Source organism: Oryzias latipes, chromosome 18, assembly GCF_053564925.1.
Source record: "Oryzias latipes strain Hd-rR chromosome 18, Olatipes_Hd-rR_3.1".
In the NCBI taxonomy this organism is placed as follows: domain Eukaryota; kingdom Metazoa; phylum Chordata; class Actinopteri; order Beloniformes; family Adrianichthyidae; genus Oryzias; species Oryzias latipes.
The window spans coordinates 4,926,078-5,057,498 of NC_136254.1; the positions used below are offsets into that span (position 1 = coordinate 4,926,078).

The following is a 131,421-nucleotide window of genomic DNA, read 5'->3' on the forward strand; positions in this document are numbered from 1 at the left end:
TTTGTTTGTGTAGACCGGCACCTTCCTGTTATTCCTTCATGTCGTTTATAGAGCCAGACCCGTTATTCTTGGTAACTATCTCTTCAGGAATCTCTCCAGGATTAGCAAACATGATTTGGCTTCAGTGTTACGGCAAACCTCCTGACCCTCTGCGTTCAGACAGTCTAAACAGAGATGCCCAGACTTCCCTCTCCCTGGTCACTTCCTCCAGCTCCTCTGGGGGGACCCCGAGGTGGGACATGCCTGGTACACCTTCCCAGTCCAGAATGGATCCGGATCAGATGCACGAGCCACCTCAACTGGATATTCTGGATGTGGAAGCTCATTTCAGCCGCTTATATTGTTGTTTCAGTCAGTTTTACACATTTAAAATGTTGGTTAAAGTTCAAGTCTGAGCTCACAGATATGCCTGAACTCCAAATTTGACTTGTGGGTTTTAGAGAAAGAGGATGAGGGAGACTGTTCTCTGTTTCTCAGGTGATCATCTCTTTGATTGCATCCTTGCATGTGAAGGATGCAGCGACAAAGCGAGTTAATAGGCCAGAAGAGGGCGCCATAGAGCTGGAAAAACTCACCACTTTGAAGGTTTTTGTAAAACAAAACGGAAATTTTCTGCTTTTTATCTTTTTCTGGTTAGCAGTCTATATTCAATTTACAGTGAGGCATTTTTAATTTGTTTTGTTACATGTATTACAAACTAAAGAGTTACTTTAATTTAATTCCTTTTGTCAGTAATGGGGAGCATGAGGAATTATTGTTCAAACGGATGCAGAGCTGGAGATCAGTCGAAGTACAGACATACCCCCAATGCTGCGGTCACATGACTTAAATTCAAGGTCTGTTGAAACAAAGACAGATGCTCCATGGTTTTAATTGATGGATTTCATTTTAAGGCATTTCATAGTCCATTGTTTTTCAAAAGGTTGGTTTTGTTTCAGACTTGATAGAGGCGTGATGTGTTTTTTCTAGGGGTGTAGAGTTTCATTTTGAACAACGATTTGATTTGATATTTGTGGTTTCCAGTTCACTTTCGATGTTTGGTTTGTTTTAAACGATTCGATTCACTGAACTATTATGGATTCAGGACATTTTCAGCCCAAAGTTCAACATTTAGTTGTTAAATACAACAAAAACTGTTTGTATGATGTTCACTAAGCAACCATTGGACATCAAGCATTCAGGTATATTTTTGGAAGGACAGGAACTAGAAATTGTATCTAAATTTAAGTATCTTGGTGTGACACTTGATTCAACTGTGAGCTTCAAGAGCCATAATAAAAAAATATCGAACACAGTACAATTCAGTATGAATAATTTTAAACAAATACGACCATTCATAACACTTGGAGCTGCTAGAATGTTTTTGCATTCAATTTTTATTTTATTTTATTTAACCTTTATTTAACCAGGAAAGTCCCGTTGAGATTAAAAACCTCTTTTTCAAGGGAGTCCTGGCCAAGCGGCAGCAGCGACTAAAATACAGTTACATAATTACAAAGAGAAAAATAACAGGAAGTAACAAACCGATTATAAAAAACAAGTGCATGTTAAGGAGTCAGCCTCAAGACCTCTCAGTTTAACTTTAAAACATTCAAGGAAATCAACTGTCAACTTCCAGTCCTTCTGCAACATGTTCCATGCATAAGGTGCAGAGTGAAAAAAAGCCTTTTTGCCCAGTTCGGTGCGAGCAAATGGAACAGAGAGCAACACATGATCACGTGAACGAAGAGAATAAGAATCAGCGCTCCTCTGTGACAGTAAGGAACAGATGTAGGTCAGCAATAGTCCAAGCAGTGCCTTATAAATGAAAGTGTACCAATGAATCGTTCTCCGTATGGCCTGGGCAGGCCAACCCACTCGAGAATACAACTCACAGTGATGTGTCATTGTTTTACAGTTAGTAATGAACCTCAGAGAAGAATGATAAACCGTGTCAATCACTCAAAGACATTGAGCTGAAGCATTCATGTCAAACAGGTCTCCATAATCCAACACAGAGAGGAAAGTCGCAGCTACAAGTCGCTTCTTTACTTCAAACGAAAAACACAGCTTATTTCGAAAATAAAAACCCAATTTTAGTCTCAGATTCTTGACAAGATTCTCCACATGAGGTTTGAAAGTGAGGGAGTCATCAATCAATACGCTGAGGTATTTATACTCATGAACTACCTCTATGTTGTTTCCTTCAAGAGTGGACACTGTGGGAATTGTTTGAGGCATCTTCTTACAAATAGAAAACAACATAAGCTTGGTTTTATCAGAATTGAGAACTAATTTGAGTTTAAGTAAGGATTTCTGGACAGCACCAAAGGCTTTCTGCAGGGATTCAATGGTCTGATCAAGAGTTGATTCACAGCAATAAATAACTGTATCATCAGCATAAAAATGCATATTAGCATCAGATACATTTAGTCCCAAATTATTGATATAAATAATGAATAGGAGGGGGCCTAATATAGAACCCTGTGGAACCCCCCTGTGGACAGCAACACATTCAGAACATAGACCTTCATATTTAATGCACTGGGTTTTATTACTTAGATAATTAGAGAACCAATCAACTGCTTGCTCTGACAATCCTGACCGAAGAAGTCTTATCTTTAAAACACCATGATCGACAGTATCAAATTCTTTTGACAGATCAATAAAAAGTTTCTTTAATTGCTGGTATCATATAAAAACATGGATTGTGGTGCTTTGTAGGGGGCTCCAGATGTAAACGAGTTTATGCCTTAAAGTACAGAACCTTTCAAAATTAGAAAGAAAAAATCAAACTTTAAACGGACAAAATAAGAGCTTGGTGTGTGTTTAGAAATGGCAGAACAGTAAATGCTGATAAAAATAAGGTCTCACTAAGTAACATCCTGTTTTAAGCATGAGTAGACTGCACGTTAGCTCTTTCTGTGACGGAGTAAACGTCCGTTCATTGGTTCAGTGCTGCTTAAGTCAAAGTCGGGGGCATTCACAAGCAAACATCAGAGATGAGCTGACAGGTTTGTGGTCGAGGGTCTTCCTGTTTGTCTCAGAACAAACTGACAGGCCAGAAGAAGTAGGACATCAGGCGTTTTCCGCTCATCAGGCCTTACAGGACATGCTGAGGTGGTCTGTTGTGTTCATGTCGGAAAACGGAGCATCTCACTTCAAATAAAACGTTTCCTTTAAAGACCCACTTCAATGAAAAAGGTGTTTTTAACCTGTTCTTGTGGCATTGTTCTCATGGAGGACAAATATGAAAATACTTAAGTACAAAATTGCATTTCTGAGTATCTTTTTATTCAAATTGATGAATATCGGAAGTAGATGAAAAAATACAGTTTGAAAAAGCTTGTAATTGTAACGTATAAACGAACACTGTCAGGCCACAAGCTCCCTGCTCCACCACATCCCGATGCATCTGCCTGCAGACAAATAAATCCATGAACGTCTGTGTTTTCCTCGTCTGAGCTGGAATCTGGATCTAAACTGTATGACTCGATAGCTCCGATATGACCACTGAGTTGGTAAAATCAAACTTTATAGATGTCATGATCGACTGTGACAAGAACAGACCCAATCACTGGAACTCAGAAAGAAGACACACAGAGGATGACGAGTAAGGATTTATTAAAGTTTGGAGGTTGACGAGAGGTCCGTGGAATCATCACCATCATCTTCTACCTCTTTGACGAGGCAGATGATGATGGTACTTGGAGCTGGGAGTAACATGGCTTGACAAAGAGCATGGTCATGGCGTGGCTTGGTGTCGTGACGAGGCTAAAGGCTTTGGCAGGCGAGGTTGACTTGAAGGTGAGGAGCTTGAGACTGAACCTAGGTCGGCACTTGAGATTTTGGCAGAGCGAAAATTTGAATGAGAACTTTTCAAGACAAAAGTTGGGCTTGGTAAATGAGGTTAAATTTTTGACCCAGTACTGCACCATAGAGGGCAACGAACTGGCGATGAATACTGGAACAAGGCCACTATAAATACTGGACTGGAGATGAGGTAAGTGCTAACAGCTGGGTTCAATCTGTGAAATGGAGCAGAGAGGGACCATGACAATAGATCCATAATTGATCCATAAAAGTAAAGATCTACATATTATGCCTTTCCTTTTCCGGTGACTGAACGCTACTCTCATGGGACTATGAGATCTGGCGAGATCAAGCTTTAAAATAATCATTGTGTAAAACTGCTAGACAAAATACAATCGGGTGCTTCATGGAACATTACTAATAGACTAAAGCTAGTGTGCTAATGGATATGAGGGTAAAAGTTTTGTTTTTCATACGTCGACATATTTCCCAAATCTTCCCGTCTTTCGTGTCATTTAACAAGCGCTGTCGTAGAAACTGTTTTAAAGAGCCGGTTGAAGAGCATGACCGGCCTCCATCCTCTTTTCTGCAGGTTATTTCTTTTCATCCAGTTTTAAGTATTTGTCCAAGATGTTGTAGACATCAACATGTGAGATGTTCACTGCAGATCCCGACACTCACTAAAGAAACACTATTATAGGATTTCAATCAACCAACACTTTAAAGCACTTCAAAATGAGTCTAGTATTAGAGTTCCTTTTATCAGACACAAGTCATAAATCGAACTGGTTGAAGTAGGAAGAATCTGTAAAAGAAAAAAGAACGCTGAAGTTGTGAGACAAAACCACCAGTTCAAGAAGCTCATGTAGTTTCCTCTAAAACTGATAGTCTACTTCTTCAGATAATACCAAAGAAGTGGACAAACATTCGGGTATCACAGAAAGTTGATAAAAGAATATCTTTCAGCTAGATTTTCCATGTCTTCTGAATGTCAGGACAGGCTTTCCTGCCAGGAGCCGGTAGGAAGGAGTTTTTCTTGAGCAGGTATGGACGAAAACTGTCTTTACAGGATAAGGATAAAATAGATATAAACAAACAGAAGATATGATACCATCGACAGGACTCAAACCAAAAAGTCCAAAAACTGTATCAATACTGACAAAGATTCACATCGTTTATGTCCAAATAACCCATAAAAGTATGGTTTGTTGTAAAAGTATGGTTTGTTGTTGCGTTTGCTTGGATTTATAGGACATTCTATGTTTATTTCCAGCACTTGTCTCAAATATCCATTAACACCCATCTTCAGTACCTGCTGTATCCCTTACTGAGTCACAGGGTTGCTGGAGCCTATCCCAGCTACTGTTGGGTGAAGGTGTGGTACAGCCTGGATAGTTCACCAGTCTGCTGCAGGGCCACACTCACATGTGTGACAATTTAGAGACACCCATAAACCTATGAAGCATGTTTTTTGGACAGTGGGAGGAAACTGGAGTTCCTATAAAAAACCCACAGGTACATGAGGAGAACATGCAAACTCCACACAGGACAAACCCAGCTGGGTTCGAACCAGTGCCTTCTCATTGTGAGGAAAGAGTGCTAGCCACTGTGCATCCCCAAATCTTCAAATGACCTCCAAAAATAATCTGACATTCAAACATTTGACAGCACATCAATGTCAAAGGAGGCCATAGTTCTACAGAAGTGGTTGGAATAGACTCCAGTTCCCCTATACCTTCAATGTTTAGTAGGTAGGCCTTTCCTTCAGCTGAAGTTAAAAACCCCAAAGGGTCCTGAGAACTGTATGTGATAAATGCATAGTCATGATACAACCATCCCTGCAATTCTTAGTAAATGTCAAACTTTACTCAAAAAGGTTTTTCAAAATTGTTGGCACTTTAATTTGCCAGTTATTTGTTGAAAGTCATCGGCTTCCTGGAATCACGAACGAGTTTCTACTTCTCTTCTGGAAGTGTGGGCCGCTCTTCTTTTGCAAACTTCTCCCGATTCTTCAGATGTGATGGATTTCTTCTCCGAGATGCTGTTTTTGAGACCTCAGGTGTTCCATGGGATTTAAATCTGGATTTCTTAAAGAACTCTTCAGCTCTTTTTGACTGTTTCTGAAAGCGTTTTGAAGTGTTTCAGGCGATTGTCCTGCTAGAAGACCTATGACCATGCAGCTGTCTGTCACTGGCCTCCACTTTGGGTCCCAAATTCTTTGGTCAGACTTCATGATCCCTTTCACACGGTCAAGATATCCAGAATGAGAAGCAGCAGATCCATTTTTGAACCTCCACCATGTTCGACTGCTGATAGGAGAAGGTGTTGGATGAATCCAAGTGCGGACACAAACTGGTGGAAGTGAATTGTTATGTTATGTCTTCGCTGGAGATAGAATGAGACACAGCGGGCAGAGAGACTTACAGGTGGTCAAACGGGCTGACAGGATGGGATTTCTGGAAGGGATCATGCAAAAGTTAGATTTGAGTAGTTCTTAGGTGCAGATAAATGTCAGAGGCCGTAAACTGTTACCACAAGATGAGCAACAATCTGGCTCTGGCTGGACGTCCTCCTCAGGAATAGTGTCCTCCATGGCTGGCAGGTGTGGAGGAGCTGATTGTGGGAATGAGCAGCAGGTGTAATGACCTTGGAAAAGGCACAACCAACAGAACCACAACAACTCTAGGGACTGTGTTTTGTTTCCTTTGAAGAATATATTATTATGAAGACTTTCATTCATCCAGCTCATGGGGGAGGAGTCAGACCTGAAAAATACCGTCCATACTAACCAGTTTCAGGTCTGACTCCTCCCCCATGAGCACATATAAACCAGCTCTTTTACCAGCTACTTCACAACAGACGAAGGCGTTTTGGATAAGAGGTGAAACGTCTTCAACTTAAAAACCAAGTCCAGATGACAACCTTTAAACCTACTTCTATGATTTCCTTTGAAGACATCTGCAAACAGTACCACGGTGTTCTTCACTATAACATTCTCCATTTGTCAATGTGATCACAGCAGGTTCTTCAGAAAGTGTCAAACCTCTTTTTTATGCCTTTTTGTCCTCCTGGATGTGGTCCGTTTTCATCTGGATGGTGATGAACGATGATCTGTTGAAGTCCATTTCTTCATTTCCATTTTGACTGTTTGAAATTCGTCCACACCTGCTATTTTCCACGGGTGTGTCTAAATAATCAAATGTGAGGAAAATAAAGCACAGATAAAAATATCATTGACTTCACTGGTCTCTGTTTCTTTCTTGATATGTTTCTTTGCTTGCACAGAAGCTGAAGTTTCTTATGAAATTTTTAAACTCTGTTTCTCTTCAGGTGTTTCTGCTTCCTCCTTCTGTTGTTTCACTTCCGTGATTGTCGTTTGCTGCAGGTTTCAGTCAGTTCAGCCAGGTCCAGGCTTCAGTCAGGTCCTCTTCGTGCTTTTAGTCAGTTTTTTTGATTTTTTTTTGTATTTTGGGTTCAGTTCCTTGTTTTTTTATGTCAAAAAAAAGTACGTCAAACACGTTGAAACGTTTGCCACCCTGTCACCAAAAGAAATTCCAGAGCAGGTGAGAAGCATGAACATGAAAGGGTCACATTTTAAATGTCAGTGTAACGTAGAGAGAACCAGGTGGGTCTTGAGCCTCTTTTTAAAAACCTCTACAGTCTCTGCAGCCCTGAGGTTCTCCTGCAGGCTGTTCCACAGGCGAGGACCGTAATGGCAGAACGAAGCCTCACCATAAGTTTTGGTCCTTTCCTTAGGAACAAGTAAAAGTCCAGCCCCGGACATCCTCATCATACTTTAAAAGTAGATCACTTAAATAAGGCTAGAGAGAGTAACGGGTGGACTCTGGCAATGTTAAGTAGATTAAGTCATTCATTTATTCATCCATTCATTAAACAAAAAAGATTAAAAACGATCTGGCCTGACTCCACTTAAAAACTGGTTTTACTGTTCTGCAGAACAAGTAACTGAAGACATCCAACCAAGAAAAAACAAAACAACCATTCAACAGGAGACAGCATGAGGGGCAGTTGGAAGCAACGTCAATGGTTGCAGCTGTATCTGTCTTTTAAATAAAGTTTACATGCTCTCTTTAACAGTCTTAGAGATGTTAGAGTCCTGATGGATTGTGGGAGTTCATGGTGGACACTAAAAAAGTAGTATTTCTGTTGGTAGGAGTTCCTGAATGCTGGTAGAGGTCAGAGTCCATCATCCATAGAGAGACAGAAATGGTGGAGATGCTTTCTAGAAACAATCCAAACCCAAAATGACTCCAAGCATCCAATGAGGACTCGTCCAGAAAGTCATCAAAGAAGCAGAACAGCACTGAAGGACTTGGAGTTTGTCGAGATTCGACAGTCGGAGAGACTTTTGGACAAAAACCAGATCCGTTAAAGAGGTCACGCAGAACACCCTGGTGAGCAAAATGATCACATACTCACATCTGACCAAAACATCTGGATTGTTCCATCAAATACTGGACAAATACTTTGTGGACTGATAAAGTGTGACGCTGTGTGACGTTATGGAACACCTGTGCGACTTAAGGAGCTTGATGACCTGAAATACTTGATGTAACCTTAAAAACTGAAAATGATCTCAGGATCAGGAGAATTCTGGGATCTGCAGCAAAACCCTGATCCAGTGAAGGATTCAGAACGCTTTCTTTAAAGTCCAGTTTCAACCTGGCCAACACAACATTCATGCACACTCTTACACACACAGAGACATAAACACACTTGCCAGATCAAATGTGCACACAAACACCCGCACAAACAGCTGCACAAACAGCCGCACACACACAAGTCTACCCTGACATGTCAGCTGTGACTTCTGCTGTTGTGCCTCCTCTTCACGTTCATGAGAAAAGTCTGTGAAAGCGTCACACCGATGGTGCTGGAGTCTGCACAAAGGTCAGTCCCCGGTTCATCTGAGCTAAAGCCCTTCAAAGCCGAGAAGAGGCATCTGATTCTAGAAATGCCGCCTGCATGAAGACGGAAGGAAAGAGGCTGTGGTTTTTGCAGACTTCGTCGAAAAGCACACCTCCTGTTGCGTTTGATGGGCGGGGCCCCAGAGACGTGAGATGAGAAGAGTCTCAGTCTTCACAGATGAATCAGCCTGGAAGGATGAAGCTGCTGCTGATCAGCCTGCATTTCTCTTCTCTCTGCACGCTCTCTTCTTGGAGTAAGTAGAAAACAAACACAGCAGCTTTCCTCAAGTCAAGTTATACCCTGTTTATCACTAGACAACATTTCTGTTGTTGATAAAGCACAACGCTGCAGAAATCTTCTTTTGGGAGCACTTTTTAAAACAAATTCCATTTTTCTTTTGTTCATCATTTTGTCTCTGACTATAACTGATCTTTTTCACCTCCTCTATGTCTCCTTACAGGTGTATCATTGAACACAGTGAATGTCAGGCAAACTACAGACTTTGATGCCTTTGAAGGAGAAGCTGTGACCATCAGCTGCTGCTGGACAGGGTGGACCAGAGTGAGAGTGACCTGGTTCAAAAATCAAGCAACAATCAAAAATGATTCCTTTTTGACAAATCCGCTTCAAGAAACTCAAAAAGATGAGATGGAAAAATGTTCATTCTGGAACTTTGACAGCATCAAAAAACAGGATTCAGGCAGATACGACTGTGAAATTATCATTGAGATCCCTGAATTAATTAAAGTCAGGGGAAACGGTACAATCATCACCGTGGCAACCAGAGAGAACCAAACTAACACAAGTATGAGAAAAACTGCCTTCCTCCATAAAGTTATAATCAATTTTCTTTTTATTGAAAAGTAATTGAGTTTGAATGTAATCCTTTTAAGTACCAAACTTTTTAAATCAGAAACAAACTTGATTCTTATTTTCCCAAATCCATCAGACGTTCCTGAACAACCCACGGGTCTTCCAGTTTCCATCGTGGCGTCTGTGGCGGTGGCGTCGCTGCTGCTCCTGATCACCTTAGCCTGCTTCTGCTGTCTGCGAAAGAACAAAGGTAGAAACAAAACCTCCTGACAAACGTTCTGGCTCCTGTTCTGAGGCCGATCGCTGTTGTCTGAGTTACATCCAAACTGTTTAAAGTCACACAGAACCTGTTGCAGCCTAAAAACAATCCCTTACTTATAATATTAATGTCTCTGGTTTATGCATTTTTTTATTTACAGTGTTTCTCTGCAGTTACTTTTTTTAATGCCTACAGAACCAAACATCATCAGTGAAGCCCCCACCATGTCGCTTCTTTCAACCATTACGACTAATCTGTTTTAACCCACAAGCCACTGAATGCATCACCAGAAAAAATATACTTAGATGTCGTGTATGGTGTTCTACCGTAACGCTTTACTACCTTCCTCGTAGGCCCAGAGCGCTTCAAAGTCCCATTCACACGTCCACGCACACACATTCACACACTGATGGCGGCCGCGCTTGGTTGCCGCCAACCTGTACCATCAGATCATATAAGTAGTGGCTCAAACTTACATTACAACAAAAACTAACACAATACATTGCTACCAACACTTGAAAAATAAAATTGTTAGTTTTTTAAAAATGATTAGTGGGACTAAGTCAAGGGGGGGACAAACTACGCCCATAAAGTATTGAATCTGGAAAACTGGAATAAAGTGTATTGATTATTGTTCTATTTTCCCAGTAATTCTGGTGTCTGTGCATGAATGGTGCACTACAAAGAAGTGTACCTTTGTCTCGGTGCAGAAAGTTATTCTGCATTTATATGGAAGACTTTTTCTGACATGTTTTTTTAGTCTTTTTTTCCAATTATTCATATAACAGCACACGAACGCAGCATTTCCTCTTAGTTTGCTTTTTTCTCTGATGTACGTCAACTCATCTGTGCGATTGGCCCTAAAATGAGAACAAAATAAATGCTCAGTTTTAAAATGAATGTTAGTTTAAAAAAGAACCGATAGGAACCCATAGGGACATCAGCGTAACAGAAAAATATCTCAAAAAGGACTATGTGGTCCACTTGGTTTGTGGTAAAATACACATCAATTTGTTTAAACAACAAATGAGGCTGGGTTTTTATGGGCGTGTTTTCATCCCGATTCCATGTTAATTTTTTTTAATCAAAACACCCAAATGATCTGCTCCTGGTCCGGTCCCTCTGTCAAATTTTCTGAACCTTTTGTGGCCCACCATTCTAAAGGTTTGCACACCCCTGGTCTAAGTGCAGTTAATATATTTAGATGACAGATAATGTCATAAAATGTTCAAAGCCGACACATAAATCAAAGGGTGCACCATTTTACAAGCATAAAAACAAAAATATTCATACAGCAAATATTAAAACCGTTTTAAGTGCTGATCTTATAAATGAACCTTAAAGGAGAAATAATTTAAAGAAAAGCAACAGAAGTCTAGAAAAGTAGTTGTTTTCACAAAACGTGACAATAACCAAGGAAAAAAAGCTGAAAATGTTCTGAAACAGCAGAAACTGTTCGGATGGGTTTGAAGAAAGATGCACACAAGCAAAGAAATGAGATTAAGGTCCATGAAAACTAAAGAAACGATGGGAAAAGGTGAAAAGGTTATAGCGAAAGGTTTAGAGAAGAAAATAACTAGATCATTGCTGGAAGCAATTGTAATAAAATCACACAAACATGCGTATTATGTGTTTAAAAAGTGTCTGATTCTCTCAAACTGATAGAAACACATTGATTTAACAGGTAGTGTTTTCCTAAAATACGACTTTTATTTAACCACATATTTTTTAAAGTCAACCAGAAATATTCTGTATAGATGTATTTCTTTAAACAGGTGACTCTACCACCACAGACACCTGCTCTATGTAGTGATGCACGATAATGACTTTTTACAACCTGATACCGATATTTTCCTGCCTCTTGTAGTCGATACCGATACTCCACTGATATATTTTTTTAAATACTTAAGAAAAAAATATTAGTGAGTACAAAGTAACAGCAAACAGCTCTAATGTATTCAACAAATTTGCAGAACTAGTTCTACCTGCAAATGAATTAAACAGATTGTATAAAAACACTTTATTAGCCTTTTCAGTCTATCATACATCTGTGAACAGAGGAAGTGCATTTCAAAGGTCAGAACAAATACTAAGACTTTAACTTAAATACTATTTTAACAAGTACATTTTTCAATACAAATACTAATGCCCGATATAATAACGTACAAAAGAAATAGTTTTATCTTAAAGTGCAAAAATGATTGCTTTGTTTGAAACTGAAGTGCAAAATATAACCATAAAATTGTTGATGTTCAAAATAAATGGTTGCTGATAGAAATAAACTTTTCAAAAACATAGACATTCAAGTATCTTTCAAAAAGAAAACAAGCACCACTATAACATTTTGTTTTTAACTGTGGTTGGAATGGGAGATTTTTCCTGACGATAAGTAGCATCTCTGCTTTCTGACAGGTTAGCTGTTGATTTTATCATACAGAACATTTGCAGCAGAGTAAAAAACGCTCACTATCGATGCTAATGCAGCCCTGACAGTTATTTACATGCAAGCCCCGCAGTTTTTTTAGAATGAGCGCTAGCAATGACGGCAGCTACATGTTCACACGTCGCGGTGGTGAATTTTTAAATAGCTTGTGAGATTTGTGGTGTTCAATAACAACGATTGTGTTTTCAGTAGATTTAATTTCCGTGTTTGAGTGATTATGTTTATTCAGACTGACAGGCTGTTTGTCTATCTTTTTGTGTTTGATTTTGTTTCTTGAATGACTGCACAGGTCTCTTGTAACACACTTTGTGCTGCCTCTAAACGTTGAAGGTTTCTTTGACGTGACTGATTCTGATGAGCGGCATGCAGTCTGCTAGTGTGAGGTCCAGGATGTTTGTGGTTTCCTCTCTCATGCTGACCCTCCAAACAAAAGCCGGGGCTGCAGACGGGCGGAGATGAAGTCAAACGACACATGTGGGAGGTTTCGGTTTCAATTGCCTTAACCCTCCGTGTTGTTTTTTTAAGGCTCGGGAGGCGCGGCGCGGGTCATACACCAGAGTCCCTACACCAACTCAGACATCAGTGACATGGACAATCACAGCACCAGCTCCTCCAGAGGCTCCTCTCAGTGGGTGAGCATCAGCTGCCATCTGTGCTGTCAGACCCCTATAAAGGTTCTAGTGGTGTAGTGGTTAACAGTTACCCCACACCCAGAGGTTAAAATGCTGACTGGGTATTTTCTGTGTGGAGGTTGCATGTTCTCCTCGCGCATGTGTGGATTTTCTCTGGGAACTCCGGTTCCCTCCCACAGTCCAAAAACATGCTGCATGGGTTCAGAAGATGGATGGATGAATGGATGGATGGATGGATGGATGGATGGATGGATGGATGGATGGATGGATGGATGGATGGATGGATGGATGGATGGATGGATGGACGGACGGATGGATGGATGGACGGATGGATGGATGGATGGATGGATGGATGGATGGATGGATGGATGGATGGAGATTTCCTGTGTGATGCTTTACTTAGAGTGGCTAACTTCCTGCTTCTCTCTACTTGTCACACTCATTTAGTCTGGTGTGGGTTAAAATAAAAAATACAACATGTTAAATCATGAAATAAACAGCTCCTCCTTCTTTTCCCTCCAGTGCCAGGTTCCTGTGTACGACTCCCTGGACTACTTTGAGCACGTGGAAAACAAAGAACGTGAATGAGGATGTGCGGTTCTCCTGCTTCTCAGCTTGTTTATATGTACATTCCTTTTCTGTAAATATCAAGTTTACGTTGTGAGTAAATAATTTATGTACCTGTTTTTGTCTGTTCATTTACTGAGATCCAAAAATGTGGCGTCCGTTGTTTCGTCAGTTAACCCTCACCCACTGATTCTGCATGGAAGCTTCACCAGAGACGAGGCTGAGTGGGACGATGGAGAACTGCTGCTTCAGGAAGTGGAAAGAATGCCTGTGAACGCTTTTCTGTGGGCCTGCAGGCCGAATGAGGAGTTCTCAGTCTTTATTTTCCACAGAGCTCTATGATAAAACCCATCAATGCTTAGATGCCAGAAGACAGAAATCACTGCAAACTCCCACCGCAAATGTCTGCAGCTCCTTCAATTTTCTTTGTCTTTGAGGCAGTGGAGGGTCTTAATCCCCTTTTCTCTGTGTAAACTCTTTACATTTGTACAACCCAGGGTGAGTTTAAGGAGTTTACAAACTGAGCAGTGAGCTGCTTTTTCTGGGGTCGCTCCATTGACTTTATACGCAAACTGGACTGATTGACCCCTCCCACCTGGTGTGCCAAACAGGAAGTACCCGCTGGTTCCAAAAGTCCCATAGACTTCTATAGAGAAATAAACAGCTAGAATAGAACAGTCAGTAGAACAGTATTAATCGGAATAACCATTCTTGATCTGATACCTTTTGTTTTTTTACAACATCTTGATAATCCTCTTTAAATATTTTTCTGTAGTGCAAATTATTTAAGTCATAAACCGACCAATGAGATGTCTCAGTAAAAGCTCTGCTAAATTAAATGAAAAGATATGAGCAGCAATGTTCTGCCGCTTTTTCTTTCTGTAAAAAGGTCAATGTTCAGCGAAAAAAAAGAGAGGATAATAAGAGAATCATGAAAAAAATGTAAAATCTTGCAGCAGGCAGCAGAGGGATTCCCGTCTTCGCCATCTGCGGCACGAAGCAGGTGGGAAACCCCGCTCCGTTGGCCAGTTTTTAACCCCGGGACAGGCGGGGCGGGCGCCCTCGCTCCGGCCACTGGAGCTGATCAGGGGTAGCTCGCCTTAGCCCAACATTAGGCAGGACAGGCTCCAGCAGCACCGTGACACAGACAGGGATACAGTGGCTTAAGAAAATGGATGAAAAATAAGAAAATCTGAAAGCTAAAGTATTTAACTGGCAGCTGACCGTAGCGATAGTTGAAAAAGGAGAATCAGAAAAAGAAAGAAAGTTGGGTATTCTGATCCTACAGCTGTTTTCGTATTTTTACTGCCGCATCAGTCAACTGCCGTTCGCCTACTTTAGCTCAGAGTTTTTCCTCCCAATGTTAACCAATTTTGACAAACATACACCTTTTTTTTAATGTCATCTAATGAGTAGAGGGGCGTGTCTGCCGCCGCTTTCTGGGATGTTTTCCCACCACTTCTGAAACGATCCGCTGGTGGTGTTTCCACCAGGGATGCCCACTCTGTTTTGGCCGGCAAGCGATACCTATAAATATATATATAGGTGCACCAAGGTCACTGTAAATTTGACTTCAAATTTGAGATCTTCATCTTCAGAAGTTAAAAGTGCTATGTTTATGTACTAATAATTCAAAAACTACACAGTAAGAGGACACAAATCTTTGTGAAAGATAACTATGTTGCGTGTCTTAATATTATTGTTCTAGTAACACATAATTACAACAGATGAGGCGTTTTATTACGGAAATAGAAAGCAGTGATGATCACCTTTCATGCTCTGCTCTAAACCCTGTAATGGGGAAGCATGACATTGGACATGACATCAAAAGAATTATTATAAATCATTACAATGCATTGAATATGTTCAAAGACAGACAATTTTGATATGTAGGTATGGCTGTTTATTGTTCATACTATTAGAAATGATACCTACATTAGGTTATAATTTTTGAATTATTACAGGGGAAAAAGTTGTGATGAAAAAAATGTTTTATTTGTGAATATGAAACTTAGCAAACATTATAATTAGATTAGTTGCCAATTTTGTGTTTCTTGTAGGCCAAATATTATAAATTCAAATTGCATCTGAAATTATGAGTCAAAGGAAAAAAGAAAGTGCGCTGAGTTTAGTTAAACGCAGTTGGGCCCCGGTAACCACAAGAGTAGAGTTCAGCGCCACTCAATCAGTCATATTGATGACTAATTGATAAGGTGATGGTTGGAACCGGACTTTCCCTTCTCTCTGCAGGGGAGGAGGAAACAACCACGTCCCGAACAGACATCTCTATTTGTTGATCTACCATGCATGGAAAACAAAAGGCAGGCCATGTTCCTTTTTAAAAAAGCTGCAAAGATCTGCATCCTGCAGTGCGCCTGGATTAAGTAGAACAACGATGGTGGCGAGCATGTGCGGTTGCTGCGGCTCAGAGCTTTAGTGGACCACACGTGTGCACGTCCCACTTTATCTTGTTGAGCTGTAAATACAATTTTAATGAAGAAAAAGTATGAACATTTTACAGAGACTATTTATAAACCCAGTGTGTTCTGATGTTGAAAACTTATAAACCATTTTTTATGTGAAAAAATTGGTTTTAAAAGCAGGTCAAAGAGTTTCTGAGCATATGAAATAGTAAACAGTGTCAGTGTTTTGGCTCAAGAATTAAAAACAGAATATCTGGAACCTTCATGGTATGAACTCCGATAGGTCAAAGATTCCTAGCAATAAACTTTAAAATACAAATATAAACCATCTGTTATACATACTAAAATAAGAAGAGTTCTCATGTAATCTGTGTTCTAAGGAAGCTGACTGAATGAATGTGAGGATAGAAATGTAAACTCACCCGCCACTTTCTTAGAAACACCTTGTTAGTACTGCGTCGGATCTCATTTAACCTTCAGAACCGCTTTAATCCTTGGTTGCATCGATTCATCAAGGTTCTGGAAACATTTCTCAGAGACTTTGGTCCATGTTGACATGACAGCATCACACAGTTGCTGCAGATTTGTCGACTGTACATCCATGATGCCGATCTCAGTCTGAGATGATTCCAGCTTTATGATGTGGCGCCTTATCCTGCTGGCACTAGCCTTCAGAAGATGGTTCACTGTAGTCAGAAAGGCATGGACACGGTCAGCAACAATACTCAGGTAGGCTGTGGCGTTGGAACCATGCTCTACTGGTACTAAGGGGTCTAAAGTATGCCTAGAAAATATCCCCCACACCATGACACCACCACCACCAGCCTGAACCGTTGATATAAGGCAGGATTGATCCATGTTTTCATGATGTTGACGCCAAATGCCGAATGTGGCAGCAGAAATGGAGACTCATCAGACCAGACAACGTTTTTCCATCTTCTGTGGTCCAGTTTTGGTGAGTCTGTGTGAATTGTAGCCTCAGTTTCCTGTTCTTAGCTGACAGGTCTGGTCTTCTGCTGCTGTAGCCCATCTGCCAGGAAGTACATCCTCTGCCGAAATGTAATTTAACCTTAAAGCATTTTCATTGACTGAATCATCAGAGTGATGTGTTACCTTTAAATTGTTGAACAGTGTATTTTACTGGAACTAAGCTGTGCTGTTTTATCAGCAGTGCATGCTGGTCATTTCACACAGACTAATGACGTATTTTTGCCTGAAAAATCTTCAGTTTCTTTTTTTAAAATTTCCCTTCCCAAGTTCTTTGCTCTTTTCTCGGTTTCGATTTTCAGAGTGCTAGAAAACTCCACACACTGTACTTTCAGTGGTTTGACAGTGCTGCCATCCTGTGAGTGGATGGTCGTAAACTTTTCCGCACAGAGCGTTGGATGGCGGCAACCCTTAAAGTGAGCGATCGATAGACGGAAGAGAAGAATGTTCAGTGGTCACAAGCAGCAAGGATCATCTGCTCAAAGCCAGTGTTGGTTTAAATCAACATTAGTATGTTTGAGTGGGAAAATCCCATCATTTTAGCTGCTGAGCTGCTGCATATGAACACCTACACATTTAACCACCTGACATTTCAAAGAAATGCAAAACCGAAGACATTTTTACCACCATGATCGTTAGGTCAAAACTCACTTAATGCTCGAAAAAAAAAATCGTGTGTATATGTAAATTAAAGTGGTGGAAAAAAAGATAAATCAGGATGGAAATGGAATATTTGGAAAGTGACTTATAAAATTTAAGAATAATATCTGAAAAGAAAAATAAGATTCCAAAAATAGGCCAACCGCAACAGGTGGGATTAATTAAACCCCAGTCAGCTTGCCTGTGTGCGCATGGTGATTTACGTGTCGCGCAAAAGCGGTGATCACTGATTTGACAGGCGAGCTGAAGGAATCAGTCGTTCGGGCAAACCGTCAGATGAAAGAAAAATCCACCCCAAGGCATCTAAAAAAGTGGAGAGGCGGCCGGTAAGATGCGGAAATGATCGGGGGTTGATCAGCTGTTTCAGGGGCACTTTTAGAGATAAGCTGTCTATCGCGTTATCGGTGCGCTTTAAGGCCTGTATAATAATAATAATAATAATAAACTTTATTTATATAGCACTTTTCGAAATCCAGATTACAAAGTGCTGTACAGTTAATATGAGACAAAATCAGTGTTAAAAACAGTTTCCAGTATGGAGAAATAAAACCAGCACACATATGAGATGGTGATAGTGGTTAGAATCAATAAAATAGATAAATCAGTAAAATCAATAAAATCAAGAAAACAATGAAATCGATAAAATCAATAAAATCAATAAAATACAATGTTTAGATTTAAGAACCAATAAAATCATTAAAAGCACACCTGAAGAGGTAAGTTTTTAAAAGAGATTTAAATACTGGTAGGGACCCAGCGAGCCTGATCTCTTCAGGGAGACTGTTCCAGAGTGTTGGGGCTCTTACAGCAAAGGCCCTATCTCCCCTGGTCTTCAATCTAGATTGTGGGATTGTTAAAAGGCCTTTTGCCAAAGATCTAAGATTGCGACCAGGTACATAAGGAGTGAGGAGATCGGCTATATATTTAGGGGCCAGACCACAGAGTGCTTTAAAAGCAATCAATAAAATCTTAAAATCTATTCTAAAACGGACTGGGAGCCAGTGCAAAGACGCTAAAACTGGAGTGATGTGGTCTCTCATTCTGGTTCAGGTTATGAGTCTGGCGGCAGCATTTTGGACTAACTGGAGTTGATACACACTCTGCTGTGAAAGGCATGTGTAGAGTGCGTTACAATAGTCCAAACGGGAAAAAATGAAAGCATGAATCACCATCTCAAGACATTTTTTTGATAGGAGGGGGGTTATCCTGTATAACCTATGTAGTTGCCAGAAACAAGATTTGACCACTGATTTAACATGTGTCTCCAGATTAAGATCAGTATCAAAAATCACCCCCAGATTTCTGCAGCTTGAAGAAACATTGTTCGATAGAGACTCCAATTTCGAAGCCACACCATGTCGGGCCTTAACTGAACCAAAAATAATCACATCAGTTTTGTCCATGTTCAACTGCAGAAAATTTTGGGCCATCCAGGTTTTAATATCAGCAATGCAGCTATTGAGATTATTTAAAAGACCAAGGTCACCAGGTTTAAAAGATAAGTACAGTTGCGTATCATCGGCATAAAAATGAAAATTAAGGTTATGTTGGCGTATTATCTCCCCCAGTGGTAACATGTAAATTGAAAATAGCAGAGGTCCCAGTACCGAACCCTGGGGAACGCCACATGTCATTTTCACCTTGGATGAGCAAGAATTGCCGATGAAAACATTAAAAAACCTGTCCGATAAATAAGAATAAAACCAGTTAAAAACTGTGCCAGAAAACCCAACCCAAGATTTTAAACGTTGTAATAAAATGGAGTGGTCCACTGTATCGAATGCTGCACTGAGATCTAAAAGAACTAAAATCGATATTTTTCCTGAGTCTGCAGCCATTAAAAGGTCATTCATTACTCTCAGCAAGGCAGTCTCTGTGCTGTGGTTGGCCTTAAACCCAGATTGAAGGGTCTCAAATAATTTATTTTTATTTAAAAAGGAAATTACCTGCTCAGCTACTAGCTTTTCCAGGATCTTAGCCAAAAAAGGTAGTTTTGAAATTGGTTTGTAATGCTCAAAGCAACTTGGGTCCAGGGAGGGTTTTTTCAATAGTGGCTAAATCATAGCAGCCTTAAAATCATCTGGGACTGTGCCAGTTGAAAGAGATGTGTTCATTAAGAACAGTATGTGGGAGCTAACAGATCCATATATTTCTTTAAAAAATCTAACTGGCATAATGTCCAGAGAGCAATGGCATGGTTTCATTTTATAAACAATCTCAGAAAGAGTGTTGGGGGAGATTGCCTGAAAGTCTTCAAAGATCACTGTGGGTCTTGCAGGTGGAGTTGGCAGAAAAGGAGGTGACAGAGATTTGGTAATGGATATCTGAGACCTAATGTTAGAAATTTTGTTAATAAAATGATTTGCAAATTGCTCACAGATTACTGGGGAAGTCGGTAAATTGCTAGTATGTGGGGCTTCACTTAGCTGATTAATGACCTTAAAAAGTACCCTGGGATTATTTCTATTGGTATTAATTAATTGTGAGAAGTAGTCTGATCTTGCCTTTTTCATTTGACGGTTAAAATTATTCATGTGGTTTTTCAGGGTTTCTAAGTCCACAGATGATTTAGAAGCTTTCCACTTGCGCTCAGCTCTGCGACAAATTCTTTTCGAGTTGCGAATACTGTCAGTCATCCAAGGCATATTTTTATTTTGGACTTTTCTCAACCTGAAAGGGGCAATTTGGTCCAGGATGCGTGCAGTTGCTGAGTTAAAATTTGATAAAATACTGTTTGCATCAGAATTTAAAACCAAAGGGACCGAGAAAATATTTCCAAAATTTGCTGCAGTAGATGATTGAAGACACGTGAGTACATGAAATTAGCCTTAGACTCAGGAGGATTACCATTTAGTTCTGGAGAAAATAAAATGCACTTATGGTCAGACATGATAAAATCCATACATGACACATTGGGGACTGAGATCCCACATGTTAAAATAATGTCTAGTGTATGACCTTTGATATGGGTTGATCCAGTGATAGCTCGATCCAGGTTAAAAGAATCAATTATGTTTAAAAATTCCCTTGCTAGTAGATTATCTGGGCAGCACACATGGATGTTAAAATCTCCAGCAATAATAACTTTATCATGTGTTGGCATAACCAGGGAGAGAAGTTCAGCAAACTCCTCAATAAAACCAGAGGTTGATTTGGGGGGCCTATAAATAAGAATATATAAAACTTTACTCAAACCAGTTATATAAAAATATAAAGACTCAAAAGATTTAAAATCACCAAAAGTGGCTGAAGTGCAGTTAAAATTATTGTTGTATAGAATGGCAAGTCCCCCACCCCTCCCTGAGGGTCTGGGTTTGGTAAAGAAGGAGAAATTGGGCGGGGAGGATTCTATTAGGGGAACACAGTCTCCATCCCTAAGCCAGGATTCTGTTAGCATTAGAAAATCTAATTTATTGCTAGTAATGAAGTCCTGGCAAGTAAACGATTTGTTAGCCAGGGATCTAATGTTCAGAAGTCCAAAGTTTGTCAGATATGACGCAGGGTTTGACGAAGGATTAATAGTGATCATGTTATGAGGATTTCTAGACCTCCTATATTTAAGAGGATAATGGTTCTTTAGCTGGTTGTAAGATGAATTGAGTGGATGAATCCTCTTATTATATAAGACAGTTATACTACAAATGGGTTTAGATTGTGCTGAACAATTGTATACTAACAAAGGGGATTTTCTTTGGGAAATAAATGCGCAACAGTTGGGATTCTGTGAGGTAATTGGGCAACAGGGGGAGCTGGTGAGACAGCCGTGCGGCTCCTTAGTAGCAGAAGAAGAAGCTGGGGGAGCGCTTTGTTGTGAGAACAGTCAGTCACGTGGTATTGTCTGAACGGCATATCTGATATTTGCTGATAAAATCGAACTACCCATCCTGTTTGGGTGAGTTCCATCTAGACAATAAAAAGAAGTGCGGTTCCAGAAAAGATTAAAATTGTCAATAAAACAGCACTTTTGTGTCAGGCAAGCAGCTTGTAGCCAGGTGTTCATACCTAGTAGACGGCTGAAGCGTTCCGTGCTCCGGGATAATCCTGGCAGAGGACCGCTGATGAGAACTGTCTTTCCACAGATTTTCAAAAAATTAATCAGGTCCATGAAATCCGCTTTGGTTTTTTCAGATTCCCGGCGGGAGGTGTCATTACAGCCCACATGCACTATCAAACGAAAAACAGTTGTTGGAAGTGATTTTAGTATCCCCGATAGTCTTTCCAAAATGTCCCGAACTGTAGATCCAGGAAAACAGCGAGTGACAGCGTTGAAAAATCGGACATGTCTTATGATGCTGTCACCCACTATCAGGGTAGTGGGAGCAAATAGGGGGCGAGGTGGAGGCATGTGGGGCTCAGAGTTTGCGGATTCCACACCACCTGGCTGGACAGGAGATGCTTCCTTCTTGTGTTTCTGCTCCGTCGGGGAGATGCTCCTCTGTGAATCCAGGGATGGAAGCCCCCCGGGGCGACGGCGTAGTACGGCGTTTTTCAGGAGGATCCTCCGCCGTGAAGAAGAGGTGGAGCTGCGATGGGAAATTACGGGAGACTTTCTGGAGATGTTGATTTCCGTATCCATCTTGATTTGCCTCTCCACTCCTGGCCGACGGGGGATCACAGACGCCGAGGAATTCGGATCCATGTTTTGTGGGGTTGCCGAGGGCTCGGCCTCATGCGTCACAGCTGACAACTTCGGATTCAGGGGAGGACGCTGTGGGGATTCCCCAGCCTGGTTGTCATCCGCCAGCGCAGCAAAACGATTGACAAGGTTTAATCCAGGAGCTTGAGTCGAGAGGGAACGGCTTGGACCTTTTTGATAGCCACGTACGACCACCTCCGACCATGTTGACCCCGCATTTGGTGTTGAGCAGGACGCCGGTTTCTCGGGACGAATATTCGCCAGGCATTATTCTCCAGCGTTTTTTGCCACGTTTTTTGTTTACACCCAGGCGATTTTCGCTGACGATGAGCCGAGCGAACATGCAATTTCATTCCCTGACATTAGATGGCGCTTAATATAAACAGAAATACTCCTGTACACAAGGTGGCGCTGCGCAACTTTACGCTTCTTAAAGTCGCTTTTCACTCAGAAGAAGAGAGCAATTATTTACGCGCTTGTCAGAATCAAACAAAGAAAACATGAATATTTCAAGCACCAGTAGCTCCAACTGGTGCTTGGTTCGGAGATATTTTAGAATGTCCGTCAATTTTTCTTCGCGGCTGTGTAGACGCAACTCGGCGTCTATCTTCTTCGCTGGTATGTGTGCTCAGAAAGGCAGTTTTGTGTTTGAGCGCCCCCAAGTTGTGTTTTACTGTAACTTCAGAAGCTCCAGACACGTGTGCAAAAGCGCCATTCTCATTGGTCGAATAGATTTCGACGCGAGGCGTCAAAAAAAAAAAAAAACGAACCCGTTTTTTTTTTTTACGCTTTGACGCGTGGTGTTTTTTCGCGTCGGTGTGCACACTCTCATTGGTGCCCTTTGTTTAGTCACGAGGCGTTAAACGTCGGCGAAAATCGCCGGCGAAATTCGTCCCGGTGTGAACGGGCCTTAGACGTGAATTGTTTGAAATGTATTTTCTATGTCTGTTTGATTCATTGATCACGGTTCATTGTTGTGTGAAATTTGATCATTTGAAATATGATATTTTGTTATTTGAAATTAAAGTATAGTTATTTGTAATTTAATTGTAAAACAGAATATATTTTCATAAGTATTATTTCTGTACAGGTTTTTCACCTTGCTTGGTTTCTTCAACTACTCATTGACACTGGAAAAGGTCTCTGTCTAAAATCAAATACAAATAAAGAGAAGAGGAGTTCATGGAGTTCTTGAGTCATGAGTGGAGTCCTGCTGGCATTTCCTCCATTTGATGCTTTCCCCTTCAAGTGGGGCAAAAATAACTTGACAATGATTGTTATCAATACCCAATAATCTATAACAGAGAGAAATTATCTATCAGGCCACCAGAATTTCTTGAAAAGTTTGATGTTCCTGAAGTGTCACACAAGAAGTCTTTAAAAAGAGTTCACTCAAATTTCACTAATGTGTCAAACCAAAATCAAGAAATCTTATGAAGTGATGATTATGATGTCCTATAACTGCTTGTATCACTCACTTCCTGCCAAATATCTGGCTCAGACTCTCTCAGAATGATGCAAAGAAACAGATTTATACTTTTTTGCTTTAGGACCAGCCACCAATGTCAAATGGGCCACAGTGAGTTCCGCTGCTCAGGGGCCGGCAGAGCTGGCTACGCTGTGCACGGGGTGGCAGGCTAGCCAATGTGGGCAAACACAGGGGGGTCACCGCAGAAACTGCGGACAAACCCATTGGGGGCCCACATTTTCTGCCCAATTTTAAGCCATTTGTGAGCCACTTGGTCTTGTTGGCAGGGGGATTTACTGATTTGAAATGGTAAATAGTAAAAGGTGTGTACTTGTATAGCGATTTTCTACCTTCCTACCCATCTACACACTGATGGAGGCTCCGCTGACGACAACGTATAACCACTAGGAGCAATGTGGGGTTCAGTGTCTTACCCAAGGACACTTCAAAACATGGGGGGGGGGGCAAAGTGGGAATTAAACCTGCGATATTCCAGTCAGAGGTCAAACACTTTATCTCTGCCCCTTTACTTTGACTTTTCACTTTGCCTCATTCACTGGTGGCCTGTGGAAACCCCAAAAGAAAAAACAGATTTTGTATTTTAACTGAGCTCCTTGCTTTGTGCTTAAATTAATCCAAATCCAAAGATCCACTTTCTAAATGGAAAAACTCTTGTGGTCCTGGTAGCCAAAGAGATTATTTGTTTCATGGATCAGTGCACTCACCATCTAACTTAAACAAACAAAAAACTGCATTTTATAGATCCGTTTTTTACCCTCATGGTGTAGAGGAGACCGTTGGATGGCAGCAACCCTTAAAGTGAGCAATTGATAGACAGAAGAGAACTATGTTCAGTGGAAACACCAGCGCAGCGTGAAGGACCCTGTGGAACACCACTTCCTTTTATCGTAAAGAAAATGCTGCACTTAAAGGTCAGAGCGCCTCTGTGCTGCCTGGCTTCATGCTGTGAAGAAAGAACGTAAACACAGTTTGTGACTGAGTGAAGGAGAGGAAAGTCACTCTGGTTGTAAGGGGGCGGGACTAAAACTAAGAAGATGAGTGTCAGTCTTGCCTGATGAATCAAAGAGGAAAGATGAAGTGGATACTGATGAGCCTCCATTTTGTTGTTTGTTTCTCCATGAGTAAGTATAATTTAAACTAAATAGTTTTTGGTTTTAACTTGTTTCTTCTTAGTGTCACTAAAAGTCTGTTTTTGCTTGAGTTTTGACTGCTGGTGTTTCTGACATCACATGTGTTTGTGTTCAAACCTCATGAGTATCCATTGTGTCTGTTTGCAGGTTTTTCATCAAATTCACACAAAGTCACACAAACTGCAGACACTGAAGTGATTAAGGGAGAGACGGTGAACATCAGCTGCTGCTTTGCAGAGACGTTTCAAAGAGGAAGAGTGTTTTGGCTCAAAAATGGAATAAAAATGGATCAACGTGTGATTACTGCTAAAGAAAACCAAACATGTTTTATTTTTACCTTTTCGAACTTCACAAGTCAGAGTTCTGACAATTACACCTGTAACATTTCTGTGGAGATACCAAAATTGATTAAACTCGATGGAAACGTAACGATCATCAGACAAAAAACCACAGAGGAGCAGAGAGAGAATTCAACAGAAGGTCAGTGACATCCATCTCTAAGGTTTGACATCTGAAAAAACACATTTACAGCTGGAAGTTAGAGGTTTGTTGACCATCGCTAGCAGGATTTACAGATCGAAGTTCATTTTTATTTGTATTTTTAAAATGTTTTTGTGCTTTTTTGGGATCTAGATGATGTAGAATCTCCAGAAAGAAATCTTACAATCCCCGTCACAGCTGCTCTGGCCGTGGCGTCGCCTTTGATTCTGATCACCACCGTCTGTTTTTGCTGGCTGCAAAAGAGCAAAGGTACTAAAAAAATAAATAAATTGCTCATGTTTGCAATAAATTATTTTAAATTGACAAATGTAAGGCTTGAAATGATGATTCTTGAAATGTTATCCATCAATCACAAAGAAGGCACTACTTGATATTAGAGAATGAAACACTCAGAAGCCTAAAGATTAATCTACTTAATCAAAGAAATGAATTACTAATCCTAAAATCCAACCATATTGATCTTTCTGAGGCAATTTGTCTTCAAATCGACCTATACCATAATAAACTGATTTGAAAATTAAATATATCTATATCTATAATCAATCCTGGATGATACTGTTTGAGGTACATAGGTTTGTTTCACTATATCGTTAAAAACGAAAACTGACCAACCATCAATCCAGACCCTTTGAATTCAAAGTCATGTGATCATCCAGTGTCTAGAATGTTCTGAGAATGTTCCCTTTGGATTCTTTGGATGTAGAAAAACAACAGTGGGCTGAACTTTAGGAAACTAACATGTGAATGGATTTGACATTCAATCTTGTTTACTTGTTTGATTGGACACACATTTCATTTACACTTCATGATCTTGAATAAATCCAAGGAATCTGGAAGACCTCACTGTTCAGTACCAGGTACTTCTCTCTGAGTCACACTGGTGGAAGTTTTGGCTAAAGATGTTCAGGATCCATTTTAGTGAATCGGATCGTTCAAAATGACCCAATACTGACTCTAAATCGTATCATCAACCACAAATATAAAATCGTATTGTTGTTAAAATGAATCATTCCACCCGTACTCTGTAATAACACACTGATATTTTTTAAATATAGCATCAAACATGTTGTTTAAAATACATAAATACATCAAGGTTGTAAACATGGCCCGACATGGGACATAAACAGACTGCAGCGTATTGTGCGCTCAGCTGAGAATGTGATTGGCTGCAGCCTTCCATCTGTCCAGGACCTATACGTCTCCAGAACCCGGAGACGTGCATGTCGGATAGCAGCCGACCCTTCTCACTCTGGACATGGTCTACTTGAACTACTCCCTTCAGGCGGGAGGCTAAGGTCCATCAGGACCAGAACGTCACGACACAAGAACAGTTTCTTTCCCTCTGCAGTCCGACTCATGAACACTTTTTAACTCCTCCCCCCTTAAACTTTTTCACCTATATGACCAGTTACCAGTCCACTACCTGCACCTTGATCATCCTCAGTTTGCTCAATTCATTTCTATTTATTGTTCTGACCATTTTGATTTTATTTTATTTTGCTTACTGTAGTTCATTTTTTCTCTCTTGAGTGTTTTATGTCGCACATTAGCACTGCAGCAAATTCCTATTCTGTGAAACTGCTCTGTTCACTGGAAATGGCAATAAATACTCCTTGAATCTTTGAATCCTTGACCAGGCTAACCCAAATTGGGAATTTTGAAGAGGCCCAGTGTTCAAGGGCAAGGAACAGAACCCACAGACACCCCGAGGCTCAAATGTGATGTGACCTCTGGCTAATATTGTTTCCAGTTCAAAGCTTTGCAACAGAGTTTTGGACAAATTGGAGACGTTTAATAGACTTTTGGTAAAAACAAGTAAAAAAAGAATAACAGTCATCTAAACAAGAAGAGATTAAAGTGTGGATGATCAGCTCAAGATCAGACTGGGAAAATATTGTATTCAGTTTATCCATGTTTTTCAGGTGATTAAAAACAGTTTTTAACTAGGAGCTACGAAAAAGAGTCTAGATACACAGATTTGTCAGACCAGACATCACGATTCCTGAGTCTGAACTGGACGGAGGAGCTCAGTGAACCGAGGTGTCTTTTGATGCTGGGTATTTTATCATCAGGGGCAGAAATGTATGTCTCAGTCTTATTAGGGTAAAGTCTTCCGTCACTCCCACTAGACATCTATGGCCTTCAGATTGACTGAAGAACAGAGTAGAATATTCCAGGGGTGTAATATAGTGCGATGAAGATGACCCCTCTAGAGTGACAAATCCCGTCTCTTCATCTGACGACATGATGGACGAGTTTGGGTTTGGAGGTTACCTGGTGTGAAGTTTGGTGAGGGGAGTCCACCAAGACCAGGATCCTGGCCTCCTAATTTTAGTGTAGCTTGTAGTCCTGCATGTTCTACTAACTAACCTGCCACTAACCTCAGCAGCAGGTAGGACTGGGTTCTTAAAAAACAGCAGCACGTTGGTCCTTGAGGTCTGGAGTTTGAGACCCCAGCATGAAGAGCTTCAGCATTGAATCCAGAAAATTCCATGTTCTTTGTGTTCTGAAAATAATACTGGATGTTCATTTCTTCTGCAAAGAAAACTGAACACCAGAGCAGGTGCATAAAGACATGGATGGGAATGTGACTGGCCTATAGGAAGTGCATATCTAAACATCTATACGTCCCAAAATCTCTATAATAGAAACCTGATTTAAAGGGGTTTGCAAGTGGATGCATCAGAATTAGGGATGGGCGATTTCTCAGTGCCAGTTTCTGTATCGGTCCGATAATAAAAATCCTTCACAAACACTTTATTTTGAATTTTTTGAAATCCTAACAGATTCTGAAGCTTACGTTTACAGTAATAGTCGGTGATTGACTGTTTTTAGGTAAAAAAAAAATGTTTTTGGCATATCGGTGTTGGTATCTCTAATTGGAACGGAATGGAGCGGGGAGCTTGTGGCCCTCCTAAAGTATTTTTTACCTCACAAATGGGATCTTTTTCCAACAGCATTTGTTCTGATTCAGAACAATTTAAACAAAGAAATACTCAGAAATGAAATTCTCAGAGCAATTTTCTTTGTCCTCCATTATCCGGAAAATGCCTCGAGAAAACAGGTTAAAAACGGCAAAAACAGTTTTCACGGGAGTGGGTCTTTACATTTTAAGAACTTTGAACTAAAAGTCTTAAGTAACCATTTGAACTCAAGTCCTGTGAAACGTAAGATGTGAAAATCTGAAAGAAACCTAAAAGAGCCAAACTAAAGGCTTGATGTGTGGAGTTTTTCTTCCTCAAGCAAACACCATAAGCTGCTCTGTTTGTGTCTGCCTCAGGGAAAACAGCCGAGCCGATCTATGAGGTTCCCCACGGTGACTCTGAAGGGACAGAGATGGACAAGCACAGCACCAGCTCCTCCAGAGGCTCTTCTCAATGGGTGAGGGCTTCAGTAAAAAAGAAATATGATGCCTCTGAGGTTGCATTTGTGTTAATGCCACTAACTCCTTTTAATGCCTTTCTTTCAGTGCCAGGTTCCTCTGTATGAATCTCTAGCCTACTTTGAGCAAGGGGAGAACAAATAGAGGGAATGAGGATCATCACCAGCTACATCTCATCATGTTAATAGCACCAGTCTTCTAAAGTTCTGTAAATAAATCTATTCCTGTCTAAGGCAAACCTTTGTTGATGCTTGTGGTAAAATTTGTTGACATCCAAATGAGTGTGACACATGCTTTTTTGACCTCTAAAGACTAAATGTTGTTGTTTTTTGTGCGGTTTTCTCGTCCGTTCTCGTCAGTGTCTCTTGAACTGAGGGAGCAGCTCGTTCAGTTACAGTTACAAAGCCTTACCTGAGTGGAAAGTGTGGTCTCAACGCTCTGCTGCAGAGAACGTCAAAGGCAGGAAGGGGAAAAAGTGTTTGTTGTGGTCAAAGGTTTGCTGCAAGACCAGCGAACGTCATGCAACTAATTCACTGGTCTCCGTAAACAAATGTGTTGTGTTCTGTTGAATTCAGACAGTCTCCAGGTAAAACTGCTGAAAGGTTTTACCAACATGAACCCTGTCAATACTTCACTGCTGCTGCTCCTGTTAGAGGGGGTTGTTACAAACCAAAACTACAGATGGGACTGTTAAAGGCATAAAAAGACACTATAAACTCTAAAGAATGTGTTCTACTTAGTTGTGTTGCCTCTCTGGGGAGTTCTTGTCAAACTTGACAAACAGTTTATATAAATAAATGTTTGTTTAATTTTAAAAACTCTGATTTGAGAGCTAAATGGAATCATCTTTAAGTCACAAAACTGGACAAAGAATCACCAGTTAATTCCTGTTGATCTGCAGGATGAGAGGAGCCTCCATGGTCCAGGCATCTGCACAACTGTGTGTTTGAGGTGGTAGTCTGCAGTACTGGAGCCCCCCCAGGGAACCGTCCTCTCACTTCTTCACCCTCTACACTTTGGACTTCACAAATAACACCACCAGCTGTCATCTCAAGAAGTACTCAGATGACTCAGCCACCGTGGGCTGTGTGTCTGAAGGAGACGATGTGGAGTACCGGTCAACCATCAAGAACTGTGTGAGCTGGTGTGGCTGCTGTCCTTAAACACCAGCGAGACCCAGGAGATGGTGATCGACCCCCGAAGACAAAGAGCTGTGGCCCACGTACCGCTGAACTTCCAAGGAACTGACACAAACACAGTCGACAGTTTCAAGTACTAGTTTGACTGCCTCAACTACAAACTGGACTGGTCCCACAACCGGAACAGGAAGGGCCAAAGTTGCCTACTTCTCCTAAGGAGACTGAAGTGGTTTGGAGTGTGCAGACTTTTGCTTAGAACGTTTTCTGACTCTGTGCTGAACTCTGCCTTTCTTTACCCTGTTGTCTGCTGTGGAGAGAGCAGCACCAACCGGGGCGAGGAAAAACAGAACAAGCTGTTCGGGAGCATTCTGTCCTGGACGAGGATGTTGACCAAAAGCTTTCACGCACGTCAAATTCGCATCAGACGCCTTTCTTTCAACGCGTGTTCAACTTCCTGATTTGTTGCTTGTCCAAAAATGTGTTTACAAACTGGACACCAGGGAGAAGATACTGTTGAAAGCTTTTAGCCTCATGAGGAGAACATGTTGAATCCCTGATTGGTTGACAGCCGACGCTGAAATCATACCGCAAGACGTCTGATCGCATCTGGGGGTTGACTTAAAATTGAAACTGGACGCCCCTGACGCAAATCTTGTTCAGTGTGAACACAACTTTTTGTCTTTGCTTTGTTGTCTCAGTGAATTTTTTGCAGGTGAGCTAAAATTTCCAAACGGAATTAAGTCAGCATTATGAGAGAGCTGTCTGTTTTAACATGTTCTTGGTGTTTTGGGACGTCATGGCGCGATATGATGAGGCCTCATTTGTCTGTACTGTGTCTCCGGGACTCACAGCTGGCCTTGATCAGAGTATTTAATCAGATTTGTCAAACCACTGGCAGTGGTCTTGTTCTGTTTAACAGCATTTTTCCACTCAATGCAGCCCTGTGTGCACCTATGTGTGTCATTTTTCTGCAAAACAAAATGACACAAACCGCAGTAAGTCGGCCTGACCCTCACAACAAACACAACTCAGCACCAATAGCAGAGTCTGGATCGGAGACTGTTGGTGTGAAAACCTGAGCGACCAAACGAGCACAGCAGAAACTTATCCAAAGAAGAGAATTTAGGGGCAAAAAAAAATCACAAAACTGGGCCTTTAAAAAATGTCAACAAGATAAAATGTACTTAAAGTAAAAGATACAAGTTTGACTTACTTCACTGACAAAACAACAAGTGGGAGAAACATATGTAGTGTCTACATATGTCTTTCTCTACAAGGTCTGTCTGCAGAGAAAGAAAGAATTACACGAAATGTAATTAATATGATGTGACACTGAAGACGTCAACTTCTGACCAATCAGAAGTGGTTAAAGTCTTCACTTCCTTGTTCTGATTCTCCTCATAAAGTCTCTCAGTTCTAACAAAAATACCAGCTAAAGCTCGTCTTTAGCGGTGTAGCTTTCCACAGAATCCGGTATCAGACCGTGTAACAAGTGAACAAAACAATGAAGCTCAGAGACGCTAGTCTGTCTGGCGTTTGGCAGCTGTTTGCACTACATCTCCTATGATGCATTGGGTTAAAGTGACAGCATCTCAGCGTACGATAAGTCGTCCTTGTTAAAAGTCTTGAAACAACAACGAACACATCAAACAGTTTTTGAATCTTCTAACTTAACTTTTATTAGATCTTTTAGAAAAAAAACTGCAGCTTTCAGCTTTTTCTGCCACAATTATTACAAAAATGCATGTGAGATTGCGGAGGGACTGTAGATCAATACAGACTATGAGTTTCTCCTTTTTTTTTTTTTTGGATGCTGGTGTGCCCCGTGACTTTTGTCAAGGTTAAAGTGTGCCGTGGCTCAAAAAAGGTTGAAAAACACGGATCTAATCAATCTCCTCCTGAACTTTTCTTATTTGAATTGGGACACTAGAAAAAGGTCCCTTTATTTTTGTCTATAATTTTATTTTTTGAACTAACGCGAACATCAAACTGGGTCACAGAGAGGCAGAAGTGCCGCTGAAAGTGCCGTCATTCTGCCGCAGCTCCTGCAGTAGACGGTTAAGCTCATCGTACCGGGAGAGTCTCAGGATGATGTCATGAACCCAGACATGGAGACGTGATTACTTATGTTTTTGTAGAGCTCTTCAAAATAAATCAACCTGATCTGTCACCATCATCCATGTCTTCCATGATGTAGAGAGTGGGACGCAGTGTGAATTTGTGAATGCAGTTTTGGACCAGCGAGTTTGCCTCACGTCCGAGCAGAGGAGGCGGATCCAAACTGGCTGTGCGATTGGCGTTAAGTGTGAACGTAGCATAAGAGGGCCTCACCATGTGGCTTCAGGCCCAGCCAAACCTGCAGATCCCAGCTGCTTGTCTGGCCTGGGTAACTCCTAAGAAAATGTCTAAACCAAAGAGATAATAACAAAAATATAAATAAAAGAAACATTCAGGAACCATGACTCTACTTCACCACCTTGATTCTCTCCTGGAAGTGTTTTGTTCTGTTTTGTTGTGTTAAGATTTGAGTTGATCACAGAAGAGGGGGTCGGTGAGCAAAGCCAAGCGTCTCAGGTTCACCTTAAAGAGGACAGGAAGTTAGTCTACTACCAACAGAGGCGAACAGATCAACCACGATAAGGTCACTGACGTTTTCCAAAATACAACCCCCAGAAAGAGTCTCACACTGTCAGTACATCGCCTCACCAACACTGATGAAACCTGGTCATTTTGCTTTTCCAGACTCTTCTCTGCTTGTCTTAAATGAACCGCCTGGAGCACAAACCACAAACATGCACTCTCATTTTTAGTTCACTGTTTACTTTTTCTGATCATTTTATTCTGAAAAGGCGTACAGAATAAAAGCAGTCATTTAGAGTTAAATGTTTTTGTGTTGTTGCTCATGTCTATCGTTTTAATGAATCTAACATCCAGCATGAGCTGCCACGAAGGTTCTGTCCACTGGAGTCAGTACAATATGCAAATAAACATTTGGAAAACCATGGACATGAACGGTATTATGGATCAGATCTGACTCACAGCATCCCTCACCTTCTGCATCAGAAGCTGCTCATCCACTGAGAGCTTCCGGGTACAATACAGTAAATTAAAGAAAATATTTTGGGTGAATATCTCTTTTTCTTTGGGTTCTAGACTACATGTTAGGCCCTCTTTCCTACCATGACAAAGGTGGATAAAGGTGGAAAGATTTCATGTAATCCATGGACACCAGTATAGATCACAAATTATTGAAGAAAAAAGGTTCAGCGCACTGTCTAGTGGGTCTAGATGACCCAACTCCCAACGTTAAAGTGCCTAGGACAGCACTAGGGTTACATCTGATTTTTAAATTTGTTTAAATTTCAGCTAAAAACCAGATTAAAAAGGAAGGTTTTGAGTCTTCCTTTAAAAACATGAACAGTCTCTCTGGGAGGCTGTTCCACAGGCGAGGTCTGTATCATCACAGAGGGTTAAAATACAGGTGTTGGGAGGGCTACAAATACTTAGTGTGACATGAAATAAGCTATTAGACAGCTGCGGTAGATAAGTACAGACATTAATAAGCTCAGGTGTGTCAGCTGCTTTGGGGGGGAGTGGCCTCACCCACAGACTCACCATCACAAGAGCAAATAAGAGCAGAGACGGGCGAGTGGAAAACCACAGGCGTGGAAACCCGGGGGTGGGTCCTATCTAGATCGCTGAGCTAACATATACCAACTGTCATTTAGATAAAACCTGAAGGATCAGATTACATTCAGCTCCAAATGATTAATGGTTTTCTCTTTTGTTTCTTCTGCCATTTTTTATTTTTTTTTTTAACTTGTCCTGTCCAACGGCTAGGCAGGCAGATGAGAGCTGAGGGCCTCTTGTGTTGGACATATTTTACTTTAACAAGAGGGGTTATTAATCTTCAGACAAACCAAAGGTATGACTGAATAAACCCCTTTTGGAATTGAGGCCAAACTTTATTAATTTCAACCATGTTTGAAAATCTTTGGTGTTGGACCGGACGGAAAAGGAAAGAAGGGAAGAAGAGAGAGGGATGTTAGAGAGGGGGGGGGGGTGATAGTGAGAGGGGGGGTAAGACCATGAAGCAGCATAGAGCAGACAGGTTTACTGGTTGTTTATCATTACGGTACAGTTCAAATGTAGTACAAAAAGGGCGGGGCCTGTTCGCACACACTCAAATGTTATCAACACACCTGCTAGCTGCAAAAAATGTTCACATGTCAACATGTACAGAAAACAGATAGTGTTCACGAACGCATACCTATGCCTTTAAACCAACTAGTGTGAAATCTTTCATTCATTCAATCATGCAAACTATAAGTGCAAAGGTGAGCTAACACCTGTGCTCAGGTGAGTGTTTATGTTCTTCTAAAATGGATGGTGGAATGTGCCCAGCCACCCCCACACCCAGACCCCCGCCGCAGCAGCAGCGGCAGCCGGAATTCCCCCAACGCCACACGGGAACAGGCAGGGAACAACCGCCCCCCGGGCGACCAAGACCGCCACCCAGGCCAGGGCCAGCAGGACCGCCACGAGGCCCACAGAGCCAGAGAGCAGGGAGGCGCGGAGGGAAAGAGAGCGCCGCCCCAGCCCAGCCAGGAAAGCAGCCCCCCCGCCGCGCCGGAAGAGCCCAACGCAGGGCCCCACCGGAGAAGGACGCCCACAGCCCCAGACGAGCACCCCACCACCACCCAGGAGTTACGGGCATCCCCCCGCCCCAACCCCAGGTACGACCCAGGACCCCCCAAGGGAGACCCGCTCCGCACTCCAGGCAGCCACCCACCCGGCCCACGTTTGGTCCAGGGAGGAGCAAGGCAGGGGGAGGAGCCAGTAGGGGGGAACCCCGGGGAAAAAAGGGTGGCCCACAAGGGGTGTTATAAATATGGCCCGTACAGGCTCGGCCACTATTGGAAGTTTGGCGGGGCCCAGCGCTCAGGGGCAAGGACCAGGACCCACCCCCCAGGGACACGAACACCCCCGGCTCAATATGGTGTAATACCCCCACCGTGCGGAGAGAGCACCGCCGGGCCCAGGGAGCCGGCACCCAGGGGACACGGCCGCCGTCGCCAAGGGGCCCGCACCCCCCACCAGGGAAGGGGTAGGGGACAGATGGACCCAGGTCCCTTCTTCTGTCATTTTTGAATAAATCCCTCTTTGGTGTTTAAAAACAGCTCAAGTCCAGTGGACTTCCTGACTTTTTTAATCATGTTTATAATGTTTTAATGAAAACCCTGCAATAAATATTTCAATTTCACTCAGTAAAACAGAATCATTCATAGGTGATCAGAAGACAAAATAGAAATTTCCTCCTTATATATCAGGTCCCCTTTTGTGTAACAAAAATAGAATTGCTGTTCTTTATTTTCAGTCCAACCCTGTAACCCACATGTCATATTTTATTTGTATATTGCACGTTCTGGAACGCGCTTTTAGCATTCTGTGTTCACACTGGACTGTCGCTACACAATACTACACACAACACACAACAATACATGTTCTCGTAAATACTGCTGCATGGAGACTTTTTTTCACAGCTCTTTTCTAACATATGAAAGACTTGGTGTTTTTTCAAACCGCATTTATCGATTCCTCCTTCATAATCGATGTTCAAACGGTTGTTACTTCCGTGGATTGAAAAAGACGCTACCCGTACGTCCAAACCAAATCCGAGTCCCTTATTGGTCAAAGTTCGACGGTTTTAACTTTTAACTAACCATTCAATGGTTCATTCATTCATTTTGGATTCAGTATATTACTACAATATAAATTACAACAATGTTTAGCAAGGTAAATTTTTTGCGTCACGTCCGGTATGAAGGGTGTTCCCTTTCGGTTAGCAGCTCCTCGCTTTCGTTAATTTTTTCTCTATCTTCTGCCATCGTGTTTGCCGGCCAGCTTAATGAAAAGGGAATCCCCTTAATACCAGAATACAATTCCGGAATACAATTTAAAAAATACTTTTGGACTGTTTCATGTATTTATAACGTATTTATAATGTCCACATGATGAACACAGTAATAAATAACTTTTAAAAGAAGCCATGTCTCCGCTTTCGTCGTTGTCTTTCTGGATTTGGTCATTTGCACCTGGATTTGCTGTGGTGCAGGACTCTGTAATTGGTTCTGTAATTTGCTGTTGTATTTCAGAATTTGTTCATTTGTGCTGCGATTTGTTGTTGCATCTTAAATGTAAACGTGTAAACATTGGACTACTCGGCCACCGTACTTGCAGGATCTCTGCAGCCGTTGATGAAGACATCGGTGTCCCTGCTGCTGTCCACTTCAATCCTTTTTTCCTCCACCAAAGACAAGATCTCTACGTCTGTGTGACGCGTCCATCTGAGGAGGAGGAGCACTTTTTTGGCATTTTTTACGTCCTCATGCTAATGCAACAGACTTTTTTTCATATGTCTTTGTCGTTCTGTGTTAAAACGAGACGTTTCATGTGGAGGAAGGGATGTGTGTAACACTGTTGTCCTTCTGCTTTGGTGTTTCTTCTGCGTGACAGTGGCCTTCCTGTTTTTACCCCCAAGTTGTGAAACTCTCCAGATAAGTCAGTCAGAGTCATTTCAACTTCCAAATGCTGGGTTTTGAGATGCTAACTCTGTCTTTGTTTCAGCATTTATGGAGACCATAATCTAAGAGTTCTCATTTTATGGGTCTGTGCACTTTTGGGGTAGTTATAAGTAAACTATTTGTGTCCTAAAGTTACATTTTATTCAATTTGATGATTTATTGCTTTATTATTGTCAAATGAGTCATTGAAATGCCGTCCCAGAAGACACATGAATCAGGGCCTGGCATCGGTAGCATGGGAAGGGCTCAAGGCGTCAAGAGGACTGTAAAGAAAGCCTGAACAGTTTAGCTGCTATATGCTGCACTGTCCTGCAGAAGGTGTTGACCACCAGCTGCTGCTTCTGTAGCATTCATTCTATTCTATTCTATTTCATTCTATAGGAAGGTGCTGGTCCCTACAAAAAAATGACTCAGTCGGCCCACAAACTTCTAGATCAGGGGTACTCGACCAGTCGATCTTCAAGGACATGAGGGTGGATCCCAGGCCAACAAAGTTAGATAACCAAAGAAATATTATAAAAATATATTTCTAAAATATCTGTCAGCGAATCAAAATCCTCATCGAGAAGATCGTGACTTGATTGACATGCAGAACGGTCAATAGAACATCCTTCTGATACATACGTCACTGCACATGTGTGTTTAAATACACTGAGCGCAAACTCTTTCTGTCATCAGAAAGTCGCTACTTGCTACTTGCCCAGCGGCACGTCAAGTCCCCGGCATAAGACCACCCCCACTGGAGTGTTTATTGAGGCCTGGATCGCCCCGCATGCCTCTGGAGTACCCGTGGATCCGAGCTCAATGATGAAGCAGTGTTTTCCTGTGGCACGCGCTTCCCACTGAGCCAACAGGCTTTAGAAATGCTGTGCTCCCCATTGCACGGTTTACAGCAGAGCATGACATACGATAGTCACTGCTTTCTGATTTAGTAATAAAACGCCTCATCTGTTAATACTAAAGTATTTCCTCACAGAGATTTGTGTACTCTTACTGTGTAGTTTGTGTATTATCAGTGCATAAACAATGTTATGTTTACTAAACTTTAGGAAGATCTTTTGGACATTGTTGTCTCAAAGTAGCTCACATGCCAAAAAAAGTGTGGCTGGCCTTTTTCTAGAATCTAGATGCCATGTTAAAACGCTCAAAACTTCTACGAGGCTCCAGTTTCTGAAGGGTTCGTTATGACACTGCTTCCTGGAAAGGAGATGCAGGAAATGAGAGCAGAGACACACTCTCGTGCGCATCACAGTGGTTGATGTCCACCTAGTGCAGGCGTACAGACAACCACTGACCTAAATAAATGTGGCGGTTTGAGCCGCTGTCACACACTGATTATAACAACATTTATGCTCCCACCAGAAGTAACATTATGATACTTTATCGTAATCCTGTCTTCAATTTAACAAATCTGAGTCAATCCTCCCCGTGTTTTTGCCTCCCCTTGAACCAACAATTCAATGACTGAGCCTGCCTTTCTCTGATTGTGTGCATTGGGCGTAGAAGGCTTTGTCGGCACAGATGGAGCCACCACCTAGTGTAAACACAGGGCAAGCCCAGCCTTTGCAATCCTTTCTTATCGCAGCTCCTCGTCCCATATAAAAGCATCCTCCTCTCCTCTGTTGCAGCTCCACACACCTTCTGCTGCTCTCAGATTTTTCTCTGCACACCTCCGGGCCAAAAAACTAATCGAAAACCATGAGTCAGCTAGAGACAGCCATGGCCATGCTGATCAAGACCTTCGACACGTATGCCGGCAAAGATGGGAAGAAGGAATCACTGAGCAAGTCCGAAGTGAAGACCATGTTGGAGAAAGAGCTTCCCGGGCTCCTGAAGGTACGGTGCATCCCAGAGGGAGACCTCTATGCTCATCCTGACACGGATGTTCCTCTGCATCTGTGGGTTTATAAAATGATCTGTGCCGGTGGATAAAGTGGGATTTCAAAAGATGATTTATGAAAAAACTAAAAGAAATTCAAAAATGCATTAATGCTTTTTCTACAGGCTGCAAAGAACCAAGACGAGGTGGACAAGCTGCTGAAGGGGCTGGACTTTAATGGAGACTCTGAGGTCGACTTCAGCGAGTTCGTGGTGCTGGTTGCTGCTCTGACCTGTGCTGCACACGGTCGCTGCTCCAGGAAGAACTAAGCTGCACCCTTGGGTGGGGGACAGACATGTGAACAACCGCATGAAATCTTCACAGTTGCTGTTATTTTGCAATGACCTAATAAAGTGATTTACCTCACCGCTGTTTTCCAGTTTTGATGATACAACTGTTTCAGAGAAACAACTGCTCCAGCTGAGCAGGAAGCTGCCTACAGAAGAAGTTTATTGTTGGACAGAAAGAGGAATCCAGAGGTGTGAATGGTAGTAGTGTTGTCCAGATGATGAAGGTCATCACCAAGAGTCAACTTTATACCAGTTAAGGCCATAGAAAGTCTTGTAACTTCTTTGGGCTCACTACTTACTAAGGTGAGCTAAAGGAATGGCAGCTAAGGACCAGAAACCAGTGTTATATGCAGTTAGGGTGAGTATAGATGTAATCAGGGACACCGTCCAATCAAACCATGACAAAGGTCTGCGTTGTGTGGTATCTTACACCGTTTTTTGATTATAAAATGTTCCTTAATGTGCCTTAATAAAAATGTTAAAGGTTATAGTTATAGTGTATAATATTTACTTGTGTAGGCTCCTAACATATTTTGATGCAAATAATTAGCAAACCTCTTTTGCTTCAAAATTACCTTCATTTGGCCTCTACCTAAAACCAAGAAACTTAGAATTTAATTCAGGCATTATACATTTTTTGAGGAAGAGCAGCTGGATGGCTCAGTTGGCTACTTGGATGACTGGCACGCAGGAAACCATTTTCTAAAGACCCACTCTCATGAAAATCCTGTTTTTTTGTGTTTTTAGCATGTTCTTGTATTTCATCATGGGGGACATGCATAGAAAATATTCTCAGTATTTCTTTATTTAAATAGTGTTGGATCAGGAGCAGATGAAAACTGGATGTTTGAAAAAGCTAAAGACTAATGACGCAGCTACTGCCATTGGCGGGCCGATGTCTCGCTTTCTCCGCTCCAATTCTAAATCCTCCACTTGTAGACAAATAGAATTAGTAACGTTTTAATTTTTCTCGTCTCACCTTTCATCTGACTCTAAGCTGTGTGGCAGGATGGCTCAGATATTGCTCGCCAATTTATTGCTTTGCTAATATAAGCTTGGGGTGGTGAGGCACTTGTCACTAACGAGAGCGAGTGCAAACAAAGGAATGCTGGGAAATTAGCTAGGCTAACGTTCACGCCAACAGTCCTGCCCACAACTAAAAAGGAAATTCCTAATAAGCTACTGCCAATGTGCAGAAAATATGTCTTAAAAAACAACTCAATTTTTTTTATTTTAGCTAAAACCGGCATAAACATAATAAAAAAGACCACCAGGAATGATTGTACAATATAAAAAAAATAGTTGGAGTGCGACAGACTGGTGACCTGTCCAGGGCATCCCCTGCCTTCGCCCACAAGTGGCTGGGATAGGCTCCAGCAGCCCCGTGACCACGAAAGGGAAAAACGGTATCGAAAATGAATGAATGAATAGTTGGAGTGGGAATTTAAAGTCCCACTATGACAACAAAAAAAAAAAAAACCTTCCCAGTGGTGTTTTGATTATAATTATAAAGTTTCTAAACTTTCTAAACACACACACACACACCTTCTGATGATGATAGCTGTGGCTTGACACAAGGGGGGATTGCGTGGCAGAGACTGCCAGTTTCAGTGTTAAGTAAAAGGTACAGACGCAATCTGTGGTCCTGCGGCGTGATTTGAGCAACGGGCGCAGCACAAAGTTCTGGCAGCAGCGTGATTTGACCAGCATGACACAATGTCAGCAGCGTGCTGCGGCGGGCCAGAGTTAAAAAATAAGAACCCTGGCGAGGTCGTTGCATCAACCAATCTAGGACTCAACTTTGGACATGTGACATTTTCAGTGGCAGTGAGTAGAAAACAGATCCAACATGGAGCTACAGGATCTTGAGCCTGCCTGCTGAGACCTCCTGAACTTTATGATATTTTTCTGATTTTCATCGAGGCAATAATTAAAAAAAGGACCCCTGATTTTATTTTTGTTTTTACTTTTTCCTTCTCTGGTTAATGCAGGACAGCAAGACTTCAAACGAACACATGTGCTTGACCGCAAATGGGAGTTTAACTTTAAATTGGCAGCGATTTAAAAGGAGAAATACTCAGAAATACCAAAATGAAATGATTATTTATTACATTTGTTCTCTTTCATACGAAAAATGTCACAAGTACATGTCAAAAACTCAAATAACACGATTTTCATTGAAGGGGACTTTAAGGAAATGTTCTATTAAATCAGTGCCAACCCAAAAGGTATAGAACTTTAGCCACAATGTATGAGATACATTTGGTTTTCAAAGTCAATTTGATTTGGTTTAGCTTTGGAACTGTTCAGCAGAAGGAAAGTACACTCATCTTTTCCAGGCAGGATCTGACGGTTAAAACTGTAGTTCTTAAGGACTAAAGGATGACACCCTCAAAAGCACCAAAGGCACCAAAATGCATTTTCTGAGGAAGTGCAGGTTTAGGAAGAAGACTGCAGCTTGAAGAACAACACAATATTATTTTGAAAATCAAAGAAAATGTAGCTGGATTTGTGTTCCCATTGAGCAAAAGGAAAATGGACCTGGAACATTCGGAAATACCGGAAACATTTCATCTATCTATATACCCAGGCTATGTCCCACCAACGTTGGGTAGCCTAGACAGGGCACACATTCTTAACTCCCTTCTTCTCTTCCCCAAACCCTCCTCCGCTTTTCTCATACTTGACAAGTGTGAACCACAGTTAAATGAGCCCATTGAGCTGAAAAACCACGTAATGCAATGAATAACCACACCTTCAACTGTACATAACAAGGCTGACGGCACAGGGGTGTCTTCAAACCAGACGGACCCACAGACGTAGTCAAAATGTTCCGCGGTGGCAAGGCTGTGGGTGTGGGTGAGGTCTGGACGTGGATGTTGTGAGTCTGTCTTGGGTGACACACCTTTGTGGATTGTGTGGTGGTTGTGGACAATACCTCTGGATTGGCATACTGGGGTGTTGGTCCATATTTACATGAAGCAGGAATCAGAAGGTGTGCTCCAACTACAGGGGGATCTCACTACTCCACCTCTCAGGGACAGTCTACTCCACGATTGTGGAGAAAAGATGCAGCTAATGCTTGAACTTCTGGTTCTGTTTGGTTTTGTCCTGAACTTGGAACAGTAGATCAGCTCTATGCTTTACACATACTCAAAGGTTCATGTGAGTTTGCCTATCAATCCACATGTGCTTTGAAGATTTGGAGGAATTTTGTGGGAAAGCATTCTCTCTTGTTCTGTGGGAGGACCTCATGACTCAGAAACTTCTTATGAAGGCCCATCTACAGGCGGAGTTACGGTTGTTAGCAGTAAGTTGAACTCACTTTCAGTGAAAGTTGGACTCCAGCAAGGATGCCATTCCTAAGCTGTTCTATTCATAGCTTTTATGGACAGAATTTCCCAGGATTTCATCTCTGCTTTTTGCAGATCAGAATCAGAATTACTTTATTGATCCCACACATGGGAAATGTATTTGTTACCGTTACCGTTACGCTGCAGCGTATTGTGCGCTCAGCTGAGAATGTGATTGGCTGCAGCCTTCCATCTGTCCAGGACCTAAACGCCTCCAGAACCCGGAGACGTGCATGTCGGATAGCAGTCGACCCTTCTCACCCTGGACATGGTCTACTTGAACTACTCCCTTCAGGCAGGTGGCTAAGGTCCATCAGGACCAGAACCTCACGACACAAGAACAGTTTCTTTCCCTCTGCAGTCAGACTCATGAACACTTTTTAACTCCTCCACCCTCAAACCTTTTCACCTATATGACCAGTTACCAGTCCACTACCTGTACCTTGATCATCCTCAGTTTGCATTGTTTGCACAATTCATTTCTATTAATTGTTCTGACCATTGTCCTTTTTTTTATCTTGCTTACTGTAGTTCATTTTTTCAATTTTTAAGTGTTTCATGTCGCACATTAGCACCGCAGAAAATTCCTATTCTGTGAAACTGCTCTGTTCACTGATAATGGCAATAAATACTCATTGAATCCTTGATATTCGTGTCATGCAATGTCTACCAATTCCGTTCCTGAAGGGGATTGCCGGGGCCATCCTTGAAGTCTACTGTTCCCGAGGAGGGTCACCGGGACCCTCCTCCATGGTTGCCGGGCCCTCTCCTCAGCATGTCTGTTCCTGAGGGTCACTGGGGCCACACTTTTTCTTTCAACCCTGAGGATGGTTGAAGTTCATCCCCCTTGACCATGTTTCCTGACATGAAGGAGGGTCACCGGGACTGTTCCCCCTCATGTCTGTTCCTGAGGAGGGGTTCTCCGATGCCCCTCACATCTGTTTGACTGCAGGAAAGAACTCTCACTGTTTTCTGGACTTGTTTTTGTTTTTCCTCCAGGTCCCCTCCTCTCAGGTGTTGGGGGCATCTGGGATCTGTTTTTCAGGGGAGGGGCGCTGTAAGGGTTCTGTGGTTTAATTTGGTTATGCTTTGGTCATGTTCTTGCCCTTTGTCAGTCACACCAGATTAAGGTTAATCATGATCCACAGCTGTCTTCATTTCTGTTCATTGGTCTCAGCCTATAAAAGGGTCTGGTGTTCAGGTCTTCTATATTGTTTTGTCTCTCTTTGTGTTTCACCGTGGTTTTTGTGATCTTTGGGTTAATTAAGTAAATGTTTTAAGTTTCTGTCAAGAAGCCTGCTCTCCTGCATGGTCGTCCCCTTCCAGCTCCTTCTAGAGGCAGAGAGATGGGAGCGGGGGGCTTCAGCTTAACTTCATTTCCTAAATGAAAGTCTGTCAGACAAACACAGAAACTATTCACAGTTTTTAGAGAATTGCACAATCTGAATTAATGTCCTCTGATTGGACACTTCAAACAGTTTATGTCCTTAATAAGGCAGGTGGACTTTTTACTTCAGTGAATTCTTTTAAATGATACATTTTTTTTGTAAATACCAACAATGAAAATGAAAATAAAAGGCAACGTTTGAACAGGGTTGCCCATTTTGTCCACAACACAGAAGTTAATAGAATCAGTTTTGATAAAAACCAATAATATCTGGTTCCTCTAGAGACAAAAAAAAAACCCAACAAAGATGATTATGGAGTAAAGATGTCTAACTGGGTATTGCTCATACTTCTTTTCTGTGGGCGGCCTCTCTGTGAGATTTGATCAGTGATTAAACAGTTTCAGTTTCCAGAAACGTCTTGAAAAAACCAGACCAACTGTGGAACAGCCCACTTGCAAAATCTCTTGTTGGTGGTCAGGCAGGTGGCTTTGTCTCTGATGCAACAATATCAGCCTTGAAGAACTCATGCTCGGTTGCACTTCCTAATGCCATGTTTCACAGCAGACGCAGAGAATTTCTCTTAATTTAAGTGGAAGTTGAAAGTCACACTCAATATTTAATGACTGGCACAACCATGATGTTCTCTGCCACTGAGACTTACCATAATGATCCTGACTGTTTCATCAACCTGATTATTGTGAGGTGTACAGGAGTCATTAGCTGATTTTCCATTGACTGTGAAATTGCGCAAATTTGAGTTGCGATAGTAAATTTGCCGAATGAAAACACAACATGTAAAAACAAAAAGTATTTCTGGAGGAAAAGTTATTAGAGGAGGTGGTTTTGAGGCGTATTGAAATTGACATATTTCCGAAACTGCAATGGAAACACTTTTCTTAAATTAAATGAGTCATATGACTGTGCTTCTTGGTAGGAAGTGGCGGTCTTGGGCACTGCACAGTGGGCGCCACCAGAGGTCCCACAGCGTCACACAGCTCATTAAAGGTTGAGCGTGTCATGTGGAATTGTTGGATCCACAGTTCCTTTGTAAAATCACTAACCACCATTTACCAAAATGGCTTCATCCGTAGCCCCTCCCACGTTTAAGGAGCTCGCCGCTCCACGGCCTGCATTAGATGCTGACGTCTCCTTTGATAGATGATGATGAGCGCTAGTGCCGTGGCAGAAATGTGAATGTATCTGATGTCAAAGTATTGTTCACATCTGTCTCCATGTTTCTGAATAACTTATGGGGTGAGTTGGTTTGTGTTTGTGTATTCGCATAATTTTAGAAAACAAAACACAATAAAAAAATGAAGCAAAAATAAAAATTAAATGTTTCAGCAAACAAAAGTAATTTACAGAAACCTAAACAAAATGTTAAAAATAAAGAAAACAGTAGGAACTTGGAAAAGGTGGGCACTAAGGGACATCACTGATTTTTTTTACATGAGTTTCCACTGTCCGCATTCTGATAAAAATTTCCTGTTTGGAAATGGAGCACATCCAGAATCGCTTCATGCCAAATCATTTTTGTCATCATCCAATCAGCGATGTTTCCTACCTTTTCCTTTTTCCTTAAAAAGACAAAAAACACGTTGGAAGACAAAAGTAATTTCCAGAAATCGTAAAAGGAAAAAAAAAGTAAACAATGAAATGAAAAACATTTTTTTAAAAAGACAAAATGACCAGAAAATGTAGGTACTGTGGGACATTTCTGATTGGATGATAACATTTGTCCATAATTTCACCAGAAACTTTTTTAGTGGGAAGTGATAGTGGACATGCTCCTACTAACCACAAAACTTTCATCTACTTAACTACCAATTAATTTTATTGAAAAGCACCTTTCATGTAAAAGAAAACAGCTCAAGGTGCTAAACATGGCATGAAAAACAAACAAAAACACAGAACCACCCCCCCCCCCCCACACACACACACACAATAAAATTAGGTAAACCCCTTTTGCACAAACACACAAAAAAAGGAGAAATGATTATAACACACTAAAAGCTAAATAAAAGTGCACCCTGAAGGTTCTGTCCACTCTGTCCTCCTGTTGGCTGGGATGTCAGCATCTAGTCAACTTGAGGCCCCCCCGCGCATCCCCTGCCCTCCCTGACCCACAGTCCCCCAATCACCCGGCCCTGTTGGCCTGGCCCAGACAGCTAAAAGACCCAGGGCAAAGGAGGCCAGAGGACAAGCAGGTCCACCACTCCCTCTGCAGCTCCTGGCGGGGACCGGCCTCGCCACTAAGCTGTGGTGGGGCCGGTCCCCACCTGGGATGCTGCATTTGGCTGGCTATACAGCTGTTCTCAGAGAAGGAGGTTCAAATTACTATTAGCGTTTCTAATAACGTGTAGGTATAGGGAAAGGGGGGGCTCTATTTTAATTTTCGTGCTTATTTTTATATTGTTTATTTTGTTTTGTTTTAATGTAAAGCACTGTGTTATGCCTTTTAAGGAAAAGTGCTGTGTAAATAAAATTTGATTTGAAGAGCCAAAACACAAACACCCACGCCAAGGCGGAGAAGACACGCATAACAGCTAAAATGTAGAATTCCTGGCTCGGAAAGTTAAAATATGAAAACTTAAGTATAAAAGTGTAAGCTAAAAATAAGCTAATGCATAAATATTACAACTTTAATAGCAAGCATTAAACAGATACATTCATGATTAGATCTACTTAAAAGCTGAATTGAATTGAATTTAATCCACTGGAAAAAGTGAGTGGTGTCGTTACCTCATCAGGTCACCAGGGGTCATCATCACTGTCTGCATTCAGGGCTGTTGTGTAATTACCAAGTGCTTGTGCTGCCCTCTAGTGGCAAACGAGTTCTTTTTCTCTGTCATCTGCAAAACGTTGAGAGAAGAAGCTCATGTTCCTGGTGTCCTGGTTCCCCTGCTGCAGGTCTCAGCTTCATGTTCACCGGCTGATGTTCTCCACAGGTAGAGCGTGTTGTTCTGAAACACAGCCGGCCTCTAAGCGGCTTTCAAGGTCATTAAACTCCAGCTCTCCCCTCTCCACTTCCTTTCTCTGTCCAAGAGCATTATGGAGGCTTATGGGGATTAGATGTTCAGAAGACGGGATGTGACCCTGGAGTCAGGATATGCAGGTGGGGTGACAACGTTTAGTATCAGATAAAGTGTCTTATACTCTGGGCTCTTAACCTGCTGTAGAAAAGCACAAACATATCATGATCCAGCAGAGATGAAGTGAAATCAGCTAAAAATGCCCACAGTTACATCAAAAACTACATCATTTTTTAAGAAAACTTAATTGTTTTGATAAAAGTAAGTCAATTATATATTTTTTCTAACTCTGAACTTTGATGATTACTTTAAATCTTAGCTTACTTTTGTTTAAAAACCTAAACCTGTGATTTATTCTTTAGTTTTGTTCAACATAAAGCACTGGTACATTGATTAGCGGATGAAAATAGGGCGGTAACTAACCAACATTAAAATTCTTGTGAATCATTGTTGTCTTCTATTTGGGAATAAAGCATGTGTGCATTAGGTTGAGCCTTTGGTGGAAGATTTGGGCCTTTTAAGAAGGCATAAGTACATTTACCACTTTAACCGGTTTTAAAAGTCTGATGCTTTTATTTTGAAAAGCCGTGCTGTCTTGCTGACTCATTTGGAGAAAAGGTCCTCCTTTTTCAGCATCGACATTGACTTTCCACAAAAACCTTAGGTAACATGAAGATTTGATGTTGACACAGAACTCTGAGAACATAAGAAAAGAAAATTCCACAAAGATAAGATCCTAAATCATGCGACTGACGTGGCTAACATTCGTGTACAGAATTCTTAGAAAGGTAATTTCACTCTGATTGACGAGCTCAGGTTAGTGCAGCTGTAAAAAAGCGTGAAGGAGCTCCTCACTGAACTGTCATCGTCAAATCCAAATGTTGCTGTCCTCGTTTTGCATAGCTAAACAGGAGTCGGTGACGGGACGGAGTTTAAACAAAGGCTGCATGCATTAAGTGGTGCGTCAGTAAGCTTTGCTCAAAAACCCGTCCTCCGGGACGGACCTGTTGCCCGTCTCCAACAGTTGCCCGGGCTCAAACAGAGAACTGCTGAGTTCCTCCCATTCCACACATTCCTTTCTACTTACTGTCACAAAGGACATTTCGCTCAGACTGCTCCTATCTGCACGCTTTGGAGGCCAAAGGTCAAGCTGGATTCATGACATAAGATCTCTGTCTCTGCCACATTGATCTGGATCAACTGAACTTTAAGTGGGAAAAGGAACGAAGAGGCCTCTTTCAGTCAATGCTCTCACAAGAGACACCGGGAACATTAGCTGGTTCTGGGGTAGTGAGTGATTTTGTCTGTGACTCAGCTTGAAAATTCAGCGTGTGATTGTATGTTGTATTGTGTCTTAATGTAAGTGTATTTGATGGAATAGAGGAAAGCCAACAGAACGAATTTCAGTTTTCTCTTTTGTATTAAACTGATGGAGTTGGGTTCACTGTCAGGCTGAAGTCACAGTCGGATGCGTCTTAGTGTCCCTTCCTGCTGTACGCCGAACTCATTTCATCACAGAGAAGCCGCTCTAAAGGACTTGTCACACTACTGCCACGTACATTTTGCCCATTTTCCACGTAGGAAAAGTTGGTCTTTTGTGATTCACCCGTGATATACGTCAATCATAAGTGTTTCTTGTGTTTGTCATTCGTAGATGTGCGCGCTGTTCGTTGAAGGCTTCGGCAGACGGGTCTTTACGGGAATTTGGTTTTAAACCGTTCTAAATTTTGGATCGGATACACCGTATTTTATGCAGTTTATATGTAAATGAATCTGTTAGTTCAAAAGTGGCCCAAGTCCAAGAGGTTTGTTTTTCCAGGATATGATTTCAATTGCATAGCTTAAAGGGAGGCTACACCTAATGATTAATTCTTTACCCAGATTTAGCACCAGTTCATAGCTTACAAATGCTGTTATATGAAGCACCTCACTTTTAGAATTTCAGAGGACTGGCAAACTAAAGTCTCTGGACTTGGGCCCTTCTTGAATTAAAAAGGGGTGCTGCCATCTATGGGATAAAGCAAAACCCATGCAAGAGAGGCCCAAGTCCAGGAATTTTGTACTTAATGCATTTTAAATGTCAAGCATAGTCAATACATTACAATGGACTTGTGACTTTTTTGCACATAATCAGATAGCTTTTCCCTTGTAGACCACAGAACATATAATATCTCTATTTTGAAAAAATTGTGGACTTGGGCCCCTTTTGAACTAACCGATTCAAATATTACATACATACAAATTTGTGGCTTTTCACGACTGTTTCATCTATGTCTAACCCTTTTCGGGTATACAGCGCACAGATCACATTAAAAGTAACTGACGCACAAATCACTAATGAATTGAATAAATAACACAATTATCACCTACGCTTCATGTTATACGTTGGTTTACGTGTATTATTCCTACTTCTTTCATGGTTTATCACATGGTTCAGTCGTGATACATCTGTGAAAGTTTCACGTAAAGAACCACAACTTTTCTTCCTTTTTCCATGAATATTCACGTATGACCAATTTTCACCCGTACATTATGCGAAAAACGTATGTAGCAGCAGGGTATCTGAAGTTATTTTGCAAAGGGTGAAAACAGCAGCATTAACCCCACAAACCCACTCAGAATGTTCTTGAAAGCTGAAAACAGATCCTGTACCATTTTTGGTTTAACGGTTGGTCTCAATCGTTAAACAACAGAGAAAGCCACTGAGCAGGCATTGAAAGTTAAACCCGGTTGAACCTCGACCACTTAGGGACTCCGATTTGGTAGTAGACATATGCGTCCTCTTTAATTCACAGAAGTCCCATTGGTTTGAAAATTGATCATGAAGAAAATTTTAATAATTGTGTTTTGTGCCTGGCTGGAATTCTATGACACCAGTTCTTTCATATATCGGATAAAAGCTGTGAAAGAAAAAGCCTTGAGCAATATCCGTGAGATTTACACCACTTTGACATTTCACACGAAGCCTCCAACTGTTGGTGGCAGACATGAGCTAGTAAACAGTAAAAAAGAAAAAGAAAAAGAAGCCTATTCTTTCTGGTCCAGTGTGAACATTGTAGGCTGCCCTCAGTTTGGGGATGTTGGTGGAACTTCCTGGACACACAGCAGCCACCTGAGTTTGTGGGACCGTATCCTCAAGTTGCCCTGTTGCTCCATGGCAAGGGTCTCAAACTCCTGGCCTTGAGAATGCATTTTTAGCATATTCTCACTTTTGAGATGGTACAGGAGAATTGGTTGCGTTAGGTTTTGATCAGTGTTGTTGAAATTATTACCAAGCTATAAGACACAACAGATGACTTGTCTTTCAAATAATGCCTTACCCTACAACATTAGTTTAGGTGTTAAAGCATTAAACACTGAAAGAACAATCGGAGAAGCATCCCTCAGCCTTAGTCTGCTTAGTCTACAAAAATAAAAATATAGGCTTTCTGCTTGGAAAAAATAAAAGGACAACGGAGACCAAACAGAGAACTGGAGGTCAAACAAAAAAGGGCTTTCAGGTTAAAACAGCACAACTGTCAGTCCTGGGAAAAATCAAGAAAACAGATACTTAAAAGAAACAGAGAAATTTTTATTGTTCTTACCTATGAGGCCTAACAGCCAATTTAGTTTTGGTAAAACTAAAAAAAGCAGAAAAATGGTTTTGGCTTTGTCTTTTTTTCTGCTTTGAGCAACAGCAATAAATCTGTTGCAACACAAGAGCTACAAAAGTGGTCACGAGAAAACTGAGGATTCATTGGTAATGCCTCATACAGAAAAACTGTGACAGAAACACATTACTTTGGTAAAGATGACAGAAAATGACACATCTCAGGGTTTGGTCTGCACATCGCTGCAATGTTGATGTTAAGCTATCAGGAGTCACAACAGCAGCGTCATTCCCCTACACACAGTTACTCAGAGATGACGCTGACATTGATGATCAACATCGATGCACCACAACTTTATTCAAAGCTATATTCCTCTTTGATGTGGTCTCTGTTTTTTTTTTTTTTTTTTTCGGTTCAAATGCTTCTGTCACTTCCACTCTTTGGTTCACTGGTTCTCCATCTGCATTCGTACTGTAGTAAACCCTACCAGAGTTCACCTGAACTTCCTGTTCAGGAGCATCAGAGTTTGCACCAAAGTTCACATAAGATTTTAAAGAAAGAGTGGACTATCTGAAGGAAGGAACTCCTGTTTATTTCACTCCTGTCTGAAAAGGCTGCCCTCAGTTTGGGGATGTTGGTAGAACTTCCTGGACACACAGCAGCCACCTGAGTTTGTGGGACCGTATCCTCAAGTTGCCCTGTTGCTCCATGGCAGGGGTGTCAAACTCCTGGCCTTGAGGCCCGGCCTCCTGCTGGTTTTCCAGAAATCCTGCCTTATCTGCTCCTGACTACCTGCATCAGTGTGTTTAGCCAATAGGGAGCTTCAATAGCAGGTTGGTTGGAAAACATGTTGGACACCAGCCTTCAAGGCCTGGATTCTGACACCCCTGCTCTATGGTGTACAGGTCCTGAAGTAGACTCCGGCCGATCCGGACTCACATCAGGGGCCAGAGAAGTAAACATGGACTTGAGCTGCACTGGGGGTGGTACAGTAAGCTGGAGAAAAGCAGAGGACCGGATGCAGGCAGCTGAATTCTGGACTGGTTATAGTTTGTTGGGGGTTTTGTTTGGGAGACTGGAAAGGAGGTAATTAGAATAGTTGAGGCGAGAAGTGACCAAACTTTGAACCAAGATACAAGCAGAGTGGACAAAAAGGACAAATGGTGTATTCCTACAGTTTATAGCAAATTACTACCTTCCCTGAAAGCCCAAAATGTTTTACAGTCACAGTGCCATGCACCCATTCATAAAAACCTTATTGAAACTCTAAACAAGACAAAGCGACGAACAAAAGCGAAACAAAAAGCAGATGGCCAGACAAGATTGAACCAACAACCAGACCCTGACGATGAGTGAACTGCAAACAGCTGTGCAGGATTAGCAAGTAAAACCAGCTGTGACAGCCGGAAAACACAAACCTGACACCAGAAAACACAACAAATCAAACAAAATCAAAGTCCCTGGGAGCATTTCAGGCAGGCAGCTCGAGCAGTGCGTTTACCTGGTTACTCCTCCCCGCGGGCGGTTCAGTCTAATCAACGCACCTGTTTAGCGTCCTACCTAGGTTCCAGGTGTGCGGTCCAAACCCTCTTCTTCCATTTCCGCGAGCTCTGCGTTCATCACCCCACCCTCCGCCCCGGCTTCTACCTGTGAGCTCCGTTAGGGGTAGTTTATTACCCAAAGTTTCCTTTGGAGATCTTTGTTTTATGTATCTGAACTGAACCTTATGCCAAACTAAAAGAAATATGGAAATACATCTTCTTTACTGCATGATCTGTCTGACTGAAAGGGAACCATCCTCACAACCTTGTAACAATAGAAAGCCCATTTTAACAATGACTTGATTGGAAATAGCAAAAAGCGACTTGTTGGCATTTCTTTGGTTGCTCCACTGTCAGCTAATGAAGGGCAAAGAGGCAAAAGATACCCCCTCATTCAGTTCCACTGCTGTTTTTTTAAAGGGCATCATCATTGAAAGAGAAATAAACAGGATCTTAAAATGTTGCCATTGAGAACATTTACACAAATCCTTTTTGTTGACCCAAAACTGAGGGAAGACGAGAACAGACTTCATCAAAGACAATCTTCTACCTTCCATCGATGGTGGAAGTTAAAGTTCACAACAGTAAGGGCTTTTTGAGCACACATTATTACACACAAACAACTATGTTCGGAGTGTATTACACTCTGCATACACAAACTGACGTGTATGCCAACACATGCCAGATATTTGGGTTGTGTCCGAATTCCTTCCCTACTCCCTACATAGTGCACTATACTGTGCACTCACCATTTTGTAGTGCTACAAATCTACAATTTCAAAATCGAGTGCCCCAGAAATTTCCCAGTAGTCTCTGTGAAAAACCAGTGCCCATCGCTGCTCACGAGATTGGCAAATGTAGACCACAATGCATTGCGTCTGAACAATTTTTGCCTTAAAAATGTATTTAAATGTTTTTTTTAATAAACCATTTCATCTTCGGAAGACAGACTCATAAATTGTCGTCGTAAAACACTCATATGGATTAGATTTTAACTTCATGAAATCGATCACCTCATATTTTGCTGCTTAAAAAATAAAAAGAGGTGAGTGGTGTCGGAATTGCAAAATATAGTTTTTTAGTAGTTAGGGGTTAGGGTGGGATTTCGGACACAGTTTTAGTATTTTTTCCTGAAACAGTGAGCTGTGCATGTGTGTCTCAGATGATCCTGTGAAACCTTGAACCCGCATTGCTCACAGGGACGTCTGTCAAACGAGACTGGATCAAACAGAAAACCAAAACTATTCAAGCTACGCGTGGCAGGCTGAAAACCAGTTTGACCGGCTTGCCGGAATCGCTCGTCCTCTTTCGGGAGGCTGACGGAAGGTCGAGAGGATTTCCACCGAAACACATCCGTGCTGACAGACAACAGACTTCAGCAGACAAACCCGGGGATAGACCCACATTTACACGCAGGTACAGCCAGAGGCCTGTGTCACAGCGGTAATTAGGAGGAGCGGGGTTGTGCTCCTTCCTGATGCAAGGAGGCACGCTGTTTGTCTTACTTAAAAGCACACACACTTGCAGACGCAAGACAAGGTCACTTTGTTCTTCTTTCTCATCTGCGACCTCAGAGACGTCTGTCTAAGCGGAAACATTCGCACGCAGAGGTCGGACTTCCTCCTGAACACAGAGTTCCTCTCTTGCTGTCCTTCCAGCTGCTCTCACGTTAAACTTTATGTAAAGCTTTGGTTTAAACTCCACTCCTATTGCAGGATGACACATTGAAGCAGTTTTTCTTCCTCTTATTCATATCTCAATGTTAAGAAATTATAAAAAAGGAAAGATAAAATTGAACCCAAATTTTATGCATTTTATGTTATTGGTTGTTCTTATTTTATTTTCCAAAATGAAGTCAAACCCAAGATTGAAGCAACTGTAAACTCTTGCTGTTATGTGTGGGTTTTTTTTTATGTTCCTCCTTTCTTGATTTGGTAACAAATACACTGGGTGGACCAGCTTCACGAGGAGATTGAATGAACGAGCCTGATTGAATGAAACTTTATTTATACTTTGCAACTCCTTTATGGGATCAGAGTGCTTTATAGTAAAAAAAAAAAAGATGCAAGAAAGTTTAAAATAAGACAAAATAAGAGCTAAAAAAAAAACAGCATAAATCTTCAGAAAGCAATCAGCAACAAAAGATCAATAAGAATTCAACAGAAGAAATAAAAGAAAAATGCGTAATTCTGCAGGAACGGTATTCCATATTTGAGGGCCGGCAATTGGAAAGAGCGCGCTCACCCCAGTGTTTCTGTAGTGACCTGGACACATGAAGCAGATATTGATTGGCAGAACGTAAAACTCTAGAATGGCTGCAGGCAGTTAAAAGCTCAGCTAAGCAAACTGGGTCAAGGCCACGAAGAGCTTTAAAAACAAACAATCAAAGTTTGAACCAAATTCTAAAATGAAGTACTGGAGTCTGCCCGTCTGGTTGTTCCAGTCACCAGTCGTGCTGCTGCATTCTGAACTGACTGGACTACAGAGAGTTGCAATAATCTATGCGAGCGCTAATCATGGCGTGGGCGGCTGTTTTCAAGATCACTGCGCCTTAAGGAGGGTTTAAGTGATCGTGCATCACTTTTCTTTATTTGGGAAAAGTTAAGCTGTGACTCATCCTGATCCCCTGGAATTCATGAAAGGAAGAATCAAATCAAATCCTTCATCCACAAAAGCATTCTTTACGTGCGTCTGAAATATAACAGCTGTGTGACAATAATGCTTAAGACAAGGTATTTAGGAAGGTTTTCAGCTTTTAATGTCAAAAATAATCAAAAAACCTTTTTAATGTGTTCTTTTCACTGTTACGCGTAAGCTTCTTGTGAAATTGTCTTCTCATTAATTGTGTAAAGGAAACATTGTGGATATTTTACCTCCACACAGTTTCATTCTTTCAGTTTCCAAACCAAACTTTAAATCCAGCAGTAAAAAGCGGATCTCATCCGATCAGAGAATCCTCCCATCAGGCTACAGAGCCTGAACTCCCTTCTGATGTCTGTTTAGAAAAACTCTTCAGCCTCTCAAAAGTCCTGCTTCTCTCCATGTTTTCACAGTTTTAGGTTCTGTCCTACTTTTTCTTTCTTTCTTTTCCTCTTACATGTATTTTTTGAATGTTAAAGGGCTAAAAGATGGACTATTTCCAGGTTGCTTGATGACTATCATTCCTCCACCACCGTGCTTCACAGCTGGAATAAGAACTTTGCATTTAATTTGTTTTTCATGTGACATTGTTGTGCTAATGACAAACACATTTACTTATTTCCTATGAATCCAGTAGTCTGTTGAGTCATGTGGGAGCAGATGCCGCACTGCTGCGTTCATACGAGTGAAGCACTGCCCCGGTTGACCTTTACACGGCTGCAGCTAGGAGAAAATACTCGACAGGCTCCAAATAGACTTACTATAGAATGAACCTCGTGACTCTAAGTATTTGCAGCTTGTTGCTGAAAATGCTTTACTGTGTGCTGAGAGCATGACCAAAGCATGAGCACTGGTTTAAATAATGAAAACACAAAAAGGCTTTTGAAATGTCTCACTTTATTTAGCAAACACAGCTCCACTTAATCCAATGTTATTTAACTGACATGCACACAAAGAATGGTCCCTTCCATCAGTCCACCCTTCAAAACATTCAGTCTCAACTGTCACCTGAATTTGGATACTTGCTTCTATAGATTGATAGGAGGAAAAGTAAGTGCCTTTTAGGAATTTCATTTTTCAGGTTCAAATCCAGATTTTTACGGGAAAGTGTACATGCTGTGCTCCCACCCTGGTTCAAATCCCGGCTGGGATTGTACCGTGTGTTGTTTGCGTGTTCTCCCTGAGCATGCATGGGTTTTCTCCGTTTCCTCCCATAGTCCTAAAACGTTCGTCCTATAGGTTAATTGACTATTCTAAATTGTCCCACGGTGTGCATTTGTTTGTTTGGTCCTGCAATGGACTTGCGACCAGTTCTGGGTGTGGCTCGCCTTTGGCTCCAGGAACCCTGTGAGCCTGAAACCGATTCAGCTGGTTCTGAATGGATGAAAGTGTGCATGTTCTTTGTGTACATGGGGCTCCTGAGCCCACAGTGTAAAATAGTTGCTGTAGATTTTAAAATAACTTACTGGCAGCTGGATGCCAGTAAGTTATTGTAAAGCATTTTACAACTTTGTTACTGTAAAATGAAATACGGTACAATTTCTTGCTGTGTTTAATTTTAAAGTATAAAGCTATAAAATGAAATACAGTACATGGATATTTTACTGTAATTCATTTTAAGGTTGTACTACCCTAAAATGAAAAACAGTAGTAGTAGTTCCAGTAATTGTACTGTGCTTCCTTTTACGATAATATTAACGTATATCATTTCCAGTATATTTACTTTAAAATAAATATGGTAAAAAAAGAGTTACTCTGGTTCTCTTATGACGTCTGTAGCTGTTTTTAGGCCATATTCCCTATTTCACTTAAAAAAAAACAGTCATTCCTGCAATTGTTTAAGGTTATATTAACATGGAATGAGTTCGTAGATCTTTGCAACACCAGACAGAGACGTACGATCCTTTATTTTACACCTCAGAACAATTTCAATTCCCCTTGAACAAAACTAACGGATGCACAGAGAGAACATTCAAACTCAACACACAAAGGTTCCCACAGGGGTTTGAACTGCAGACCTCTTTCTGTGAGAGGATGGTGCCAACCACTGCACCACCATGTCAACAGTTTCTTTATAACTATAGTAAAATGGTTGATAAACAATTAATAATGACATTTTAACAGTTAGTGTTTAGTTCTGTTTTAAACTAGCCTAATTGCTAAAAATAAAAGCCTAACAATAACTGTTTAAAGTATTCAACCAGCTCTTTCTTTTTTCTTGGTTTGCATTAAATCCATACATATTTATATATAAGTAAACTGTCTCTTTTACTACAATCATCCCATGTTTGTTATAAAATGTAAAAATCTTGTGGATCCAGTTTCTAGACCGGGTAAGACACAGTGACACATGCAGTCCAGTTACAGAAGTAAGTGAGTTTGTGATCTTCTTATTTTGTAGCCAAAGTACTAACCACTGCACCACCATGCCATCTCTGAGGAAGTATTAACTGAATTCTCTTCCAAAATTGCAAACCCTCCTGGGTAACTTCACCTTCAAGGGTGTATTTCTAAAAGCCCATCATGTCACAAATGTTTTACAGGAAACGTTTGGATTCCAAAACATGTAACCTAAAAAATTCCAATGTTTTTGTCACCTCTTCACATTGAAAACTTCACAGAGGAAAAAGAAAACCGGCTGACCTCCACTGCGTATAATGCTGGACTGGTTTCCTCTAACAAAACACCAACAGGAAGCTGTTTTAATAACAAAATAAAAGCATCATGACTCTCCATTTGCAGGAAGCTTTATTGTATTCCCCACTCACACACAGTTGAAACTCAAACATTTACGAAAAGCCAAATCCATGTTGGGAAAGCACATAGAATCACATTTTTTCTGTCCATTTCTACCAGTAAATATTACATTGAAACTTACAGCAGTGACCATGAGCTTTTTCTAATTCATTGATGTTTACAGACATTACAGTAAAATACTGCCCAGTTACAGTATAGTAACCGTAAAAAGGCAGTGGCGGTTCTACATGAACTTTCTCCCCGGGTGAGTGAAAAGGAGCTTCTGGATGACCGCCATTGTTGTTGTCGTTACCTTCACCTCGCATGCGCCAGGACGGGTCAAGGTAGAGTGGAAACGCTTGCCGGAATTGCTTGGACCATTCTAAACCGGACCAGACAGTAAGCGGTCAGTGAAAAACAAGGCTAAACTAATCTTTGTGAACCAGTAATACTCATAATGGTTACCAGCGGCTCAAATACTTCCCTCAATGAAGTGCAAAGAAATGGATTCAAATGCTTGAAAGTTGATTTCTTGATTCTCTTTGAAATTTTCTAGATGTTACAGTTTGTTTGTATATATATTCTTTGGAAAATATACATCTAAATTTAAATGTGTTTGTGTGTATGTGGCAACAGATTAGAAGGAAACATGAGTCACAGAAGGAACGGCTGACTAAATCTGCATTTCATGTCATGACTCACCACAAAAGCATACATATTAAATATCTCTACAAGTTGTGGCAAGCCTGCAGCAACCAGTGATAATGATAAGGCGAGCCCTCAGAACTCAAAGTCAAGTCCCGGTAATCAGATATGCAAAGATGGTTTAAAGTGTGTTTTTAGTCTTCACATTTGCCCGTAGAGTCTAGTTTTCTGTGCTGGTGGAGTGTTTAAAGATTTGGACAGCTGCCATGGTGAAAATGAAAGCATGCAGGGTCCAGCAGACAGATCAGCAAAGGAAAAACCAGTCCTGCTGCTGTCATAAAGGCTGGGGGACCTTTGATGCAGACTGGTCTCCTTGATTAACGTGCAGCGCTGTCATCGGCCCTTTTCCAGAGATAACCTCTAAAAGGATTGTTGCTGCGAGAAGTGTGTCAGGTGAGCAGGAGGTGACGACCGCTGCTGTTTGCTGCTCGCGTGGCACCACTCCCACTCAGCGCGGGGGCCTCTGTGATTGCATCGTCATGAGAATCAAAGTTTGTCACATGATCACTCACATTAACATCAGTTTCTCTTAGGCTGCCCACAATGCAGTATAGAAAGACATGCGGGTGTGATCCAGTCATGTCTGTGAGGTCACATGACCTGTCCTCCGTGCTGCTTGTCTCTATGACTTCAATCAATATGACAACCATGAAAACTTTCTTTTTCCCCAAACAACAGACGGAGCATCCCATCGTTTTTAAGCTCTTCCTGGCTGCTAGAGTTGTGTCAAGGGGGAGGCTGGCTGCACTCTTATTGACTAAGTTAATACTGACTTGACCTATTTAATCCAACAAGTGTGTTACACAAGTGTGTATTAAGAGCAATCTCTGAGCAAAGTAACCACACAGTTAGCTGTGGTTTGTATGGGGTGCAAAATGTGTAAAGCTACACAGTCAAATGTCAACGGCAATATTTTTGGTTATTTAGCCGGTTTTAGGAGGAAAAACAACAGGTTTCATTTTTCAAATGCATAGTTTCACCTTTTAATTCGTGTATTTATAAATGTTACATTTACAAACTAAATATTTAGTTAGCAAGCTAAATATTTAATTTAAAATTGAATATTTTTTATATGTTCAGTTTACTTAATAAATGCTTCGGTTGTTAACTAACCCTTGTGCTATCTTAGATGACCCCACCCTCATATTGACGTGTTCTACCTACCATGACAAAGGTGGATAAAGGTGGAAAGATTTCATGTAATCCATGGACACCAGTGAAGATCACAAATCATTGAAGAAAAAAGGTTCAGAGCACTGTCTAGTGGGTCTAGATGACCCAACTCCCAATGTTAAAGTGCCTAGGATAGCACAAGGGTTACAGTGACAATTACAGTTGCATAAAAAACATATGTTTGCTTGTTAATCTATTATGAATCATTTTAAATTTGATTCTGTCATGTTAAGTTACGTTGACAGTGTTTAAGTCCTAATGTATAGTTGCCAAGTCTGATTCCCCCTAGATATGAATAAATACACACCAATTTTTATTTTTTATTCTAAGAAATCAAAAACTTTTATGCACTTACAGGCCACATAAAATGAAGTGGTGGGCCACATTTGGCCCGCGGGCCTTGAGTTTGACACGTGGTCTAAGGGCAGAGATGCCCAGTTTAGTTTAGTCTGTGTAGTTAGATCAGTTTAGGATTCTCCTATTGAATATATGTATTCATGATCCATGATTTGATGTTTACTTTACAATTACCGTTATTGAAGCCCATTGAGACGACTGTTGTTGGGATTTTGGGCTCTAAAAATACAATTTAATTGAATTCTAATTCATCCAGGTAGATTCCATAAAAATAAGTCAACTGGACTTGGTTTAATCTTTGAAGATGTTCCTCCTCTTCTTCTTAGCCGAAGAGTGGAACATCTCCTAAAATTGTACGTGCCATGATTGTGTGTACAGGAAGCAGATATAAACACAAAAAAATTTAAATGTATATCATAAAACAGATGGCTCGTGCTCTGGTATGGACCTGTTAAAGCTGTTAGTATCACATGATGACCCGCTAACTAACACCGACAAGTCACAGTGACTCTGCACTGCATGTGATTTACTTGCAAGCGTCACCGACGTCTGCCTCCATCCTCCTGGTGCAGGGCAGCAGCCGACAAGCCCCTCAGCCAGCACTGGGATTTCCCAATGATGTGAAATAAACTGAATCTTTGTAGGAAACATCTGCCTCGCACCCAAAGCCACTTCCTGGGAGAAGATTAACGGGCCTCGTTTAATTGTTCTGTACCATCTGCCGCACGATGACTTCTGGTTAATGAGAACCCTGCCGATAGCAAAGCGCCGAGCAAACTGAGGTGCAGTCTCGTAAAGGTCACTTTTTGGGGCACGTTGCGGCGGTCAAACTCTGGTCAGACTCTGGTCAGACCTTACCAGGACAACAATCTGTGAGGCAGAACCAAATTATGTATTTCAGGGGTCATTTTGTGGATGGGTCTGAGGAGCTAGCTTCAGTTGGGAATCATGAGTGGCTCAGTATTTGTGTTCAGTGGTCCTAAGAATTCTTGAACGACTGTTGTTGTATGAAATGCATTTCAGTAAGCCACCTGAGTCTCACCTCAAGTTCACAAGCTCTGCCAACACAGTTGCCATGTGGAGAATGTGGAGTAGTGCAAACAGCTGGTCTGTAGGCTTGGACTTACCCTAGTCCCCAGATCATGACCCCCAAGGATGAGAAGGCAGATGAAACGTGCATGTGCACACAGCTTTGAGGGAGGGGGTGAAGGTTGCTGGGTTCATTTACAAGACCGAAACTTCTGCTCTTGACTTTTGGAAGCTCATTAAATACAACATTTCTATTAGCAGCATCAAAAACTACAACGTTAAAGTCTGAACAGGAACACGAGAGGCTGGGGCTGTTAGATTGGAGTCAAAAAGGCAAGATGTGCGAATGCTTAAAAAAATGCATGAAGGTGCTCTGTCTGAGCTCACGGACAAATAAGATGCAAGGAAAAAAATGAGGCCATTAACTGGATTAAGTGTAGGTCCCAGAAAGGAACGCGAGACATGGTGCAGATCTCTGTACATGAAGATAAATCTGCTGAGGAGGGTCCAATTTGACAGAAAACACTTATTTCGCTCCAAGAAATACATACACACACACACAGAAACATATACATATAAACAAGTGTTTGTCCATCCATCCATTTTCTTAACACACATATCCCTTTTGGGGTCACAGGGTTAATGGAGCCTGTTGGGTGAAGGCGGAGTACACCCAGGACAGGTCACTAGTTTGTCTCAGGGCCACAAGCATTTATATAGTGTTTATTTATCATTGCAGGAATGTAGCTGTATGGGACACTAAAAAACGGCGCATTAGTGTGCTTATGTGTTTGGCGCATCCTCACCAGATAGAATCAGTTACAGCCTATTTACTACAATAAAACCAAAATGATGCTGTTGACTGTTATAAATTAGCAAGGCAAAACCACCCAACAGTTTCATTTATCATTACAATGACAGTACAGGTTTATTCACAAACTTAAAGTTTGACTTTCAAAGTAAAATGTAGTTTTTATGTTGATGATTTATTGTTTAAATTAAACGAAAGTAAGGGAAAAATTACATAGATTTACTTTATTTACTTTGATATGTGGACAAATGTTGTACAAGTAAGGGTACAGACATTTTGTGCTAATTAATATTACATCTAAAATTAAGAACTTATATTTGGGCTGGATGGATTAATTCTATAGTTTTATAAAGCCTACCTTTTCTTTTGTGATTATTTTCTTATTAATCAAGCTGAATTATTAATTTATTTTTATTTACTTTAATTTTTGTAGTTGCCCTGTATTGGTTTCATTTCAGCGTGGGTGTGAATTTTAAAAGGACTACTTATTTGGACTTGTGATGTAATACTCCAGCGGAAGAAACTAACCAGCCCTCCCAGGACGGCGGAGCTTCGCCCCGTTGCCTTGGATACAAACGCGAAAGGTGTCGCATTCAGAGGAATGTTTCTTAAGGAAACTGGGTTTTCTCGGCGGACAGAGTGGCTTTCGCTAGTCCACACCGCCCGTCGGTGACTTCTCGTCGGCTGGAGCCCGAATGCGGCTGGTTTTCCTGCTGCTGTCGGAGACACGGTGGATGTGAAAACAGCGCCATTTCTGTCGGCGTCCTCCATGATACGCGATGCTACCGCAGCGGATTCCAGAGCTCGAGCTCGGAACTGCAGCGGGAGAGAGATAGCCGCTCCTCTTTCGCTGTTTCGCTCGACTTCAGCCCACGGCATGTAAGTAAACCGGCGAACAGGCTTTCTTCCCGTCTCCGCGCACACTTGGCCATTTTGGTGTTTAATTTTTAGTAGTCTTAGTGTTTTTAGTTATGACGAAACGGCGCAGGGAAAAACGTCTGACAGTCCTCTGGTACCGGGAAGCCGTTCCTCCCCCTTGATCACAACAAGCGTAGCTACGTGACGGCTAGCGTTAGCTAGCTATAGCTGGTTGGAATTTGTTTTAAAAGAGTTCTTGGATTTTGGCATTGCCATATTTATCTCCCGCGTTTCCATTTGTGTCTACAAACTTAAGCGAATTATATGTTCTCTTGACTTGTTTATTCCGAATTATTTTATGGAGAACCGTCATAGCGTTTATGTATGTCGCCGTTATAAAACCCGTGATAAATTTATCTTACTAAACAACCGGATTAAATGGGGTTATTATGACGCGATAGCTGAGACCAATGCCTAAAATTATCGTCATGCTAATTAAAATGATTAAAATAAAGAGGACAGTGACAGAAAAGGAATAGCGCTAGGAAGCTAATGTAGCTAGCATAGCTCATCTGCTAAAGGTCGGTGGTCAAGCTAACCTTGTCGTTTGACTGCCAGTGACGCAAATCCTTTTAGTTTGTCGGACGCTGAACTACGTTTGACGTTTACGAAATTCGGCATTATAATTGCACACCAAAGTTAAGGTTGTATTATTAGCGGCTTTTCCCTCAAACTCGGAGCAGTTTTATTTATTGCCGTAAACTGTCCGTTTTTTGCGCAAAACTTCAATGCGCAGCAAAAAATACTCGCACATTCCCGCCACAGCACTCCAGTCTCATGTGTTCCCATCTAACGGCAAAAAGACCGCTTCTGTTGGAAGGATTCTTGGGTCATTTAGGGGTTGTGTGGAAACCTTCAGGCAGAAATTAGCTACCAGAGCTAATGCGCACGCGAACAGCTGGCTTGGAGACACTGGTCAGCCATATTTAGCCACTATTCTATCAAGATTGCAGACCTATAAACTCCTGACCGTCTGCGTTTAACGCACTCGCTGCTGTCCCACAGAACCGTGTGGATTGCTGACACGTCATGATGGCACACTGGAGCTCCTTATCTCGCCCTTTGACGTCCTCACCGGGTGACGGCGGTGAAGTTATGTTGGATTTTCGACAAACATTCAGCGCGGAACCAGAGCGGTGTCTCTTAGGGACCGTCAATAAATTAACAAATGCCTGATATGGGGTGATGTTAGATCATAACTTAGACTCACTGTTTTGCTTAAAGAAATGGATTACAATGAAACAGGTTCATCAAGTTGTGTTCATAGGATCCTATTTATTTTGCTATGACTACAGAATAAAAGTTTGAAGTTAATATTCTGGTATTTTGTTCAGTAGCTCCCAATCAATGTGACCTTAGGATTCCAAATGTATGCCGAATTGTACCAACACCAGACACACCCATTTATTTTTGCAATTTTAGATGGTGAATAAGCCTGCACAATAAATGGCAAATTTATTGTTATCGCAATATCAAGCTGTGCAATATGCTAATCACAAACGAAGGTGAAAATTGCAATAAATGGTAAACTTAAATGTGCATCAACAATTTTATGGCAGCTTGAAGTATTTAATAAATCAAATAAATCCCTTTATGCATTTGACCAATCAGACGGAGCCCTTTTATGTTAGATGGTCGTCTCCTATGTAGACGAGGGTCATTTGGAGTGTAATTTAGGTTACGTGGCCTCTAATTTAAATGAAACGGTAGCAGTGAAATGCAAATGATGTTTTTGGTTGTTTTGCTATTTGTTCATGAATCACAAGTTATATCGTCGTCGCAATATTGATCACTAATATCGCAGATCGGTAGTTTTCCCCATATCGTGCAACCCTAATGCTGAAAATTTTTTAATATCAAAATTTCAGAGGTTTGCATATTAATTCTGGCATTTTTTCAATAGCTTCCAAACCATGTGACCCTAAAAAATGAAACTTATGCTGAATTGTGGCACTGACATCCCAACATAATGCCCACCACTTTTTCTTTGCAGCTTTAGATGAAGAATATTTTATGAGTTTTTATATTCAATTATCAGAGGTTCCCATATGAATTCTGGCCATTTTTTCAATTTACTCTAACTGTGTGACCCCACGAGTCCAAATGCATCCCATTAGTCCATTGGACGAGAGTGCAGTGCATTGGTCAAGAGTGATATTTGAGACAAGAAAACAAAACTATTTTGTGCTTCCTTTCTCCTGCTATTTGCCAGAGATTGCTGCTCTTATGTTTTTTTTTTGTTTCAAGTGTCTGTTGGGATGCCAGTGCCACAATTCGGCATACATTTCATCTTTTTGGGTCACATGGTTTTGGAGCTATTAACACAATGGCCAAAATTCATTTTAAAACTGCTAGAATTTTAATACAAAAATTTATATAAAATATTTATCATCAACAATTTCAAAACAGTGGTGTGTCTGATGTTGGGGGTGTCAGGGCCACAATTCGGGACACAGTTGGGTCACATATTTTGGGAGCTATTGAAAAAAAAAAGCCAGAATTCATACGTGAACCTCTGAAATTTTAATTAAAAAATGCATATAAAATATTCAGCATCTGTGATTGCAAAATAAATTTGTGTATGGTGTTGGTATGGTCACACAGCTATTGAAAAATTAGAATAAATACAACATGAGGAAATGCTTTATTGTAATTTAGTATTAGGTTTGATGTAAAATCTTCGCCATATCATGCACACGTCCATCGAATATCCAACCTAAAACTAACTTCACCGTGGTTTCAGCGGGTAGTTATCAAAATGCTGCTGCTGAGTGACGACAGGGCCAGCCAATCAAAAGGGTGCAGCCTCCATTCGTAATTTACGAATGTACTGCTGCCGCTCTGCAGAAACTATGTTCTCGAAAATGACAGTTTTTTTTTAATTTTAGCTAAAAGCAGCATAGTCATAATCTAAAGACCAATGGGAACACTTTGAAAATAGTTTAAAAGATGATTAAAGTGGGACTTTATCTCAACTTTGACAAAGTCTTTAAAAACTCCTTGTTTCTTCTGTTTCAGCTGATGCCGGTGAAGTAAGGCCGAGTCCCAACATGGACCACTCCGACTGAGACTTAAACACGTCTTGTGTTTTCCTCTGCAGCTGGAATCTGTCAGCAGCATAAGCCATGCCTCACGAGTGAAATTTCTTTCCTTTTTTTCTTTTTGCTAAAAGCAATAAAAACAAAAGATCCTACATGCCTCCCCATGTAGAGCCCCTTCAGTGCATCCTGCTGAAGTGAGCCCCCTCCCCGCTTCCAGGAAAGTTCTACCTTCTCCTTCCTCCTTCACCTGCCACCCTACCGTCGCTCTCCGTCACAATGCTGCTCTGCCTGACAATGGCCAAAACCTGAGGTCCCATGCGTCCAGTGAGCACCGATTCAGACGGTCCTGCTCCTCCTGAGAACTTCTCTTGCCCCTATCCTCTTGTGGGCCCCCTGCCTCCTTCAGAGATGTCCCTGCTCCAGTCGCTGGGTCCAGTGCAGAGCTGGCTCGGCCAGGAGCTTGAGAAGTGTGGGATTGATGCTATGATTTACACCCGCTACGTTCTCAGCCTCCTCCTGCATGACAGCTATGATTATGACCTGCAGGACCAGGTGAGCGTCAAAGTCTTTAAAAATATGTCACAATGCAAAAACAGAGTTTTGTTTTTTCCACTGCTGGGTTAATGTATATTTACTGAAACAGCTGGATCAGAGCTAAGGTGTGTGGGACACTGATAATGTGACGCGTGGTTGCACAAAGGCTTTTGAAATCAGGGTTGCAGAAGCCGTCGCTCTTGTGAAATTTTTTTTATTGCTGAAGTTTTCCTGTGTAAACAAAGGTTTCAGTTTCAATAGAAGTTATCACAAGTCTTCGCTTACACTGCACTCTCGATTCAGATGAGAACATTGTGTTCAAAGGCTGAAGTGCAACTCTTCCAAAGACCCAGTGCAATTTCTTAGAGCTTTCTGAAGGACCCAAACATTTTCAAGTGTTGAACCGGTTTGCTGACTTCAAGCTTCAAACCTGCCACACTTTAGGTCTCAACAAATACTGACAGTATGAGGAACAAACTGCACAGAACTGCAGCAGGTTAGTCTGCAGTTTTTATAAAGATCACTGTAAACAGCTCTGAACTGACTAACTGCAGATTTCACACTCAAAAACGGGGCCCTTAGAAATAAGTCAAAAGCATTTACTCCATTGGCAAATTTACCTCAAATAAGCACAAAAAAAAAAATTCTGCCAATGGGATATGACAAATGGTCTTAACAAGAAATCTTAAATTATGGTAAAAGAAATCTAGTCACCATGGGTGTATTCAGACTGGACACATTTAGAGTTAGATTCCCCCGATAATCCAGAACAAATTTTCAGTCTGAATACGCCCAAGTGGGCCCTGGTCCGGGACCAGGAACCGCTCTCTGACCCATCTTTGGAGGTGGTCTCGGTTCGTTTCCAATTGGACTGTGCTTTGGTTCGCTCTGTGATTCCTCAGTCTGAATAGAATCCGTCATCGGAGCAGAACAACTGAACCCAAACGTGATTGGAGTAGGAATGAAGCAACGGACAAGTCGCTGAGAAATGTAAAGCAACCATTGTTTTATCAAGCAGGAAAAAGGTCCAACTGTTTATTTGTTAGAACTTTTATTTGAACAGCTGAAAACACTTCTCACATGCTTTGATGTCACCCTAAAGGCTACCTTGTAGTTTCCTCAACAATTCTTTTAAAAACATAACACCACAACATTGACACACATCAACTCATTGACATGAGATTATATGTATTCAGGCTCGTTACAAACACTTGAACTCGACACACATAGCTTCTCACTGTTTTCTGCACAATCTATTCAACATTAACAGTTATCATCCATACCCGACATTTGCTCATTACTTAAGTTGCTAGCATCCTCTGAGTTTAAGTACACACGGCACGTCTCCTTGCAAGTAACCAACTTGCAGCACGCCTCAGCCGTACCGAAGTAACAAGTAAAAAGTGTTGTACCTGACGTTCCAAATCTAAATTTAAAGTTCTAAGAGATCTTTAGTGTGGGATCTTTAAAGAGATCTTTAGTCACATGGTTTTGTTTGCAAGCTCTGGTCTGAATGAGCCGCTTGATGCCAGTCTGAATACAGACAAAACGCAAAATTCGGGACTTGATCCGGACGAAATTAAACAGAATCAATCTGGACAAAAATGACTTTTCCTGTCTGAACAAACCCTAAGAAGTGTTTTTTCAAGTTTAGATTATTTTGCTTTTGAAAAACTTTCTTTGTGTGATTTATTCTTCTTGCAAGAAAGAAAGTGATTTTTTTCTGGTGCCCTGAAAATGTTCAGTTTTGCACAGGGATGCTTCCTGCAGAATAACCTGAGTCTGGACCCTGCAAAGAGACATAAGATCTTTCTCAATCACCAAGGAAATTGCACCACCAACCACTTTCTTTTTGTTTTGTGCAGTTACAATTTTGAAATGCAGTCCTCAACTTGAATTTTGTTGCAAACCAGTTCTGATCTGTAAAATAGTTTTTACATTCATTTATATTTGACTTTGCCTTTTCTTTGAAAGGAAAACGACATCTTCCTGGGATGGGAGAAGGGAGCTGGGAAAAAATGGGGCAGGAGCAAGAAAAAAGGAGGAACCGACCTGAGTCTGGAAGAAATGAAGAAGCAAGCTGCTGTGCAATGCCTTCGCTCTGCATCTGATGAAGTGAGATTTGTTGGTTTGGTAAACTTGGCACCTCTTAACATAATGCTCTTGCGTAGTGTTCGGCTTCTTTAGAATTTTTTCTCTCAGTTTTACTGTTTTTTCATAATATTTTGGCTTTGACTCGTTTCTTTTCTTCTGGTTTTTAAAAGCTTTTTTTTATTAAGTCAGGAATTTGAGGGAATGACTTGTTAATGTAATCAGATCCTAATTGCCTCAATCAGAGCAAATAGACCATTAAGTCAAAGCATTGTAAAAGGGAAGAACACAAAACAAAGTATATCGGTAAAAGCCTGGATTACTCTACCTTTTGTCTTTTTCTGGGGTCAACATTCGGTTTGATCCCAACATTTTATGGTTAAACCCCAAGGGGTTTAAAACAACATCAAACTGTCTTAAAAGCAGCTGCTGTTTTTTCATACTTCATATTTGAAGAATGACACGCATGTCACACCAGATAATGCTCAAATCTTCTGAAGTGGTGTTCCACGCTCTCAACAATTAACCCTTAAAGGAACGTGACTACTCCAGATCATTCATAGTCCTGATAACTGTGCTCTGGCAGGACTGGACCTACAGGTTTTGAGTTGAGGGAGGAGGAAGGATCTGCTGGAGTGCTATGCAGTGCTGCTGCTCTTTAGTTTTCAATCAGCACACAGCAGCCTGTAGGCTGTCAGCTGATCAGCATTAGCACCATTATAAAAAAGGAAAAGCTGTTTAGAGGAAACACTCATTTACTTTGACATTTCGCGGTTTTGTCAATTAAAGATTGCTGGATTATATTAGTCACTCACACGTGCTCTTAAATTCACCGCCTGCTGCTCCAGTTTCGGAACGGGACGATCTTGGGTTACGGCCGCAATCTGGTTAAGTCAGAAAGGGCTTCCAGCAGAAAAAACCTAAAGGCCAAATCCAAATATTAACTGTAGAGATCTGCTAATGCTCTGTTCAGATTAGTTCCTTCTCAGTGTAGGGAGCTAACAGAATGTGTTGTAGTGACTAGAGTAAGGAAGTGATTATTCTGCTTTTGTGTGCTTTGTATATGTATATGTGTATCAGTACTACATGTAACGCAGCCGTTACTGAGCATTCTTAAACGGACCTATGTGCGGCTGCTTACTTTGCCAGTTTTTTTATCACCTTTAACTGCTATATGTGTCTAGGCCAAAAACGTGCAGACTGCTTTCATACAGATTATTTTGTTTAAATATAGATCAGCCCTTTCAAAGGCCTAAACTCATCTAAAGATATTTTCTCTATTAGGAATTATTTGTTTTTGTTTTTTTGTTTAAATCTAATGTCGTTTTGTCTTTGCAGAATTCTGGAATTGAGAGTCTGGTTGAAGAGCTCTGTACTAAACTTAAGGACATCCAGAACAAGCAAAAAGGTTTGAGAACTGTGGCGCTCTGACAAAAATGCTGAAAGAACCTCTCCAATTTTGCATGTTCTTGTGGGATTTTTATGGAGGACAAATATTAGGAAAATTAAGCTTAAAATGTTTTTTCTGAGTATTTATTTACTCAAATCGCTGTGAATCAGGCAAAAGCTTGTAGCTGTGACGTAGATGTAATAATCGGTTGTCACAACCTCCCTGCTCCAACTCAGACTAAATCCATCTACGTCTTCCTTTTCCTCGTCTGAGCTGGTATTTGTCTTAAAACTGTACGGTTGGATAGCTTCAATATTGCTCGCCATTTTTGATGCAATGTTATTGTTCAATTGGGGGTGTGAGGGGCTGTAAGATAGCTGGAGAGTGTAAACAAAGGGACGATGGGAAGTAAGGGCAGGCTTACTCCATGACAACAGTCCCGCCCACAACTCAGAGGTGAATTTATAATGAACTACTGTCACTCTGCAGAAACTGTCCTAGAAAACAACACAGTTTTTTTTTTTATTTAAAAAACAGCCTAATCTTAATTAAAAGACCACCAGGAATGCTTTTAAAATAGATCAAATGATTATTGGAGTTGAACTTTAAAAAGGTCAAAGCAAGTTAAGTGGTGTGTGTTCTAACTGGATGCTTTGTTGTTTAATTGCATCACAGAAGAAAAGCGTATTCAGAAGAAATCTGATGGCTCCCAGTCTCCAGAGCGAGTTGAATCTCCATCTTCAAAGGACCAGGTGGAAATGTAAGCAATGCATTTAATGTCAAATGTATCATCAAAACATGCGCTGAGAGTGTGTATTTGAGACTTTCTTTTCTGTTTGGATTCAATTTTTGTATTTTCTTTGCAGGTACTATGAAGCCTTTCCTCCGTTGTCAGAGAAACCGGTTTGTCTCCAAGAAATTATGACCGTGTGGAACAAGGCGAAGGCCAGCTCATACTCAAGTTCATCCTCTGCAGCCCCACAAACCAGCACAGATACTTCCTCCCCCAAAGACAACAGTGAAGGTGAAACCACAAAGGAGCGAAACTCTGAAGCTTGTGGCATCATCACTACTGTGACCAATGAGAGAGGCCAGCAACGACGAAGCAAAAAGGAGAAAGAAAACAGATACCAAGGGGGTGCATCCGCAGAGGACAAATCTACTGTTCACTTAAAGAGACAGAATAGACACAGATCTGAGGGTAAATACCGACCCAGATCCTGGTCGTCTGGCTCCAGTGAGGCAGGCTCAAGCTCAAGTGGGAATCAGGGTGACTCAAGGTCGTCCAAAAACAAGAACGTAAGAATGCGGCACAAGTCGAGGGAGGCTGGAAAGAATAAGAGGACACGCAACAGTGGGCAGGTGAAGCTGCAGGCGAAGGTTATTGACAAAGAGGAGCGAAGAAACCCAGGAGGAAGCAGTACTGCCGCCATCGGTGGTGCTGCTAGCAAACAGTCCCAGCTTTACAAAAAGGGGAAGAGACCGCTAAAGGAGATTCGTAAAGATCCAGGCTGTTTGGAACCAAAAGAGTCCGGAGTTGAGGCCAGAAACAAGAAGGAATACATGGAGGAGCCACTTTGGTACACTGAGCCCATTACAGAGTATCTCATACCTTTCAGCAGCCATCAAAGCAAGCTGGAAACGAAATATCGAAGCAAGGAAGACTTTGCAGATGGCTATGACTTGACATCTGAAATGGATAGGTTCCCAGATAATATCCAAGGTGTCTGTATTGCCAGTGAGAGTTACCAGAGAGCGTACATAGCTGCAGGCTCATTTGTAGATGGGCACTTCGTGGAAGGTCTTGTTGAAGCTGAAGATGAAAGTGCTGGCCTCATTGGGACTTTAAGCTGCCCTCAGCCAGAGGAAAGAAAAGATTTAGATGACAAGCATCTGTCTGAATTCACCGACTTCTATGAAGTTGATATTTATCAATCCATGTTGGATACTAGTGCCTCAGACTCAATACAAGAGAGTAGGATCTTAAGCATGATTCGACAAAAGAGCAGGGAGCAAGGAGAGGTCGAGGCAGGATGTTGTTTAGTGTTAGATGGACTTGAGCAGCAAGGGAAAAGTGCAATACGGGCAGACTCACAGGAAGCTTCAGGATCTGTTGGCTTTTTAATGGAGGATCTGGAAAACATGGTTCAAGTTTGGGGATGTTATTCACCATCCACTTCCGAAGACGTAGATGGAGAAAGCTTTATTGGAGACTCTCCTGTTCGACTCTCCCCTCTTCTCGATAGTGTGTCCTTCACTTTGAGCAAATTGTCTGGAAATGTTGAGGAGCCCCCTGCTCCTGAAGCTACCAGTGAACCATCAGGCCTGAACTCATCCTGCTTCAATCTGTTCGAGCTGCAGTATGACAGCCCCACTTTTCCTCTTCCCCACGAGTCACTGTCTGTCGGTCACGAAAACAACACGGATTCTAGCAGCTGTCTCGAGCCACACTCTAATAAACAGTCTCGCTTGTTAATATGGACCAAAAATAGTGCCTTTGATGAAACTGAACACTGTTCTAACTTATCAACAAGAACTTGCAGTCCGTGGTCACATTCAGAGGAAACTCGGTCAGACAATGAGCAAGGAAACGCTACAGCAGAAGATGCTGCCCAGATTGGCAATGACGAGAATGATTGTGCTATCCCTCCTCTTCCTGCTACATATCGAGATGACCAAATCTTGGATTTTCTGCAGGAGGACTCTGTTAAAAAATGTGAAGAGGTCAGTGTTAGCACAGCGTCCAATCAGACCTTCACCAAAATATCTAAATTGGAGTCTGTTTGTGGCATAGCATTGGAAAGCAACGACAGCAAACAGTACAGCACTGGGGGGTTCCTGGACAACAGAAACCAACAGAGTGAAGATTACAGCTCAGGGATAATAAAAGACATTTGGACTGCTATTGGAAATGAAAAAGCTGCAATTTCAGGGCCTGGAGCAGAAAAATCAACCAAGGGTCTCTTCTCACAAGAGCCAAGCCCTTACTGTTGCAGCTGTCTAGAAGATCAGACTAAAGGACTTCCAGTGCAGAGGCCTCAGAAAAAAGCAGTACAGCGGTCAGAATATCACCTATGGGAAGGCAAGAAGCAAGAGCAAGACTTGGCCAAAAACAACCTCTCCAAGGTGGGTGGTGCCGGGGATTACATGACTCCGTCCAAGCCCTGGGCCTTAAACTCTGACAAGGAGACCACATCATTCATTCTCGGAGGGGTGTACGGAGAGTTGAAAACACTAAGCAGTGATAAGAATTGGGCTGTTGTGCCACCAAGTGGCTCTCATGGTAGCTTGCTACAATGTGCGGCTGCAACTGCTTCAAGCTCAGACCTGCTCACTATCACTGGCAAAGATGTGTTTATGAACAAGAGCAGCTGCTTTGCCCCAGGGCACAGGCCCCTATGGAGGCCTCTTGTGTCATTTGGACAAAGTGACCAAGCCATCAGAGGAAGTGGGGATGGAATGAATAAGGGATTTTCATTGATCTTCCATGAAGATTTGCTAGGATCTTACAGAGGCTTGCATAGTGAGGATCAAGGTTTAGAGTACCCTTTTGCATCCTTTAACCTGAACAATCCCTTCTCTCAAGTCCTCCATGTTGAGTGTTCCTTTGAGCCTGAGGACATGGCTTCGTTCAGTCCAGGATTCAAGCCAAAGTCTATTCTTTGCTCGGACTCTGAGAGTGAACCCTTCCATTCTCAAATGTATGGTATCAACCGGACGCAGTACAGGGCCATTCGCATTTCTCCCAGGACCCATTTCCGACCAATATCAGCTTCAGAGTTATCTCCTGTTGGAGTAAGTGATTCAGAGGCTGAAACTGACAAAGAGGAAGCGGGTTTTCCTGCCCTGGCACCGGTGGATGTCTTTGATGATCCTCAGGCAGACCTCAAACCTCTGGAGGAGGATGCAGAATGTGAGGGCCCTTACTACGGGAAGTCTGAACTGGAATCTGGTAAATTCCTACCCAGGTTAAAGAAGTCTGGCATGGAGAAAAGTGCCCAGACTTCTCTGGATTCACAGGAGGGTTCGAGTTCCCTCCTGCCGATTGCTGAGCAAGAGACTTGCTTAGACTGCAAAACGGCAGCAGCCGCATCGAGTGCTGGAGGACAGACGGACGTTTCTGTTGGAAAGGTTCAAAGAGAAGAATCTGCAGCGGAAAAGCAGTCCTGTTTGAGTTCACCAAAAGGTCCCATCCCCAAATACGGGATGGCTTATGACTTTGTTGGTGATGTACCAGAGGTAAGGGTTGCACACACTATTCATGATTACTGTCAGTGTGGAACAAAATCAGAGATAAAAAAAAAAGAAGTGTTTTATTTGGATAGAGGTTGTTTACATTGTTTCACAGCTGTCTGCTTTACTAAACTGGCTAACCAAATCCTGCTCTTCTTTTCCAGTTTTCCCTGTTAAATATTCGTGGACAGGGAGGAACAGAAAGCCAACAAAACGACTGTTGGTGGCAGAACACAATCTGCCCTCCCCCTTTTCCCTGGATCCCAGTGTACAGGTAGAAGGGGTTTTATTTTTTAAATCTGCAGGGACTAGAATCACATAGAATTCATAGAACAGTGTGTGGCAGAACTGGACTTGAACCTTTCTTTCTGTCAGATCTACTCTGGACAGTGCGGCCCCCTGAAGACTTGGACTGTTGCATTGTTTTTAAACAAAGAAGCACAATCTCTAGAAACGATTCTGACTCAAACAAGGCTTTTCAGGGGGCAGGTACATGTGGACTAGCTTGCACGGTTCAGGTGACCTGCTGGGGGAATACCGTCTCAGTGGGCGTCACAGTGAAAATGAAAGGAGATTCTGTTGGTTGCAAGGCAGTGAGATCCAAGTTTTCACATCACGTGATCAAAAGTTGGCTGTAGGGTTTGAGTGTTGGAGCTGATCTAAAGATTGGATTATTTTTTAAATTTTGAGTCTGGGAAATGTTTGTATTGTGAGCTGACAGGAATCTAGCCTTGGTTTCTGCCTTGTTTTGATGATTGAAGCATTCGGACATTAAAGCCAATAGGTCTTGTTAGTATTTTTGATCAGACTCAAAGTTTGAGGTTTTTGAAATGTCTTAGCAACAGTATGGACACCAACACATCTAGATGTTAGCCCTGTGGCCTGCCTGTTTGTCTGTTGTGTGTGCACGCTACCCCGTATCTCATGCTTATAAGTAGTACACCTTGCTGTTTTAGACCATAGTATTTATGTGCAAGGGGAATACAATATTTTGTAGGGCAGGCAGTATTTGAAAGCATCAACATGATGATATACAAATATTTTAAAGATCACAGGAGACCTGAGGCTCAAATCCATTTGCTCTTCCGCTAGCCTTTTTCTGACTTGAATGTATAGTGTTTGTTTGTTTTTGTGGTGTAGTAACCTGACATTGTCTTTCTCTAGGGAGCAGCAACATTTGAATACTCCAGTTCTGCAGAGGACGCCTGTCTCTGAGAGCAACTCCTCCACTCTTGTGACTGGACATCTTCCAGGAAAGATTTAGGATCATCTGAGAGCTGGGAAAATCTGATGTAGGCTAATTTTCTGAGACATGTCTTCAAACCCAAACAATAACCCTGTTGGTTTTCTTTTACTAACTTAAGAAACCTTGTGTAATCAACAATCAGATCAACATTAAGAGTGGAAATAGGAAAATTCCCCTTAAAAAAGGAAAAAAAAAAAGGTTCTGTCTTTGAGTGATGCCATAAGAAGATGTGTATTTTATCATTTTTTTTCTGTGCACTTGTTTTCAAGTCTCACAGCTAAATAGTTTGGACAATTGTTTTTTGTTCTATTCATGTCTGCCTTTGTTCCCATGTTTTTGAGTTTGAGCTAAGATTCTGATGGCTGATGGTGTTTGAATGGTTGTGCAAGTGTTTGTCCAGCCGGTCCCACTCCGCTTTTTCTAGTTGAACCTAATGTTGTGTGGAACGCCTGCCAATGCATCCTCTACTTTCCATCGACCGTTTAGAAAGAGACATTTGAATTTATGCAAGGACCTGAGAGTTTAATTTATAGTTTGTTTGGATGACTTTCTGAATGTGAAGTAGAGAATGTGTGCAGCTTTTCTTGAATATCTGTAAATTCCTCATGTGTGAAAAGTTACAAGTCGCATTGTTGAATGGTGATAGTCTTTCAAAGCTAGTAGTAGACAGTGTGGTTTATGAGACTGAAATAATATTAATAATAAAAAAATAAAATAACCGGAAAACAAAAGGAGTTTGCTGGCGAAAAGATACTAAACTTGAATTTGCTTTGCTTCATAAGAAATTGGGAAAATCCATCGGGGGGAAAAAAAAAAATCAGGACTACAGCCATTTTGGCCAAAGCCTGTCACAACCGAAACTTTGGTTTCTTTTCTGTCAATTCTGTGGTACAGACAGTGGTGCTACAAACACGCTCAAGGTGTTTTGAAGTTGCAGTTCCATGATTGTGGCTTTTCTTAGTTGATGGAAACATTTTGTTGTTTCAAGTTCAGGCGGTCAGATTGTTTTGTTTTTTTCTCTTTGAAAGGCTTTGTGTGACCACAGCTTCTCGCTGTGTGCCGCGACCGCTGATTTACCGGGCTGGAACAGCTCAGGCAGAAATACTGCCTGCTAATAAACCCCGGCATTTCAGTGCATCTTTTTGAGTAGGTGCCCCCCCCTTCCAACCTCATCAGTGATTTTTTTTTTTATTTTCTTTTTACAACCAAACCAGCATAAAGTAAAGACAATGGAGCAAATGTAAAACCAAAAAAGATGCTGTAAATGCACCAAGAATTTCTTTCTTTTTTTTTATCTGACCATCTGAGGTGTTTATAATTCTTGGTTTTTATGATATATCTTGTTGAAAAATAGATCAGAGACTCTGTTTTCAGGGTGCAGAGTCCGCAGAGCTTCAACTGGAAAGCATCAGAGATAGAAACCAAACCACCCTTGTGTAGAATTGGCAATAAAATCCTTGAGGTGAGGCGCAATAGCCCTCCATAACCTTAGGGTTTAAATGACAACATTAAACTTGTGGTTTATTTTTTTAATATATATTTTCAGAATGCTTGTGAGGATCGTGACTTCAGTGACGTTCCCTACCAGGAACACGAAGTACAGATGAGCGTAAAGTTAAAAATGTGTGCGCTTGGTAAAGCACGGCCGCAGGTGAAGGTGTTTTACCGTAGGCATGGCTTCTGCTTACGTAAATGCAAAGATTGTGAAGGCTCGCGTTTGTTGCCACTTTAAGTTTGAAGGTAGTGGAAAAAAAGAAGAAAAAAAAAAGCTCAGCGCCATGTCTTCTTTCTTTGACAGTCACTCAGGAACTTTTTATCGTAACATAACCACATCCAGACCTGTGACAGAGCATCGATGCATTCATCCAAAAGCATTTTGTTGATTGTAAAACATTGACCGTTCTTTTTGTCGGCCATCCGGCGAGGTAGCTGCCCTTAGTTCTAGAGCGATAGTCATAGAAGAGAAAAACTGAACCAATGCGGAATGCAATTGTGGAGCCCAGAGTTCTATGCAATACCTTGGTGCATGCAAACACGCGAGAGAACAAAGTCATGCTTCATGTTTGCATGTGGATTTATATTTTTTGGAATGATGGACACCTGAGGAAAACAAACAGCAGAATGTCACTGAGAATCAGAGCATGCAACGTCACACTCCACCTTTCATCAGTTGGATTAAATACATTTTTTTTTTTTAATGACAAAAGCGCAGAGTTAGCGAAAACGCCACAACTGTGTGTTTTAGTCTGAACGTGTGCAGGAAACTAAAGCACTTGGATGGAATGGGTTTCATCTCATCTGTTTCTTCTTCCATTTTCTATGGGTTGTGTTTCAATGCAAAAACATGGCTGATGGGAAAACTCATTCAGCGAGGGTTCAGAAATATGTCAACGGGTGTGCTGAGTGTCAAATGCTTTGTGGTCTAAAGAACATGTCCAACAGCGAAAAGGCAGTTGTCCTTGTCTTTTCATCTCCACCCCCATGATGCTCCTCCTCCGCCCTTCCCTCTGTCTTCCTGAATATCATCTGTTCCCAGTAGCAGTGTTCTGATTTAACATGCACCCAGACTTAAATTATTTTGGTTCATTGTGGGTTTTCTTAACATCTAATAAAGGAATAAACCAAACCTCAACACGAGTCGATGTCTCATTGGAGGATGGATGAGTGTGCAGCTTTGCAGCTTCACCTCTTGGTGGTGCTAGAGTGCAAGCTAAAACAATTCCAGTCATACATTCTAGAAGTTGTTCCACCTAAACTGCTGTAAGAGGTCTGTAATGTTCATCATAGAAATACTTCAACTGAGAGACACAATGTAAAAAAATAGAATCCAACAATTTGATTTTGGAGCAGAAAACAAGTTATTTCCTAGAAACAAAGAATCACGTCCCTAACTAATTCTTTAAGAAGCTCCGCTCATTACTTGTATTAATGTCACCTGTTTAAAGTGGATATCTGTATAAAGAGACGCCTGTCCACCTTAAAAAGATTGCAACCTCAGCTCCAAAATCAAAGAGCTGTCAAAGGATACCAAGTACAAGATTGTAAACCTGAACAAGACTGGAGTGAACCAAACTACAATAAGCAGGTAGCTTGGAGTGAAGAGATCAGCTGTTGGCACAATTGTTAGAAAATGGAAGAAGTAAAAGAATCTCACCTGGTGGGGTACAAAAAGATCTTGAGAACAGTGAGGAAACAGGCCAGAAGTATTCAAGGGATTGGCCAATAACTTGAGAGCTGGGGCCACAGTAACAGAGGTTGCTATGGTAACAGAATGCCATCATGGATTCTGATCCTGCAGAGCTCCAAAGGTCCTCCTGCTTAAACCAGCACAAGTTCTAAAGTTCTCCTGAGACCATCTGGATGATCCAAGAGAGGATTGGGTGAAGGTCAGGTGGACGATAAAACCAAAATGCAACTCTTTGGTATAAACGTCATTCGCCATGTTTGGAGAGGGAAGAATTGCCTGGTTGCGCATAAGAATAATAATAAGATGTTTTCCTTAGTGGAGGTGGAAAATATGCTTTGGAGCTGCTTATGCGAAAGCAAAACCTGTGAATTTGTGTGAAGAAAATGATTAAAGGAGCCATGTAGTGTGAGAATTTGGTCAAAAATCTTCTTCCATCAGTGACAGCATTGAGGATGTAGCTGGATCTAATAGCATGATGATGATTCCAAACTCAAAGGAGTAAAAAAAAAGCACTTCATGGTGTTGGAGTGTTCTAACCACCTCCTGGACCTCAATCTAATTAACAAATTAATGCAAAGTCTGTTGTCCAGCAACAGCCCCAAAACATCACAGCTCTTGAGAAGATCTGCATGGAAGAATGGACCAAAATAGCAGCTATTGTGTGCAAATCTGGTCAAGACCTACAAGAAACTGTTGACCTCTGTCATTGAAAGCAGAGTTCCATTACAAAATACGGAGGTGAACTTTTTTTTAACCCTTTTTTTCTGCATCAGTATACAAATCAGGTATGTAAAACCAACAGATCTAATTTCCCTAGATTTTTGTTTTAGATGTCTTTTCTTTCACAGTTGAAGTTTTTCTATGATTACCATGACAGACCCCATTCATCTTTATAAGTTGGACTACTTGCAGAATTAGTGATGGACTGTTTTCTCCCCTTTCTTTTGAACCCTCGTCCGCTATCTCCAGCATCCTACTCTCTCCTTTTCTTTTCTGTTTTTCGTCCAGTCTAACAAGAAATGTATACAAACATAATTAATATAAATAAAGTTTGGCCTAAAATGCAAATAGACACCTCGTGTCAGAAGATTCTGCTGGATGGGACAAGTAAAAAAACAAAGATTAGTGACTGACAAATACTTTTTTTCCCATACTGTAATTTGAGGATGCAAAATATATTCTTAATAAAAAAAATACGCATGAAGGTCCCAATTCATTTTTTTTAATTAATTGTATTTTTTTCATTAAAAATTTCAATAAAAAATCAAAAAGATGGCTCAGAATTAAAAAAAATACTTTAAAAAAAAAAACTTAAAAAATAATAAAAAAATTAACTTAGATGCTGTCACATATTTTTGTAGATTTTTTCCCGCTCTTTGAATGATTATTTGTACTTTCCTGGAGTAAAAAAGTAAACTTTGGACATTTATTTGCGGTTAGCAAACATCTTTGTGTTGCAGTAGCGCCATCGGGGAGCGTTTATCCAGGTTGATTAGTGATGTCTGCAGGTCTGAACAGGTGAATTGATCGACAGACTGCGTTCTTGGCTCGATTATCGCCTCACTCGGCATAAGTTTGGTTTAAGATGGCGGCGGAACGACAGAAACAGGTATGAAATGCTCACTATTTTTGTGAAGCGTGTCAAATGTGGTCGTTGACGCCCCTGTTCAGACTCGGAACTGTGTTTATTTCTCGGTTTTTTACGTCACGAGGGTGTTTAGAAGGCCTTTGATGGGGGAAAGTTGATGTGTTCGTACTTGAGGAAGCGCCGGTAATGAGTGAGCTGGCGCCCGAGCATCAGCGCGGAGCGGACGCTCAAGGCGGGATATGTGATGCGGTCCCCCCCTCACCCTGCTGCTGTCTGTATGTCTGTTTACCTGAAGAGCCGAGGAGCCCAGCGGCGGTGATGCTGTTGCCGCACTAGCCCCACCAGCACTATGTACAGCTGTGAGCGGCGGCCACCTGCCACCGGACACCTGTAGCGTCCAGCGGCGGCATGGCGAACACGATCCGGGAGCAGAGCAGCGAGCACCGCGGCGGTAGGTGTGCGCGCTGTTTGCGGTTCCTCCACGCTCTTCTGGTTGAAATGCTGGTGTTATAATGTGAGCGCGCTCCTTCCTGCTCCCACCAAACCCGTTCAAAATGTCAAGAGTTTAAACAAAGCAGGTGTTTTTAAGAGATCCGTCACTATCTGGATTAAAAAAAATGATATAATAATGAGATATTGAACATTGTTTTTGATTCGGTGCAGTTTAAAGTGCATTTTTGCAATAATATACCACTAGCAGCGGCGGAAATGAGACGTCCGCGCTGACGCGTCAGCTGTATTTAAATCATCCAGTTGGAATGTGCGGTTTGACTTGAGGTTTTGGGCTAAAACAGGAACTTGTCTTTATCTTCACTATTTACGTTTTTTAATCACTTGTAATTGCGAACATTTCCGCTGTAATGACTTATACCATGCAGTGTTTAACGTCACTGAACTGTCATGAAGTGCATTTTTTCTTCTTAGTCTCTTCTGAAAGGCAAATAAAGAGGAATTACTACTTTAACTATTACATTATTAGCATATAATAATGTCAACTGTTTTACTTTTCCTGTTTGTGTAGAAAAAAATCGGAATACTGCACTCTATGCGTGTTGCTGATTGATTTTCAGGACTTCTCCGTCTGGTTTGTGCATATGAACTGAAACCGGCGGTTCAGGCTGCTGTTGTTACAGTATTCTACTGGAGGAAACACTCCTGTTCTCCTTTTGAGAGGCCTGCAGTCTTCAAAGACTATTGTGAAAGCAAATCAGGCCTTTTTCAATGACAAATGCATTGTGCTAATAATAACAAATTGATTTGAGGTCATTAATGCTGTGGCTCAAGAACAACCCGTTTCTTTTGGAAGACAGTCTGCTGGGCTCACATGACGACCTGTAGGTCAGGGTTTGGAGCCTGCCGTGGCTTTGGCTTATTGTCTCGGTGACGTATGCAAACCGCGGGCCTCATGCTGAGAGAAAACAGTCTTTTCTCCTTTTTGCCCTCCTAATGTTGTGGGTTTCAGCCTTGAATGATGCCTTGCCCCAATGCGAGGCTGAGCTCATTCATGCACAGCAGCTGGTGCTGAGAGGAGGATGCTGGGGCCCTGTTCACATTACATTCCACACTCCAGTTACTGCTGTGAGATTAAATTCCACCCATCAAAGCCACATGGATCCAATGTCCTGACAGGTGGAGAAAATCAGGAGTCCAATAAGGTGAGCTGATGGATGCGGAGATCACTCCAAAAGACTTTTTTGGATTATGACATTTATTCTGGGGGGAAATTTATCAGCAAAAATCCACAATGTCCCTCTAACTCTGTTGATTTGGTCATGAAAGACACTTGCAAGATAGTGGGGCATCATTGTTAAAGACACACTCTGATGAATATAGTGTTTTTAGTATGTTCTGGTGTCATTTATCTGATGACGAAAGACATATGTAAAGAAAATTAAGCTCAAAATTGTATTTCTGTGGATTTATTTATTCCAGTCATTGTGAATGAACAAGACATGCCATTAGAAAAAGATCATATTTGTTATGTAGAAAATAGGCTGAGCAGACCATGAGCTCCCCGCTCCGCTCCATTCTGATGCATCAAATTACAGACGCATAGATCCATGATCGTCTTTGTTTTCCTCGTCTGAGCTGGAATCTGGATCTAAACTGTACGGCTGGATAGCTCCAATGTTTCGCGCTCTTTTTTTTGGACCGGCAATGTTATGCTGGGATGTGAGGGGCTGTGAAAGCGTGTAAACAGATGGATGATAGTAAGGAGGTGTTGGGCTTGCTCTGTGCCAACGGTACCGCCCACAACCCGGAGGCATCTTTTTAATTAACTCCTGTCGCTCTGCTGAAACTATGTCCTAGAAACCAACGCGGCACAGGTTTTAGAGATTTTTTTTTGCTAAAAATCATAACTAAAAGACAGCTGGGAACACTTTGAAAAAAATTTGAGTGCGACTTTAAACTCTCTTCCTTCCACTGACATTCAGACGTGGACTCCAGTTTGCTTCTATCAAACGGGCAGATCCCCACAATAGGAAATGAAATCATAAACATGTTCATCAGCACCAGACAAGGTGGGAAGATGGTAGTTCTTTCAGAACTTTGACCTTCATGAAGCTGCTCTTTCAGCAGAAATGTGCCGTCACGGGGGGGAAAGAAAGGTTAGCTCCCACAGCGCTGCCAACATTTCTCCTGCAGGATTGCCTTGAAACCTGTGATAGTCTCAGTTAAGTCCACAGAAATGAACTACTAACACAAAGAAAGCTAAACCGAGGGGGTTAGTGTCGCACATGTACTTTGTACGGAGTTAGTGACAAATTTGCAGACCCTTCATCCATTCAGCGCTCCTGCAGGCACAAAGGTCCATCATCTGTCACGAGTCATCGCTTCACATCCCTTTCCTTTAGCAACTATTATAGCTTTATTTCTTTATTTGATACTTTTTTCTTTTTTACTGACCTGCTCTGGCCCACATTTTCATCATTGAGTCTGTGTTTAAAACAGTTTTTGAGTTTAAGTAAACTCTGTAAAACTTCAAAACAGTCCTGTGTTGAGGCCAGGTGACGGTGCAGAATGTACTGCCCACAAAGCTGCGCACCTGTCCTGCTGCACACCTGTCCTGCTGCACACCTGTCCTGCTGCACACCTGTCCTGCTGCTGAGGAAACGGAGAGCATGCGACACTCAGATCAAGAAACAGACCTGCTTTCGTTTAGGATTTTAAAACAAGTCAGGGCTTTTCAATGGCAAAAGTTAACTTTAAAATTTAAGTGTTCAAACAAACCATAAAAACTTTTGTTTCGTGAAATGAAACTGTATGTAGCCGAAGGGAGGGGTTTAAAATCTGCATATGCACATCTTTAAAAAAAACTTAAGAGTCAAATGATTAGTTCTTAAGGAGGACTGGATAAGAAAGAAGTCAATAAATATTTATAGGAGCTTTAAAAAAAATCTACTACTTTACTATGCACTTGTGAATATTCAGTTGGGTGTTAATATACACACACACACACATTGTTTTCAGCTCGTGCCATTGACTGTATATGAGAACTGGAGTGAGTGACTCCTCCATCCCTCGCTTTACAAACAGGAAGTACCTGCTGGCCCCAGGAAACCAAAACCCCATAGACTTCTATAGAGACAAACAGCTGTTACTCAGTCATTCTATTTGTCAGAATCACCATTCTTGTTCTGTTACCTTTTCAACATGTTCTTGATAATCCTCTTTTTTCATATTTTTCTTTATTGCAAGTTATTCAAGATATAAATTGATCAATCAGAGGCCTCAATAAAAGTACGTGGTCTCACTTAAAACGTTCAAAATGTTTGCCAGATTCTCCCGAGCCTGCGTTCAAGTGGTCTTCCTGCAAGCTCACTCCTGATTTGCTGCCATGGAAATGACTCAGATGGACCAATCGCTGCTCATTGATCTCTGGTTTCAACATGGTGGCGTCCATATTGCGAAAAATGGCCACTCATTTGAAGCCATTTGGTAGGAGCTGGAAGTAAAGCGTTTCCCGTGGGTGACGTCACACTCGCTCGCTCCAGATCTCAGGTACAGTCGATGGTTCATGCACTCTGTGTGCATCTGAAGTGTTGCAAACATAGGAGCAGAAGTGGAAAAGGTTATTTTCTTCTCTACTTCTCTGGTGTTTAGAAATAAATATTCATTTGCTACAGTTTTTCAGCTGAAAAACAGGACAAGTTCATATTTAGAAATTCACTGGACTAGAAGGACTTGGAGACCCCCTTTACCCTGAGCTTCATGACTGTAGCGTGGGTTCATCAGGGGTTAACTCCCCACGGCTTTTCTTCATATTTGTGGTGACGATGTCTCTACTTTAGTCTCCATTGAAATGTTTTATCAATCTTTTAAAATGTGACCTTCTCTTTTAAAGGTATGCCTGTAGGAGCCATAGTGGAGAATGGCTCAGCGGGCCAAAGACCAAGTGCCACTGACCTCCCCGCCGACCACCAGCCCAGCTTCACCTCACATGTCCCGCCCACCTACAGGCCCCCCTACTCCAGCACCCCCGTCTACTTCAGCAGTCCCCACAAAAGCCCCTCAGACTTGGATCCAGACAGCCACAGTTTGACTTCTCAGGACTCAGGAATCCCAACACTGGAGATCCACCCCCCTGGTTGCAGCGCCCTGCAGCCCCACAATGGAAACCTCATCATGGACTCCGCTGAAGACTCGCCTGCCACTCTACCGCTGGACGACGACCCATCCAACAGCACCGCACGCAAGTCTTCCACCTTCCCTCGCAGTAGCTACGACACCATTCGCCTCTTTAGCCCCACCCTTCGCTTAGCCACGCCGGGCTTAAGCGTTGGGGGCGGAGCCCTGAATCGCAGCGATGACATCTCTATGTGCAGCGTGTCGAGCATGAGCACAGAGCTGTCGGTCTCCAATGAAGACATCTTGGATTTCACCGTCACGTCAGACTCCAGCGCCATCGTCACCTTGGAGACGGATGAAAGCGGGACAGCTGACTTCTCAGACGTGACGTTGTCCTCCTCACCTGGAGGTCCAGCAGACCTTTGGAGTCCTTCACAACTGTACCCAGGGTCAGGGGTCAAGCCACAGCAGCACAAGAAACTGGGACCACTCATCAGCTTATTCAACAGGCAAGTTTGCGATCGCTCGGGTCTGTTCTGAGGAACATTCCTGTAACCTGGTGCTGGACCTGGAATGTGGGCAAAGTAATCCTGCAGACTGTTGCTGCGCGCAAAGATTGTGTGATGTTGATTTTTATCTTGGATTTATAGATCACAATTAAAGACTAAACTAAAAACCACTTCTTATGACAAGAAGACATGAAAACGGAGCAAAAACCTCACATAAAAGGGCTGCTGACCAGATCCACTGAATTTAATAAAAAAAGAAGACAAACCAAAGTAAAATGATTTAAAACTACACCTTACACATCCTCCTGACCTGAAATGATCACAAATTTCCTAGTAAAACAATTGATGTGCTTTCTTAACAGTGCAGTTTGACAGGAATGAACCCCAGGCCTCTTTGTTTTGTCAGAACAGCTATTTAAATTCATACAAATTTAGAGAGGAGAATAATGTCTGCAGAACATAAGCAGGACCAGATTCTTTCCACCATAGACGCTTTTACTGTTTGAACTCGTGTTGTGTCCCGTGACTAATCAGATGTGCTCTGGTTGGAATGTTCTGCAAAGGAGTAGAAAAGCCCACACATCTACTTATACATCGCTGTCGCTCAAAAACATAAAATAGTTGATGGCGAAAACGGAGTTCCCTCGTTTATCGCGGGAGACACGTTCCACAAATAACCCACGATCGGTGAAAAAAAAAAGATTATAGATGTTTTACGGCAGTAAAACCCCTCACTACACACTTTATACACTTTGCTAACCTACATAGAAAAATAAGTCCAGTATTATCGAATGAAAATAAAACTGTGCTCTTGATCAAAAATTCCCTAACTCTAGCAAGCTGCATGCGCCACGTCTCTGTGCAGAAGACAACACAGCACAATCAAAATTGATTGACAAGATCAGCAGTCAATCAGGGTGCAGAACACTGCATGATTCAAAGAAAAGACATTCAAAGTTGTGTTGAAACAACAAATGAGTGAAACAGCGAGGCTGTGAACTGAGATAAATGGGGGGAGCATGCTGCTTGAATAGTGTGTCACTACCTTCTATAGCTACGTTCACCCCAGCAATATGATGCACGCTCCAGAATCTGTTAAACGTGTGTTCTTGAATGAGAGTATAGGCCATGGTGTTCACACTAGACAAGCAGGGAGGGGCTGCTTTCATTTCTACAGTTTACTAGTGTATGTCCACCACCTATGCTTGGAGGAGACTTGGGGTGAAATGTCCATGCGGTGCAAATCTGGTGAGTCTTGTTCCAGACTTTTTTCTTTCTTTCACAGCTCTCTTCAGATATACGAAAGACTTAGTGTCATAGAATTCCGGCCAGGCATAAACTGCAATTATTAATTTTTCCTCCTTAAACAATCTTCAATTTGAAAAAGACGCCATCCATACATCTAACAGAGCTGAAGCTGCGGCTAAATCGTGTTACCGTCATTTTTATCAAAATGTCTTTAATAGAATCAAATGAACACAAAGAAAAAAGTATTTTATGATCTTTTATATTCCTAACTACTCAGTGTTTTATCAGGGCCTGTTTGAATGGACAAAGAGCTGATTTCCTGGAGATGGAAAATGTTTTTAGATCAGTGAAAATGTGTAATTTCCCACGGTACACCTGACCATCTCCCACGGCACACTGGTTGAAAAACACTGGTTTAGTGTATTTGCAAAATTACGCATATGTTTAGCAGAAACGCCGCTGATGACACTCGTGCTCCTTACAAGCAACCATACGATGTGAACTGTGGTTAGGGTGACTTACTGGTTCATCAATCGCTGTGTTTAAAGTAACTAAACTTTTACTGAATTTTGTGTAAATGTATACATACCAACTGTTTTTCATTTTTTCTGTCCGTCAGAAAAAGTTGAACTTTTTCCAAAATGTTTTCTGTTCTGTGAGTTGTATTCTGTTCTCCTCCTTCTTTCTGAGAGGACACAGTTCTGTTCTGCTTCTAAGGAAGGCCGTGTTGCTCAAGGCCTCTTTACAAATCTTGATTAGTTGAGACATGCTCGTGACCCTCCCAACACGCCTGCATTTCACACCCTGACCTCAAGAAGAGGTAATTGTGCCAAACACTGCCTTAATACCCAGAATGCTGGATTCTAAACCGCTTTAAAATGATAAATAACAACCCTGAAACCCCACTTCTGTCACCCTTTTTAAAATGGGACTTTATAATTAGTTTAGGTTTTTAGTGCCTGCTTCTTTTACTGATTCATTAGGCAAAGTGGGAATGGCCAAATGCACGCTCCTCGCCACATGTGTCAAACTCAAGGCCCGGGGGCCAAATGTGCCGGCCATGTCATTTTATGTGGCCCGCGAGAGCATAAAAGTTTGTAACTTCTTAGAATAAAAAAAAAATGAGTGTGTATTTATTCATATCTTGGAGGAATCAGACTTAAAATATCTGATTGGGTAACTATACATTAGGACTTAAATAGTGTCCACATCACCTAACCAGTCAGAATCAAATTTAACAGAATTTATGCTAGAGTAACAAGCAAACATATGTTTTCTTTGCAACTGTAATTGTCACTTTAAAAAGTCATAGTAAATATAATGAGATATTTTAGTAGTTACATTTATTTTACATTACATTTAGTTACTTGTATATGTTATATCTGGCCCTTTGAGGACAACCAAATGCTGATGTGGCCCTCAGTGAAATGAGTTTGACACCCCTGCTCTACGCTGATCATTTCAACCAGTACAAAGTAAGAAACTGCCAAAAAAAGTACTTACGGACCATTTCCCATCATCTTTTGATCTATTTTCGAAGCGTTCCCGGTGGTCTTTTAATAACGATTATGTCTTTTTAGCTAAAAAACAAACAAACTGTGTTTTCTAGGACATAGTTCCTGCAGAGCGGCAGGAGTTCATATGAAATTTGCCTCTAAATTGAGGGTGGGACTGTTTACACGCAGCAACCCCGCCTCCCCTTCCCCTCCACTTCACTTTGCTAAGAGCTCAAAGCAGGGAGTTTGGGGCCCACCCGGCATATTTTCTACGTAACAAACACGCTCTTTTTGAAACTGCATTTTTTTCTGTTTGTCCCTGATTCACAATTTGAAGAACATAAAGACTCGAAAATGCAGTTCTATTGTTCATTTTCTTATTGTATCTACTCCATCGTCAGAAAAACACCACAAGAACATGGAAAAAACACCACTTTGCTGGAGTGGGTCTTTAAAAAGAGAACAAGTCTGTAAAACTAGCAAAAAGCTAATGTTGTGGAGTGTTAAGGTTTGATGTAGCAGAAGATTTAATATGTAGTATTTCTTTGATCATTGGTTATCATTGGTTTATAATAACTTGACATGCAGTAAACATGTTTTAAAGATTTAGGGATTTTCTTTAGAGACAAAAACAAAAGAATTTAAGAGGAGTTTGTGAAAACAATACAACATAGTTAAAAAATGGAAATTTCATTAATATAAACTTAATAGAAAGATAAAGTTACACAGCAAATACACCACAAAATACCTGAAGGCTTTGAGTTCTTTGTTAAAAAAAAAGTTTTTCTTTTTCACAGCATCATTTTCTTTAAGAGACACACCCAGTCCAGAAAGACCAGGTCAAAGGTTATAGGAGCCATGCTGGATTCATAGGACAAACACAACAGCACATGTCGCATACAATGTGTACTCTGTGTACATCACAATGCATGTCATATGCATTCTCTAGCTTGGTATTTTTAAAAGCAATCTTTTCTATTAACCACAGTGTGGAGAAGCAAAAGAGTGCACGTTTTTTTTCTTCTCCATGCTAACGACTGGCTAACGCATGATATTGGTAAACATTAACACATTTTCTGTTTCGACTTCTGTGCTGTGTTAAGGTATCTATGTTGCAAAGGTATTGTGTCCTTAAAAAAATCAGCAACAAAGTGGCATGAGCTCCAGTTTAGGCTTAACATGCTATGTCAGCTCCAGCTACAGCAAAGGGACACGGACTGCCACCTAGTCCTGGGCAAAGTTAATGTTTAATACCAACTGTAACCTAGGAATATTCATGTCTGTACTGAATGAGAGCATCTTCAGTCAAACAGTGTAATTTTAAATATTTTTCAATTTACATTTTACTAAAAAAATTATTTTGACGGTGTTTATTCTCCAGGTCAGAATTGAGCTTCAATCATTACACTTTCGAAGTGAAACAAATGGCAACGTCTGCAAAATAGTTGAGGAATTTTCTTGAGTGCGTTGGACAAGTCCTGTGATGGTTGAATGTTGGTCACATGGTTCAGGAGACAACAGGCTGATTGAGTTTGAAAGTGCAAACTCAACAGTGGATTTAAGGGGGCGTGGCGGCGTCTGACGTATGTTTCAGGAAGTTAACGAACAGATGTACACTCCTGTATGCTCACAGCTGGAGGGTGTGCTCATACTTGAATAAATGTCAGAGGTGAAATTATTCTGTCTTCACTTTAATAGTTCTGTTTATGCAATAGACAGAAACCAAAGGCAGGCCTCTGGCTCCTCCCCTTTTCAGTAATCAGTTATTCCTCTCCTCTCAGAGTATTTGGGCTCTCTGTGGCCGCCTGTCAGGCTTGTGATCGTCACGTTTGTGAATTCTCAGCGGGCGGGTCGGGAACGCTGAGGAGGAGGAGGAGGAGGAGGAGTCTGCTCCTTCCTCCTCTCTGTCTGCCAGAGCTCAGTGGCTGTAGGACTGCTCTTGGCCTCTATAGTCTGGAGATTTTTTCTGAGTAAGAGCTAAGCTTCGTTTGTTTTCTGCTGCTGCTACAGAGCGGGATGGCCGTTCCGTCTCTACTCCTCTACACCAACAGGTAGGAAGCGCCATGATTTCTTCCAGATAGGAGAGTTCCATTGGGTGTGACAGCAGGTTTTGCCATAGTTCTGGGCTGACTGAACACTGCTCAGTCAATCTGAACAATCTGCTGACCTGAAGGCAGCCTGGAGCGCTTCTTGGTCCCACGCAGTCATGTGCTTTATGATCGGAAAAGGTCTGCTTTCCGTCTTAAGCCAGCTTGTTTGGTATTTCCGCGCCGCCTGCCCTCACCGTTTACGGAAAAGCCTTATCGCCTCTTTCCCAGATTTCAGTCTGGATAGCACTTTGGGGAATCTGGAAACGTCTTAGGAGAAAACGAGGGACCAGTGCAGGTGAATCTGAGAATGAGTAACTCTCTTGATGGACTTTAAAGCCTGTTCTGCTTGTTCATGTTGGAGGGTTTACCTGAAAACTGAAGACGATGTGTACATTTCTCTGTTATGTCACTTTCAGGCTGCACTTCACAGCTGACTCTGCACTGGCCTTCACTCTTTGATTCTTATGTCATCACAGGGTTACTCGGGTTTAGCCTGCAGGGTTTTTTTTTGGCAGAAGAATATGTTTTAATATAATTACCCTTCAGCTTTTGACACTTGTCTTCTGTGAGCTGAAATCCTCTCTACCCTCTGCAGGGGGAATCGGAGCCTCTTTCAGGTGTGAAATGCTCCTTAACAAGTTGACGGCAGGTTGTAAAGAAGCCGCTGAGGGTTCAGGAATTTTAACCAAAGTTTCTTCTTTTTCATGCCATCTACTGTAAATAGCAGATTTGACGATCACAGCAGACGCCTTTCAGAAACCGCCGACGTTTGAATGCCTTGCACAGCATAAGGAAGTGCTTTCTATTTATAGTTTTATTTGTTTCATTGTCAGTAAGTCAAGAGGAAAAAGAACAGAAAGCGTCTTTAGTGAAGGAGACACGTGGACACATCCACGCAAGGTGTTCATATCAATGATGACTTTTCATGGGAACAATGAATGGGTCCGAGTCCAAGCCGTCCAAAATAAAGTTTTCATTGATATGAGGAGCAGGAAATAGCCCTGCACTATAAATCCAAAATGTATCGACATGGCAATATCAAAAACAAACTCATATCGCAAAAGGTCTACGTAAATGGCAATAAATGGTTCCAGAGACAAAGAAACTGCCGCTATGTTCATGAAAGTTTGGTTTTCATGATACGTGTGTGATATACGTCATTCATAAGTGTTTCCTGCGTTCGTCTTCCGACGATGTGCGCAGATTTCCATTGAGGGTTTCCACTGACAATCTTTACGTGAATTCTGTTTTGAGCTGTTCAAAATTTTTGGTCTGTTTAGAACAGGGGTGGGCAATTCCAGGCCTCGAGGGCCGGTGTGTCTGCATGATTTCCAGACATCCTTGCCCTACTCATGGCTGATTACCTGGTTCAGGTGTGTCCAGCCAATCAGAACATGCCAGAGCAGGGTATGCTGGAAAACATGCAGGAATGCGGCCCTCAGTGCCCACCTCTGGTTTAGAATCATCCAGTTTATGCGTATTCTACATAGTTTATATGCAATTATTACGTAATTTGTTTTGCAATTTTTGCGAGATGTATACAAAAATTTGTGGCTTTCATCGACCGTTCCACGTATGTCTAACAGCCTTTTTACGCATCTACCACCGATGTATAACTTTTGTATTGCGTGTATGGCGCACAAATCGCGTTTAAATTATGTAATTGACGCATGAATCACTAATCAATTGCATATAAACAGCACACTAATCACATACGGTCATGTTCTATGTTGATTTACGTGTTCTTTGTGTGGTTTATTCGTACTTATACTATGGTCCGGGTGAATACTCGACTCTGGTTACCTGATAGGTGTGCTTTTAAAAGTTATATACCACAGTGAAAATCTCACGCCTAAAAAGAAGTTCCGGTCACCTAGCTTAAATGGTCTATATCACTCTGCCAGCTTCTTTAAAAAAAAACTTTAGCTTCATCATCTGGACAAAAACAAGCTGTAAGAGGTGAACTTTATCTCTGAACTGATGTTTTATTTAACATATCGTGATCATCGGCATATATATCGCTTTAAACTGCCAGACCTTGACTGCATCACGTTACACATTTTTGTGAAAAAAGCGGGCCAAACTGTAAAAATATCAAGAAAAAAGGACTAAAAACTGGTTAAATATTTACTTCTTTTGTAAGTGACCATGGAATAAGCGGGATAATGGCCTTGGAAGTGTGCGTTATCAGCATTAACGCACTTCGTGGAAACAACCGCGTTAATGCTGATAATGCACACTTCCAAGGACATTAACCCTTACTTATTTCGTGGTTCATTCCTGATAGATCTGTGAAAATTTCACGTGAAGACTTTTTCCACGTAAATTCAAATGTGACCAATTTTCCTCCATGTAATGTGCTCAAAATGTACGTAGTGGCTGTGTGACACGGTCTGTGTTTGTGAACCCAAAGCTCTTCTAAAGACTCTTGGGTATTCAGGTCCTGGACAGCAACAGGGTAGTGATCTTTGTCACAGTGACCTGGTTTTGTTTATCCTCCTGTCTAAGCTCTGTCTGTCTGTTCCTGCCTTCCTTCAGGAGCGTGTTTACCAAAAAGGTGAAGGACAGTCAGTCTGTGGAGCCGAAGGATCCCGGTTGGAAGCTGTTTGGAAAAGTTCCTCTGCGAGATGTCCCCATAAAAGACCCAAAGAAGATACAAAAGGTAGGATCCACACATGTGCTTCTGTGGCTTCATTAGGGCGCTGTGGATCTGCACTTTGGTGGCGATCCGAATAGATTCACAAATCAAGATTCCCAGATCAAACCTTGATTCTTATTATTTCACATGTTATGTCAGATGCACGTCTTTTTACTGGATACATTAACTTATTATGGATTTAATCGGAATCTGAATCAACGAAACACAAGGGATAATGGGTCTTTAAAGACCATGTTTATATTTATAAGCTGCAGTATTTTCTTATTTGGACATTAAAGCAGCTGCTACCACTGATGACAGATGAAACGTTCTACCTTTTGTGTGCCAGGTAAACAGCATTAAAGCTCTGGAGGCTCTTTTGTCTCACCGACGTTCGGATATGGCAGCTTCAGCAGCTTTGTTTGCTTTGGCGATTATTTGTCCGGCTGCTGGAGTGTTTTTGTCGGAGTCCTATGGTCTTCCTGGCTTTGCTAGAATGTGGGAGTGGTCTCCTTTCAGCAGCTGATCCCTTTTAACTGTTGATGAATGAAACACCTTAATGAAGTAATGTTTACATTTTCAGGAGCACGCTCCATATTCATAGAAGTTTATTATTCAAGCAAATATTGGATTCATTCAGAGTCGGTGATGGGAGAAATTGGGTCCTCTGCTCTGCACAGGTTTATCTAGATCCTGGCACAGACAGATACTGCACACTCACAGAAACCCAGAGCTGTCTAACACACTTTTTAAAGAACTGGAGAGGCTCATCGGCTCCAAGTCTTGGTTGAACTACTTCTGTCGTCTGGCATTTGGTTTGTAATACAAGCAGATTGTTTTAAAGGAATTTTACACGGACATTAGATGTTCCAGCATTATTATTGTAGCTTTAGAGTGCCAAGCATGTTTATAAATCCGTCTGCACGATACAAGGAAAAGCTCACAATTTGCGATATTAGTGATCAATTTTGCGATGACGATATAACTTGCGATACATGAACAAATAGAAAAACATCTAAACACATCATTTCCATTTCACAGAGTCAACATAACTTAAATTATACACTTAATGACCCTCGTCTACATAGGAGGCAAACATCTAACTTAAAAGGGCTTCAACAACATAAAAAACGTATTGGATTTGTTAAATATTTCAAACTTCCATAAAATTGTTTTTGCACATTTAAGGTTAGTTTTTATTGAAACTTTTGCAATATGCGTATTGCACAGCTTGATAACATTAACAATAAATTTGCAAATTATTGTGCAGGCCTATTCTAGATGCATACAATACTGGAGTCCAAATGAGTCCAGGCTTTGAGTCGGATGTAAGGAAAAAACGAAAACGACCTTAATCACTTTTTTAGAGGTAAAAATGTAAACTTGATCCGTAAATGTTAACAGAAACTCACACATTGCAGGTCTGAGAAAACTTTTCTTGAAATAATAAAACTTTCTTTAAATTTTTATTTCCTTTTGAGCTCATTAGTTTTTCTATAATCATGTACGTTGCTCATAAGGGTGCTCATAGATGAATACATAAATAAATAAAAAAGAAATGTATATTTATTTAAAACTCCTTCAGCGAATCATCATCCTCTGCGTGAAATAACTCACTTGATTGACATGCAGAGTGGCCAATCGAACATCCTCTGCCACTTCTGCCCGGTGCTCGATCCCCGGTAAAGGACCGCTCCGGCCCGCAGGAGCGTTTCTCGAGGCCCGGGCCAGGCTGACGGGGAGTCCGAGACGCCTCGTCTCACGCATAGACTGTAGAAACAATGGACGAATCGAGGTGTCACCTCACCCACAGAAAATGCCTTACCTCCAGCATTAGCGAAATAAGGCCAAATCGCTTAGAATCATTGCTTCCTGATACGGCCACCGCCATGTTGAAACCAGTCGACAGTGATTGGTCCAAATCCTCTGAGTATCTATGGAAACTACTGTCACCAAACAAGAATGAGCTTATTTTGAGCCCCAACGCCTCTACTTCTTGAACGCTGTATTTCCATTGACAATGAAATTGCGTAAATTGGATTGGGCATAATAAATTAGTCTAATGAAAACGCATCAATTTGGAAAAAACGTGCATTCATCAAGAAAGGAGTGGGGGGCTAGGTACGGGGAGGGGGGCCCCATTTATTTATTTATTTTTATTTTATTTATTTTTAAATCGTCAATGCTTGTTTTTATATTTTGTTGTGTTTTAATGTAAAGCACTTTGTGTTATATTTATATATGAAAAGTGCTTTATAAATAAAGTTTGATTTGATTTGAAGAAAAAAACACGTTTGCGCTTGGAGGAGGTGGTTTTTAAGGCATATCAAAATGGACATATTTTGCAAACTGCAATGGAAAAACCTTTTTTCTTTTTTTAGAATGAGTCACGTGACCAACAACTCTGCACAGGCAGACGGTTTGCATCCATTTTCTTAACCCTCTGGAGCCGCATAGTTTCCTGGAGCTTGTCCCTTCTTCTGTTGGGACGGAAGGATACAGCCCGGACAGGCCTGCCGTCGCCCCGCCGGATCCCGGTGTTGTGCCAGAATATGTTTCCCTTGCCAGAATTCCAGCTGGCTGGCCGCCGACAGAGCTCTGCTGAAGGACGGAAAGGCATCCAGCTCGGGCCTCCTAAATCTTATATATTTGGGATTTTCATCAAGACATTTATAAAAAGATCCTTTGGTTTTATTTTTGGTTTTATTTTTCCCCTCTTGAACTAATGTGGGTAACAGAGACACGAAAGTAATGACAGAAAGATATGTTTGCAGCGGGAGACTGAATGATCTAATGAATCAGACATGGAGGCGTGGTTCCCGATGCTTTGGTAGAGTTTTTTAAAATAAATCAATCCGATGTGTAAACATCCTCAGTGTCTTCTGTGGATTGTGAAGAGATACACGCAGACCAAAATGTATTGTTCACATCTGTGCTTCTGAATGACTTATCGCGTGAGTTGGTTTGTGATTATTCGCGTAATAAGGATTTATTGGAAACAGTGTGATAGTGTTTTTTGTTTTTGTTTAGACATTTCTAGAATTTTGATAGAGTTACCTCAAACGTAGCTCATCCCAAAACAGTGTGGGTGTGGGTACCGGATGTTCTCGGGTTGCCGGGTGTTCTCGGGGTCCTTCGGGGTCCTTCGACCAATGATGACGTCACACTATTTGATTGGCTGTAAGTTGCCACGACCAATGAGTTAACGTCGCTAAGTTTTTTTAAAACTTTATTGAAAATTGCGGTATCATACATTAAATAACGAACAATAACAATGTAATCAATATTACCTCGAAGATCAGTCAACATTGCCAAACATAACCTATTAACATAGAAAATAAAGAATAGAGGGGAAAAAAGAAATAATGAACATAACACAAAAATAAATAAAAACATAAGTAAAATAAAGGAACACAGAACCAATCTAAATAGTCTAATACTAGTTAGGGGTATTCGTGAAGTTTTTATTTCTGAACAAAACTAAGCAATTTCAAGCCATTCTTCTTTTTCATATAATGAAGTGATTCAAAGTAAAAACAGAGCTCTTTATGAAATGTTATAAAAAGTGGTTTGGTCTTCAAAAATTTATTTTTGTGCATCTAAAACTTTCCTTGCAATATCAGGATATTAAGAACTGTATTTTCTGGTCTATATGATACCACACCGAATAGAACGTTTTTTGAGTGTAAATGAAATGGCATTGCAATTTTGGAAGAATACCAGAAGCAGAACGCATCCCAGAATGTTTTTATAATTCCACACAGTTAAAGAATTTGCACTGCAGTTGTAACTTGACTTCACCAATATGGCGGTAATCTCCTCCCATGAGGAACCACGTGATGTCTCCTCTAGTGATATAACTCATTGGAAGGACCCCCGAAGGACCCCGAGAACATCCGGCGGCCCGAGGCGATCCGGTAACCACATGGGCAACCCGGTATACAGTGTTCCTTTTGTTATATAGCAAAGGTTACATTCTAAAAATAACCCATAGGTTAAGTCTGTAAAGTAAGATTATAGATGTTTTAAGACTGAAAAACCCCTCTACACACTTTACACTGCAAACACAATTTCTTAAGAAAGTAAAAAGGTCCTTGTTTGAAAAAAAAAAAGAAAGTTTTCTTTCCTGTATTGCCAGAAAAATAATCTTATCAAGAAAATCTTTCAATTGTAAATTAATCTTAGTTTGAGAGTTTTTTCTTAAAATAAGAATCCTTGGTAAGACCATTCTTCCAACCCCGTTGGCAGATTTTTTATTTTCTTATTTAAAGGTAATCTGCCAATAGGGTAAGAAGGACTTATTTCTAAGGGACCTGTGTTTGAAATGTTTACACTTTTGTCAGACTAATGTGAACATTGTAACGTTTCTCTTGTTTAAACTCTCAAAGTCCAGTATTTTAGTATGAAAACAAAGACCTGATCAAGGATTATGTAGATTTGACAAACTGAACACATTCTGTACAGGAGACACGGCATGGAAGAGATTGACGTCTTCAACAGCCAATCAGGACGCAGAACACGGACCGCTGTTTAGAAAAAGCAAAACAAAATTAAACTTACAAAAAGCTGCAAAACCGCACAGCAGGACTGTGAAAGGTGAACCTCGAGTTATGAAATGTGAAAAAAAATCTATTGTGGACATGACCTCTGACCTTTTTAAAGATGGCATCTTGGGTCAAATGCGGAATCCCCCTCCCCCACAAGCTGTTCTTTAAAGACTCTTCTGAGTCTCTCAAAAGTTTGATCGTGACAAATGGAAGTTTGCTCATGGGCGCCTTTGGCATGGTGGTAGCTGTTCTTGTTTTGGCTGATGGAGGGTTTGCGTTGGACGTTCATGGATCTTCTTGGTGGCGGATCGGTTCTGCATAGGTGGGAAACGTCATTGGGATCAGATGGAATGCAAAGTGTTGACTCTTTGATCCATTAACCCGCCACTTGTTTGCACAGTTAGCGCACAAATTGCAGGGCTCTTTGACTTCTTTGCCAGCAGATTTCTGAACACTTGCTGTGTAATTTTCTCTTTTCCACCCCGTTAATGGACAGGAAGGTGTGTCTGTCCCTATTTAAGTGCAGAGGAGCTTTAAACAACTGTAGCTATGGTGACACGCCAGCATGTTTAAGTGGAGCTGTGGGAAGAAGCCTTGTGTTGTTTCTGACACGAGCTCAGTTCAAGTCATGCTTCAAATACATGGGTCTACAGATGTCATGCATAGGTTTTAATGCTCCAAGGCCCACATGCAAGAACACTGGCATTCTAGTGTATAACATCCGCCGTATCTGAAACTGTAATCCTACACTGGAAACGGCAAACGAGGCTAAGATTTCCAGCTTTTGTTCTGCCTTTTGTTGTGCAGAAGCGAGAAGTGAACTGTGTTTGTGACATCAGGCGTCATTTCAGCAGACTTATCTGGAACTTTTCTAAAAGACTCCATCTAGCCATTTCACACAATTTTAAACAAATGAGACACAACCATAGCCAATGGGATTCTTTAATGGATTTTTTACAAATTTATTTTGGAAAACCTCCTGCATACTCTAAAATTAAGATGTATGCCCTAGTATTCCAAAAAGCAGGTTATGCTATTACCACGGTAAGTATGAGGATAAGGAAGTTGATAACCTCAGCTTTCTGTTCTAAAAATGGAGGTATGTTCCAGGGTATGTCAAGTTGCCATAGCAACTCATGCTCTGAACATAACCTGGTCTGGAGCAGGTTTAGATGAAGGTTAGTTTGTTTACAGAGAGGTGAAGCAGCATGGCGTGTCTATTTGAAGATGATTTAGTGGATGAAGAAGCTCAGATAATACTTATTCCACCGTGAGAGGGTGATAAGACCACATATGGATGTTGGAAAGGTAAACTCTTTACTTTGATCTAACTTAATTATTTGCTTTAGTAATTGTTTTTAGTTCAGTCAACTTAAAAACATGTAGTTATAAGATGGTTATTTTGCTTTCAAATTAATTCAATTAAGTAGGTGTAACTTTGGCGCTGCTGTTAGATTGGCAGCGCAAGGAATTGTGCGATATCATTCCCTTTGCCTGTCTGGACGGATTTGGGTTTTTGACCAAATGTGTTTAGTCGTTTAGCTGTTTTACTGTGTTTTGAAGAGTTATTCTATCATATTATGTGTAATTCTTTCTGCACCATGTGTGAGAGTGAGGGAGAGAATCATGAGGTTATTTAGCACCCCCTACTATTGCAACTGGATGTTACAAAAACTAAAGTCATGTTAGAGTCAGTATAACTGAATGCATGATTCATATAAATGTGGTGCAGACCAAATTGAATCAATCATTTTAGTGTTATAAAAATGAGAATATCTGCAGCCTAAAACTTAGACATATGAGAGTTCAAGAAGTACGATAAATTAAGATGGAAAAACATCCAACTGAAAGTAAAATGACATTTAGTTAGATAAATATGTAAGTTTGAGTTGTAAAAACAGTTATGGAGTCTAATAGACATAAGAAATTAGGTTGAATAAATTTAACTCCATTACATGTTACCAAATTGAAGTAATTCATTTAAGTTGGAGAAGTCTGATAAGAGTTCAGGGTTAAAGTCAGGGTAGTTTAAACATGCTTCCTGGAATACCCCCCTGGACTGCAAGGACAAGATTGTTTTCGCAATTCTCCTTTCTTACCTTTTAGCAAAAATGTCACCCCTGCCACATTCTCGAAAATTCCCCAGAATTTACACACCCCTACTACCCACACCTTGTGCCAATTGGTGCAATTTGGCGATCTTTCACATTTTCCCTCAAGACCAAACGTTTTTTGGTCAAGCAATCTTCACAAAGTTTCACACACGTGCCACCAGCTTAAGTCTACAACCAGAACTGAAGTTTCGTTAATCTTTAACCTCAAGATCAGTCCGACATATAAAAATATCAACTTCAGTAAAACACTACAAATTTGAACTGCTCTCAACTCCTCAAGCATAATTGCAAAAGATACATGGAAAAAGAAATTGTCAATAAAGTTTGTTGATTTTGAACGGCGTTAAAATTTGAGCTTGCATAAGTAGTGTTCATCTGATACTCCCACTTTTTTTTAACCGGAATATTGTGAAAATTTAATGCATGAACCATTGGTTCAAGCTGAACGAAACATTATGACCCACTATGAGTATATTAGGAATGTGGGCGTGGTTAACAAAGAAGAAATGCAAAAATGTACTTTTGGCGATTCTTCTAAAAATTGCACAAACCTGTTCGACCCTCCCAGGTGACCAAAAAACAAAAATGGTTGCTATGGAGATGAAACTTATAGTCAAGCTACCATTTTGAAAAAAAGTGTTTTTTTTTTTTTTATGCATTCGTCACGTAAAGCTCTAACCCCGGTAGCGTGATCAGAGGGGAGGGGCGGGGGTGGGGGAGGGTAGTGCTTGTGGGCCGCACATATATATGTGAAGACACTCAGGACAAGTCCAATGCTGAAAATGTTTGCACCTCTTCTTTATCCGTTATAGAAGTGAGCCTCTAAACGGTAACACATCTTCAACTTAAAACCACAACCAACTCCATACAACGTTTGTGAAAAACGACCTCCTGCTTTGATACCATATATAGTCACTATAGTCGCCATTAACTCCTGAGACTTAGCCGGCGACACTAAAATAAAAACACTTTGATGTACCAAACTTTTTGCACCGCTTTTCTGTGCTCCAGAGCCTGCTGGAGTTGCTTTGTTTGGGTTAAGGGTTAAAAAGTCACGATAAGTCAAAGAACATCAAAGGGTTAAATAAACATTGAAATATTCAGTTTTTTCTAGACGTTGAATGTTCAGCGTGGTTTGAAACTAAAGTCATTTATTAGTGGAAAGATGTTTTAGATCATTTAGCTGGATTTGAAAAAGATTGTAAATTAGTTTAAATATTGACGAGTATAAAATAGAATTTTACGTTGAAATGCATCAAAAGTCATAAATTAGCTTCAAGAAACTTGACATTTTCCTAAAACGTTAACTCATATGTGTGAACAGTGTGGCAGTGACTCAGTGATGAAGCGTGAATGAAAAGTGGCGTCTGGAGCAGAAGCGACGCTGAAGCTGCTCATTACTACCTGAGTGGGTTGAGAGGAGCTGAAACCCGATCTCTGCTCTGGGCTCGATTAAACGGACTGGCAGGACGCAGCAGAGCACAGAGCCGCTCCTGCTGATTTGCTGACACACGCGCAGCAGAGCTGATGTGGAGCGGATCTGTGCGGCGTCACAGAGGAGGAGGAGGGTTGGGGGGGTGAGGAAGGAAGGGAAGTAGGGTATCATGCTGCTGCTGCTGCATCCTTTGCCATGTGGGGTGTGTCCCTCCATCAGCAGCCTGCCTGCTCCTCTCTTCTCCGTTTTCCTATCCCCGGGTGTCCCGTTACCAGCAGTGAGCCCTCTGCAGCAGCCGTGATGCTACGCTAGGGCTTAAACAAAAAAAAGAAAAACTCCACCGGAGGACTGGATGTCTGTCGGGAACCGCAGCGTTCATGGTGAGTGAGCAAAAACCCTCAAGGACAAGCGGCCGAGCTGGGTGACCCTTCGTCCCTCTTCTCGTCGGGCAGAATCAGAGGGCATCGGCCGCTGGAGCTTGAAAGAGAAGCGGCGGAGGAACCAGCATCTCTGATTTCACATAATAGCTTCTGTCAGCTCACTGCTGCTGTGTGCCGCGCAGCCAGGAGAGGGACGGTTTTGTCCTCCGAGGAACATGTCTGGTTTCTGGCTTGTTGAAAGAAGCCTGAAAGTTGATGTGGTTCTTCATCTTAGAACAGATGTATGCAGCATTTTTGAAGCTTTCAGGGGTTTCCTGTGGTTGAGGGAAAGGATACTTTGGCCACGCCGTTGGCGTTCTTCAGGTTTGAAGTAACACTGTGTGGAAGTGCTTCCCTGTCCATCATTTGGTCCCGTTTTGAGCATTCCAATCCTATTCCATAGTAACTGTGGCTGTGTGGAAAGGAAGCGTACCGTACACAGAGTTTTGGTTCCTTAACTGTGTGATTATATACTTATATGTCAGATTCAAAACAGAACCAGAGTGTGACCAGTGTTTCAGGAGGCAGTGAGTTTCAGTCTAAAATCACAAATATGAGGTTTTTGTTTTAAAATCAACATTTTGCTTAGGCATGGGCCAATATCATTTTTCCAGGCCGATACCGATAACCGAGATTTCCCCTCCTACTGTGACCGATGGCCGATATTTGCAGGAACCGATACTTAAGTGTCTATAGTATCGCAAAGCTTAGATTTCCTTTTTGTTTCCTATTAAACGCAAAACTTTTCTGTCACTGGACAATCACACTGCACTCGACCTTTTTAACAAACAGCACAGGATCCCAAAGGAACAAATATCACATAAAACCTGGAAAATATATCTGAAAACATTCAGACCATTTATCAAATATTGGACATAACTGTTGACCACATTGTCAGGGATCTATTAGGAACAAGTACACATTTCAAAAATAAGTGGATCTGAGAACACTCTGTTTATTTGTGTCATTTCTGACAGATATGGATAAACTCAAGTCATGCAAATATCGTTTAATACTGATACTGGCACCGGTATGTTGCCCATATGACGCAGAATTGTAGTTTGTTGTATAAAAGCACAGGTATTTATTGTGCTTGAAACTCAGCCATCTCAAAACAACAGTAGCCCTGTTTTTTAAAGTTTATGGCTGGAGATTCGGATGAGTTTGTCCGATCAAAGTGCTCACTGAACCGGTTCCCCGACCCGTTGGCGCCTTGTGTCCTTGTCGGGGTTTGGCTCTAACAGCTTTAGCAGCTGGAGCTGGAGCCATCATCTGTCACCCTGCAGTATTCAGGAAGCTAGTCGTGACAGAGACGGCAGCGGACGCAGAGGCTGCAGTGGCGTTGGGATGGTTTGAAACCTTCCGTCTCGTGTGGAGTGGACAGCCACTGGAGCTCCGTGTTGTAATGGAAAAGCCGCGGCTCATTCTGCTCACTGGGCTGTGCAGAGCAGCGTGAGTCATTATGAAAAGGTCGAAAAGGTTTTCCATCCCCTCGGGGAAACCTCGGTACGAGGTCACCATGGGATACGGCTGCTGGTTAATCTGGAAAGCTACTATGCAGGAGCACATAAAGGACAGGAGTCAAGCAGTGAAGCAGAGTTTTCTTCTTAATATCTAAGAAAAACATGTTTTTTATTCAATGTTTCATCAAATCAGAAGCTTGCTGTGGACTGAACAACAGAAACATGAGGAACGTTTGCTGAACAGTTGATTCTACATGGGTGCAGACTTACCGCACAGGTGTTACACTCCTAGATATGACTTCACCAGGTTCAGGTTTCCCCGGTTCTAGAAAAGTGATCCTGGATGTTCTGTTTTAGACCTCATCAATCCGGGCTTTGACAGCTTTTATTAAACATTCATGCAGTTAGGAAACCCCTCAAAGAAAGAATTCATTTAGACGCTTTTGGGACTTACAGCTGTCCTCAACTAACACTACTTCCCCACCCTGGAGGCTTCTTTGAATAAGAGTTCATCTAAATTGATGTTCCACTGAAGATTGTTAGGATGCTGGTTCGCCCTTTTCCCTCCAAAATACTTTAAAGTCCCACATTTCCAAAGCGTTCCCAGTGGGTTTTTTTATTACGATTTTGCCATTTTTAGCCAAAATAAAAACCTGGCGTTCATTGGGCGGTTGTTGGCGGGGGGGCCGTTGGCCCTGAGTAACCGCGACCTCACTTTGCCCATCTGTTTATATTCTCTCTCACTAGCTTACAGCCGCAAACATTACCGGTGCAACAGAAACGGTGGGCAACATTTGAGATATCCATCCGTACCGTTTAGATCCAGATTCCAGCTCAGACGAGACGTTCACGGGTCTATTTGTCTGCAGGTGGATGCATTAGAATGGAGCAGAGCAGGAAGCTTAAGGTCTGCTGATTGTAGTTTGTAGGTAACGCCTCCAAGCTGTTTCCAACAGCATTTATCTGTCTGCTCCTGATTCACCACAATTCAAATAAATACACAGAAACACAGTTTTTAATCTTACATTTCTTTATATTTGTCCTCCATCATTAGAAAAATGATACAAGAACATGTTAAAAACACCAAAAACACTATTTTCAATGGAATGGGTCTTCAAGGACGTCTTTCTCTTCCTTTAAAGACCCACTGCAAGGAAAATGTCTTTTTTTTTTAGTGTTTTTCAACAAGTTTTTGTTGTTTTTTTTTCTGATGTTGGAGGACAAATATAAAGAAATTTATTATTAGAATTGTGTGTTATCTAAATTGCGGTGAATCAGGAGCAGACGAATTAATGCAGTTTGATTAAGATCATTTTTGTGACGTAGAAAAAAGTGCTGGACGGGCCAGAAACACTCCCTGCTCCTCTCCATTCTAAAGCATCCACCTGCAGACAACCAGATCCACCAGCGTCTTTGAGCTGGAACATCACCATAGTCCTGACATTTCTGGATGCATCTGGACTCAACGTTTCAGTTCATGATTGAAATGTATTTTTGCAGCAATAGTTCAGCTAGAAACTGTAATAAAAAACGGTGAAGACTTTCTCTTCCATGTCAAAACGTTTTCTGATGAGGTTTATCTGTTTCCTACCCGTTCCTCCAGTGGTCTAGGTCTTTCATCTGCATGTGTTCTGGTCTCACACACAACCCACTGACTATATTCATGTCTAGTTTAGTGGCTTCAGTTAGAGAGCGTCGTCCTGACTCTGGGATTGTGGGTTTGAGGAGCCGCTAAAATGTTTAGGTGTTTCTCCAATGGTCCAGTCAAACATAGAAAGCCAATTTGCCATCATAACTAACAACAAATTTATCTTTAAACCTTTAAATGGAACCTTTAATTCAGTCTTCTTTGTGTTTCTGCTGCTCAGTACTGTTGGACAGTAAAAACATCATGAAAGACTTTTTTCATTGTGCGCTGCCATCAATGGTCAAACGGTTGGAGATTTAGTTTATATTTTCCAAAATCTACCTTTTGGCACATTTGAAACAAGTCTGTTGTATAAAAATGTTTGTTTAGATAATATAAGAGCATATGAATAAGTTGAGGTGTAGGTCCTCTCAAAAAGAAGGGTGCTACACTGCCCCCTTAAGGCCAACAAGAGTATCAACACTACAGCATAAAAATTGGAAATGCTTCACTTTTAAAAGAAGCTGACGTGTGAGGAAGCCTCAGTATGTCATCGTAGTTTTGATTAGAAAAAAGTTTATTTGGCAAAACGTGGGGAAAAAATAACATTTTTTTTGTGCATTCACGAGGGTTAGAAAAACTTTATTTTAAATAAAGTCAGGTTAACTTTAAATATGAGGAACATAAAATTTGATGAAACTTGTGTTTCAAAATAAAACATTGCTCTTCCCAACAACTGAACATTAGCAGAAAGAGGCACAAATGAAGACCTTTAGGTCAAATTTGGCTGCAGTTTTAAAATACTTTTACATCTTAAAAATGATTTATCTATATTTCTATCTTTTATGTTCAATTCTATCTGGCTACTGCTAATTGCTGCTACCCAAAATGAACAAATAGTCCAAAAATAGTCAGTAAATGGACTTTTAAAGCCCAGAAGTAACTTGTTCTTGGGTTCTCCAGAATTAAAGCATCTTGCAGCAGATCTGTGACTTCTGTCTGTACCTGATTATTGGCACTGAGTAACTTAAACAGCAGTTCTTTCTCTTTTATCTTCAGCATTGGGTGATTTAAAATGTTCAGTTAAACTTGAATTATTTAGTTGATGAAAGAATCAATGCGACGACTCTGTAACATCTTGTCTTTTTCTCAAACATCAGGAGCCGTTTGATTCTCCCTCTGCTCTCTAACGGGTTTATTTCCTTTTGTCATTTAAAGACCCGCTTGGATGAAAATGGTGTTTTTGTTGTTTTCTACATGTTCTTGCGACATTTCTCTGATAATGGAGGACATGTTTTAAGAAAGTTATGTTCAAAATGGCATTTCTGACTATTTGTTTATTCAAATCTTTGTGAATCAGAGGAAGACGATGAAATGTCGTTGGAATAAAATTGTTTTTGTCACAGAAAACGCCCTGGGCGGGTCACAAACTCGCTGCTCCGCTCCATCTTGATGCTTCTACCTTACAGACACATAGATCCATGAACGTCTTTGTTTTCCTCGTCTGAGCTGGAATCTGGATCTAAACTGTACGGCTGGGTAGATCCGATATTGCTCATTTTTGTTGCACTGCTAATGTTAGTTTGGGGTTGTAAGCTAGCAGGCCAGAGTATAAACAAGGGGATGATGGGAAATGGGGGAAGGCTTACTCTCCACTACCCTCCACAACTCAGAGGCGAGTTTGTAATGAACTCCTGCAGAAACTATGTCCCTGAAAAACGTAGAAAATAGACGATCAGATGGGGACTTTAAGCAGGTTACTCCTCAAACTCTTGTTTACCGTCTATCCTTTCAGACAGTAAACAACTCTAAAAACAAAATCATAATAATTAGAAAACACTTCAGATGCGTTACATCACAGCTGTCTTCATCCACTGATGCAGCACCTGTTGCTTTTAGAACAGACAGGTGAGCGATTCCAGCTGCAAACACTCACCTGTTGAAGCTGTGGAAGGCGGCAGCAGCAGCAGCAGCAGCAGCAGCAGCCGTCATCTTGAGTGGAGCCGTCCGTTTGTCTGAGTTTGTTGTTGTTTCTGTTGGATTCAGTCAGCGCTTTTTGTCAGGAGGGCAAACAGGAAAAGAACAAAGCTGAGGAATTCCTCTGAAGATGTGGGAGTACAAACACATTTGAACTACTTTAAAGGATTACAAGAATGTCCGGTTTCATGAACTCTGTACGGACTTTTTTTACAATCAGAGGAAAATGTTTGCACTGGTTGCACCTCTGCGCCTAACTTTTTTTTTTTCTTGGCTGCAGCACCAAAGTTCGGTGCAGCCACCTTCTCGACCACATTGCCTTTAACTCAGCAGTTATCCGTGATCCCTCCCCTTTTATCACTGTCAGTGATTAACTTTCACACTGATAAACAAAAGTCCTTTATTTGAACCAAAGTTCTACAATAATGATTACCGTAAATTCCGACTACAAAGCGCACCCGATTACAAGCCGCGCCCACCCATTTTCATGTGTCTAATTACTTTTATACATACACAAGCCGCTTCAGAGTACAAGCCGCGCATGTGTTAGGCGACACGTCCTGAATCCCAGAGTGAGTGCGATTCATTAGCACACTGTGGGTGGAGCCAGCTTCGCCTCAGGCTCATGTATTTGAGTGTGTCAAACAGCACGGACCTCTATTCTGTTCACAAGTTCCTCAGTTATGGTGTTTTTATTTCATTTTTTTTTTACTTATTGACAATCTAGGTATCATACATAAAATTACAAACAGTAACCATATAATCAACATTACATCCCTCAGTTATGATGAGGAAATTTACATCCGCGATTCCCCATTTCCCATGAGTCTTAGGGGCTAAAGGCGGGGCCAACGCCCGGCTCGCCATTCTGTTGTACGTGTTTAAGAATGATCAAGTATCAGCAGTGCATGGAGGGGTGAGCGGGAACAGCTCTCCTTCCGCTTGTGTCCCGGCAGCGTTATGGGAGTAACAGGGCTGGTTAAAAAAACACACCAGTAAAATAAAGCAGCGGCGACTGAAAAGCGCGCGCCTCTACGCGATACGCGCGCCTCAGTGCGGCGCGTGCGTCAGAAGTCAGAAGCCTCTGCGCTCCGCAGACGCCTCTGCGCTCCGCTCCCGCCCCGCGCGCTCCTTGTCTCCCCTTCCTATCTACTCCAACACCTCTGGCCAGGGCGGCTTCAAGGAGGAGCACTTCGTCCCCATTGCGCCGGTGGAAGGAGCAAATCGTGTCTGTGCAAAGCAATCAGACTTAATACTGTACGTTTTGTGTATGAGGGGCGGATGCGTTGTTACGTGTGGGAGCCATCAGACTGCCATCGGACCCGCAGCTCTATAAGAGCAGCAGGAGAAGATGTCTCCAGCTCACACGGAGGCTGTGAGCTTTTCAAAGCAAAATTCCGCTCAGTCCTTAGAAACCGTAAAAACGATCGTTGATTTGTGTTTCCAGTCGTGTCCCGACAAAATAAAGGCTGATGTTATTCCCACATATTTACTTACAGCCAGCTGCAGATTGCAGCTTTTCTGTCAGCAGCTGACCGGCTTTTCCAAACCCGTTGGTGATGGTGGATTTTTTCATGCTTCTTTTAACGATTGCTTTTAACTTGAAAGCTGCATCATACTGTAGGGGCGATCACATGCACGTTGGGTCTAATGGCACCAAAGGATTCTGGGATGCGGCCGGGCATGCGTGTTTCGTTTTGTTGAACCATGACTGAAGTGTCTAAGACCTGAAGTCAATTCCATGCTGTTTGGCTGTTTAGAGGAGTGTTGAAAAATAAATGCCTTGTGCTTGGTGTTAAATAGAGAATTTAAACCATGCACTGATATCGAAAGAACGTACATGGGGGCCGCATAAATTAGCCGCGTCACTGAATAAGCCTGTAAGCGCAGGAAAAAAGTAGCGGCTTATAGTCCGGAAATTACGGTAATTACTTGGAAAAAGTTGGTGTTTAAAGTCCCACTCCAATGAAATTCAGGCTTTTGGTGTTTTTAACATGTGCCATTTTTCTCATGATGGAGGACAAATGTAAAAGAATTTAAGAATAAAACTTCATTTCTCAGTATTTCTTTATTCAAATCGGAGCAAAAACATGCCGTTTGATAAAGCTAAATTTTGTGACACAGCAAGAGAAATGAGTGAACAGCCTGATGCATTCACTGTCAGACACACAGATCCATGAACGACTTTGTTTTCCTCATCTGAGCTGGAATCTGGATCTAAACTGGACGGCTGGATCGCTCTGATATTGCTTGCTATGTTTCTTGCACCGGTAGTGTTAGGTCGGGGTTGTAAGCTAGCAGGAGAGATTGTTAGAGAATTCGTGAAATGCCAGCAGAGGGTGACTCCTGTGCAAACAGTCACGCCCACAACTCAGAAACGTAGTCCAAGACGACGACACATAGCTGAAAAAAGCTTCATCATAATTCAAAGACCACTGGGAACGCTTTGAAAATGAATACAAATGTAGTTGAAGTGGGGCTTTAAATTTCTACATTTAAGCAAAATTTCTGCTCGGTCAAGCAGTTGTAGAAACCAGCGTAGCTACGGGTCAATGAGAGCGCTTTTAACGCAGAAGCTTGAGGCTTTCATCACAGCATCGTCAGCTTTCTGGACGGCATTGTTAATGAAATATCTGGAAATTCTTTGTGTTAAGGAAACAAGTTAGTAAGGTTTTTGACCCCAGTTTACTTCTCGTGCTCAGTGTAGCGGTTCCCCTCTGTGATTGGCTGCATCAATACAGCCTGAATGAAATGGGCGGAGCTTCTCTGTTGGATGAAGCAGCCCAGAAGGGTATTTCTGAAGCCCCGCCTGCCCCCTCCGTATTTACTCTGATAATTGATTATCAGCTGTGGGCGTGTTGGCTCGGGTGCCTTTCAGAAGCTGTGCACATGTCTAATGTGGGAGTCGCCCAGATTAAAAAATCGGTCCTTGAGTCACAAGACTGTCAAACCAGTTTTTATCTTATCTGTTGATAAGGACAGGTTGTTCTTTTTTTACATCTTTCTGTCAAATTCTTTGACTTTATCAGCAGCAGAAATGACCACAGCAGACCTGCAGCAGAATCTAAATCTAAAAACCAGGTGGAGTTTGGCCAACCCGTCAAAGTAAAAGCTTTTTTTTCTTCAGGTTCTTCCTGTTTGGTCTGATGACTGTGTTTTCTTTCAGGAATATGAAACGAGGAGTGGCAAAGCTGGACCTGCTAACCCCACCTCTCCCAGGCAGAGCGTGAGGAAAAACCTGGACTTTGAGCCGCTCTCCACCACAGCGCTGATTCTGGAGGACAGACCTGCGTACGTAAATGCTCTTCTACCCTCTCCTGAAAAACACTTAAGCCCTGCTGGAGGAGTTTAGAGAACGAGCGGGATGGAAATGTCAGTTTTGGAGGGATCTGTAAGATCTGTAGCTTAAAAGTTCCCCTGTGAATAGAGGAGAGACGATGCACACGTGAAGAGGCATCGCCTTCACGCTGCTTCCAGCACACAGAGGGTCTGAACAGTGTGCAGCTCGTTTTCTCTGAGCCCTCTTTGAGCAGATTTGATGTGCAGAAGCTGACTGCAGCGTAGACATGCATCCAGTCCACGTGGTCTCCTAAAGCGGCAGACTCGTGAATAATGCAGCCGGAGCGCATGGCAGCCTCACTCATAACTGTGTGTTTTACAGTAACCTTCCAGCCAAGCCTGCAGAGGAGGCCCTGAAGCACAGACAGCAGTATGAGGAGATGGTGGCCCAGGCCAAGAAAAGAGGTGAGGTCACAGAGACGCCATCTGCACGCTCCCCGCCTTCTCCTTTTTCTGCCGCTCACGCACCTCCTTTCTGCAGAGCTAAAGGAAGCTCAGAGGAGAAAGAAGAAGCTGGAAGATCGATGCAAACATGAAGAGAACATCGGCACCGCTGCCCAAATCTGGAACCAGGAGATCTTGCCTAACTGGAGTACAATGTAAGGAAGCAGGATCTGCAGGTTTTTTAACCAGATTTCTCGGCAGCACTTATTTGTTCAGCTGGCACACTGGGATTTCCCAAGAGCTCCTGTGTTGATCCTTTTAAGCCGCAGTGACTTTTGGGAGACGGCTGCAGCCTTGCAGAGAGATGCTCTGTGGTGAAATGTGACGAAACAGGATACACCGATTTAGGTGGAGATCAGCTGCAGCCGTTTCCTGCACTTCACACAGACTCAGAGGGCTGCAGGGGAAGGCATGACTGCCACCATGTGGCAAGGAAGTGTAGGCGAGCGCGAGCCCTTCAACCAGCAGTGTGTTCCTCCTGCAGGTGTACGTCCCGCCGGGTGAGGGACCTGTGGTGGCAGGGCATCCCCCCCAGTGTCAGAGGCAAAGTGTGGAGCCTGGCGGTGGGGAACGAGCTCAACATCACTCATGGTGCGTGGAGAGGAAATACACAAACACAAACAATCACAAGGAGGCAAAGAGCAGCACTGATTCTTTTCTGTTTTTGGAAGAAACGGTTGTTTGGTGTTCAGGTTTCTGCAATACTTCAATGAGCAAAAACTATTTATCATGAAAACAGAATGAGTGATCAGTCTATCTTGTTGAATTACTAAAATGTTTGAAATAAGTTGGATTTTAGGATCACTGGATTGGCTGTTTGTAGTTTTTTTGTTTGGCGCTTTGAGACCATTTACTGTTTATGAGAACTGGACGGAGACGCCCCTCCCCCCTTCCATTCCAAACAGGAACTTCCTGGTTCCAAGAAGCCAAAATCCCATAGACTTTTCTGGAGTCAATGCTTGGGACAAACCCAGCTGTACAGTGGAGCTTCGTGAAAGAACTGAAATACAAACTTCTTATTGGTGCTAAAACTGGCCTAAATACCCTCCAAGTATGATATCCAGGAGCTTCAGGCAATTGTTTCACTCAGAGAATTGAATACATAACTACTGACTGTATCTGAGAACAGGACTGAGGGAGTATGAGGTCATCCCTAGAAGCTTCATCTTTAAGGACTCTATGAAACATAGCTAGGAATGGAACCCCCCTAGAGTATCATCTGCAGATAAACCTGTACATCTGCAGGTGCATCTGCAGTCACATCTGCAGGTGCATCTGGATTCACATCTGCAAGTGCATCTGTAGTGACATCTGGATTCACCTCTGCAGGTGCATCTACAGTCAGATCTGCAGGTGCATCTGTAGTCACCTCTGCAGGTGCATCTGGATTCACATCTGCAAGTGCATCTGTAGTGACATCTGGATTCACCTCTGCAGGTGCATCTTAAGTCAGATCTGCAGGTGCATCTGTAGTCACCTCTGCAGGTGCATCTGGATTCACATCTGCAAGTGCATCTGTAGTGACATCTGGATTCACCTCTGCAGGTGCATCTACAGTCAGATCTGCAGGTGCATCTGTAGTCACCTCTGCAGGTGCATCTGCAGTCACATCTGCAAGTGCATCTGTAGTCACCTCTGCAGGTGCATCTGCAGTCACATCTGCAAGTGCATCTGTAGTCACCTCTGCAGGTGCATCTTAAGTCACATCTGGAGTCACATCTGCAAATACCCCTGCAGATGTGTATACAGGAGTATCTGCTGGTCTTTGCATCCTGGTGTTTGAGTTCCTTTACTTGCATGCTGCTGCTTTACCTCCAGAGGGCAGTCATAGGCCAGAGCAGAGGCCGGTGAACCAAAGGGTATTGTAAAAGTAGAGATGTGGTTTTTTTCTTCAGGTTTAGTCATTGCTCTCAGCTGAAGGCCTTTCTGTCCTGGTTTAGCTCAGACTGATCTGCGTTCTCTTGCAGAGCTCTACAGCATCTGTCTCGCTCGGGCCAGAGAGAAATGGAGGACGACGGCAGCACCAAGCACAGACCCAGAGCCTGAAGGTACAGACTGAGCAGAAACTCACATCCAGCACTTAACATTTTGCTACAGCTAACGTTTCCTCCTGTTCTTCTTCCAGACGCTTTGGGTTCTTCAGACCGGGAGTCCAGCCTGGAGCTGATCAAACTGGACATCTCCAGGACTTTCCCCCAGCTGTGCATCTTCCAGCAGGTATGGCAGAGGCGTGTGAGTGTCACACTGAAACGTTTGTCTAACTCTTGGTTGGAAAGTTCAGGTGCGGCCTGGAAAACAATGGTGGTGGTGATGATGATGGAATTTTCTTGTCTTCCTATTTCCTTTGTTGGTTTTTTAGGGCGGGCCCTACCATGACGTGCTGCACAGCATTCTGGGAGCGTACACGTGTTACCGTCCAGACGTGGGCTATGTAAGTATTGGCTCCAACAGCTGGCCTGCACGAACCTGAAAAACTGGATCTCCCCATCGTTCAGTCAGAACTTTTAAGGCTCAGAGCTGCTCTGCTTCTCTGAGCGATGGTGACCTCATCTGCAGCTTCACGCCCTCAGTTTTTAATGTTGGTGAAAGGTGGACTCCCCCACAACTTACCCACCCTGTCTATAATCATGACACCACATGTTTCCAAAGAGAGCGGGGGGGGGGGGGGGGGGGCATTTTCTGTGGCTTCTGTGACATATGGCACCATTACCACACAAAGAGAGGGGGTTGAAGGGAAAAAAAAAGGCCAGCAGAGCGAGCCGTTCCAGCGCTTGCAGTGCTCTTTTATTTATGATGATGCCATTTTTAGACAAAATCAATTAGGCGTTTTCTAGAACATTGTTTCTGCGGAGCAGCAGGAGTTCATGAGTTCACCTCAGAGGTGTGGACAGGACCATTGGCTGCAGAGCAACCCCGCCCCCCTTCCCTTCACATCACCCATAACTCAGCGCTCTCTTTTGACACATTCTCTCGCCAGCTATATGAAAAAAATTAAGTTTAAAATAGCATTTCGGAGTATTTCTTTATTCAAAGTGTTCGGGAGCAGACGAAAAAATGTCATTGGAAAACGATTGTAGCACTGATACAGAAGCATCTCCCTGCTCCGCTCCATTCTGATGGATCCACTTGTAGACGATTAGATCCGTGAACATATTTTGTTTTCTTCGTCTGAGCTGGAATCTGGATCCATCTGTAAAACATTATTGATCCCCAGTAATGTTAGGGTGGGGTTGTGAGGGGCAGTAAGCTAGCAGGAGAGCGCCTAAACAAAGGGATGATGGGAAGCGTGGGCGGGCTTACTTCCCGCCAACAGTCCTGCCCACTCTCAGAGTTGAATTACTAACAAACTCCTCCTGCTCTGCAATAAGGATGCCTTAAGAAATGACAGTTTTAACTGTAATGATGTTTAAAATAACATTGGAGAGGCTTTGATAATTAGACCAAAAGATGATTAAAGACCACCATTTTCATCAGAGTGGGTCTTTAACTCCTGGTGTCCTTTGTATGATTTCTGAAGGAATAAAATCCTCTTTCTGATCCGTTCCTCTCTGTTTTTCATCTGGAGTTTTCCTTTTTTTTTTGTTGCTTCAGAATAACCATAAAAATCCTCGTCCACCCTTCATTTGGAGGATTTCAGAGGACTTTGACTTTTAAAAACGGCCAACTTTGGAAATAAGTGAAAGGAAAAAAGGGCAACGTCTGAAAGAAAACAAAGATTATGTGAGATATATCACTGACTGATAGATCAGGAAAACGGTTGCTGAAGCGCATGTTTAGACACTAAACAGATGTTTTATGTCAGGAGTTCCTCACCTTAACATTTACATAACAGAAAAACAGTCAAAAATGGGAGAACATTTTGCATTAGTAGAAAAGTAATATGTATTCTGCACTCAGTTATCTAATTTTTACTCAGACGAGAGTTCACCTGTGTTCTTCTGAACAAGTTGTTTACAGAAAGGTTTTGTGGTGAGTAAGATGCGATGGTGACATCTTATTGGCTTTACTCTCACTGCGCCATGTTTGTAGATGCTGCGGTTTGCTGCTCTGCTCTTCCATGCAACCTCTATGTGGTTGCTTTGTGCAAAGTTAAAAAGATGAGTGTGACTTCCTGTGCTGACCCCAACCCCCCCTCCTCACATGCATGCTTCTGTGCGTGCACCTGCCTGTAAACGCCGCCGTCCCTGATCGTCAGCGTTGACTCACCGATAGAAATGGCTCAGCCTGTTTCTGTTTCACCAAAGGGGCCTATGTCTGGGTTTTTTTTTTTCTTCGTCTAAGCGTTTCTGCGTTGTGTGCTCAGGTGCAGGGAATGTCGTTCATCGCCGCGGTGCTCATCCTCAACCTGGACACGGCCGACGCCTTCATCGCTTTTGCCAACCTGCTCAACAAGCCCTGTCAGATGGCCTTCTTCAGAGTTGACCACAGCCTTGTCAGTACTCGGTCTCACTCACACATTACACTAACGTGTGAACACACATCACAGGTTTCTGTGGAATCGCACAATTTCAGTGGTACTATTTATAGACAAATAGAAAAAGTTATCACCAGACAGGAAACACTGACAATTTGAAGACTTTTCTATAGGAAACTTCTCTTTAAAGAGATCGTTCTAACCCTTGTGCTACCCTGTGGGGTCCAGATGACCCCACCCTTACAATGACGTGTTTTCCCTACCATGACAAAGATGGATAAAGGTGGAGAGGATTTCAAAAGGTTCAGCCCACTGTCTTGTGGGGTCCCGATGACCCCACGAGACAGCACAAGGGCTAAATAAGATATCTGCAAATCAGCTGTAGAGCACAGCAGTGGAAGTGTGATCATTAGTCTTATTTGCTGAAAGTGGATCATGTGACTTGTCCTGCAGAAGTGTCTATTCAAAATAAAAGCGTAAAACTTAAAACCCCTGTAACAACAAAAACATCTGAAGGGGAGTGTTTTTGTCTATTCGAGAACACAACCGACTCGGTTTTGTGCTGATGACTCAGCGCTACAGTAAACGTGATGTTGTAATGCGGACCCCCGACCCTGCGGCCACACATTCAATGAGTCAGCGCTCCTGGGTTTGTGTCTGAGACCACCTTCTCTCCTCTCTGCAGATGCTGACATACTTTGCAGCATTTGAAGTGTTCTTTGAAGAAAATCTACCAAAGCTCTTTGCACATTTCAAGAAGAACAACTTGACCCCCGATATTTATTTAATCGACTGGTGAGTCTGATTGTATCTTTATTGATTTTTGCCTCCCATGTTTTCTTCACTCTGTCTGATGATGAAGGCGACGTAGTGAAACTACTTCTGGATTAGTGACTTGATGGCTGCAGGTTTTCTGCGTTTCTAAGAAGACAGGATGATGGTGGTTTAGGTTCTGTTCAGGTTCTTCCTGTGTACACTTCACTGCATTTATCTATTGATGTTAAAATGCCCCCCTGTTATAGTCAAGCTTCACATGTATGTTTGGAATTTAATGAGGTAAAACCTTATTTAAGTAATCTCTGAATTGACAGAGCTTTGTCTGTCATAAAAGAAAACAAATCTCCTCATTCAACTTCATTCGGAAAATCTCAGGTTTGGTTTCCACTAGTTGTTGGAAAAAATCGTTTTTTGCGATGGATCACAGTGATGAGTCCAACGCTCTGAAAAAAGGCCAACGTCACGGCGATGAGCGATGAAATACCAGTTTACTTCCACGTGTGAGAAAGCGTGGCGGCAGCTGCAGAGCAGACTGTGATGTACACAAAGCATCTTCGCCACATTAAAGCGTCTCCTTCATCCTTTCATGCTGCCTCATCATCACACTTTAATATTTCTGGAAAGATTCAGTGTTTTGTTTTGTTTTTGTTTTTGAAGCGCCGTTCAGATTCCTGAACTGTTTCAAAGTCCTGGAGAAACGACATTAATGTTGAAAATAAACAGAACTTTATTTCCTCTATCATTCTTTTAGAACATTATTGGTGAAGGCAAATTCATTCTATTTTTTTTCTTACACAGAAATATATTTTGTCAAAATCAGACCATGTTGACTTTTCCCTTTCTGCTTTTCAAGTTACCAAAATAAAAGCACTATGAATTTGTAAAAGCAACTTATATACAATCAGGACCATCAATATTTGGACAGAGACACATTCATTCTAATTTTGTTTCTGTACTTTACCGCAATGAATTTGAAATAAATCAACTCAGATGTCATTGAAGTGCAGACTTTCAGCTTTTATTCCATGGGTTGAACAAAAATATTGCATAAAAATGTGAAAAACTAAAGCATTTTTTAAACACAATCCTTTCATTTTATGGGCTCGTAAGTAAATGGACAATTGACTTCCATGATATTGCATGGGCAGGTGTGGGCAATTCCCTTGTTATGTCATTATAAGTGAAGCAGATAAAAGGCCTGGAGTTGATTAGAGGACTCGTGCTCATGCAGGTGAAAGGAGCCATCTTTAAGCTGAGAAAACTGAAAAATACCATGCCAGAAATTGCTACAGTATTAGGAGTGGCAAAATCAACAGTGTGGTCCATCCTGAGAAAGAAAGAAAGCACTGGTGAACTCAGCAACGCAAAAAGACCTGGACGTCCACGGAAGACAACAGTAGTGGATGATGGCAGAATCATTTCCATGGTGAAGAGGAACCCGTTCACAACAGCCAACCAAGTGAACAACACTCTCCAGGAGGTAGGTGTATCAATATCCAAGTCTACCATCAAAAGAAGACTGCAGGAAAGTAGATCCAGAGTGTACACTGCAAGATGCAAGCCGCTCATAAGCCTCGAGAATAGGAAGGCTAGATTGGACTTTGCTGAAAAGCATCTAAAAGAGTTCTGGAAAAACATTCTTTGGACAGATGAAACCAAAATCAATCTCTACCAGATTGATGGCAAGAGAAAAGTCTGGAGAAGGCGTGGAGAAGCTCATGATCCAAAGCACACTACATCGTCAGTAAAACACGGTGGAGGCAGTGTGATGGTCTGGGCGTGCATGGCTGCTAGTGGCACTGGAACACTAGTGTTTATTGATGACGTGACACAGGACAGAAGCAGCCCAATGAATTCTGAGTTGTTCAGAGACAAACTGTCTGTGCAGATCCAGGTGAATGCAGCCAAACTGATTGGACGGCGTTTCATAATACAGATGGACAACGACCCAAAACATACAGCCAAGGCAACTCAGGAGTTTATTATCCCTTGTTCTATCTTAGATGAGCCCACCCTTCCATTGACGTGTTCTCCCTACCATGACAAAGGTGGATAAAGGTGGAAAGATTTCATGTAATCCATGGACACCAGTGAAGATCACAAATCATTGAAGAAAAAAGGTTCAGAGCGCACTGTCTAGTGGGTCTAGATGACCCAACTCCCAATGTTAAAGACCACAAGGGTTACAGCAAAGAAGTGAAATATTTTTGAATGGCCAAGTCAGTCACCTGATCTTAACCCAATTGAGCAGCATTTCACTTGTTGAAGACTAAACTTCAGACAGAAAGGCCCACAAACAAACAGCTACTGAAAGCCGCTGCAGTAAAGGCCTGGCAGAGCATTCAGAAGGAGAAAACCCAGCATCTGGTGATGTCCATGAGTTCAAAACTTCAGGCTGTCAACTATTAGGAATGACCATTTTGTTTTCAGTTTTTTCATTTGAATACCAGCCCATGAAATGAAGGGATTGTGTTTGAAAAATGCTTTAATTTTTCACATTTTTATGCAATATTTTTGTTCAACCCATGGAATAAAAGCTGAAAGTCTGCACTTCAGTGGCATCTGAGTTGATTTATTTCAAATTCACTGTGGTAATGTAGAGAAACAAAATTAGAAAGAATGTGTCCAAATATTTATGGTCCTGACTGTATATTAGACATTGTGATCATTAAATAAACTGAATTTTAGAATTTTATTATAATTATTGATGTATTGATATTCAGGTAGAGTTATTTTTAAGTCACACTTTGAAAAAAATGAAGAAAATGTGTTCTGGTACAACATCGGGATGCGTATCGTATCGCCAGATTCTTGCCGATACACACTCCTAGTAGACGAGGCTCATTTGGGGTGTAATTTAAGTAAAGTTGACTCCTCGTGTTCACGCTTTCCTTGGTCCTCCAGGATCTTCACGCTGTACAGCAAGTCGCTGCCGCTGGACCTGGCCTGCCGGGTGTGGGACGTGTTCTGCCGGGACGGCGAAGAGTTTCTGTTCCGCACGGCGCTGGGCGTGCTGCGCCTCTACCAGGACGTGCTGACCTGCATGGACTTCATCCACATGGCTCAGTTCCTCACCCGGCTGCCGGACCTTATTCCTGCAGAGGAGCTCTTCCAGCACATCGCTGCGGTGCACATGAGCAGCCGCAACAGGAAGTGGGCGCAGGTGCTAAAGTCTGGATCTTCCCCTTTTCATTTGTTTCCTGTTCTAGAAAAAGAATCCTTCAGTCGCGTTTTATCCAATAAGTTCTCATGATAACCTAGAACAATGGGAAACATGTTCAGTCATTTCAAACAGAACAAGAGTCTTTTAGCGTCTGATGACAAAGTCAGAGTGTCTCAAGTGTTTGTTCATAGGTGTCAACATGTTGACAAAGACTGCACAGTTCAGAGGTGACGGTTCTGGTTGACACCCACAAACCCTAAGCCGCTTAGGCTCTGCATCAGACGGGCTCCTGAGCACAGATTTCTGCCACGCCGCCACTGCAGATCCCTTTGGTATCCTCTGTGACCCCAACACTGCACACGGTCAAGGTCTCCTGGCTTTGGGCTCAATGGTGGCTCCATCCTCCTGTATTTGTGCAGAGGGAAAGTTTGGGGCTGAAGCAACCGATCTCCTAAAATACCATCTAGTGCCCTAGTCACAACTGCCCCCATGGGTGGATACGGCCGGTCTGTGCGTGAAAATGGGTAAACCTACGGGGCACGCAGGTGGTCGCTCTGTGAGCCTGTAGAAGGAAAATTGTTGTACACGTTTTTCTACAGCCTTGCTGCGAGCGACTGGTCATAGAATACGCTAATACAACACGTAAGGGTACGTTTTGGGTGAGGCCTAACCTGAAACCTGCACACTGTGCAGGAAGTGTGTTAGTGCTGTACCTGGGCTCTTTGCGTTCAGGCTGACTGTGAGAAAAGTGTCGTTTGTGTGTTCGTCCTGCAGGCACTTACTTGCGTGTGTGCGGCATTCGCGTGTGGTCAGCAAAAAGCCAGCACTCGCACTGTCCTAATGACTCAACTGGACTTGAGGACACCGTACGACAGCACCTCCCATACGTAGCCTACATTGGTCTTTCAAATCCTTCACGAAACACTTACCAAAGGACAATGGTACACTCAGTTTTAGTGACGCCCCTTGAGGTGTTCTTTCAAACCTGAAGGGAACTGCAGAAGACACAACAACCCAACACCTGTACGGGTCAACCTCCTGTATAGGTGCACATGACTAGGAGAATACCAAAGATTCACACCGGTATAACCCTTGTGCTGTCTTGTGGGGTCCAGGTCATCTAGACCCACTAGACAGTGCTCTGAACCTCTTTGCTTCAATGATTTGTGATCTTCACTGGTGTCCATGGATTACATGAAATCTTTCCACCTTTATCCACCTTTGTCATGGTAGGGAGAACACGTCAATGGAAGGGTGGGGTCATCTGGACCCCACAAGATAGCACAAGGGTTAAAGAGGATGTTAAAACTTCTTGATGTCTTTTGTTTTACCAGTGGGAGCAGCTTATTTATTTTAGTTTCAGTTCTCACTCTTTTTTTCCACATTAGTGTGAACTGCTACAATAGAAACTCAAACCTTAGACGTAAATATAAATATGAAAATTGGCTCTGAATATTCTCACCAGGGTCCGTTTTGGTACTACAGAGAAATGTTGTGACAAGTGAGTCCTGCTGCTGCCGTGCAGTGCAGTGTTGGACGCTCATAAACAGCGGCGTTGAGAGGCGGAGCTGTTGTGCTCGTTGCCACGGCGCTTGGCTGCACTCACCTTGCTGATGCTGAAGTGGTTCCAGTCGTTTCATCACTAATGTCCATTTTTTTGTCAATTTTGGCTACAATACTGATAACTGAATTGATACGGTTGTACCCGTCCTGGGGGGAGGGGCCTGATTCATGGATGAGCCCCCCTTTGGCACCAGGCCAATAAACTTAATAAACTGCAGTTATTGTACTGAAAATGTCAGCACCTCCCCCCAGACAGACAGAATGACTGTAGCTTCTGCCTCCCTCCGCCCCCGCAGGTCCTCCAGGTGTTGACGGAGCAGAAGAGGTCAGGAGCCAGACAGTCTGGAGCTGAAGCCCTGAGCTGAGGAACCATCTGCCCCCCCACCACCACCCACCCCCGGCTTTTTCAGGAAAGCCCGTTATGCTGGATGGACCTGAACCAGACCCCCTCCCTCCTCAGCTGGGAGACAAAAGCAGCTGCTCGAACTGGAACCAGCGCTCAGGTGAAGGTCTGGCGGCGCCAGCGGAATTAGAGGCCTTACTGCCCCCACCCCCTCCCTGTAACCCCCCCCAGCTCTGATTGGAAGGTGAAGCTGGGAACGACGAAGAATGTAGCGATGCCTCCTCGTTCAGCGGATGCGATCGGGCCAGGAAGCCGATGCGGGAGGCTGCATCAACCCCCCCCCACCCGTCCTTCCAGAGGAACTCCCGATGACGGAAAAACGTCCTCGTCAAGCTTCAGCCGGCGTTTCTCAGGCTCCCCGACCTGAACTTTCCTTTCCTCAGACGGGTTCGATCTCACCTGGAAACCTTTTCAAAGAAGGAAACGTTTTTTTAAGCTCTCTCAACTTTACAAATGTGGATTTATGTTTGTTGCTGCACGCTGATTATTATTATTATTATTATTATTTTTAAATGCTTCGGTGTGACGTCCGTCATCCAATTATTTAATATTTATCTGGAGGAGGCAGAAACGGTTGGAGCAGCAGACTAATGAAGGGCTGCAGCTCCGCCTCTCTTCTGTGCTTTAAAGGTAAACCAGTTGCCTCCTTTTTATTTGTTTCTTTGCTTGATTGCACTTTGTAGATGCTCCGTCGGTATCCGTAGAAACGGCCCGCTGGCTCTGACCTCTGAACCCGTCTTGGTTTCTAGTTCAGCTTCAGCTGACGGCTGGTTCTCGCCGTCAGCTGAAGCCGTTTGTCTGTGTCGCCTCGGATCAAAATAAAGAGAAAATCCATTTCAGCGGTCGCCGTGGACCGCCGTGGAACGTGGGAACGTTTGCGTTCCTTTACGGCTCGTCTGTGGCGCCTCTTTCTCTTTATTTGGTTTCCATCAGGGTGACACGGCAGGACTCTCCAGGAACGAATGAAGACGAGCTCTGGTGTCTTGGCAGCTTTCCAGAGCGTGCAGCAGACTGAGCACCCCCCTCCCCCTCCCAGAATCCTCCGCTGCGGTTCCTCGCCGCAGAGCTGCAATAAGAGCGTTTTGCACAAAGCCGTGCCTCGCATCACTTTATGTCATGGCTGGTGGTTTCGAAGGGGTTGTTGGTTTTCCATCTCCCGCCTTTTCCTTTAGTGATTTTTGTGCTGAAGTTGCTCTGTTGGTGTGCGTGCGGTTCATGTAGGTTTCCACAAAGATGTCAGTCACTGTTGCACCAAAAGACAGACAGACAGGCAGACAGGCCGGCTCTAAAGGAGCAGCTCTGAGCTTTTATCCCAGCTGAGGCTGCCTTTTGATTTGGACCGTTCCATTTCCCATCGTCCGCCTCTTTGGTTGTCCAGAGAGCCGTCAACCCAAGAGAATGGAGGGTCGTCACGCAATTTTATCTCACTTGAAATGTGTACATATGTGATAGTTTTAATAAAGCTGTACATATTTAACCTGGAATTGTCTCACCTTTTCATTTCTAAATACACTTTGAAGATCTACTCCGTCCTTTTCAGAAAGGTATCTGCGCTTTCTCTCTGACCGAAAAGGACCAATAAAAGGAAAAAGTTGTTCATTTAAACGACGCAAAAGTGCTTTTTAAAAATCGATTAGGAACCAAAACTTTTAAATGTTAAAGCATTTATAGTTAAACTTTAATTCAATCAGTTTAAGTTGAAATTTAGGGTTTTTTTTATAAAAATTTGCAGCTGTTGAAATAAAACATGCACTAATAAATAAAGTTTTGTGTCAATTATTGAAAGGAGAGCAGGTCAAATAAGGTCATTTTCCCTCTATGGGATCAATAAAGTTCTATTTTATTCTACTTTTACACCTTTAAATATAGAAACAAAGTTCATTTTTCTCCTGAATTAGCCACAGAAGACGTCTCTAACATCAGACCAGTTCCAACCTTTAGTAACCTTCAGAGACAAACCTTCATCGGTCGATTTCAACGTCAGATACAAAACTTTAGCTAGAAAACGAGCTGACGTCTCAAATCAGAAGTGAGAAAGTCTTCAGTAGGAGTCTAGACAGTGTGCAGGGCGGCTGCTGGTTTGCACACGGTGAGGTTTTTACGGCAGAAGCTCACAGGAGAACTCTGCAAATGCGAGGAGGAGATCCACAGAGGTTCCAGAATAAGAAAAGACCGAAAATTTGAGACAAAAAACTTTAGTTTGAGTAGATTTTTTTAAGGCAGAAATGATCTTTTAAAAGCTTAATATATGTGTTTTCTCTGTTTTACTTCCTGAGTTCAAACATTCTCATTTACCTTCTGTCTATTTCCTTTGGTATTTCAAAACGGGGTATTTGGACGGGGGGTGCACAACGGTGTAGAGGTTAGTGAGAGGTCCCTGGTTCAATTCCCAGCTGGGTCCTTTCTGTGTGGAGGTTGCACGTTCTCCTTGTTCACTCTGGTCTCCTTCCACAGTCCAAAAACATGCTTCATAGGTCAAATATTGACTCTGTGGTTGTTTGTACCTGTGATAGACTGGCAACTCATCCAGGGTGTACCCCCCCTCCCCATCAGTAGATAGGCTCCAGCACCCTGGTGACCCCAAAAAGTTTCATGTGGATGAAGTCCATGCATTAGTTTTTAGTTTTGTTTTTTCTGCTTTAGAATTTGCTGCATAAATGTAGCTTTGTACCTGTTTTTGTGTTAAAGCTTGATATCCATCTTTTGGTAAAATTCCAGCTTCTTTTTTTTTTTAAATATATATATTTTTTATATTACACAATGATTCCACATTGAACATTTTCCAAAAACTCAATTCTGAGTGGTAGATTTTGTAAAAAAAATGTTTTGCTGCAGAGGTTTTGGTCAAACGGTTTTTGAGTCGTATAGCAAAAGATAAAACATGTAGAGACAAAATAAAAATGTTTAAATCCACAAACAAAGTGAAGACGAGGTCAAAATTTCCGGAACACAATTTCTCATTCTCTGTCAGCTGATTTTACTAATTAATCCAATTTATTTATTGTTTTTAACATGTTGTGATTTTATTGTGTTTTACCTCTAACTTTGTACAGTGACCTTGGGTGTTTTGAAAGGCGCTTTTAAATAAAATGTATTATTATTATAAAATGGGGAAAAAAGGAAAAAAAAATCTCCAGGTTGCATGGATTTATTCAATCACAATTATGTCATAACTCTTGTAAAATTTATTTTAGCCAAACATTTTAAACCATTTTTAAATGAAAACTATTGTGATGGGGGGGGGGGGGGGGGGGTGTCATAAACAGCTGATGTGATTGATAAACTCACCCATAAGTTTTGGAAAATAGATCGATGGGTCTTTCAGTCTAAACCGGTTTTTCCCTTTTTTATAAATAGAAGCTTTTTCTTTTCCATTCCAGTCTGTCACCACATGAGAGACCATCTGCTGTGCCACCCTTACGATTTGGCCCCCACAGGAAACTTTCTAGAGAGCTGCCACTCTTCACCAGGAAGTGGTCTGAATTTCATTTCAACCTGCACGACAAAAGAGGAGCCGGACCAGCCACGAAAAAACTTCCTTTCAAACTCGGATGCCACAGTAATCGGTTTAAAACCCATATTACACCACTGAACTATTTGATACACTGCTTTTAATATTAGTATTGGTTTTCCTAATTGTTACTTGCTCATTAACATTTAAAACACAGATTTGTTTGTTTTTTGTAATAAACAAATTATGTATGGATCTGGAAAAAAAAGACCTAAAACCCAAAAATTGGGATTTGAATCGTATCGAGGGGAAAGTGAAATGCTACGTCTCTGTTCAAAACGTAACATTTTTCCCCTTCAATTCTTTTTCATATCTTTACTGAACTCGTCCGGAAAAAGAAATTCATAATTCCGTGTGAAAATCCTGAGAATGTCATATAATACACAGGAAGTGGCTTTTGAGAGAGCTTATGTTAATTAATATATGTTTAAATAAGTGATGTGTTTAAAAACACTTATTTCTTGTGATTTCCACCAAAATTGAAAGATCATCTTTTGATCTATTTTTTAATTATTTCCAGAATTCTTTTAATTATGATTATGCTGTTTTTGGCCCAAATCTAAAAACCTGTGACATAGATTCTGCAGAGCAGCAGGAGTTCATCCATCTGTTTACACGTTATCCTGCTAGCTTACAGCCCCTCACACTTTTGCCATTTTTCTTAGTGGTGCAACAAAATGCAAAGCAGCGGCAAACTTCCAATCAGGCAGTTTCCTGGGCGCCCCAACATTTTTAGGGCCCAAAAAAATGTCTAGAACAGTTTCCATGCCCATTTTCAGCGAACAGGGAACCCACCCCAATATTTTCCACAACACAAATATGATTTTTTACCAACAGCATTTTTTTGTCTGGTCCTGATTCAAAGTGATTTGAATAAAAAAATACTCAGAAATGCTGTTTTATGCTTAATTTCCTATATGTCAGACACAAGAACATTTTAAAAAACAGTAAAAACACATTTCACTGGAGTGGGTTTTTGAATTTTGGGTCTGTGGGAGTGTTCAAATGTGTGAAGTGTATTACACTGAAAAAGTACATTTGAGTTCTGTCAGACTCACTAAAGCAAGTCGTAATAAAATACCTGAAGACAATCCCAGCAGAGAAAAACCTCATCCGTCCATTCTCACCTCCAGAAACCATCTCCCTGTATTTAGACTGACACTTATGTAGACCTTTCAAGTACAAACATTTAAATATCTTTAAAGGAAAACTCAGTTTGCAAACCACAAATTAAAATGAGTGTTTTATAAAAGTTGAGCTGGATTCTGGTTTGATTATTTCTTCTTTTGAAATTTTCCATTTAACCCTCCTGTTATGTTACGGGTCAAATCGACCCGTCTTAAAGTTTTAACATCAAGGAAAAATGGTTAAAAGTATTTTTTCAGCATGAAACTTCTTCTGCTTGCCTTAATTAGCGTATTCAACATAAATTATGACAATGGTTTATCTCACATATATGCAAACCGCATGTTTATATCACATAGATCCTGTTCAGGTCAATATGACCCGGCAGTAAAACTGGAGGTACAAGGATGTTCTTATTATAATTAGTATTCCTTTATTTGCAGCTGTGAGCAGAAGCAGAACGATGACAGTCCAGGAGGCTGTGGAAGTCATCACTGATCATGATCAGAAGAAGATTATCTTGAGCTAAACTCTTCTAATGACTCTGGTTTTGAACCAGATGAGGGAATTGTTCTCCAAGCAAGTCCTCCAAGCAAGACATTCATGTCAAAGAATGGTGAAGTGCGACTGTCAATTCAATTCAACTCAATTCAATTCAATTCAATCCAATTCAATTTTATTTGGATAGCCCAAATTCACAACAGTCGTCTCGATGGGCTTCGTATTGGTCATTGAAAAAGTAATTTCTAAAATCAAAAGGATCATGAATACATAGAATTCAATAGGAAAAAACTAAATTGAACTAACAAACAGACTAAACTAAACTGGTCATCCCTGCCCTTAGACCCTCCTTTGGGGCAAGGAAAACTCCTAAAAAAAAACGGATTTCAGAAAAAACGAAGAAACCTCAGGGGTGCCCACATGAAGGAGGGATCCTCCCCCAGGACGGACAGGCGATTTAACAGAACTCAGAGAAGAATAAGTTTATCTAACTCAACAACTACCTATTTAGAGTGCAGCAGACGAGCTTCATCCAGATGGAGTTGGGGGGACGGCCGGGGGCGCGGAGTCTAGCCGGAGACAGGATCAAGGTCAAGACAAGCATGACCTGTGCGAAATGTGAAAAATTAATTTGCACAAAGCACAGTGTGATGATTGGTCACTCTTGTGCTGTGTATATGTACAGACACACACACAACTTCGTATCGTGATTGCTTGTCTGTTGTATTGTGATTTTGTTTTTTTCTGGTTCACAATGCATGTATGTAAAACAAAATTTCAAGATTATGTTTCAATCTTATGTAAAACTATTGTATTTTATATGTTAGACTTTCAAAAGTAATACAGTAGTGAAAAATGTAAAAAAAAGTTTGAACATGTATATTTTTAAGAAAAACGAGTGAATTATCTAATAATAGAACGACTACCTGTTAGAGGTAAGGAACACCATTTCACTAATTTTTTAAAAGTATGATTGGTAATGGTGTTAGTGATGATATACTCACACTGCTTGTAAGGATTTTCTGGGTTTCAGACATTTTTTAATTAGTAAAACATGCACCGGGTCAAATTGACCCAGGAACATCCTCTCTGTTCCTCACAAATGAACATAACATGAGGGTTAAGAAATTCTTCATTGAGATGAAAGATTAATCAACCTCGTGAATCCAAACCGCTGGCAGATCGCTGATAACGTTCTGAAATCAAATATGTGATCTTATCTTCAGGTCGTCTTTCATAAACCCACATGCGTCTGCCATTCTTAAAACTCTGCAGACTGTAAACTTTGAATGAAACTAAAACTTCATTTAGCTACATGTCTGTTTTAACACAGAGATCAGGCGTACAGAAGGCCTCTGTTCAGACTATAAAGGCTAAAATCAGATCAATATGAAATAAATTACAGTTTATGTTTAAAAAAGGCCGAATAACAACAGATAAAGAAGATTCAAAATCTGTGGAGAAACATACATAAATCTGAGATAGGTTTGAAGATTTAGAAACAAATTTTTCCTTTTAGCTTGTTTGAAATCGTGTGATGGTTGCAATCGGCTGCAAAATCCACCGCTGTGCATTCACCTTTGCTCTAACCACAGGTGCTTTTCCTCTGCACCTCTTCAGAGATGAGTGGAAACTTTGTCATCAGCAAAATCAGCCCCTTTCAAACCACAACGGACCTCCCTCTTTTTGTTTTAACTCTTCTGACACCTTTCTGAGGATCCTAATAAATACCACCCCGACTGATCTTCAGCCCAAACTCAAACCAAAGATCAACCGTGAGGATCACCTTCTTCTCCTTCATCGTCTCCAGAGGAATCCATCAACATGAGGACCGCCGCCATCCTCCTGCTCTGCATCCTGGGAGCTGCGCTCTTCTGCACCGTCTCCTGCAACAGTGAGTTCAGACAAAAAGGATGATTTTTAATTTACTTTTTTTTTCTAAAAATGTGTTTTCTTCAGGTTCCAGCGGTCCAGACAACTGCTGCTTCAAATTCTTCCCAGGAACGTTGAGTGCCTCCAGAATCCGTTCTTTCATTCTGACCGATGATCGTTGTCCCAAACCTGGAGTCGTGTAAGTGCTGCACTCCTCACTTCTTTGTGGCTTCAGAAGTGATTATGAGTCTAACTAACCCCATAATATCTGCTAACGCTGAAATAAAAACTTGTGTTTTCTTTGTTTCAGCTTTGTAACAAGAAGGAACCTCAATATCTGTGTGGAAAAGAATGCCACCTGGGTTCAAGAAGTCCTTCAAACATTGGTCAATTAGGGGTGTCTTGCTCCTCCTCACAGCTTCCTTTGCTTCGTCTAAAGAAACGTGACATGAACACCGACGTGCTCATGATTTTCCTACTTATTTATCAAAATTTTTTCCTGTTTTCTGTCTTTAAGTCTCATTCATTTGTTTGACATTTTCATGAGGGCTGTTCATTATCTGTTACAAAATAAAAGCTTTTTAAACTTCAGATCTTAGTGTTATCATTTCCTGTGGTTTGACCCACAACAAGCGTTAACGAAGAAAAAGTTTTGCAGCAAAGAAACCGCAGCGGTGAAAAGCTACAGATCCAATCTTCTGTTATTTATTTTAACTGGAAGGTCAGAGATGTTAAGTCTGCTGAAGTCTTTGAGCAGATGGATTCAGATCTGTGGTTAAAGCAGCTGCCGAAGATGCTTTGGCCGTCTCCATCTTCACCTTCATAATCAGAATCAGAATCAGCTTTATTGGCCAAGTACAGTCCATGTACAAGGAATTTGGCTTTGGTGTCTTGTGCTGTCGTGCACAACTACGTGCACTAGAAAGATGTAAAAAATTTAAAGGGATAAGACAGGAGAGGATAAATAATAAAAAGAAAGTACTATGAGGTAGATATAGGAATAAATAAACATGCAACAGTAGTTCTGGTGTGACAGTTTCTGTGGTTCTGTACTGTGTTCTTGAGTGGTCTGGAGTCAGGAGTTCTTAGAGTGACAGCTGGGGGGACGAAGCTGTCCTTGTGGCGAGTGGTTTTGGTGTGCAAAGTCCTAAAGGGCCGCCCTGATGGGAGAAGGCTGAAAAGGCAATGTCCGGGATGAGAGGTGTCCTTTGCAAGTCGGCCAGCCCGCTTCCTGACCCTGGACCGGTACAGGTCCTGAATGGAGGGAAGAGTGGAACCAATAATCCTCTCAGCAGATCTGATGATTCTCTGTAGTCTGTTCCTGTCGTGTCTGGTTGCTGATCCAAACCAGACCGTGATGGATGTGGTCAGGACAGACTGGATTATTGCCGTGTAGAAGATGGCCAGCAGCTCCTGAGGCAGGTTGAACTTCCTGAGTTGTCACAGGAAGAACAACCTCTGCTGAGCCTCATTCCGGAGTGAGTCAATGGGATGGGTCCACAGGTCCTGTGAGATGGTGGACCCTAGGAACCTGTGTGAGTCTGTTGAGGGTACACTGCTGTTGAGAATTGTGAGGGGGTGGGGGGTTCCTCCTGAAGTCCACTGTCATTTCCACCGTTTTAAGTGGGTTCAGCTCCAGGTGGTTCTAGCTGCACCAGAGGACTATCCGCTCCACTTCTCCTCTGTATGCAGTCTAATCACCATCCCGGATGACTGTGGTGTCGTCTGCAGACTTCAAGAGTTTCACAGAGGGGGCTCCTGATCTGCAGTCATTGGTGTAGAGCAGACGTGGGCACTGAGGGCCGCATTCCTGCATGTTTTCCAGCATACCCTGCTCTGGCATGTTCTAATTGGCTGGACACACCTGAAGCAGGTAATCAGCCATGAGTAGGGCAAGATTATTGGCTGGACACACCTGAACCAGGTAATCAGCCATGAGTAGGGCAAGACTATCTGGAAATCATGCAGACACACCGGCCCTCGAGGCCTGGAATTGCCCACCCCTGGTGTAGAGGGAGAAGAGCAGAGGGGAGAGAACACACCCCTGGGGGGCGCCAGTGTTAAGGATCCGGGTGCTGGATGTGAAGCGTCCCAGTTTCACCTGCTGCCTCCTGTCAGTCAGGAAGCTGGTGATCCAGGTGGGGAGAGGCACGGTGAGCTGGGACAGCTTGTGGTGGAGGAGCTCTGGGACGATGGTGTTAAATGCAGAGTTACAGTCCACAAATAGGACCCCTGGACACGTGTCTGCAGAGTCGAGGTGGTGCAGGATGTAGTGGAGAGCCATGTTGACTGCGTCATACCCTGACCTGTTCGCTCTAGGCAAACTGCAGGGGGTCTAGCAGAGGGTCAGTGATGACCTTCAGGTGGTCCAGCTCCAGTCGTTCAAAAGATTTCATAACCACCGAGGTCAGGGCGACTGGTCTGTCATCATTAATCCTGTGACTGGGTATTTCTTTGGGACAGGGATGATGGTGGAGAGTTTGAGACAAGCAGAGACCACGCACATCTCCAGGGAGCTGTTGAAGATCCTGGTGAAGATGGGAGCTAGCTGGTCAGCACAGACTTTCAGGCAGGAGGGAAAAACTCCATCGGGTCCTGGAACTTTTCTGATCTTCTGCTTCTGGAACTGTTGGCGCACATCTCATTTAGTAGGTCTCTTCTTTAACCTATGAGCTCTGAAAGCTTTGAACCAAAACATTATAAATTCAGACATTTTTCCTAAAGAACTTAAGTTTTTAGAAGTCACATTAAAACCAGAGCTTTCGTTTTTAGGGTCTTCCTCTAAATCCTAATCTTAAAGTGAAGATAATGTGCTGATAGCATGGATTGGGTGAGTGGGTTGTGGGACACCTCTTTGTTGCTGATCATAAATAGAGGCCCTTTTCTTATCCATTTATCCATTTTACAATTGTCATGATCACGCGAGACTTGGCAGACCCAAATGCTGGAATCCGATCCTGAGAGCTGCTGGTAGTCGGAGGCGGACACATGAGGGGTTGATAATGCGGTCCATGACGTACGGTCCAATGTAGCGAGGTGCCAACTTACGGGAGGTAGCCTGGAGGGGAATGTTCCGCGACGAAAGCCATACCTGCTGTCCGGGTTGGTAATTGGGCCCCACCACCCTGTGATGGTTGGCGATCCGGCAGTTGCTCTCCTTGGTGCAGAGGAGAGCTGGCCCAGCCTGGTGCCAAACCTCTTGGCACCATTGAAGATGGAGTTGAACAGAGGGCACTGCCAGATCGAGTTTCTGTGACGGAAACAGAGGTGGTGAGTACCCTAAGGAGACTTCGAAGGGAGACATTGCCATGGCAGAGGAGGGGGGTGAGTATTATGAGCATACTCCACCCATACAAGGTATTTGGATGAGTCAGCGCCGTTTTGAGCCGCCAGGCATCTGAGTGCAGCCTCCAAATCCTGGTTGGCCCTCTCCGCTTGTCCATTGGTTTGGGGGTGATAGCCGGACGAGAGACTGACTGTGGCTCCGAGGGCGGAGCAGAATGATTTCCACACCTGGGAAACAAATTGAGGTCCGCGGTCGGACACAATGTCTTTGAGGATGCCATGGTGGCGAAAAACTTGGTTGATCAGGACGTTAGCGGTTTCCGTGGGTGTGGGAAGCTGTGGTAGGGGAATAAATTGGACTGCTTTAGAGAAGCTGTCAATGATGGTAAAAATTACCGTGTTGCCTTGGGAAGGTGGTAGTCCGGTCACAAAATCCACAGCAATATGTGACCAAGGACGGCTGGGAGTGGGAAGAGGAAGCAGATGTCCAGCAGGAGGTGAGTTGGAAGCCTTAGAGCGAGCGCAGGTGGTACAAGCAGCAATATATTTGCGAATGTCCTTCTCCATGGAGGGCCAAAAAACGTCTCTTGAGGAGACTTATAGTCCGATGGACCCCTCCATGGCAGGCTATCCAGGAAGTATAACCCCAGGTGATTACGACATACCTAAGAGAGTCAGGCACAAACAGAGTTCCAGGAGGACATTGTACATGGTCAGGTGCCTCACCTTGGGCCTGTTGGCCCTTAGTTTCAATGTACCAGGTCAGGCTGCCCACAAAACAGGATGTAGGGATGATGGTCGACTCTGTGGTAGATTCAGTGGAGTTGTATTTCCTGGAGAGTGCATCTGGCTTGATGTTACGGCTCCCGGGGCGATAGGTGATGGTAAAGTTAAACCTATCGAAAAACAGACACCAGCGGGCCTGACGGGAGTTCAGTCTTTTAGCGGATCATAAATAGGCCAGATTTTTGTGATCTGTCCAAACGATGAATGGTAGTTCTGCCCCCTCCAGCCAATGTTGCCGTTCTTCTAACGGCAAAAGTTCTCTGTTCTCGACATCTTAATTTTGTTCGGCGGGACTCAGTTTGCGGGAGTAGAATGCGCATGGCTTGAGTTTACCTGAAGTATCTTCACGTTGGGAGAGTACGGCCCCAACTCCGGAATCTGAGGCATCTACCTCAAAAATAGATTGTTTTTTAACTTCAGGCTGTCTGAGTATAGGGGCGGAGACACACAGTTCTTTGAGCTTCTTAAATGCGCTTTCAGCAGCGTCCAAACATAAGGTTTGTTGACAGAAGTGAGTTGAGTGAGGGGTGCAGCAATGCTGCTGTAATTGCAGATGAAGCGCCTATAAAAATTTGCAAAACCCAGGAGTTGTTGTAATTTTTTGCGTGTCTCCGGTACTTCCCAGCCGGTAACAGCTTTGATCATGGACGGGTCCGGTCGGATGCTACCGGCTTTGATGATATAACCCAGAAAGGGAATGGTAGAGACATGATATTCACATTTCTCCGCTTTGACAAATAATTGGTTCTCTAACAGTCTTTCCAGAACGAGGCGAACATGGTGTTCATGGAGAGTAAGGAGTTAGCGTGGGGGAAAACAGGCATGGACAAAACATGAGTAGACCAAACTAAGCACCATAGGAGTATAACGAACTGGCGTCGGATACTGGTCCTGGATCTCCTCAAGAAGCTGCAGGCTGATGAGGTGAGTGACTTCAGCTGGTCGCATCAGGCAAGGGTGAAATCATTAAATTATTGAATCCCCGGAA

General features: G+C 42.0%; 5 protein-coding genes across 13 annotated transcripts; all 5 read left to right on the forward strand.

Moving 5' to 3' along the window:
* Positions 1-8,795: 8,795 nt before the first annotated feature.
* LOC101156774 (uncharacterized) lies at positions 8,796-13,553 on the forward strand. The gene is made up of 5 exons (XM_004080014.5): positions 8,796-8,974; positions 9,182-9,526; positions 9,671-9,784; positions 12,762-12,868; positions 13,391-13,553. Exons 1-5 carry the CDS (start codon positions 8,899-8,901, stop codon positions 13,454-13,456), a joined length of 708 nt encoding a protein of 235 aa, XP_004080062.2. The 5' UTR covers positions 8,796-8,898; the 3' UTR covers positions 13,457-13,553.
* Positions 13,554-24,537: 10,984 nt separating this feature from the next.
* Positions 24,538-31,955, forward strand: LOC105356478 (uncharacterized). Of its 3 annotated transcripts, none has more exons than XR_002292420.2 (6): positions 24,538-24,751; positions 24,908-25,240; positions 25,394-25,510; positions 28,542-28,642; positions 28,731-28,851; positions 29,003-31,955. XR_002292420.2 is itself a non-coding variant. In XM_011487740.4 (5 exons), exons 1-5 carry the CDS (start codon positions 24,685-24,687, stop codon positions 28,785-28,787), a joined length of 675 nt encoding a protein of 224 aa, XP_011486042.2. In that variant the 5' UTR covers positions 24,538-24,684; the 3' UTR covers positions 28,788-31,955. The 3 variants fall into 3 exon arrangements, 1 of the variants encoding a protein (XP_011486042.2); XR_013650944.1 differs by having other exon boundaries at positions 29,545-31,955; XM_011487740.4 differs by having other exon boundaries at positions 28,731-31,955.
* A 6,017-nt stretch (positions 31,956-37,972) lies between these two features.
* Positions 37,973-38,611, forward strand: LOC101156533 (protein S100-P). The gene is made up of 2 exons (XM_004080013.5): positions 37,973-38,202; positions 38,371-38,611. Exons 1-2 carry the CDS (start codon positions 38,065-38,067, stop codon positions 38,512-38,514), a joined length of 282 nt encoding a protein of 93 aa, XP_004080061.1. The 5' UTR covers positions 37,973-38,064; the 3' UTR covers positions 38,515-38,611.
* Positions 38,612-61,402: 22,791 nt separating this feature from the next.
* On the forward strand, positions 61,403-76,975 carry kiaa0232 (KIAA0232 ortholog). Of its 2 annotated transcripts, none has more exons than XM_011487738.3 (8): positions 61,403-61,769; positions 64,827-65,401; positions 67,358-67,498; positions 68,813-68,882; positions 69,540-69,624; positions 69,731-73,103; positions 73,262-73,371; positions 74,262-76,975. In XM_011487738.3, exons 2-8 carry the CDS (start codon positions 65,165-65,167, stop codon positions 74,359-74,361), a joined length of 4,116 nt encoding a protein of 1,371 aa, XP_011486040.2. In that variant the 5' UTR covers positions 61,403-61,769; positions 64,827-65,164; the 3' UTR covers positions 74,362-76,975. The 2 variants fall into 2 exon arrangements, with proteins under 2 accessions (XP_011486040.2, XP_078792809.1); XM_078936683.1 differs by having other exon boundaries at positions 61,763-62,723; positions 62,814-65,401.
* A 362-nt stretch (positions 76,976-77,337) lies between these two features.
* On the forward strand, positions 77,338-120,837 carry tbc1d14 (TBC1 domain family, member 14). Of its 6 annotated transcripts, none has more exons than XM_011487736.4 (15): positions 78,987-79,139; positions 79,414-79,569; positions 83,464-84,196; positions 91,569-91,692; positions 108,417-108,541; positions 108,912-108,994; positions 109,071-109,188; positions 109,518-109,624; positions 111,001-111,081; positions 111,159-111,250; positions 111,393-111,464; positions 113,337-113,465; positions 114,133-114,242; positions 117,129-117,387; positions 119,247-120,837. In XM_011487736.4, exons 2-15 carry the CDS (start codon positions 79,527-79,529, stop codon positions 119,313-119,315), a joined length of 2,145 nt encoding a protein of 714 aa, XP_011486038.1. In that variant the 5' UTR covers positions 78,987-79,139; positions 79,414-79,526; the 3' UTR covers positions 119,316-120,837. The 6 variants fall into 6 exon arrangements, with proteins under 6 accessions (XP_078792812.1, XP_011486038.1, XP_020567440.1 ...); XM_078936684.1 differs by having other exon boundaries at positions 79,132-79,301; XM_078936686.1 differs by lacking the exons at positions 78,987-79,139; positions 79,414-79,569 and adding an exon at positions 77,338-77,428.
* The last annotated feature ends 10,584 nt before the right edge of the window (positions 120,838-131,421 follow it).

Coding starts and splice junctions, on each gene's coding strand:
- LOC101156774 (XM_004080014.5), top strand. CDS start 8,899: ATGAATCAGCCTGGAAGGATGAAGCTGCTGCTGATCAGCCTGCATTTC. Junction 8,975..9,181: donor CTGCACGCTCTCTTCTTGGA/GTAAGTAGAAAA, acceptor GTCTCCTTACAG/GTGTATCATTGAACACAGTG. Junction 12,869..13,390: donor CCAGAGGCTCCTCTCAGTGG/GTGAGCATCAGC, acceptor TTTTCCCTCCAG/TGCCAGGTTCCTGTGTACGA.
- LOC105356478 (XM_011487740.4), top strand. CDS start 24,685: ATGAATCAAAGAGGAAAGATGAAGTGGATACTGATGAGCCTCCATTTT. Junction 25,241..25,393: donor GAGAGAGAATTCAACAGAAG/GTCAGTGACATC, acceptor TTTGGGATCTAG/ATGATGTAGAATCTCCAGAA. Junction 25,511..28,541: donor CTGGCTGCAAAAGAGCAAAG/GTACTAAAAAAA, acceptor TGTCTGCCTCAG/GGAAAACAGCCGAGCCGATC.
- LOC101156533 (XM_004080013.5), top strand. CDS start 38,065: ATGAGTCAGCTAGAGACAGCCATGGCCATGCTGATCAAGACCTTCGAC. Junction 38,203..38,370: donor AGCTTCCCGGGCTCCTGAAG/GTACGGTGCATC, acceptor CTTTTTCTACAG/GCTGCAAAGAACCAAGACGA.
- kiaa0232 (XM_011487738.3), top strand. CDS start 65,165: ATGCGTCCAGTGAGCACCGATTCAGACGGTCCTGCTCCTCCTGAGAAC. Junction 73,104..73,261: donor TTGTTGGTGATGTACCAGAG/GTAAGGGTTGCA, acceptor CTTCTTTTCCAG/TTTTCCCTGTTAAATATTCG. Junction 73,372..74,261: donor CCCTGGATCCCAGTGTACAG/GTAGAAGGGGTT, acceptor GTCTTTCTCTAG/GGAGCAGCAACATTTGAATA.
- tbc1d14 (XM_011487736.4), top strand. CDS start 79,527: ATGGCGAACACGATCCGGGAGCAGAGCAGCGAGCACCGCGGCG. Junction 111,082..111,158: donor CACAGACCCAGAGCCTGAAG/GTACAGACTGAG, acceptor TTCTTCTTCCAG/ACGCTTTGGGTTCTTCAGAC. Junction 113,466..114,132: donor TCAGAGTTGACCACAGCCTT/GTCAGTACTCGG, acceptor TCCTCTCTGCAG/ATGCTGACATACTTTGCAGC.